The sequence below is a fragment of the Anabrus simplex genome, chromosome 1 (genome assembly GCF_040414725.1).
Source record: "Anabrus simplex isolate iqAnaSimp1 chromosome 1, ASM4041472v1, whole genome shotgun sequence".
NCBI lineage: Eukaryota > Metazoa > Arthropoda > Insecta > Orthoptera > Tettigoniidae > Anabrus > Anabrus simplex.
The window spans coordinates 945,754,436-945,898,614 of record NC_090265.1 but is presented as its reverse complement, the minus strand read 5'-3'; the positions used below and the strand labels follow the sequence as shown (position 1 = coordinate 945,898,614).

General features: G+C 41.1%; 5 protein-coding genes across 5 annotated transcripts; all 5 read left to right on the top strand.

Annotated features, from left to right (window-relative positions):
• The first annotated feature begins 5,152 nt into the window (after positions 1-5,152).
• LOC137496996 (peritrophin-1-like) lies at positions 5,153-6,429 on the top strand. Its single transcript, XM_068225305.1, has 2 exons — positions 5,153-5,201; positions 5,623-6,429. Exons 1-2 carry the CDS (start codon positions 5,195-5,197, stop codon positions 6,285-6,287), a joined length of 672 nt encoding a protein of 223 aa, XP_068081406.1. The 5' UTR covers positions 5,153-5,194; the 3' UTR covers positions 6,288-6,429.
• A 15,719-nt stretch (positions 6,430-22,148) lies between these two features.
• On the top strand, positions 22,149-24,409 carry LOC136857780 (probable chitinase 10). Its single transcript, XM_067136686.2, has 2 exons — positions 22,149-22,247; positions 23,606-24,409. Exons 1-2 carry the CDS (start codon positions 22,208-22,210, stop codon positions 24,316-24,318), a joined length of 753 nt encoding a protein of 250 aa, XP_066992787.2. The 5' UTR covers positions 22,149-22,207; the 3' UTR covers positions 24,319-24,409.
• A 38,467-nt stretch (positions 24,410-62,876) lies between these two features.
• On the top strand, positions 62,877-65,122 carry LOC137496994 (DNA topoisomerase 1-like). Its single transcript, XM_068225302.1, has 2 exons — positions 62,877-62,974; positions 64,287-65,122. The coding sequence occupies exons 1-2, from the start codon at positions 62,935-62,937 to the stop codon at positions 64,997-64,999; spliced, it is 753 nt and encodes a 250-aa protein (XP_068081403.1). The 5' UTR covers positions 62,877-62,934; the 3' UTR covers positions 65,000-65,122.
• A 12,400-nt stretch (positions 65,123-77,522) lies between these two features.
• LOC137496995 (DNA topoisomerase 1-like) lies at positions 77,523-79,692 on the top strand. The gene is made up of 2 exons (XM_068225303.1): positions 77,523-77,606; positions 78,898-79,692. The coding sequence occupies exons 1-2, from the start codon at positions 77,567-77,569 to the stop codon at positions 79,608-79,610; spliced, it is 753 nt and encodes a 250-aa protein (XP_068081404.1). The 5' UTR covers positions 77,523-77,566; the 3' UTR covers positions 79,611-79,692.
• Positions 79,693-100,494: 20,802 nt separating this feature from the next.
• On the top strand, positions 100,495-104,907 carry LOC136857781 (chondroitin proteoglycan 2). The gene is made up of 2 exons (XM_067136687.2): positions 100,495-100,569; positions 104,093-104,907. The coding sequence occupies exons 1-2, from the start codon at positions 100,563-100,565 to the stop codon at positions 104,785-104,787; spliced, it is 702 nt and encodes a 233-aa protein (XP_066992788.2). The 5' UTR covers positions 100,495-100,562; the 3' UTR covers positions 104,788-104,907.
• Positions 104,908-144,179: the final 39,272 nt, after the last annotated feature.

Genomic DNA, 144,179 nt, shown 5'->3' with positions numbered 1-144,179 from the left:
ATATTTATAGAACAATCCTACACATACAATTCTGAATGAAAATAATATTTTTCACATGAAGACCTATCTTGGGCTCTAGAGGGTGCAGTAATAATATATTTTTGAAATTCCGATTCAATACTATACGATAAAACTTTCACCAAAGGATCAATTAAGCAGCAGTACAGTGTGTTCATACAATTAAAAAACGATGTTTTGTGCGTATTTCAGGAAATAATTTTGTTAATAATTAAGGAAAGTGAAGGAAAGAATTAGGTGATAAGACAACAGGCCTTGTACAAATGGCTTTTAAAAAAATATTTCTATAATTCCTAGTTTGAAGAGGCTAAAATTATATGAAAATGTAATATTTTCTCCACAAAGTGGGGGTGGGGGGGAGGGGTCAACTGCTCCCCTCGCCTCCCTAATCTCCACTACTGTGAACACGCCGCCTCTTTGTCGGACATATTCAAACACTCCAGGTATTGTGCGTATTCAATGAAATGGAATGGGGTATGGCTTTTAGTGCCGGGAGTGTCTCAGGACAAGTTCGGCTCGCCAGGTGCAGGTCTTTTGATTTGACTCCCGTGGGCGACCTGTGCGACGTGATGAGGATGAAATGATGATGAAGACAACACACACACCCATCCCCCGTGCCAGCGAAATTAACCAATGATGGTTAAAATTCCCGACCCTGCCGGTAATCGAACCCGGGACCCCTGTGACCAAAGGCCAGCACGCTAACCATTTAGCCATAGAGCTGGAGACGTATTCAATGGCAACCTTGTTCTACATGCTGGAGAAGTAATGTTTAGGAATTTAAATTCTAGAACTTATCTTGACAATGTTCTGCTTTGTTTCCACTCCACCATTAACTGCGAGAGATAACGTAAATATTGTCTTTAAATATTCGAGCATGACTTGATAGAATTTGATGTTGTTCTTTTGAGAACAAAACATGAAATAGTGTGCATTTTTATCCCTTATACAACAATGTTTTTTTTACAGGTATGTTGTATTATGATATTAATATTTAACCCGTGTGTTCGACAGATTGAAGAGTTTTAAGTTACTTTTAACGGAGTCGACACTGGAAAGTATGACTTCCTTCTTAACAAATTTTAGGTTCCATCATATGTGATGCAGAAGTGTTCAAACCCTAATATTTTGATATATTCGTTTACTGTACGTGTTGGAAAAACAGGTTTGTAGAACGTGAAATTCGGTTGGTGTTGTCAAAATCCCATTTCCAGGGTAACATTAAAACAATTCTTTCTTTCTTTCTTTCTTAATCTGTTTACCCTCCAGGATTGGCTTTTCCCTCGGACTCAGCGAGGGATCCCACCTCTACCGCCTCAAGGGCAGTGTCCTGGAGCTTCAGACTCTGGGTCGGGGGATACAACTGGGGAGAATGACCAGTGCTTCGCCCAGGAGATCTCACCTGGTATGCTGAACAGGGGCCTTGTGGGGGGATGGGAAGATTGGATGGGATAGACAAGGAAGAGGGAAGGAAGCGGCCTCTGGGGGTGGCAGCTAATTTCGCTAACCACTACACCACAGAGGCGGACTAAAATAATTCTATCGGTATATTTTTACAGTGCATACGCTATCTGTTCTGAGCTACCCAATTACTTTTCTGCAATTAGATACAACACTGCCGTTGGTTGTACGGTAAAATGACGATCAGAATTATTATATTTATTATATGTTGATTGGTAATTCACCCTACTGTTTGGTCCAACCCAAGCAGTTCCCTTGTAAGAGGTATAGAGCGGTTAGCTTTAAGACCGACGCTCCTCCTCCTCAGGAATAAATTTGGCACTCATTTCGAGCGTAGGTTGAGTGAACCCCTATGCTATGTGCCTACCCAGAAGTGAAGTGGAAATCTCGTTTCCAAATTTTCAACTTCCTAACGGGGGATCGAACCGTAATCCTGTACTGAGTATACGTTTATCACTTCGGATTGGTAGGACTTCTTCTATATAAAAAGTGCATTCGGTAATATGTCACAATTTCAAGAAATAACAAGCACATTTTTAATTTTACGTGCCTGATGGTATAGTGATTAGTTGGCCGCGCAGTTAGCTATGAGCTTGCATTTGGGAGACAGTGGGTTCGAACTTCTGTGTCGGCAGCCCTGAATATGGTTTTCCGTGCTTTTCCACTTTCACACCAGGCAAGTGCTGGGGATGTACCTTAATTTAGGTTACGACCGCTTCTTTCCCACTCCCAGCCATTTCCTATCTCATCGTCGCCATAACACGTATCTGTGTCTGCGCGATGTAAAGCAAATTTTAAGGTATCGTGGTTATATCCACGGGACCTTCAGTATTACGTGAAATCCCAACCACATGGCATAGCTTCCATTAAAAAAAAATCACATACGTTGCTCTCAGAACTTGTTTCGATTTAATAATGGTGTAAAGTTCTTGAGCCTTGCTCAATGTTGGGAGAGCCAATGCAGCGTGGTAACATTTTCAGTCGTATTACATGATACTTTTCATATTAGTAGCTATTAAATCGTATTAAAAGTAAGTGAATCCTGCTCCAACACAAAAATCAAGATTGAAGTTTACGTGTGATTTGAGAATCGCACCATGGCCGGCTAGTGAGAAGGTAAATACGCTTCCCACAGACAATGGGGTTATGAGGATTGTGCGATTTGTCCCAAGGAAATGGCACCGTTAACTTTTGTCCCAGTTTCTTTGTCCCTTCATCTTTGTGTCCTAATATTTTAGTTCTAAACGCCTGTACCTCCCAAGTTGAATTTAAGCACATCTGTATATTGTAAGACATTCTAATAACTTACAAACAAATTACAAATGATTTACAAGTGTACTAGCTTTATTTCATGCAACTACATATATCAGAATATGTCCTGAAACAGCATGCCCCATAACGCGTAGATACCGCGTACCTTTCCCATTTTCCCTTACTCGTTGTAATGGTTTACAAGTCCGTGCACCGGGCTAGTTGGCCATGCGGTCAGGTGCACGCGGATGTTTGCTTGAATCCTGGAGATAGTGGGTTCGAATCCCACTGTCGGCAGCTCTGAAGGTGGTTTTCCGTGGTTCCCCATTTTCAAACTAGGCAAATGCTGGGGCTGTACCTTAATTAAGGCCACAACCGCTTCCTTCCTACTCCTAGGCCTTTCCTATTCTATCGTCGTCATAAGACCTATCTGTGTCGGTACGACGAAAAACCACTAGAAAAGCCACTCCGTGCATCTGATGAACAATAACTGCTGTGCCTTGTCTTTTCACAGGACCACGACCGAAAGGGAACCATTGACCTTCAAAACTATTATGTACAGAATAAAGCTGGCATATTATTCCGGGTGCAAATCTGAAAGTGCCATCTCAAAGAGCGACTTGATCTTCGCCTAAGGTCCTTTACTGTAAACACTTCAATTTACTTGCATTTTCGCCCCATAGAAGCCATTCGTGACCATCATTGTCGAATTTAAACCTGTATGGAATATATTGTAAATTCTGCAGCTTCTTTGGATTCGGCAGTAAATGTGCTCGCTGTACTCTTCGTACACTGCGACGCACGATTTCTACATTTGGGAAGCTGCAAAACATTTTACTTGATGCGAAAGATACCTGTTGATTCATTAATGATGTCATACTTTCACGTAACGTTAAAGCTCCTTCCACGATTCTTGGAACGACTTATGTGAACTTCAGTTAACCCAGTCTGGAGCAAGTATGTGTTCTTTTTCACGAAGTGCCTCTAAAGTACCCATCACCAACTGTAATCGACCTGAACACTTTTCTCTCCTCTCACATCTTCATTCGGTTTTTACATCTCCTTCCCTACGTTCGGTGTACAAATACAGTACCTTTTGCAAATGAACTTGGGAGTAGTCAGCCTTTCCCAGTCGCTTTACGGATAATGTGGTAATTCGTACACTTCGAATTTAGAAGGTAATTGATTTGTAATGCTATAGCAACGACAACGATAAGTTATATTTGACTGGTAGTGTTAATTAAACTCTGAAAATATCCTAACCATAACATATAGCCTGTCGTTATATTCCTACCTAACGACTGGAACGAACAGAAATGTGGGACAAAAATGTTTCAGTTCGAGCCCAATCACGTGGGACGAACATTGATTTGGTAGAACTGTTCATGACTAAATCATTCCTGGGATGCAACTGACCTGGGACGAACAACTTGGGACTATGGCCGTAAACGGTTAGTTATTAGGTAGCAGAAATATTAACATGATTGTTTCGTAAATTTTGTGAGACTTAACATCTGATGGGGGTCGTGTAATATACAAGTAAAACCAAACCCCATGGCACTACAGCCCTTGAAGGGCCTTGGCCTACCAAGCGACCGCTGCTCAGCCCGAAGACCTGCAGATTACGAGGTGTCGTTTGGTCAGCACGACGAATCCTCTCGGCTTTCGAGACCGGGGCCGCAATCTCACCATCAGATAGCTCCTCAATTCTAATCACGTAGGCTGAGTGGACCTCGAACCAGCCCTCAGGTCCAGGTAAAAATCCCTAACCTGGCCGCGAATCGAATCCGGGGCCGGCTCGTAATATACAAGTACCGATAGAAATTAAAGATTTTCATTTTAGCTAGAGTTTAACGTCACCATAACTCCTTAGGTTGTCAGCGACGATGGGAGAGGAAAAGGATTAAGCCGGGGAGATAGTGGCTGTCGCCCTAATAAAGATACAAGCCCATGGTGTGAAAATAGGAAACCATGGAAATACATATTCAGGGTTACAAATGGTGTGGTTGGAACCAACCATCTCTGGAATGTAAGCTGCTGCTACATGGCACGTAACCTCAGAGCGAATTCACTTGACCAGGAGGTAAAGATAAAGCTCCATCTTTTGGGCAAAGTTTTTAACATAAGTGTAGACTATCAGAACAAAATACGGCAAGGTCCATGCGTTGTGGTTCTTAGTGGAGTTTCTATTCTGGGAACTGGAAGAACAATCAAAACACAATTAGAGATATCGCGAATTATGTTAGTTGTCACTCTAATAAATAGTACATCAGTCAACGAACGTGTCAGTGCTCGAAGTGATGAATGGCTTCTGTATGTTTCAAGTATAAGATTATAAGGATTAACGAAACTATGATTGGCAGTTGCGATGACTCATTATTAAGATAGAAAGTACGAATACGTAGTATATATAACTCTGGCGGCAGTAGCTGGGTTCATCAGAGTAGCTGAGAACATCGCAGAAATGAAAGGTAATACATTAGATAGAGGCTTTTTATCGACTATAAAAAATTAGACAGTTCATCAGATATTTCCTACATCTCTTAGAGCTAATGTTAATAATAATAATATTAATAATAATAACCATAATATAACAAAGTGAATTGAAAATTCTTCGGTTTAAAGGTAAATTAATACCAGAGTATATTGTTGAAAATAAAAAAGGTTAAACAACACAATGAATAATTACATTTAAATGTAATCAGAAATATGAGATAAAATATGTCGTTCGGTACTTTCTAGAATATTCATAAATACAAATAAAGTGCTAGGCCGAGCAGGTTGGATGATACGTGAAAGTGGACGATGAACAATACATCCTCACACAATTATCTGCATATGTTTAAATTGCTGTATAGCGAATAAATCACAGGTACGTGTTTCTGCCAACAGTTCTATTTCTTGCTGTCGTCCTGGTGACGCTCGCCTACGCCCGCTCAAGCCCCGTGGGATCATGTCCCGATCCTGACCCTAAGGACCGCACCGAACACCTGCCGGACAACAAGGACTGTACCAAGTTCTGGCGCTGTGACCACGCCACGCCCAAACAGGAGAGCTGTCCATCTGGACTGCACTTCAACCCTAAACTACAGGTGTGTGACTGGCCGAACAGAGCAGGATGTAAGGCAGGAGGCTCAGGAGGGCCTGGTGACGGTTCTGGAGGAGATACAGGAGATGGTAATGGAGACGACTCGTCCTCTTCTGAGAGTAAGGAGTCTCCTAGTACTCCTAAACCACGACCACCACCTCCACCCACCAAAAGGCCCACCACAACCACTAAGAAGCCCGCACCACCGAAACCTTCCAAGGAATGCGAATCCGCCTCTTCGTCCAGCGAGTCTGGAGACTGTGGAGATTCTGGAGATAGCTCTGGAGAATCCGGAGAAGGAGATGTCTGTAAGGGAGCGACAGCCCACAGATGGCACCTACCACATCCTAGTGACAAGACCAAGTTCTATAAGTGTGACCCCAACACAAAGAAAGCCACTTTGTTCCAGTGTCCAGACAAACTCGAGTTCAACCCGTCCATTCAAGTCTGCGATTGGCCTTCAAAATAATTTCTTACCACACATTTACGAATTATCTACATTATCAAATAGATATGTTTGCTGAAGAGTCTACCATAGAATTATGTTGTGTTATTAAAATATAAAAAATATTTTGGAGTAACTTATAATAAATAATAGATTTGAATGCACATGTGTTTTATCTTTTTTAACTAGTAGTTTCCCCACACGAAATGTTATAAAATGTAAACCTTATTCACTGATCAAGTGGCTGCGTATCTCGAATCACGTAGCTGCCAGCTTGCATTCAGGACATACTGTAGTGGGTGGATCCAGCTGTGTCAGTGTAACGTGAGATGAGCAGTAAGAGAAAAAAAAATATTATTCTAACTTTCTGTATTCCAGTTTGGAAGTAAGACTGTTCTCTCACATGGTAATGGAATAGTGAAAAGTTAAACGAACAGGAGAAGCCGATCCACAGTTAACCTGTACCGGAGAGCGAGGGGCGCTCTTCGCTCAACTCCAGTAAATGTTGCGTGAGTGTTTGTAGGGTAGTATAAGCAGCAGGAAGGATTAGTCGCAACAACATGTGCACAGGGTAGCCTTATAACGGACTACACAAGCAGAGGTGTTGTCTGATGTAGGGTGTAACAATAATAAAGGCCAACATTTCTGGACTCATTCTTCACACCTACAAGAAGAATATATGTTATAAGGAGAGGGGTACAGAAACGCTTTATTCTCGTATTAGAACTAATTTTCTACAACTCTACATTGCCCATTATTCATGAGAAGCACAGTGGAACTGCACGTCCCAGAATACCACATGAAACTCTTTCTTACGCCCGAGATTCATTGCGACGGATGGCTGTTGCCTGTATCAGTTCTAACAGAGGGCATTTTCAATCTATCTATGTAATATTATAAAACGAAGTGATTGTCTGTCTGTCTGTGTGTCTGTGCGCGATGCCCAGCAAAATCTACAGCACGTAGAGATCTGAAATTTTGAACGTCTGTAGATGAAAAGGGGTCCAAATGCACCTCGAAGCCGGAATTTTCATTTTCGCTTTTGTTGGTGAGTTATGAACGAAAAACCATCGGAAAACGTGCATTGGGATATGACAATCCAACGTGCTGTCACCAAGATTAATGCATAGAGTCGCTGTCGCTAGGCAACGTACATAAGATAGGTAGAGAACACAATATGCAAGGAGCCATTTTACGTCCAGGACGTAGGAAGCTGTTCTTGGTATTATATGGTGTGAGGGCATATGACGGTGTTGATGATGATTCGTCCATAGGATCGGGACGTTAAGTTTTGAGCTATTCGAGAGGAGTGGCATATGTGCCGGCGCCGGGTTTCATCCTCTTCATTCTTGCTATCATATATCATGTCATTCATTTCTTTCAACAAGCAACTTTTACAAGAATTACCCGATGTTCTACACAGTTACAAGTCTATCGACTACACGGCTGTGCTTCGAAAGACTTGGAGTCACCTGGAGTACGCTCGAATATCTTAGAGCGGACGACACGACTCTGAAACTGATGACTAATATTATTGAAGCCATTCTCATGATTGGGCATGCCGCGAGCGAAGTAATATTCATTCCTCGGATTCGAATAATATCTTCGGATATACAGTTTAAGTTTAGATCTCTGCAGTGTTCAAAATAAAATTTCTCTATGTAATAAGCATAATCTTCTTCTTCTTACTATATATAAAAATCGATGTATGCGTGTGTGTAAATGACACATCTCCTAAACCACTGGAGCAATTTCATTCAAACTTGGTACACTTATGACTTACTATCTGGAGACGAGCACTGTGGGGTTATGAAATGAAATGTCGTATGGCTTTTAGTGCCGGGAAATCCCAGGACGGGTTCGGCTCGCCGGGTGCAGGTCTTTCTATTTGACACCCGTAGGTGACCTGCGCGTCGTGATGAGGATGAAATGATGATGAAGACAACACATACACCCAGCCCCCGTGCCATTGGAATTAACCAATTAAGGTTAAAATCCCCGATCCGGCCGGGAATCGAACCCGGGACCCTCTGAATCGAAGGCCAGTACGCTGACCGTTCAGCCAACGAGTCGGACACTGTGGGGGTAAGCCATCAGTAGCTCCCTTAGGGGCGGGGGGTCAGGGGGGCAAGGTATAAAAATAATCGAGAAAGTGCCGAATCCACAGTTTTCGGGGTCGCTGAGATGAACAGTGACACTCCCCATTTTTCAAATATCAAAGTTCAGCTCCCTTTCGCATGGGGGGCGAGGGGGGAGTAATATATAAAATTAAAAGAAAATAATGTCGAATACATAGTTTTCGGGGATCGCCGAAGTGAATTGTGTACTCTGGATTTTTATTATCAGGAGACAAACAACGTGGGAGTAAGAAAGCCCAGGAACCCTTAGGGGGGGGGCAGGGGGGTCAGATAAACAAATTAACGAAAATACTGTCGAATCCATACTTTTTGGGGTCGCTTAGATGAATAGTGACACTTCGGATTTTTTTAAAAGTTCAAGTTCAACCCCCTTTGGGGTGGGGCGAGGGGGAGTGATATATAAAATTAAACGAAAATAGTGTCGAATACATAGTTTTCGGGGTTGCCGAGGTGAATTGCACACTCCGGATTTTTAGTATTAGGAGACAAACCGCGTGGGGGTAAGACAGCCCAGGAACCCTTAGGGGCAGGGGGGGGGGCGAGGGGGCTGAGATATAAAAATAATCGAAAATAGTGTCGAATCCATACTTTTCGGGGTCGCTGAGATGAACAGTGACACCCGGAATTTTTTAAAGTCCAAGTTCAGCCCCCTTCGTGGTGGGGGGCGATGGGAGAGTGATATATATAGAAATAATAATGATATATAGAAATAATAGTGTCGAATACATAGTCGCTGAGGTGAATAGTGACACTCCGAATTTTTAGTATCAGGAGACAAACCACATGGGGGTAAAACACCCCATGAACCCTTAGGGGCATGGGGGGGGGGTGCAAGGGGACTGAGATATACAAATCATCGAAAGTAGTGTCGAATCCATACTTTTCGGGGTCGCTGAGATGAATAGTAACATTCCAATTTTTTTAAACTCAAAGTGTAGTCCCCTTTAGGGTGGGGGAAGGGGGAGTGGGATATAATAGTAATCGAATATACTGCCGAATCCATAGTTTTTCGGGTCGCTGAGATGAATAGTAACATTCCGGATGTTTAAAGTCTAACTTCAGCCCCCTTTGGCATAGGGGATGAGAAAGGGTGAAAAAATTAATGGTCAGAAATGACCGAGATAATGGACGTGTGTATGTTCCAGCCGTAAATTAGTGAGACCATTCTAGGCATCTTAGACATTTAAAACTTGGTACCAGACAACCTGATGACTTCAGGATCCCTAGAAAAACCTCAAATTCTCATAATTCTCTGAGGGGTACATGCTGGGAGTTTCAAACCTGCATAAGAACACAGTCGGTGATATTTATCCAGAACCTACAGGTTTTATGGGCTTAAAAGTTTCCTTAGTCCTGATTTTTAACCAACTCCCCCATATCAAGATCGCAGCTCAATCTCCCAAACAAGTTAGAAAATTGAAATTTTGCAAAATTATAGCTTTTAGCATGTAACCGACGGGAAATTTAAGAGATGTTTAAAAATTTTATTTTTTACCCCCGAAAAATATCGAAATATGGAGGGAATTTTAATGACGGCGCAGTCCTTCCTTTCGATGTATTTCGTGGCTAAAAGGTAAGTCGTATCACAAAACGGATGGCACAATCTCCGTTCAATTTGGAGTGATCTACAACTTCGGTCCTATGACCTTTTGTCGTATCTCTATCCCTTATACATTAAATTATTCTCTATTTCTGGATTTACCTAAATTTTGCACTTTGTACACGTACAATTGATGGTTTGATTCACTTATAGGAAAGATAGGATCATCAAATTCTACACGAATATTGGCCCACCCATTAGCCATATGTGAGCCAAATTCTATGTTTGAAGCTGTCGCATAAGTATCTGAAAAGTAATGCACTGTGTGAAAATCTTACACAAAGTTCACCCTATTCAAAGTTTCGAAAACATAATGAATTGTGGTAGACAAGTGCACCTGTCGTTATCATCACAACTCCACAACTCGCACTTTACATTGGAAACATCGTCTGCGGACCTCCCTATGCTTTTTCTCGAATAACACCAATTTACATGCAATTTTAAAATTATTATTAACTTCATGTACAGTAATTTACTTCGATATCCGTATACAATCTGGAACACCGTAGCGAAGCACGGGTACAATTCCTAGTATTTCATAAGAAAGATTTTCAGGTGGTATGTTAGTACATTCTGTGCCTGTGTGTTTCCCATGGTTAATGTATTCTTTCTTTTTCCATTTGGTGCAACACCCCCGAAGGACCTTGGCCTACCGCGCGACCGCTGCTCAGCCTGATGGCCTCAAGGTTATGAGGTGACGTGTGGTCAGCACGACGAAACCTCTCGGTCGCTATTCTTGGCTCTCTAGAGCGGGGCCTTCATCTCACCATCAGATAGCTCCTCAGTTGTAGTCACGTAAGCTGAGTGGACCTCGAACCGATCCAGGTAAAAATCTCTGACCTAGTCGGGAATCGAACCCAGGGGTCTCCAGATAAGAGGCACGCATTCTACCCCTACACCGCTGGCCCGCAATGTACTATGTATAGTTTTAGTCGAAAATGGAAATAAAGCTTTTCCGGAAACATGTCAGGTACTTTGTTGTACAATTCGGGAGATCGATTGTTTGTTATGGACTCACAGTTACTAATTGTTTGCTTTGCACTATGACACATCACATTTTCCACTGTTGAAATGCAGCATAATTTAGTATACGTACTTCAGTGTAAGTAATGCAAAACACCGAACAGAGCAACTTGGGCTTAACGGTGGATTCGAGTCAACAGCTCCTCATTCCGAAGGCGGTGGACTGGTTCCACCGACGGCTGTCTTGAGAATGGTTTTCTCAGGTTTTCCATTTCTCTCACTAAGGCGAATGATGGGACTGTTCCTTTTATAGATAACGACCGCTCCTCCTCACACACCCCATCTCAAATCACCGCAACACTTCCTTTTGCCAAAGGAAGGGCGTCACTCGGCAGGAGCATTAGTACATACATACATACATTATCATTATAGACTGTTATGCCTTTCAGCGTTCAGTCTGCAAGCCTCTGAGAATTTACTAAACGTCGCCACAATCCTTGATTTGCAACTAGTGTTGTGGCCTCATTTAGTTCTATACCTCTTATCTTTAAATCGTTAGAAACCGAGTCTAACAATCGTCGTCTTGGTCTCCCTCTACTTCTCTTACCCTCCATAGCAGAGTCCATTATTCTTCTACGTTACCTATCCTCCTCCATTCGCCTCACATGACCCCACCACCGATGCCGGTTTATGCGTACAGCTTTATCCATCGAGTTCATTCCTAAATTAGCCTTTATCTCCTCATTCCGAGTACCCTCCTGCCATTGTTCCCACATGTTTGTACCAGCAATCATCCTTGCTACTTACATGTCTGTTACTTCAAACTTATGAATAAGATATCCTGAGTCCACCCAGCTTTCGCTCCCGTAAAGCAAAGTTGGTCTGAAAACAGACCGATGTAAAGATAGTTTCGTCTGGGAGCTGACTTCCTTCTTACAGAATACTGCTGATCGCAACTGGGAGCTCACTGCATTAGCTCTACTACACCTTGATTCAATCTCACTTACTATATTACCATCCTGGGAGAACACACAACCTAAATACTTGAAATTATCGACCTGTTCTAGCTTTGTATCACCAATCTGACATTCAATTCTGTTGAATTTCTTACCTACTGATATCAATTTAGTCTTCGAAAAGCTAATTTTCATACCATACGCATTGCACCTATTTTCAAGTTCCAAGATATTAGACTGCAGGCTTTCGGCACAATCTGCCATTAATACCAAGCCGTCAGAATAGGCCAAACTGCTTACTACATTTCCACCTAACTGAATCCCTCCCTGCCATTTTATACCTTTCAGCAGATGATCCATGTAAACTACGAACAGCAAAGGTGATAGATTACAGCCTTGTCTAACTCCTGTAAGTACCCTGAACCAAGACCTCATTCTACCATCAATTCTCACTGAAGCCCAATTGTCAACATAAATGCTTTGATTGATTTTAATAATCTACCTTTAATTCCATAATCCCCCATTATAGTGAACATCTTTTCCCTTGGTACCCTGTCATATGCTTTCTCTAGATCTACGAAACATAAACACAACTGACTATTCCTCTCGTGGCAGTTACCTGGCGCATACCGAAAATCCGATCTTGACAGCCCTTCAGTGGTCTCAAACCACACTGGTTTTCATCCAACTTCCCCTCAACAACTGATCGCACCCTCCCTTCCAAGATGCCAGTGAATACTTTGCCTGGTATACTAATCAATGAGATACCTCGATAGTTGTTGCAATCCTTCCTGTTCCCTTGCTTATAGATAGGTGCAATTACTGCTTTTGTCCAAACTGAAGGTACCTTACCAACACTCCACGCAAATTTTACTACTCTATGAAGCCATTTCATCCCTGCCTTCCCACTGTACTTCACCATTTCAGGTCTAATTTCATCTATTCCTGCTGCCTTATGACAATGGAGTTTATTTACTATCCTTTCCACTTCCTCAAGCATAATTTCACCAACATCATTTCCCTCCTCCCCATGAGCTTGGCTGTTTGCAACACCACCATGATTTCCTTTTACATTGAGAAGATGTTCAAAATATTCCCTCCACCTCTTCAGTGATTCCCTGGGATCTATTATGAGTTCACCTGAATTACTCAAAACACTGTTCATTTCCTTTTTCCCTCCCTTCCTAAGATTCTTTATTACTGTCCAGAAAGGTTTCCCTGCTGCTTGACCTAGCCTTTCCAGGTTATTATCAAAATCTTCCCATGACTTCTTTTTGGATTCAACAACTATATGTTTCGCTCTGTTTCTTTCATCTACGTACAAATCCCTGTCTGTCTCGGCACTTGTTTGGAGCCATTTCTGATAAGCCTTCTTTTTACGTTTACAGGCTGCTCTCACTTCATCATTCCACCAAGATGTTCGCCTTTTCCCATCTTTACATACAGTTGTTCCTAGGCATTCCCTTGCTGTTTCTACTACAGCATCCCTGTATGCCACCCATTCACTTTCTATATCCTGAACCTGCTTAGTGTCTACTGTTCGAAACTTCTCACTAATCATATCCATGTACTTCTCTCTAATTTCCTCGTCCTGGAGATTTTCTACCCTTATTCGTTTGCAGACAGATTTCACTTTCTCTACCCTAGGCCTAGAGATAGTTAGTTCACTACAGATCAGATAGTGGTCTGTATCATCGAAAAATCCGCGATAAACTCGTACATTCCTAAATTCAAAATCTGTTAAGATATAGTCTATTATGGATCTGGTACCCCTAGCCTCCCATGTGTAGCGGTGAATAGCCTTATGCTTGAAGAATGTATTCGTAACTGCTAAACCCATACTAGCACAGAAGTCCAGCAAACGCTTCCCATTCCCATTAGCTTCCATATCTTCCCCACATTTACCAATCACCCTTTCGTATCCTTCAGTTCTGTTCCCAACTCTCGCATTGAAATCGCCCATTAGCTCTATTCTATCCTTGCTGTTGACCCTGACCACGATGACACTCAATGCTTCATAAAACTTGTGAACTTCATCCTCATCTGCACCCTCACATGGTGAATACACGGACACAATTCTTGTCCTAATTCTTCCAACTGACAAATCTACCCACATCATTCGCTCATTTACGTGCCTAACAGAAACTATGTTGCGTGCAATGGTATTCCTGATAAAGAGCCCTACCCCAGACTCTGCCCTTCCCTTTCTAACACCCGTCATGTACACTTTATAATCTCCTATCTCTACCTCATTATCTACTTTTACCCGAATATCACTTACTCCTAGCACATCCAGATGCATCCTCTTTGCTGACTCAGCCAGTTCTACCTTCTTTCTTCCACAAGCGCCATTAATATTGATAGCTCCCCATCGAATTCCATTTCGATCGCCAAGTTGTTTCCAAGGAGTCCCTCGCCTGTCAAATGGGAGTGGGACTCCATTACTCCCATAGGTCCGAGGCTTGCTTAAAGTGTTCTTAGCTCGGTAAATTCATGAAGCAGGATGCTACCCTACTTGCACATAGTCCAAGTGAGGATATCTCCTCTAACGGGTTATGGACCACCGGTGAATTGTATAGTCCTAGCCGCCTGAGCACAAGGAGGGCCACGACTCAGGATATGTCCGAGATGCCCACTCCCATTCCATAGCAACTGGTATCCCGACTCTCAGGACCACTTACTAGGCCACTCAGCCGTTGCCCATGGTTCACGAACTAGGACGTGACTACAGTAACCCACAAACATGAACCATGGAGCATTAGTAGTAATGGAAAAACGAAAACTATATAAACATAGGAGGACGAATAGGAACACATAATGGAAAAACTGGAAATCTGATAAAAGTTATAGAAAATGCCTACGTTTTTAGAAATCTTACATTATTTCGTCAATGGTAATACACTTACGTTAAGTATGCAAACTTTCATTTAAGTTGCGTTTGTAATTGTTGAGCTATAAACATTTGATTTTACTAAATTTAGACTAGTGTCCGTCTCTTTTGCTGAATGGTCAGCATAGTGGCTTTCGGTTCAGAGGGCCACGGGTTTTATGCCCTATCAGGTAGACGGTTTTATGTCCGTATCGTTATTTTCTCTGTTTCTGAGTATTTAAGTTCGTCTTAATGCACTTCTCCTTAAGTACAAACAACAGTAAAAGATATTCGTCCATATACGATGGGCATCAGGAATGTCATTCGACCTTAAAACTGGCCAAAGTCCACACCCGGTGCAAAGCTCAATAAATTGAGACAAATGTCAGAAGTAAAAAGAGAGAAAGTAAGTAAGAAAGAAAGAAACAATGAAGTAAGAAATAAATAAAGGAAGAAACCAATCTAGTGAATAGCGTATCTCCCTCTTAAGAGACGCCAACTCATGACATTATTACACTTATTTTTAATTACAAACAGCATCCTCAAGATTGTTTAACGTGCCCTTAAATCAACTGACTGCTGGGAATAAAACCTGCAATTGCTGGTAAATGGAAATTTCAGAATGCCATACAATGAAATCTACTAGGCATGAGGGATATTACATGTAATTTACACCTGAAAAGTACTTTTCAGGTCTGTTGGCCGTAACCTCCCTCTCAGAGTTTATGTTCTCTGTGAAAACATCTGCAAGGTGATATTCATATATTCTACCAAACCTCACGTCCAGTGACTGCACCTGTAATTCATGTTATATAACTCTCTTCACATCCACGATGATGTGACTAATTCTTTCTTTCTTTCTTTCTTTCTTTCTTTCTTTCTTTCTTTCTTCGAAGTCAACATTTCTAATCTAACGCAGCGCAATATTTTCATTCTGGTCTCATATATTTGATAATCTCTAGATATATGGGAGGGAATGACGGATAGTCAATTCCTAGAGGAAACATAGCTGAATACTAAGTACGTGGTTGGTTCTGGATGATTCCCATCTTTTCCTATCTATGACAATCTAGAACGAGGTCGACTTGGATATAGACTGTCTCGTGGAAACAATTGAGGAGGTATCTAATGTGAAACGTTGAAGTCAGGTCCTTAAAAACGTACGAATTGTATCGGCCGGCAAAATTTAGGCAAACAAATTACTTTTTTGTTAGGATCTTTGAATGTATCGGCCATCTGCCCCGTGTTCTGAATAGTTTTCAGAATAGATCGTCTTTGTATGTAGAACAGCATTTAAAGAGCACAAGTGACTGGAACGATAAAACAGGTGTAATGTTTATGCGGGCTATAGGAAAAAGAACTCATATTCAATATGATGTACTTTTAAGTTCTTGTTGTATGTAAAGTTCATTTCAACTGTTATCAACGGACATGGTTTATTCTAAGGGGGAAGAACAATGTCTTCAAGAAACGTGAAGATTTTAACGTCAGTGTACATAGGGGTCCAGAAAAATGTAGACACTTTTTGATAGTTAATATCTTTGGAACAAAATGGCATATCGTTACAATTCTTGCGCGGCAGCGTAGTCCATTGTTTCCTCAACAGGTGATGAAGGTCACGTGAATAGCGTGACAATATTGGGGCGCGTTTTCCAGCAGATGACAGTTCAGCAATGAACGAAGTAAGATTTTTGATCGAGCAATGCCAGGCCATATGTAACTGGTACTAGAAGCACGAAAACATGATGGAGGTACAACGGCAATGACGTAATGTGTACGGAACTCAGCCACCAACACGTACAACAATTTATCGTATTCGGGATAAATTTGAAGCCGACGGTATTGGCCGACCAAAAACATCAACACCGAGCTTGATAGCTGCAGCCGCTTAAGTGCGGCCAGTATTCAGTAATCGGGAGATAGTGGGTTCAAGCCCCACTGTCAGCAGCCCTGAAAATGGTTTCCCGTGGTTTCCCATTTTCACAACAGGCAAATGCCGGGGCTGTACCTTAATTAAGGCCACGGCCGCTTCCTTCCCATTCCTGGGCCTTTCCTTCCCATCGTCGCCATAAGACCTATTTGTGTCGGTGCGACGTAAAACAAATAGCAAAAAAAAAAAAAAAAAAAAAAAAAAAAAAAAAAAAAAAAAAAAAAAAAACAAAAACCATCACCAAGTCCAACTTCCTGCGCTACTGTGTTGCAGAATTTTACTAGGTCACCTCAAAAATCTATGAATCAGGGTGCTCGTGAAGGTGGAGTAAGACGATCAACCGTACGACGAATTCTGAAGAAGGCTGCGAAGTGGACAGTGTTCATTCCAAGATCGCTGCACGCCTGGATCGAAGGATGGATTAGGCTACTGCGAGTAGTTTGAAAGAATTCTTCGCGAGATGAACGGTTTGCAGGGATGTATATCTGCTCTGACGAGGCGCAATTCAAAGTGAAGGGTACTGTAATCCGCCACAACTGCGTGTACTGCGCTCCTGAAAATTCTCACGTTCACGTGGACACGTTAATCTACCCGGTGTTAATGTGTGGTGTGGCCTGTCATCGCGCGGTTTGATTGGCCCATTCTTCTTTGAAGGTATATATTCATATGCTGCAAATATCGATTTTACTTGCCTGAATGATGTCTGATTTTACCTGCAGCAAGATGGCGCTCCGACTCACTACCACAGGGAAGGAAGCGGTCGTGGCCTTGATTGAGGTGTGCCTGGTGTGAAAATATGAAACCACGGAAAACCATCTTCAGGGCTGCCGACAGTGGGGTTTGAGCCCAACATCTCCCGGATGCAAGCTCACAGCTGCGCTCCGCTAACAGCACGGCCAACTCGCCCGGTGGGTGAACATTAATTTGGTACGAAAGGTGTTCATTAAAAATTATTCCTGGGATGTAAGTGACCTGGGCCGAAAAACGTGGGGCTAAAATTCACGATACCGGCGGTGATCGGTTAGTTATTACTTAGTAGAAATATTAACATGATTGTTTCGTATTGTACCATTGCATGTACATTACGTTGTATTTGATATGGAAATATAAAGGAGATCGGGACGGACAAAATGGCCGACGGCGACTTCAAGCAGAATAAATGCGCGCAAAGTGTCACCGAAACACAGATGGACTGCATAATAGAAGGCACGGAATCGCGAGGGCCATGTATAAGTACCTCGGAACGGAATCTGGAATTTTTTTAAATCATTGAATTCTGAATCTTTCTTTACTGAGGAAAAAGAGGGTAGCACACAAAAAGACTGTGAAGAAGATAATGTATGTATGGTCAGTCTTCAGCCCTAAGGCTGGTTGGATCCTCAACAGCTCTGCCATCAGCTGTCATAGATGGCCTATGTATCACTGAAGAGGCTACTAGGGAAATGAGGAGTGAGATAGTTTCCCGTTGCTTTCCTCACTAAGCCAGAATTTGCTATTACCTATCAGTCTGCCAAGCCCTCTGAAATGCATGCATCAACCGACTCTATGAGCAACGTTTTCACACCATTCATTGTAGAGACTGGCTGCACAAGGAATGGCATTAGTAGCATCGCTCATACCTCAGTCACTTTCATATTGTCAAAGCCAAGGATAAGACAGAGACAGATCTATGAAAGTAACAAAATTGCTCTAGCCCATACCAGAAGACATAGTGAACTGTAAACACTAGATCCTGCCAGCAAAGGCACCGAATCGTCACTGTACACCAAGAAAACTGGTTAAAAGGAAGATTAAAGAGGGATTTTATGCCAGATAGCATATGAGCAGACAAATACGGCTAGAAAAACCGTAATTTCAAAAAGAAATAATAATAAAAAGAGATATCTGGACCATTACATCGGGAAGCAACGAGAGGGCTATTCGTACCTCTAGGCAATACACTATAGGAAAAGAACGAGCAGAATTAATTACTTAAGATTCATATTAGCCGAGAGAAGTCATAATTAACAATAATTTATACCGTATATATACGCATCACAAGTAGCTCAAGAAATAGCAATATAAGTGGCTATATGAACAGTATAATTATATATTCTGTCATCCGAATGTTCTTGTATGTTTTCACCATGGAGTCTTGCTAAACGTGGGAGTGGATTGCCCAGAATTACATAATGAGGCGCAAGATGATAATTCATTGTGACCTGAGATGACGTGCAGAAGACCAGATGCCGGCCTCAAGGATCACATGTAGCAGCTGAGAAGAAGGAGAAGCCAGCTCGGAAGAGTGACGGATGCGAGATAAGTTTCTTGTTTTCAAAATTCGTTTTATTATTTGGTAGACAATATTAATTCAATTTCAATTGCCAGTTATGTTTAATCCGGATGCCAAACATTATCTACAGAAACTAATTTATGTCAGGTAAACTGACAAATGGTATTTGTGCTAGATCATATGTATATTGGTAGGAAGCGATATTCGTTTTAAGTAAACTCTGACCTCAGCCACGGTTGTGTTCATGCCATAAAATAGTGTATTGTGTATGAATATAAGATCCCAAGTCATACGGAAGGGCGATTCTGTCGTATTTTAGAAAGTATTGGGAAGGATGGCCGCGTGGCGTACGGGTAGCGTGCCTGCCTCGTACCCGGAGGCCCCGGGTTCGATTCCCGGCCAGGTCAGCGATGCATACCTGGACCTGAGGGCTAGTTCGAAATCCACTCAGCATATGTGATTAGAATTGAGGAGCTATCTGATGGTGAGATGGCGGCCTCGGTCTATAAAGCCAAGAATAATGGCCGAGAGGATTCGTCGTGCAGACCACACGACACCCCGTAATCTGCAGGCCTTCCGGCTGAGCAGCGGTCGCTTGGTACGTCAAGGTCCTTCAAGGACTGTAGTGCCATGGGGTTTGATTTAGTTTTAATGGGAAGGATACATGCTGTGTGAGATGTAGATTGTTTTTAGCAGGCAAGTATATTGACAGATATAACTACGACTATATAATGCAAAGAAGAAATAGATCCTATATGAATTATGGGCAAATACAAAAGCAATATCGTCGAGGGAAGGTTAATATTGTAATGAATGAGAGATTTTTAAGAAGATTTGAGATGAGTTTTCACTACGACAATACAGATTTGAATTGAGTACGTATGATAATATAGAGATACGAATGTTTATGCGTCGGGAATTATGAAGAAATAAGAAGGTATTGCGAAATTAAGTGGCTCATGAGAGTAGGATCGTAGTTAAGGAATCATTGTATGGCAAGTCTTGTGTCCAAAAATGAATAGACGAGTATGCTCACAGCGGAGTCCCATATTAAATAAAAGCTCGTAGTAATGAACAGCAGTCAGCTGATATCCTTTGGAATAAACGACGTGTTTAGAGTTTCACGATACAGTTCAGCGAATGGCACTACTGAATGAATATAGAGTTTAACGTATAATTTACCAAAGATGAAGCACAATACATATCGGCACAATCTTAGATTCTAACGCTAATTTATGATTAATGAATGTTAGGCTAGCATATTAATGTTTGCTAAAGTGATATATGATTTTAAAACATGAAGGATATGCGTGAATATATTTCATTTGGCAATGATGAGCCTTACGACAGCGAATAATTGCTACATATGAGAAAGTTATTTAGCATTCCGAATCCCAAAAATCAACGAAAGTCATAATAAGGTACCAGACAAGCAGATAACGTATAATAAGGTTCCAAATAATAAAATTACAGATGATAGGGTTTCAGATAATACAATTTCATATAATAAAGATAAATAATGAGATTCAGATTGAAAATTTAGAATTATGTGATGTAGACCAGTTTACATTCATGTTATGATCAATCTAAATAGATTATACTTTACATATATACATGCATACATTATCATTATAGACTGTTATGCCTTTCAGCGTCCAGTCCTACTTTAGGTAGGACATTTTACTAGCGATGTTAAACTTCAATTTTCTAAGAGTGGAGTAGATCAAAGGTTGGATGAAGAAAGTAGATTAAAATTATGAGAAATGTCAGGTTAAGAGAATGACTGACCAGTTTTAGTTAAAGGAACCTATGTCAAATATGACTATAATGCAGATGAAATGTAAATACGAAGGACTATTGCACAAACGAAAATTTTCAGTGGATGTTTATTTCACCAGAGATTATGAGATATATAGGTACACATTTTTATCATCCCATATTTTCTTTTTCTTTTCCTTCAAGGTATTATATTTAATAAATAAGTAGAAATAAGGATTAATTGTGTTTGTTATTTATAAAAATTATTATAGATTATGGTAGATAGAATTAAGGTTTTGAATTTTCGGTACTGACATATTGCCACGATTTGCCAGTTGTGGACGTCCTTTCGGCAGGGCTGCGATTGGTGGAATAATATTTCGTTTGCAACAGGAAGATGATCTTTGCAAAGGTTTAACGTCATCATAACTGTTCAGGTTAACAGCGACGATGGGAGAGAAAGTGGCTGTGGCCGTAATTAAGATACAAGCCCCTGGTGTGAAAATGGAGAACGATGGAAATACATCTTCAGGGACCGAGCTCGATAGCTGCAGTCGCTTAAGTGCGGTCAGTATCCAGTCATCGGGAGATAGTGTGTTCGAGCCCCACTGCCGTCAGCCCTGAAGATGGTTTTTCGTGGTTTCCCATTTTCAAACCAGGCAAATGCCGGGCCTGAACCTTAATTAAGGCCACGGCCGCTTCCTTCAATTTCCTAGGCCTTTCCAATCCCATTGTCGCCGTAAGACGTATCTGTGTCGGTGCGACGTAAAGCAAATACCAAGAAAACAAAAAACAAAAAACCCCTTCAGGGTTACACATGGCGTGGTTCGAGCGCACCATCTCTCAAATGCAAGCTTGCTGCTACATGGCATATACCTCAGACCCAAGGCTCTCTATCAGGAGGTAAAAATAAAGCTCCACATTTAGGGTAATGTTTTCTCTTTCAATTTGCTTTACGTCACACCGACACAGCTATTATGGCGACGGTAAGAAGGGGAAGGTCTACAAGTAGTGAGGAAGTAGTGGGGGGCTTAATTAAGGTACTGCCCCAGAACTTGCTTGGTGTGAAAATGGTAAACCACTGGAAAACAAGGCTGCCGCCAGAGGGGTTCGAACCCACTATCACCCGAATGCGGCAAGGTTATTAATAGAAGTGTAGAATATCAGAACAAAAGGAAACCACTAAGGTCAATACATTGTGGCTCTTAGTGGAGTTTCTATTGGAGGAACTGGGAGAAAAATCTAAACTCAATTAGGGTTATTGCGAATTAAGCTGTCACTCTAATAAACAGTAAATCAGTCAACGAACCTGTCAGTGCTCGAAGTGATGAATGGCTTCTCCATGTTGAAAGTATAAGCTTATAAGGATTAGCGATACTATGGACGACAGTTCCGATAACTCAGTATTAAGATAGAAAGTACGAAAACGTACTATATATATAACACGCGGCAGTGGGTATGTTCATCAGATTACCTGAGGGCACCGCAGCAATGAAAGGTAATACATTAAAAAGAGGCTTTCTTTAGACTGTGCACAATGATGACATTTAATATTTTAATGTGTGTTTGTATCGGAACGTTCACTTATGTTCATTTATTAAAGTCGACACGATCACATTTAAATAACAACAGGTTAGGTGGAGTACGTGCGGCACCAGTTCCACTGTACAGAATGCGTTACGGTTGCGAATATCCCAGACTAGTATACTGCAAAGATCTGCATTAGGTTTATATGTTTCTCTTGATTCTAGTTGCTTTCTGAAAGTATCTTAAATGGAAGCAGTACTTAGTGATTCGCTTGTCCGTATATATATATATTACATTATTGTAATAGATTTATAAACGTCTCAACTACTGCACGAACGAGAATAGAAATAACTTAAAGAGCTACTGGATGACATGAACAAATAACACAAACATTTACATTTCACCAGATATTTCCTACGTCTCTTCGAGCTATGGTTACTACTACTACTACTACTACTACTACTACTACTACTCCTACTAATAATTTTTTCTTTCTTTCTTTCTTTCTTTCTTTCTTTCTTTCTTTCTTTCTTTCTTTCTTTCTTTCCATCTTAATCCGTTTACCTTCAAGGGTTGGTATTTCCCTCGGACTTAGCGAGAGATCCCACCTCTTCCGCCTCAAGGGCAGTGTCCTGGAGCGTCGGTTGGGGATACAACTAGGACCAGTAAAGCGCCCTGGCGACCTTACCTGCTGTGCTGAACAGGGGTCCTGTGGAGGGATGGAAAGTTTGAAAGGGACAGACAAGGAAGAGGGAAGGAAGCGGATGAGGATGGCTGAAGTGGGACTCGAACAAACCTCTACTCCGTTGTCCAACCAAAGCTGAGTGGACCCTTTTCTAGCCCTCGCATCTCTTTTCAAACTTTGTGGCAGAGCCGGGTATCGAACCCTGGCCTCTGGGGGTAGCAGGTAATCACGGTAAACACTACACCAAAGAGGCGGACGAATAATGATAATAATAATAATAATAATAATAATAATAATAATAATAATAATAATAATAATAATAATAATAATAATAATAATAAATAAAAGTATGCATGAAGTGAACTCATCATACTTCGTTTTAAAACCAGACTATACTGTTGAAAATAAAAACGGCTAAACAAAATAAAGAAGAGTTAAATTTTAATTTAATTACAAATATGAGGTAAAGTACGTCGTTCGGTATTTTATTGAACAGTCATAAATATAATAAAATGCTAGGCCGAGCAGGTTGGATGATACGTAAAACTGGACGATGATGAACACATCCTCACATGTTAAATTATCTGCATATGTTTAAATTGCTGTATAACGAATAAATCACAGGTACGTGTTTCTGCCAACAGTTCTATTTCTCGCCGTCGTCCTGGTGACGTTCGCCTACGCCTGCTCCAGCCCCGTGGGATCATGTCCCGACCCGGACCCTGAGGAACGCACCGAACACCTGCCGGACAACAAGGACTGTACCAAGTACTGGCGCTGTGACCACGCCACGCCCAAACAGGAGAGCTGTCCCTCTGGGCTGCACTTCAACCCTAAACTGCAGGTGTGTGACTGGCCGAACAGAGCAGGATGTAATGCTGGAGGATCAGGAGGGTCTGGGGACGGTTCTGGAGGTGATTCAGGAGATGGTAATGGAGACGACTCGTCCTCTTCTTCTGAGAGTAAGGAGTCTCCTAATACTCCTAAACCAAGACCATCAACTCCACCCCTCACAGCAACCAAGAAGGAGCCAACCAAGCTCACCAAGAGGTCCACCATAATCGCTAAGAAATCCGCACCACCGAAACCTCCCAAGGAATGTGAATCTTCCTCTTCGTCCAGCGAGTCTGGAGATTGTGGAGATTCTGGAGATAGCTCTGGAGATAGCTCGGGAGATTCAGGAGAAGGAGATATCTGTAAGGGAGCCATGGCCCACAGGTGGCACCTACCACATCCTAGTGACAAGACCAAGTTCTACAAGTGTGATCTGAACACGAAGAAAGCCACTTTGTTCCAGTGTCCAGACAAACTCGAGTTCAACCCGTCCATTCAAGACTGCGATTGGCCTTCAAAATAATTTCTTACAACACATTTACGAATTATCCACGTTATCATAGATATGTTTGCTGAAGAGTTTTGTTTTGTTATTAAATTTGAAACATCTTGTAGAATAACTTGTAATAAATAATAGATTTGAATGCACATGTGTTTTATTTAAATAGTAGTTTCCCACACGAAATGTTATAAAATGTAAACCTTATTCACTGATCAAGTGGCTGCGTGTCTTGTATCACGTAGCTGCCAGCTTGCATCGAGAGGTACTGCAGTGGGATAGGCCCAGGTGTGACAGAATAACGTGAGGCAAGCAGTAAAAGAAAATGAAAAAAAAACATTATTCTAACTTTCTGTATTCCAGTTTGTAAGTAAGACGCTTCCGTGAAATAGTTTGTAGGCAGGGGATTTAATGATTGGAATAACTCACGAAGGGAGATGTTCAATAAATTTGCAATTTCTTTGCGATCATTTAAGAAAAGGCTAGGAAAACAATAGATAGGTAACGTGCCACCTGGGCGACTGCCATAATTGCAGATCAGTAGTGATTGATTGATTGATTGATTGATTGATTGATTGATTGATTGATTGATTGATTGATAATGGAATAGTGAAAAGTTAAAATGAACGGGACAAATCGGTCCACAGTTAACCTGTATCAATCTAAGGGAAAAGCGAGAGGCGCTCTCCGCTCAACTCCAGTAAAAATGTTGCGTGAGCGTTTGTGGGGTAGTATAAGCAGCAGGAAGGATTAGTCTCAACAACATGTGCACAGGGTAGCCTTATAACGGAATTAGCTTCTACAGAGTCACCATGACCTACACAAGCAGAGGTGTTGTCTGATACAGGGTGTAACAATAATATAGGCCAACATTTCAGGACTCGTTCTTCACACCTACAAGAAGAATATATGTTGCATGGACAAGGGTACAGCAACGCTTTATTCTCATATTAGAACTAAGTTTCTACAACTCTACATTGCCCGTTATTCATGGGAGATATAGATTCTCAATTGTACTCACGTAAGCTGAGTGGACCTTGAACCAATCCAGGTATGAAATCTCTGACCTGGTCGGGAATCGAACCCGGGGGTTTCCAGGTAAGAGGCTGGCATGCTATCCCTAAACTTGATCCGGCAATGTACTATGTAATAGTTTTACTCAGTGACTTCTAACATGGAAATAAAGCATTTCCAGATCCATGTCCTTATAACATATGCTTCTACATATCAGGTAGTTTGTTGTTACACTCTGTGCAGTATACTTCAGGAGATCGATTGTTTGTTGAGTGACATAGACGCAGTTACTGCTTTGCAGTAAAACAAGTTTAATTTGAATGAGACATCGCATTTGCCACTATTGAAATGCAGCATACTTCATTATAAGTAATGGAAAACACCGAACAGAGAAACGTCCGCTTAACGGTGGATTCGGGTCCACAGCTCTGCATTTCGGAGGTCAGTGGACTGGTCCCGCCGACGGCTGTCCTGAGAATGGTTTTCCCATGTTTTCCATTTTCCTCACTAATTTGAATGACGGGACAGTTCCTTTAATAGATCACGATCTCTCTCCCTCACACTCCTCATCTCAAATCACCGCAATATACAGGGTGAGTTAGCCGTGCGGTTAGGGTCGGGCAGCTGTGAGTTTGCATCCGGGAGACAGTGGGTTCAAATCCCAATGTCGGTAGCCCTCAAGATGGTTTTCCGTGGTTTCCCATTTTAACACCAGGCAAATGCTGGGGCTGTACCTTAAATAAGGCCAGTGCCGCATCCTTCCCACTCTTAAGCCTTCGCTATCGCATCGTCGCCACAAGACCTATCTCTGTCGGTGCGACGTAAAGCGAATAGCAAAAAAACAAAAAACAAAAAAAAAAACACCGCAATACTTTTTCCTGCCAAAGAAAGGGCGTCATCCTCTAGGAGGCAGTAGTAATGCAAATGAACCAAAACTACAGAAACTTAGGAGGACGAATAGGAACACATAACGGCAAAAACTAGAAAGCTGATAAATGTTACAGAAAATGACTACTTATTTTAAAATATTGTACTATTTCACTAACGGTAATAAATTTACGTTAAGTATACAACCGTCCGTTTAAGAAGAGTTTGCATTTGTTGAGTAAAAAACATTTGATTTTACTAAATTTAGGCTAATGTCCGGCTCTTTTGCTGAATGGTCAGTATAGTGGCTTTCGGTTCAGAGGGCCACGGGTTTTATGCCCGATCAGGTCGACGGTTTCATGTCCGTATCGTTATTTTCTCTGTTTCTGAGTATTTAAGTTCGTCTTAATGCACTTCGACCTTAAAACTGGCCCAAGTCCACATCTGGTGCAAACCCCAATAAATTGAGATAAATGTCAGAAGTAAAAAGAAAGAAAGAAAGAAAGAAAGAAAGAAAGAAAGAAAGAAAGAAAGAAAGAAAGAAAGAAAGAAAGAAAGAAAGTAAGCCACTGAATAGCATACCCTCCCCTTAAGAGACGCCAACTCATGACATTATTACACTTATTTTTAATTACAAACAACATCCTCAAGATTGTTTAACGTGCCCTTAAATCTACTGACTGCTGGGAATAAAACCTGCAATTGCTGATAAATGGAAATTTTAGAATTCTATACAATGAAATCTACTAGGCATGAGGGATATTATATGTAATTTATACCTGTAATGTATTTTTCAGGTCTGTTTTCTGCAATCTCTATCTCAGAGTCCAGCTCCATGGATAAATGGTTAACGTGCTGGCCTTTGGACGCAGGGGTCCCGGGTTCGATTCCCACCATGTTTGGAAATTTTAACCACCATTAGTTAATTTCGCTGGCACGGGGGCTGGGTGTATGTCTTCATCAACACTTCATCCTCACCATGACGCGCAGGTCGCGTACGGGAGTCAAATCGAAAGACCTGCATTTTGCGAGCCGAACATGTCCTCGGACACTCCCGGCACTAAAAGCCATACGCCATTTCATTTTTCCCTCACAGAGTTTATATTCTCTGCGCAAGTATCTGCAAGGTGCTATTCGTATATTCTACCAATCCTCACGTTCAGTAATTCATGGTATGTGATTCTTCTCACATCCACTATGATGTGACTAATTCTTTCTTTCTTCCTTTCTTTCTTTCTTTCTTTCTTTCTTCCTTTCTTCGAAGTCAATCTTTCTAATCTAACGCAGTGCGATGTCTTCATTCTGTTCTTTTGTCATGCATAATCCACGAGAGAGCGACTTCTAATTATTATCTCTAGATATATGGGAGAGAGTGACGGATAGTCCATTCCTAGAGGTAGCACAACTGAATACTAAGTAGACAGTTGGTTCTGGATTCGATTTCCGTCTTTTCATAGTTATGACAGTCTAGAACGAGGTTGACTTGGATATATACCATCTCGTGGAAACAATTGAGGAGGTATCTAATGTGAAATGTTGAAGTCAGGTCCTTGAAAAAACACGTTCGAATTTTATTGGCAACCACTAATGTCCGTAGGAATACATCCGTCGGCCGGCAAAATTTATGCAAACAAATTACTATTTTGTTAGGATCTTTGAATGTATCGGCCATCTGCCCCGTGTTCTGAATAGTTTTCAGAATAGATCGTCTTTGTATGTAGAACAGCATTTAAAGAGCACAAGTGACTGGAACGATAAAACAGGCGTAATGTTTATGCGGGCTATAGGAAAAAATACATTATTCAATATGATGTACTTTTAAGTTCTTGTTGTATGTAAAGTTCTTTTCAACTGTTATCAACAGACATGTTTTATTCTAAGGGGGAAGAACATTATCTTCAAGAAACGTGAAGTACGTCAGTTTACAGAGGGGCCCAGAAAAATGTTGACACTTTTTGATAGTTAATATCCTTGGAACAAAATGACATATCGTGACAAATCTTGCGCGGCAGCGTAGTCCATTATTTCCTCAACAGGTGATGAAGGTCACGTGAATAGCGCGACAATGTTGGGGCGCATTTTCCAGCAGATGGCAGTTCAGAAATGAATGTACCGTACGCGCACCTTTTAGCGATACATGGACACCCTAGTATTGAACAGGTCGGCCGCGGGTATCTTCGAGATTCGTATTGGCAACCTTTGAAACACAAACTATGAATCGCTTATGCATCACTGTGTGACATCTGCCGTACACTTTGCGTAGTAGTACTGTTGTTGTTTACACAGCAAAGCCAAACTATAGAATTCATGCTGGGAACAAGATTCGCATCGAGAAATGTTATATAATGTTATATAAAGTGTGTATGACACAATTGTTGGCTTAAGATAATAAAGGTTTAGAAAATTCATATCGATCGATCATATTATCGATTCAATTCAGATTTAATTTTCATTCAGTTGGCAGTATAACCGGAACCGTGAGAGCTCCCCCTTTCCTTCACACCCCGTACAAAGAAATATCGATAAAAGGTGCGCGGACTATAGTAAGATTGTCGTTTGAGCAACGTAATGCCGTATTTAACTCTTACTGGAAGCACGAAAACATGATGGAGGTACAACGGCAATGACGTAATGTGTACGGAACACGTGCAGCAATTTATCGTATTCGGGATAAATTAGAAGCCGACGATACTGTTCAGGATGTTTATAAGAAAAGGACTGGTGAACCAAAACCATCAGCAAGTCCGACTTCCAGCGCTACTGTGTTGCAACATTTTACTAGGTCACCTCAAAATCTGTGAATCAGGGTGCAAGTGAAGGTGGAGTAAGACGATCAAACGTACGACGAATTCTGAAGGCTGCAAAGTGGAAAAGTACATCCCAAGATCGCTGCACGCTATGGATAAGGACGACCCGGATCGAAGGATGGAGTACTGAGAGTGGTTGGAAGGCATGCTTCGCGAGGTTGAACGGTGTGCAGGGATGGTTATCTGGTCTGAAGAGCCGCAATTCAAAGTGATCAGTACTGTAATACGCAACAACTGCGTGTACTGCGCTCCTGAAAATTCTCATGTTCACCTGGACACGTTAATCTACCTGGTGTTAATGTGTGGTGTGGTCTGTCATCTCGCGGTTTGGTTGGCCCATTCTTCTTTGAAGATATATATTCATATGCTGCAATATATCGATTTTACTTGCCATCCGAGAGGTGTCTGGAAATGAAAGATTTTACCTGCAGCAAGATGGCGCTCCGACTCACTATCACAGAGATGTCAGAGCCTACTTGGATGAAAATCTACCTGGACGATGGGAGGTCGAAGAGGAGCTGTTGAGTACGTACCACGATCTCCAAACCTTACACCTCTTGACTTCTACCTATGGGGGTTCCTGAAAAATGTTTATCGACAGAAGTCAGCTACACTGAACGAGCTACGAGGAAGCATCGGGGCGTCCTGTGCGGCTATCACACCGGCAACACTCACAGCCGTAGTTCGGTCAGCAGTTCAGCGGCATAGAAGTTGTTTGGCTGCTAATGGGGGTCACTTTGAACACATAAAACTGCCTTTCCCCACTTGCAAGAATTGTAAAAGTATGTCATTTTGTTTCATTAATATTGACTATCAAGGAATGTCTACAATTATCTTGACCCCTCGGTATATCGCTATCCTATCCCATCGTTGCCATAAATCCTGTCTTTGTCGGTGCGACGTAAAGCCCCTAGCAAAAAAAAGTATTCTGATAATCTAAAACGTTAAAGTATTTATGATTTTCTTTCACACACTCTTCAGATTCTTGTGATTATTCTCGTTTCGAATTTTGACATGTGCTTACTACTCCGGCTCTGTGTTGGCAGTTATGACTTCGTAATTACATTCATGTTCATGGAAATTGTATCACCATGATGATAGGATAAAACGTACGTTTTTACAGCCTGTTCCAGCCCTTACAAAACACACATTCCGAAGAAGATAAGCTGTGTTTGGAGAGGGAAGTGCACTATAATGGAGGGTAATGTGGTGTGCGATTTGCAGGTATGCTAGGTACAGAAGAAATGCCAAGCCACAGGAAATGACCCAACGCAATTAAAATGTCACTACTTGGTTGGGAAAAGAACTCAGAGCTGTATGACCCGAAGATTATAACATCATACGTTCATCCACGCAATCAGAATGAACTCAGTACTTCGCAGAACTGCATAGGTTCATCTCCGGTGAGATGTAGTGTGTCTCCTGATGTGGGATACATGAAGTTTGCTATTTCCATTCCCTTGTCTCAGTCTCATCCTTGGCTTTGATTGAGATATCAGTATTACTACTAACGTCAGTCCTCACTCAGCCAGTATGACGAATAAAAATGCCGTTCCGAAGGTCAGTTAGTGTTCATATTTCAGTGGACGTGCTGACTGATACGCAATAGCACCATATGGTTCGGTAAGGTAAGCAATGAGATATCAACTCACTCTTCATTTCCTTAATACGCCTCCTCAGTGACACGTAGGCTACCGATGGCAGGTAGTGGTAGAACTGTTGACTATCCAATCATCTTTTGGGCCGAGAGCACCTCAAGTAAAACTCAGCAGTGATATATGACCTACTGGCGGCAGTGGATGAGAACTGCACGTTATAAACCAGTATCCGTTGACAGAAGAACGCCAGAAACGAGCGGTGGTTTGGAATATTGATAGATCTAGTGCTTACTCCTACATCATCTCCCCCTTTTACAGCTCCTGTATTGCAACTATATACAGTGTATGGGTGGGATTATCTTTGTGGTTGGCAAACCACATAACAGACTATGCAACGTTGTTGAAAGTACAGAAGCATTTAAAAATGGCGGTCGCATGCAGAACTGGATACGTGAGGATGTACGCTCTTTTATCCGATTCTGTGGGTGAAAGGTGTGAAATCCATCGAGGACATGTTGCTATGTGTGCCGAAACGACAATGAATCGCAACAATGTAGCGAAGAGAAGGGGTCAATGATGCAGAACGCAAAGGTCGGCCTCGGACATCCAATATTTCTTTGTACCTCTGATTGGAGGGTGAGAACTTCACTTAAATGAAGATGTGTAATACGAAGTAAGGACTTGGCTTCGGCAACAAGATGCCACTTTCTACGAGATAGGCATCACGAATCTTATGAAGCGCTGGGTTAGACCTGAACCAGACGGGAGAAATAGTGTACATATATTCTATACAGAAATTAAGATTTCCTATTCCTTTTCTTGTAAAGTAAACGTATTTAGCCGAAAAATATTAGCATGCACGACAGATGTATGAGGTAGGTATCGTATATCGGCCGGAAAAATTCAGCCTGGTGTCAGCAGGGTAGCAGTATGTCACGAAATGACTGCTGAGATTCTTTATTCCGCCGCCTGCGAGGTTTGAACTGGGAGTAGTCAGTCGGTCCATTTGCGGATAATTCGGAATTCGTACACTTTGAAATTAGAAGCCATTTGGTTTGTAATGCAGATACTCTATATTTATCTGGTAGCGTTCTTTGAGTTCTGAGAACGATAGCATATAGGCCTGTCGTTATATTCGTACCTAACGAATGGAAAGCACGGAAATGAGAGACAAAAGATTAGGGACGAAAATGTTTCACTTTGATTCCAGTCGCGCGGGAGGAACATTCTTTTTCTACGATTTGTTTTATGTCGCACCGACACAGACGATGGAACAGCAAAGGGCTAGGAGTGCGAAGGAAGCGGCCGTGGCCTTAATTGAGGTATGCCTGGTGTGAAAATATGAAACCACGGAACACTATCTTCAGGGCTGCCGACAGTGGGGTTTGAACCCAACATCTCCCGGATGCAAGCTCACAGCTGCGCTCCGCTAAAAGCACGGCCAACTCGCCCGGTGGGTGCACATTCATTTGGTACGAAAGTGTTCATTAAAATTTATTCCTGGGATGTAAGTGACCTGGGCCGAACAACTTGGGAATAAAATTCACGATACCGGCGGTGATCGGTTAGTTATTACTTAGTAGAAATATTAACATGATTGTTTCGTATTGTAGCATTGCATGTACATTACGTTGTATTTGATATGGAAATATAAAGGAGATCGGGACGGACAAAATGGCCGACGGCGACTTCAAGCAGAATAAATGAGCGCAAAGTGTCACCGAAACACAGATGGACTGCATAATAGAAGGCATGGAATCGCGAGGGCCATGTATAAGAACCTTAGAACGGAATCTGGATTTTTTTTAAATAATTGAATTCTGAACCTTTCTTTACTGAGAAAAAAGAGGATAGCACACAAAAAGACTGTGAAGAAGATAATGTATGTATGGTCAGTCTTCAGCCCTAAGGCTGGTTGGATCCTCAACAGCTCTGCCATCAGCTGTCATAGATGGCCTATGTATCACTGAAGAGGCTACTAGAGAAATTAGGAGTGAGGTAGTTTCACGTTGCTTTCCTCACTAAGCCAGAAGTTGCTATTACATATCAGTCTGCCAAGCCCTCTGAAATGCATGCATCAACCGACTCTATGAGCCACGTTTTCACACCATTCATTGCAGGGACTGGCTGCACAAGGAATGGCATTACTAGCATCGCTCATACCTCAGTCACTTTCATATTTTCAAAGCCAAGGATAAGACAGAGACAGATCTATGAAAGTAACAAAATTGCTCTAGCCCATACCAGAAGACATAGTGCACTGTAAACACTAGATCCTGCCAGCAATGGCACCGAATCGTCACTGTACACCAAGAAAACTGGTTAAAAGGAAGATTAAAGAGGAATTTTATGCCAGATAGCATATGAGCAGAGAGAAATACGGCTAGAAAAACCGTAATTTCAAAAAGAAATAATAATAATAAAAATAGATATCTGGACCATTACATCGGGAAGCAACGAGAGGGCTATTTGTACCTCTAGGCAATCCACTATAGGAAAAGAAAGTGCAGAATTAATTAATTAATTAAGATTCATATTAGCCGAGAGAAATCATAATTAACAATAATTTATACCGTATTTATACGCATCACAAGTAGCTCAAGAAATAGCAATATGAACAGTATAATTATGTATTCTGTCATCCGAATGTTCTTGTATGTTTTCATGAACGAGTGTGACACCATGGAGTCTTGCTAAACGTGGGAGTGGATTGCCCAGAATTACATAATGAGGCGCAAGATTATAATTCATTGTGACCTGAGATGACGTGCAGAAGACCAGATGCCGGCCTCAAGGATCGCATGTAGCAGCTGAGAAGAAGGAGAAGCCAGCTCGGAAGAGTGACGGATGCGAGATAAGTTTCTTGTTTTCAAAATTCGTTTTATTATTTGGTAGACAATATTAATTAAATTTTAATTGACAGTTATATTTAATCCGGATGCCAAACATTATCTACAGAAACTAATTTATGTCAGGTAAACTGACAAATGGTATTTGTGCTAGATCATATGTATATTGGTAGGAAGCGATATTCGTTTTAAGTAAACTCTAACCTCAGCCACGGTTGTGTTCATGCCATAACATAGTGTATTGTGTATGAATATAAGATCCCAAGTCATACAGAAGGGCGATTCTGTCGTATTTTAGAAAGTATTGGGAAGGATGGCCGCGTGGTGTGGGGGTAGCGTGCCTGCCACGTACCCGGAGGCCCCGGGTTCGATTCCCGGCCAGGTCAGCGATGCATACCTGGACCTGAGGGCTAGTTCGAGGTCCACTCAGCCTATGTGATTAGAATTGAGGAGCTATCTGTGGTGAGATGGCGGCCCCGGTCTATAAAGCAAAGAATAATGGCCGAGAGGATTCGTCGTGCAGACCACACGACACCCCGTAATCTGCAGGCCTTCCGGCAGAGCAGCGGTCGCTTGGTACGTCAATGTCCTTCAAGGGCTGTAGTGCCATGGGGTTTGATTTAGTTTTAATGGGAAGGATACATGCTGTGTGAGATGTAGATTGTTTTTAGCAGGCAAGTATATTGACAGATATAACTACGACTATATAATGCAAAGAAGAAATAGATCCTATATGAATTATGGGCAAATACAAAAGCAATATCGTCGAGGGAAGGTTAATATTGTAATGAATGAGAGATTTTTAAGAAGATTTGAGATGAGTTTTGACTACGACAATACATATTTGAATTGAGTACTTATGATAATGTAGAGATACGAATGTTTATGCGTCGGGAATTATGAAGAAATAAGAAGGTATTGCGAAATTAAGTGGCTCATGAGAGTAGGATCGTAGTGAAGGAATCATTGTATGGCAAGTCTTGTGTCCAAAAATGAATAGACGAGTATGCTCACAGCGGAGTCCCATATTAAATAAAAGCTCGTAGTAATGAACAGCAGTCAGCTGATATCCTTTGGAATAAACGACGTGTTTAGAGTTTCACGATACAGTTCAGCGAATGGCACTACTGAATGACTATAGAGTTTAACGTATAATTTACCAAAGATGAAGCACAATACATATCGGCACAATCTTAGATTCTAACGCTAATTTATGATTAATGAAGGTTTAGGCCTGGCATATTAATGTTTGCTAAAGTGATATATGATTTTAAAACATGAAGGATATGCGTGAATATATTTCATTTGGCAATGATGAGCCTTAAGACAGCGAATAATTGCTACATATGAGAAAGTTTTTTAGCATTCCGAATCCCAAAAATCAACGAAAGTCATAATAAGGTACCAGACAAGCAGATAACGTATAATAAGGTTCCAAATAATAAAATTACAGATGATAGGGTTTCAGATAATACAATTTCATATAATAAAGATAAATGATGAGATTCAGATTGAAAATTTAGAATTATGTGATGTAGACCGGTTTACATTCATGTTATGATCAATCTAAATAGATTATACTTTACATATATACATGCATACATTATCATTATAGACTGTTATGCCTTTCAGCGTCCAGTCCTACTTTAGGTAGGACATTTTACTAGCGATGTTAAACTTCAATTTTCTAAGAGTGGAGTAGATCAAAGGTTGGATGAAGAAAGTAGATTAAAATGATGAGAAATGTCAGGTTAAGAGAATGACTGACCAGTTTTAGTTAAAGGAACCTATGTCAAATATGACTATAATGCAGATGAAATGTAAATACGAAGGACTATTGCACAAACGAACATTTTCAGTGGATGTTTATTTCACCAGAGTTTATGAGATATATAGGTACACATTGTTATCATCCCATATTTTCTTTTTCTTTTCCTTCAAGGTATTATATTTAATAAATAAGTAGAAATAAGGATTAATTGTGTTTGTTACTTATAAAAATTATCGTAGATTATGGTAGATAGAATTAAGGTTTTGAATTTTAGGTACTGACATATTGCCAAGATTACCCAGTTGTGGACGTCCTTTCGGCAGGGCAGCGATTGGTGGAATAATATTTCGTTTGCAACAGGAAGATGATCTTTGCAAAGGTTTAACGTCATCATAACTGTTCAGGTTAACAGCGACGATGGGAGAGAAAGTGGCTGTGGCCGTAATTAAGATACAAGCCCCTGGTGTGAAAATGGAGAACGATGGAAATACATCTTCAGGGACCGAGCTCGATAGCTGCAGTCGCTTAAGTGCGGCCAGTATCCAGTCATCGGGAGATAGTGGGTTCGAGCCCCACTGCCGGCAGCCCTGAAGATGGTTTTTCGTGGTTTCCCATTTTCAAACCAGGCAAATGCCGGGGCTGAACCTTAATTAAGGCCACGACCGCTTCCTTCCATTTCCTAGGACTTTCCAATCCCATCGTCGCCGTAAGACGTATCTGTGTCGGTGCGACGTAAAGCAAATACCAAGAAAACAAAAAACAAAAACCCCTGCAGGGTTACACATGGCGTGGTTCGAACACACCATATCTCAAATGCAAGCTTGCTGCTACATGGCATATACCTCGGAGCCAAGACACTCTATCAGGATGTAAAGGTAAAGCTCTACATTTAGGGTAAAGTTTCTTTTTCAATTTGCTTTGGGCCGCACCGACACAGATAAGTCTTATGGTGACGGTGGGAGAGGGAACGGCTAGGAGTAGGGAGGAAGTGGTGGTGGCCTTAATTAAGGTACGGCCCCAGAACTTGCTTGGTGTGAAAATGGGAAACCACGGAAAAACAAGTTCAAGGCTGCGGCTAGTGGGGTTCGAACCCACTATCACCCGAATGCGGCAAGGTTATTAATAGAAGTGTAGAATATCAGAACAAAAGGAAACCACTAAGGTCAATACATTGTGGCTCTTAGTGGAGTTTCTATTCAAGGAACTGGGAGAATAATCAAAACACGTTTAGGGTTATTGCGAATTAAGTTAGCTGTCACTCTAATAAACAGTAAATCAGTCAACGAACCTGTCAGTGCTCGAAGTGATGAATGGCTTCTCCATGTTGAAAGTATAAGCTTATAAGGATTAGCGATACTATGGACGACAGTTACGATAACTCAGTATTAAGATAGAAAGTACGAAAAGGTACTATATATATAACACGCGGCAGTGGGTATGTTCATCAGATTACCTGAGGGCACCGCAGCAATGAAAGGTAATACATTAAAAAGAGGATTTCTTTAGATTGTGCATAATGATGACATTTAATATTTTAATGTGTGTTTGTATCGGAAAGTTCACTTATGTTCATTTATTAAAGTCGACACGATCACATTTAAGTAACAACAGGTTAGGTGGAGTACGTGCGGCACCAGTTCCACTGTACAGAATGCGTTACGGTTGCGAATATCCCAGACTAGTATACTGCAAAGATCTGCATTAGGTTTATATGTTTCTGTTGATTCTAGTTGCTTTCTGAAAGTATCTTAAATGGAAGCAGTACTTAGTGATTCGTTTGTCCGTATATATATATATATATTACATTATTGTAATAGATTTATAAACGTCTCAACTACTGCACGAACGAGAATAGAAATAACTTAAAGAGCTACTGGATGACATGAACAAATAACACAAACATTTACAGTTCACCAGATATTTCCTACGTCTCTTCGAGCTATGGTTAATAATAATAATAATAATAATAATAATAATAATAATAATAATAATAATAATAATAATAATAATAATAATAATAATAATAATAATAATAATAATAATAATAATAATAATAATCTTTTCTTTCTTTCTTTCTTTCTTTCTTTCTTTCTTTCTTTCTTTCTTTCCATCTTAATCCGTTTACCCTCCAGGGTTGGCATTTCCCTCGGACTCAGCGAGAGATCCCACCTCTTCCGCCTCAAGGGCAGTGTCCTGGAGCGTCGGTTGGGGATACAACTAGGACCAGTAAAGCGCCCTGGCGACCTTACCTGCTGTGCTGAACAGGGGTCCTGTGGAGGGATGGAAAGTTTGAAAGGGACAGACAAGGAAGAGGGAAGGAAGCGGATGAGGATGGCTGAAGTGGGACTCGAACAAACCTCTACTCAGTTGTCTAACCAAAGCTGAATGGACCCTTTTCTAGCCCTCGCATCTCTTTTCAAACTTTGTGGCAGAGCCGGGAATCGAACCCTGGCCTCTGGGTGTGGCAGGTAATCACGCTAAACACTACACCAAAGAGGCGGACGAATAATAATAATAATAATAATAATAATAATAATAATAATAATAATAATAATAATAATAATAAATAAAAGTATGCATGAAGTGAACTCATCATACTTCGTTTTAAAACCAGACTATACTGTTGAAAATAAAAACGCCTAAACAAAATAAAGAAGAGTTAAATTTTAATTTCATTACAAATATGAGGTAAAGTACGTCGTTCGGTATTTTATTGAACATTCATAAATATAATAAAATGCTAGGCCGAGCAGGTTGGATGATACGTAAAACTGGACGATGATCAGCACATCCTCACATGTTAAATTATCTGCATATGTTTAAATTGCTGTATAACGAATAAATCACAGGTACGTGTTTCTGCCAACAGTTCTATTTCTCGCCGTCGTCCTGGTGACGTTCGCCTACGCCCGCTCCAGCCCCGTGGGGTCATGTCCCGACCCGGACCCTGAGGAACGCACCGAACACCTGCCGGACAACAAAGACTGCACCAAGTACTGGCGCTGTGACCACGCCACGCCCAAACAGGAGAGCTGTCCCTCTGGGCTGCACTTCAACCCTAAACTGCAGGTGTGTGACTGGCCGAACAGAGCAGGATGTAATGCTGGAGGATCAGGAGGGTCTGGGGACGGTTCTGGAGGAGATTCAGGAGATGGTAATGGAGACGACTCGTCCTCTTCTTCTGAGAGTAAGGAGTCTCCTATTACTCCTAAACCAAGACCATCAACTCCACCCCCCACAGCAACCAAGAAGGAGCCAACCAAGCTCACCAAGAGGTCCACCATAATCGCTAAGAAATCCGCACCACCGAAACCTCCCAAGGAATGTGAATCTTCCTCTTCGTCCAGCGAGTCTGGAGATTGTGGAGATTCTGGAGATAGCTCTGGAGATAGCTCGGGAGATTCAGGAGAAGGAGATATCTGTAAGGGAGCCATGGCCCACAGGTGGCACCTACCACATCCTAGTGACAAGACCAAGTTCTATAAGTGTGATCTGAACACGAAGAAAGCCACTTTGTTCCAGTGTCCAGACAAACTCGAGTTCAACCCGTCCATTCAAGACTGCGATTGGCCTTCAAAATAATTTCTTACAACACATTTACGAATTATCCACGTTATCAAATAGATATGTTTGCTGAAGAGTTATGTTTTGTTATTAAATTTGAAACATCTTGTAGAATAACTTGTAATAAATAATAGATTTGAATGCACATGTGTTTTATCTTATTTAAATAGTAGTTTCCCACACGAAATGTTATAAAATGTAAACCTTATTCACTGATCAAGTGGCTGCGTGTCTTGTATCACGTAGCTGCCAGCTTGCATCGAGAGGTACTGCAGTGGTATAGGCCCAGGTGTGACAGAATAACGTGAGGCAAGCAGTAAAAGAAAATGAAAAAAAAAACAGTATTCTAACTTTCTGTATTCCAGTTTGTAAGTAAGACGCTTCCCTGAAATAGTTTGTAGGCAGGGGATTTAATGATTGGAATAACTCACGAAGGGAGATGTTCAATAAATTTGCAATTTCTTTGCGATCATTTAAGAAAAGGCTAGGAAAACAATAGATAGGTAACGTGCCACCTGGGCGACTGCCATAATTGCAGATCAGTAGTGATTGATTGATTGATTGATTGATTGATTGATTGATTGATTGATTTATAATGGAATAGTGAAAGGTTAAAATGAACGGGACAAATCGGTCCACAGTTAACCTGTATCAATCTAAGGGAAAAGCGAGGGGCGCTCTCCGTTCAACTCCAGTAAAAATGTTGCGTGAGCGTTTGTGGGGTAGTATAAGCAGCAGGAAGGATTAGTCTCAACAACATGTGCACAGGGTAGCCTTATAAAGGAATTAGCTTCTACAGAGTCACCATGACCTACACAAGCAGAGGTGTTGTCTGATACAGGGTGTAACAATAATATAGGCCAACATTTCAGGACTCGTTCTTCACACCTACAAGAAGAATATATGTTGCATGGACAAGGGTACAGAAACGCTTTATTCTCATATTAGAACTAATTTTCTACAACTCTACATTGCCCGTTATTCATGGGAGATATAGCTTCTCAATTGTACTCACGTAAGCTGAGTGGACCTTGAACCGATCCAGGTATGAAATCTCTGACCTGGTCGGGAATCGAACCCGGGGGTTTTCAGGTAAGAGGCTGGCATGCTATCCCTAAACCTGATCCGGCAATGTACTATGTAATAGTTTTACTCAGTGACTCTCTTTTTTTTTTTGCTAGGGGCTTTTACGTCTCACCGACACAGATAGGTCTTATGGAGACGATGGAATAGGAAAGGCCTAGGAGTTGGAAGGAAGCGGCCGTGGCCTTAATTAAAGTACAGCCCCAGCATTTGCCTGATGTGAAAACGGGAAACCACGAAAAACCATCTTCAGGGCTGCCGATAGTGGGATTCGAACCTACTATCTCCCGGATGCAAGCTCACAGCCGCGCGCCTTTACGCGCACGGCCAACTCGCCCGGTTCAGTGACTTCTAACATGGAAATAAAGCATTTACGGATCCATGTCCTTATAACATATGCTTCTGCATATCAGGTAGTTTGTTGTTACACTCTGTGCAGTATAGTTCAGGAGATCGATTGTTTGTTGAGTGACATAGACGCAGTTACTGCTTTGCAGTAAAACAAGTTTAATTTGAATGAGACATCGCATTTGCCACTATTGAAATGCAGCATAATTTAGTATACGTACTTCATTATAAGTAATGGAAAACACCGAAGAGAGAAACGTCCGCTTAACGGTGGATTCGGGTCCATAGCTCTGCATTTCGGAGGGCAGTGGACTGGTCCCGCCGACGGCTGTCCTGAGAATGGTTTTCCCATGTTTTCCATTTTCCTCACTAATTTGAATGACGGGACAGTTCCTTTTATAGATCACGATCTCTCTCCCTCACACTCGTCATCTCAAATCACCGCAATATACAGGGTGAGTTGGCCGTGCGGTTAGGGTCGCGCAGCTGTGAGTTTGCATCCGGGAGATAGTGGGTTCAAATCCCAATGTCGGCAGCACTCAAGATGGTTTGGTGGTTTCCCAGTTTAACACCAGGCAAATGCTGGGGCTGTACCTTAAATAAGGCCAGTGCCGCTTCCTTCCCACTCTTAGGCCTTCCCTATCGCATCGTCACCATAAGACCTATCTGTGTCGGTGCGACGTAAAGCGAATAGAAAAAAAAACACCGCAATACTTCTTCTTGCCAAAGAAAGGGCGTCACCCTCTAGGAGGCAGTAGTAATACAAATGAACCAAAACTATAGAAACTTAGGAGGACGAATAGGAACACATAACGGCAAAAACTAGAAATCCGATAAATGTTACAGAAAATGACCACTTATTTTAAAATATTGTACTATTTCACTAACGGTAATAAATTTACGTTAAGTATACAACCGTCCGTTTAAGAAGAGTTTGTATTTGTTCGACCTTAAAACTGGCCCAAGTCCACATCCGGTGCAAACCCCAATAAATTGAGATAAATGTCAGAAGTAAAAAGAAAGAAAGAAAGAAAGAAAGAAAGAAAGAAAGAAAGAAAGAAAGAAAGAAAGAAAGAAAGTAAGCCACTGAATAGCATACCCTCCCCTTAAGAGACGCCAACTCATGACATTATTACACTTATTTTTAATTACAAACAACATCCTCAAGATTGTTTAACGTGCACTTAAATCTACTGACTGCTGGGAATAAAACCTGCAATTGCTGATAAATGGAAATTTTAGAATTCTATACAATGAAATCTACTAGGCATGAGGGATATTATATGTAATTTATACCTGTAATGTATTTTTCAGGTCTGTTTTCTGCAATCTCTATCTCAGAGTCCGGCTCTATGGATAAATGGTTAACGTGCTGGCCTTTGGACGCAGGGGTCCCGGGTTCGATTCCCGCCATGGTTGGAAATTTTAACCATCATTAGTTAATTTCGCTTGCAGGGGTGCTGGGTGTATGCGTTGTCTTCATCAACACTTCATCCTCACCATGACGCGCAGGTCGCCTACGGGGGTCAAATCGAAAGACCTGCATTTTGCGAGCCGAACATGTCCTCGGACATTCCCGGCACTAAAAGCCATACGCCATTTTTATTTTTCCCTCACAGAGTTTATATTCTCTGCGCAAGTATCTGCAAGGTGCTATTCGTATATTCTACCAATCCTCACGTTCAGTAATTCATGGTATGTGATTCTTCTCACATCCACTATGATGTGACTAATTCTTTCTTTCTTTCTTTCTTTCTTTCTTTCTTTGAAGTCAATCTTTCTAATCTAACGCAGTGCGATGTCTTCATTCTGTTCTTTTGTCATACATAATCCACAAGAGAGCGACTTCTAATTATTATCTCTAGATATATGGGAGAGAGTGACGGATAGTCCATTCCTAGAGGTAGCACAACTGAATACTAAGTAGACAGTTGGTTCTGGATTCGATTTCCGTCTTTTCATAGTTATGGCTGTCTAGAACGAGGTTGACTTGGAAATACACCATCTCGTGGAAACAATTGAGGAGGTATCTAATGTGAAATGTTGAAGTCAGGTCCTTGAAAAAACACGTTCGAATTTTATTGGCAACCACTAATGTCCGTAGGAATACATCCGTCGGCCGGCAAAATTTAGGCAAACAAATTACTATTTTGTTAGGATCTTTGAATGTATCGGCCATCTGCCCCGTGTTCTGAATAGTTTTCAGAATAGATCGTCTTTGTATGTAGAACAGCATTTAAAGAGCACAAGTGACTGGAACGATAAAACAGGCGTAATGTTTATGCGGGCTATAGGAAAAAATACATTATTCAGTATGATGTACTTTTAAGTTCTTGTTGTATGTAAAGTTCTTTTCAACTGTTATCAACAGACATGGTTTATTCTAAGGGGGAAGAACATTATCTTCAAGAAACGTGAAGTACGTCAGTTTACAGAGGGGTCCAGAAAAATGTTGACACTTTTTGATAGTTAATATCCTTGGAACAAAATGGCATATCGTGACAAATCTTGCGCGGCAGCGTAGTCCATTATTTCCTCAACAGGTGATGAAGGTCACGTGAATAGCGCGACAATGTTGGGGCGCATTTTCCAGCAGATGGCAGTTCAGAAATGAATGTACCGTACGCGCACCTTTTAGCGATACATGGACACCCTAGTATTGAACAGGTCGGCCGCGGGTATCTTCGAGATTCGTATTGGCAACCTTTGAAACACAAACTATGAATCGCTTATGCATCACTGTGTGACATCTGCCGTACACTTTGCGTAGTAGTACTGTTGTTGTTTACACAGCAAAGCCAAACTATAGAATTCATGCTGGGAACAAGATTCGCATCGAGAAATGTTATATAATGTTATATAAAGTGTGTATGACATAATTGTTGGCTTAAGATAATAAAGGTTTAGAAAATTCATATCGATCGATCATATTATCGATTCAATTCAGATTTCATTTTCATTCAGTTGGCAGTATAACCGGAACCGTGAGAGGTCCCTCTTTCCTCCACACCCCGTACAAAGAAATATCGATAAGAGGTGCGCGGACTATAGTAAGATTGTCGTTTGAGCAACGTAATGCCGTATTTAACTCTTACTGGAAGCACGAAAACATGATGGAGGTACAACGGCAATGACGTAATGTGTACGGAACACGTGCAGCAATTTATCGTATTCGGGATAAATTAGAAGCCGACGATACTGTTCAGGATGTTTATAAGAAAAGGACTGGTGAACCAAAACCATCAGCAAGTCCGACTTCCAGCGCTACTGTGTTGCAACATTTTACTAGGTCACCTCAAAATCTGTGAATCAGGGTGCAAGTGAAGGTGGAGTAAGACGATCAAACGTACGACGAATTCTGAAGGCTGCAAAGTGGAAAAGTACATCCCAAGATCGCTGCACGCTATGGATAAGGACGACCCGGATCGAAGGATGTAGTACTGAGAGTGGTTTGAAGGCATGCTTCACGAGGTTGAACGGTTTGCAGGGATGGATATCTGGTCTGAAGAGCCGCAATTCAAAGTGAAGGGTACTGTAATCCGCCACAACTGCGTGTACTGCGCTCCTGAAAATTCTCACGTTCACGTGGTCATGTTAATCTACCCGGTGTTAATGTATGGTGTGGCCTATCATCGCGCGGTTTGGTTGGCCCATTCTTCTTTGAAGATATATATTCATATGCTGCAAATATCGATTTTACTTGCCATCCGAGAGGTGTCTGGAAATGAAAGATTTTACCTGCAGCAAGATGGCGCTCCGACTCACTACCTCAGAGATGTCAGAGCCTACTTGGATGAAAATCTACCTGGACGATGGGAGGTCGAAGAGTAGCTGTTGAGTACGTACCACGATCTCCAGACCTTACACCTCTTGACTTCTACCTATGGGTGTTCCTGAAAAATGTTTATCGACAGAAGTCAGCTACACTGAACGAGCTACGAGAAAGGATCGGGGCGTCCTGTGCGGCTATCACACCGGCAACACTCACACCCGTAGTTCGGTCAGCAGTTCAGCGGCATAGAAGTTGTTTGGCTGCTAATGGGGGTCACTTTGAACACATAAAACTGCCTTTCCCCACTTGCAAGAATTGTAAAAGTATGTCATTTTGTTTCATTAATATTGACTATCAAGGAATGTCTACAATTATCTTGACCCCTCGGTATATCGCTATCCTATCCCATCGTTGCCATAAATCCTGTCTTTGTCGGTGCGACGTAAAGCCCCTAGCAAAAAAAAGTATTCTGATAATCTAAAACGTTAAAGTATTTATGATTTTCTTTCACACACTCTTCAGATTCTTGTGATTATTCTCGTTTCGAATTTTGACATGTGCTTACTACTCCGGCTCTGTGTTGGCAGTTATGACTTCGTAATTACATTCATGTTCATGGAAATTGTATCACCATGATGATAGGATAAAACGTACGTTTTTACAGCCTGTTCCAGCCCTTACAAAACACACATTCCGAAGAAGATAAGCTGTGTTTGGAGAGGGAAGTGCACTATAATGGAGGGTAATGTGGTGTGCGATTTGCAGGTATGCTAGGTACAGAAGAAATGCCAAGCCACAGGAAATGACCCAACGCAATTAAAATGTCACTACTTGGTTGGGAAAAGAACTCAGAGCTGTATGACCCGAAGATTATAACATCATACGTTCATCCACGCAATCAGAATGAACTCAGTACTTCGCAGAACTGCATAGGTTCATCTCCGGTGAGATGTAGTGTGTCTCCTGATGTGGGATACATGAAGTTTGCTATTTCCATTCCCTTGTCTCAGTCTCATCCTTGGCTTTGATTGAGATATCAGTATTACTACTAACGTCAGTCCTCACTCAGCCAGTATGACGAATAAAAATGCCGTTCCGAAGGTCAGTTAGTGTTCATATTTCAGTGGACGTGCTGACTGATACGCAATAGCACCATATGGTTCGGTAAGGAAAGCAATGAGATATCAACTCACTCTTCATTTCCTTAATACGCCTCCTCAGTGACACGTAGGCTACCGATGGCAGGTAGTGGTAGAACTGTTGACTATCCAATCATCTTTTGGGCCGAGAGCACCTCAAGTAAAACTCAGCAGTGATATATGACCTACTGGCGGCAGTGGATGAGAACTGCACGTTATAAACCAGTATCCGTTGACAGAAGAACGCCAGAAACGAGCGGTGGTTTGGAATATTGATAGATCTAGTGCTTACTCCTACATCATCTCCCCCTTTTACAGCTCCTGTATTGCAACTATATACAGTGTATGGGTGGGATTATCTTTGTGGTTGGCAAACCACATAACAGACTATGCAACGTTGTTGAAAGTACAGAAGCATTTAAAAATGGCGGTCGCATGCAGAACTGGATACGTGAGGATGTACGCTCTCTTATCCGATTCTGTGGGTGAAAGGTGTGAAATCCATCGAGGACATGTTGCTATGTGTGCCGAAACGACAATGAATCGCAACAATGTAGCGAAGAGAAGAGAAGGGGTCAATGATGCAGAACGCAAAGGTTGGTCTCGGACATCCAATATTTCTTTGTACCTCTGATTGGAGGGTGAGAACTTCACTTAAATGAAGATGTGTAATACGAAGTAAGGACTTGGCTTCGGCAACAAGATGCCACTTTCTACGAGATAGGCATCACGAATCTTATGAAGCGCTGGGTTAGACCTGAACCAGACGGGAGAAATAGTGTACATATATTCTATACAGAAATTAAGATTTCCTATTCCTTTTCTTGTAAAGTAAACGTATTTAGCCGAAAAATATTAGCATGCACGACAGATGTATGAGGTAGGTATCGTATATCGGCCGGAAAAATTCAGCCTGGTGTCAGCAGGGTAGCAGTATGTCACGAAATGACTGCTGAGATTCTTTATTCCGCCGCCTGCGAGGTTTGGACTGGGAGTAGTCAGTCGGTCCATTTGCGGATAATTCGGAATTCGTACACTTTGAAATTAGAAGCCATTTGGTTTGTAATGCAGATACTCTATATTTATCTGGTAGCGTTCTTTGAGTTCTGAGAACGATAGCATATAGGCCTGTCGTTATATTCGTACCTAACGAATGGAAAGCACGGAAATGAGAGACAAAAGATTAGGGACGAAAATGTTTCACTTTGATTCCAATCGCGCGGGAGGAACATTCTTTTTCTACGATTTGTTTTATGTCGCACCGACACAGACGATGGAACAGCAAAGGGCTAGGAGTGCGAAGGAAGCGGCCGTGGCCTTAATTGAGGTATGCCTAGTGTGAAAATATGAAAACACGGAACACTATCTTCAGGGCTGCCGACAGTGGGGTTTGAACCCAACATCTCCCGGATGCAAGCTCACAGCTGCGCTCCGCTAAAAGCACGGCCAACTCGCCCGGTGGGTGCACATTCATTTGGTACGAAAGTGTTCATTAAAATTTATTCCTGGGATGTAAGTGACCTGGGCCGAAAAACTTGGGACTAAAATTCACGATACCGGCGGTGATCGGTTAGTTATTACTTAGTAGAAATATTAACATGATTGTTTCGTATTGTACCATTGCATGTACATTACGTTGTATTTGATATGGAAATATAAAGGAGATCGGGACGGACAAAATGGCCGACGGCGACTTCAAGCAGAATAAATGAGCGCAAAGTGTCACCGAAACACAGATGGACTGCATAATAGAAGGCATGGAATCGCGAGGGCCATGTATAAGAACCTCAGAACGGAATCTGGATTTTTTAAAAATAATTGAATTCTGAATCTTTCTTTACTGAGAAAAAAGAGGATAGCACACAAAAAGACTGTGAAGAAGATAATGTATGTATGGTCAGTCTTCAGCCCTAAGGGTGGTTGGATCCTCAACAGCTCTGCCATCAGCTGTCATAGATGGCCTATGTATCACTGAAGAGGCTACTGGGGAAATGAGGAGTGAGGTAGTTTCCCGTTGCTTTCCTCGCTAAGCCAGAAGTTGCTATTACATATCAGTCTGCCAAGCCCTCTGAAATGCATGCATCAACCGACTCTATAAGCAACGTTTTCACACCATTCATTGTAGAGACTGGCTGCACAAGGATTGGCATTACTAGCATCGCTCATACCTCAGTCACTTTCATATTGTCAAAGCCAAGGATAAGACAGAGACGGATCAATGAAAGTAACAAAATTGCTCTAGCCTATACCAGAAGACATAATGCACTGTAAACACTAGATCCTGCCAGCAAAGGCACCGAATCGTCACTGTACAAGAAAACTGGTTAAAAGGAAGATTAAAGAGGAACTTTATGCCAGGTAGCATATGAGCAGAGAGAAATACGGCTAGAAAAACCGTAATTTCAAAAAGAAATTGTTACCGTGTTTTTGTGGTAGTTATGCGTGAAAGAAGGTGCGGGTGTGAACGGGTCTCAAGCTACGAAAGTAAAATTAATTTAAAATTTAACAAGGTTATATTTTCTTTTCAAAGACAAAGAAATAACAAGCATGGCAGGTACAAAGTAGCAAGTCCAAAGGGTAGTTACAATATTTACAGGATTTGGGCTTCGCGCCCTGACTTCACAATGCTTGGGCAATCAGCTCAGTTTTACCCCAAACATAAGTTTCAACAGAGGGGCAGAAAACCCCATTCATGCCTAGGAGCCCTTGCTCCAAATTACACTGAAAAGCCTCCACGAGGCATACAACACTCAATTTTCAAAAAAGAGCGACTCGCTCTCAACTTTAAGCCTCTCAAAGGCCACACCAAACTCCACCTTCAAGTTGTCCTCACTGTGCATAGACACAGGGGTAAAATACCCAACCTACTGAGGTCTATTAAATGAAAAGAAGGTTGATTACATGACCTCTAAAATAACAAATTGAGAGGAGGCGAACTTGCACTCCTGATACACTTGTTTTTTTAAAACCTAATCTGGCTCTAGGCCACTAATGCAAGGGCTAATCCCATACTACAGAGGTGACTTTAGAAAAGAACAATTTGTTTTACGTTAACGAAGAATAGGTTGAGAAAATAAGTTCACCTCAAAACAATATGAGTGGGAGCTTGAGAGGGTTAGCACTCTCTATCCCAATATGCAGCTTTAAAAGAGAATAGATGAAAAGAGTAGTTACATTTTAGGAAAAGGTTACATAGTGGAAACGCTTCGAACCCGTCCCGAGAGTTAAACTGCCGACCTAGCAAGAAAAGAAGTTATTAAGAGGCCATTACCTGGTGTTGAACAGCTGGAGAAGAAAGAGGCGCTTCCCGCCCCCTGCTATGTACTTTACACACTGAAAGATGGAACAGAAGTGGCCCGGAGACCCTAAAATCAGCAGTTTATATTCTCTCGCGGAAGGTTCGAGGCGTTAGGGGAATGAAAACACCCTCCCACAAACTTTTTATTGGGTAGGATACAGCAACATATTCAAGTTGGGGGAAGATACCTATGATTGGTCAGAAATTAATAACAGAAATTCGGGATTGGTTAAATGCAAAACAAGGGGAAAGAGAGGGGTATACAGCCAACTTAAACAATAACAGAAAGAAATTTAACAAGAAACAAACTTTTGAAATAAAAATTTTCTCCAAAAAAACAGTTCTTTCACTCCGCACTAGGGTGCACTATTGTTGATCTTCAGTAGTGTCCTCTAGAAGAGAAAGTTCACACTTCTTTCTACAAGCGAAACAAAAATACGTCGAAAATGACACAGTTCAAAAACTCTACAATTTCCAGGTAGTGACATCTTCTGAGAAACTTGAAGATTAATACCGTCAATAAAGTTCAGACTTCCTCCCGCAGAGGAGTTTCAACTGGCGCACATTTTAAATAAGCGGCGTGGAGGTGTACCGCCCGGTACAGACCACCCCCCCCAAATGTTCCTCCAGGGGTGACACATGAAATTTGTTTGAAAACAAGGTCCAAGTTTTGATATAGATATGGAGATTAATTGCTGAAGAATTTATAAGATTTTCTTAATGTGGTTTGATTCAGTTTCAAAATTTTTGTTGTAACTGGAGAAGTAAAGTTTTTAATGTTTGTAGAAGGTTGAATTGAGAAGGAAAACTTTATTTTTAAAGTCGAGGAAAAATTTTCTAAGTCCACCAGATTTTGTTGTTGAATTCCCAAGTGTAGTCATTGCTTATAGTAACTGTCCATGTAGTTGATGTTGATGAAGTTGGATGGCCAGACCGGCCGTTGCAGCTTGCATCCAAAGGAGGCCGCTCGGACCCCTCAAGTACCCTGAGATACCGCTCGCCCGCACTATGAGGGGAGCAGTGGTGTTGAAGCACGCCGCGCCCGCGGTGAACATACACAGGCTGCGGGCAAGTAGCAGGTTGTGCGCCGCACATCAGCCTTGGCCGGGAGGAGAGCTCCGGCTCGCCGTGCACATGTCGTCCTCGCTGGAGTCGAGGGGGCCCTTCCTCTAGCCCAGTCGCGGCACGGCGCCGCGCGGCTGCGGGGGCACTGAAACATTGAAGCTAGGCGGCAGAATTGTTGGACTATCATCATTTTTTGAGGGCACAGGCTTGTTGGAGAGGTTGAGGGGCCAGCGGCGTGCAGAAATCCGTGGCATTTAATATAAGCAAGCCACAGTGTGTATAGCAGGAGACGGGAGCGTGGTAATGGCCGTGGTAAGGACAGAATGGCAGTTTAACGGTGCGGGGAGGGTTTACAAAAAATACTTACATATGAAACAAAATATTATAGAAGGGGCAGAAAGCCTTAAAAGTGAAACTCAAAAAAAATATAACCTTGATATTCCTTTCAAAATAATATGAAGCAAGTTAACACAGAAATTACACCGGTTTCACCTGGGACAGGTGAACCCTAAATATCCTCTCGGTGGCTGGATTACTTAATAGCAACGTAACCGGCGTAAGAAAATCGAGAATGATACAAGGCCCATGAAATCTGGGGGCAAGCTTGCCCGCGGGGACAAAGTTCTTGACCATAACTTGGTCACCTACCTTCAAAGGGGTGGGTCTCCGTCCACGATCATACCTTTCCCTAACCTTTTCATGAGACACTTTAAGATTGGCTTTAGCCTTCTTCCAAAGATCTTTAATGTTGTCCGGATCTATTGTCTCGGGTAGAATGTCACTCAGAGACCAGAGGTTAGAGAGCGGCGTGTTGGGAACAAACTTGAACATCAACGAGGCTGGAGTAAATTTATGTGATTCATGAACCGCCGAATTCAAAGCAAAAGCTAACCAATGCAGGGACGTGTCCCACCTGGAATGATCTTCATGATGATAGGCAATAAGTGCGGACCTGAGATTACGGTTAACCCGTTCAGCCAGCGATGGTTGAGGGTAATAAGCAGAAGTAGTTACATGAGAGATAGACAAGTCAAAACAGAATTTACGAAAAAGGTTTGATGTGAACGCCTTAGCATTATCAGACACAACATATTGGCACGGACCAAAAGAAGCAAAAATAGAATTTAGGCAAGTAATGGTGGACTGAGCGGTAGCCAGCTTAGTCGGAAATAACCAGGAAAATCTTGTAAAACCATCTACACGTACAAAGATGAACTTGTTGGCATTTCCCTTTGACTGGGGGAAGGGTCCTACATAATCAATATACAGGCGTTCCATGGGGCGCGACGCTTGATGCGAAGACAGAAGGCCTACCTTGGTGGACATAGTGGGTTTACTAAGCAAACAAGGTTTACAAGCTTTTACAAGTTCACGGATTTCACCGTCCATACCCTTCCAGATGAACCTTTCACGAATCTTTTCACGAGTTTTAAAGATTCCAAGATGCCCCCCTAATGGGGTCTCATGATAGTACTTGAAGATCATAGGTACAAGAACAGCTGGAACGACAACTTTCATCATCTTATCCTGCCTCGAAGGGCAACATAGAACACCATTCCTCAGAACATAAGGGACCACACGTTCCCCAGAAGAAAGGGTTTCCATTATCGGAGCCAGCGTCGGATCTTCACGTTGGTATTTCTCGATATCCCTAAAAAGCATGGGGGCATCTGTTAAGATGGCATTAACATCAGATAACATGGACTCGGGAGGAGATGAACTTTCGACCGGTTCATGGTTCTCAATGACGTTGGAAAACATACGGCTGAGTCCATCAGCGACAACATTTTCGGTACCTCGGATATGCCTGACATCGAATTGGAAGGCAGAAATACGGATGGCCCAACGGGCTATACGACCAGTACGACGCGGCCTACCTAAGACCCAGCTTAAGGCTTGATTATCTGTCTCCAGGTCGAATTTGACATGTTCCAGATAGAGACGGAACTTCTCTAAGGCGAATAAGACTGCCAAACCTTCGAGCTCATATATGGAGTATTTTGCTTCTTGAGCCGATAGAGTCCTAGATGCATAGGCGATGGGTCGCCTCCCTAGTTCAGTCTCTTGAAGAAGGACTGCAGCAACTGCTGACGACGACGCGTCAGTTTGGACGATGAATTTCTTCGAGAAATCAGGCATAGCAAGTACAGGGGCATTACAGAGAGCTAATTTAAGATCTTCAAAAGCGGCTTGTTGAGAAGGTCCCCACTCGAATTTGATGCCTTTCCTACGAAGAAGGTTTAAGGGCGCCGCTCTATTAGCGAAGTTAGGAATAAACTTCCTGAAGAAATTCACCATACCAATGAACCTGGCGATACCTTTAATGTCCTTGGGAGGTTTAAAATCACGGATGGCCTGTGTTCTAGAATGATCGACTGCTACACCATCAGGTGACACAATATGCCCTAGGAATGACATAGAGGGCTTAGCAAAGGCGACCTTGGACAACTTGACCGTTAACCCAGCCTTACGAAGGCGATCGAGAACTTCTCGCAGATGATCTAGATGTTCTTCAAAAGTTTCTGAAAATACGACGACATCATCCAAGTAGTGATATAAGTACTCAAATTTGATGTCGGAGAAGACCCTATCTAGTAGCCTAGTGAGTACAGCTGCTCCCGTGGGGAGCCCGAAAGGCACGCGGTTGTATTCATATAAATTCCAGTCCGTGGCAAACGCTGTAAGGTGTTTAGACTCTTCGGCAAGGGGAATTTGATTATAGGCCTGATTCAAGTCCAAGATAGTAAAGAACTTGGCCTTACGAAACCATGAAAAACAAGAATGAAGGTCGGGAAGGGGCACAGATTGCAACACCACCTTCCGATTGAGAGCCCTATAATCAATGACAGGCCTGAAGCCTCCTTGGGGTTTCGGGACTAGAAAAATAGGCGAAGAATACGCTGACTTAGAGGGCCTAATAATACCATCCTTCAACATCTGATCGATAATTTCTTTCAGAGCCTTCATTTTAGGTGGAGATAGCCTATAAGGTGGAAAACGGACAGGAATCGAATCCGTGACCTCAATTTTGTATTCAATAAGGTCAGTAACACCAAGAGTATCAGCGAACACCTCTGGAAATGACTGACATAATTTACGAATACTATCAGCCTGCTCCTCAGGTAGATGTCTAAGGTCTAACAACATCTCATCCTGGGTAGGCGAAATAGATGAGCATGATACAGAATTACACTTTAACAAGGGAATGTTACAATTGGACGCAAATTTGAATGTGCACGACTTACTCTGAAGATCGAGCACAAGACCAGTGTGAGAAATGAAGTCCGCTCCCAGTATGATGGGGCAAGACAAGTGCTTAGCCACAAACAGTTTGGTTTTCCATGTAAATTTAAAAATACGAATTTTGACCAGTAAGGAACCTAGAATTTCTAATGGGGATGAATTAGCCGAAACATATTGAATAGGAGAGGAGACATAGTCAGGTAGTTTACAAACAAATTTCAATTTAGAATACCATTCAGCCGAAATAATCGAACAAACACTGCCTGAATCTAAGAGAGCTGTTATAGGCTCGTTATTTAACTCAATCTTAAGAAAAGGAATAGGTGCGGGGGAATCCGCCGCAATCCTAAGACACTCTTTGGGGCATTCAAAAGATGAATTTGAAAATTGCTCGTTCCCTGAATTTACAACCTGTTTACTAGGGGCTGAGTCTCGGGAAGATGGATTAGTCGACTCAGCCGAAGCCACTAGTCACTTTTTATTATTGGCATAGGTGGAATTTGCACCAGAAGTTGAGCAGGAGGGGGTGCTATTCGAATTTGGGCAATTCTTGGCAATATGTGAGAAAGCCCCACATTTAAAACAGCCTTGTGATGAACCAGCCCCATTCCTTGTCCCACTCGACTTGATCAGTGGACACTTATTGCGCAGGTGGTCAGGCGACCCACAAGCATAACATTTACGAGGGGTGACTGATCGGCGAGGTGGAGGCCGAGTATTACTAAAGGAAGGCGGGGGTTCTTTCGCTACACGCAAAGAATCGGCGTATCTAACTCCTTCCGCTGAGACGACCAATGCTTCAAGTTCCGAGAAAGTTTGCGGGCACGCCGCGAAACACAAATATGACCTGTAGGGTGGTGAGATCCCTTCCACAATAGCTTGTACAATCTGATCCTCAGGGAAATGAAGAGCAAACACCCTAGTATAAAACTTAATATCTTGGATGAAATCAGCCAAGTTTTCATCCAAGCGCTGTACCCGATAATAGTACTTCTGAATAAGGGAGGACCTGGCCCTAGCAGGGATGAAGTTAGCTAGCAAGTGGGCATGGAAATCCTCAATAGATGATTGCTCGGCAATGGCTCTTACGATTTTATCAGAGAGAATACCAATAGCATACGGATAGATAATTTGCAAAATTTGACATGGAGAAAGAGAAAAAACAAGGGCATGATCCTGAAATTCAACTAGAAATCTTAAAAATGAAATTACGTCACTGGTGGTATTAACGGAAAACTTAGAGATACCTCTGAGCAACATTGCCAATGGATGAGGCAAGCTACTAAACCCGGGTGACATAGTAGGTAAAGGTTTCAATGGCAAGGTGGTTAATTCAGAACGTACATTATTTAATGAGTTACGGCGTTCAGACTCGTCCAATGGGGCAGAGGTTGTTTGAGCAGCAATGGTTTTCCTATTGACTTCTCCCTTATGAGGCTCTTCCTCGCTACCTACATTCACCGTGACGGGTTGATCAGTTTTGGGAGGAACCTCCCCAGTTAACAATTGAGTGACCTTGCTAGATAATTCAGAAATATTTTCAAGCAGCGTACTAGCTTCCTTCCTCTGAACGTCATTCAACTTTAGAGACAACAGATCGTTAACTCTATTTGAGAAATGATATAGCCTGGCTTGCACACGCTTAATTTGATTAGGAGAAGGATCATTTTCATCAAAAAAACTAACTACAGATGCTAGCCCAGTAATATTCTCGACGATCGTGGAAAGAGAGTCGTCAACTTCTTTCTCTCCCAAAGTGGGGATGGAAATGGGCAAATCAAGGGACTCTCTAAGCTTGTTTGTGTCTACTGCAACCGTGCCTCCAGATTGCACATTTCTAATAGTTAACTCATATATCAACTCCTCTTTGCGCAAATAGTTAAGATGGAGAACATCGCGAGGTCCGGGCATGATGACAGAACAATTTTGAAAAACTCAGAAAAAAATTCCAGCAACTGAGAAAATTGTTAGAGTTCGGAACAAAACAATGTTTAGCCGTCAAAAAGGGCTAAATTGAGACCCATTCAACCACGCTCTGCTACCACTTGTTACCGTGTTTTTGACGTAGTTATGCGTGAAAGAAGGTGCGGGTGTGAACGGGTCTCAAGCTACGAAAGTAAAATTAATTTAAAATTTAACAAGGTTATATTTTCTTTTCAAAGACAAAGAAATAACAAGCATGGCAGGTACAAAGTAGCAAGCCCAAAGGGTAGTTACAATATTTACAGGATTTGGGCTTCGCGCCCTGACTTCACAATGCTTGGGCAATCAGCTCAGTTTTATCCCCAAACATAAGTTTCAACAGAGGGGCAGAAAACCCCATTCATGCCTAGGAGCCCTTGCTCCAAATTACACTGAAAAGCCTCCACGAGGCATACAACACTCAATTTTCAAAAAAGAGCGACTCGCTCTCAACTTTAAGCCTCTCAAAGGCCACACCAAACTCCACCTTCAAGTTGTCCTCACTGTACATAGACACAGGGGTAAAATACCCAACCTACTGAGGTCTATTAAATGAAAAGAAGGTTGATTACATGACCTCTAAAATAACAAATTGAGAGGAGGCGAACTTGCACTCCTGATACACTTGTTTTTTTAAAACCTAATCTGGCTCTAGGCCACTAATGCAAGGGCTAATCCCATACTACAGAGGTGACTTTAGAAAAGAACAATTTGTTTTACGTTAACGAAGAATAGGTTGAGAAAATAAGTTCACCTCAAAACAATATGAGTGGGAGCTTGAGAGGGTTAGCACTCTCTATCCCAATATGCAGCTTTAAAAGAGAATAGATGAAAAGAGTAGTTACATTTTAGGAAAAGGTTACATAGTGGAAACGCTTCGAACCCGCCCCGAGAGTTAAACTGCCGACCTAGCAAGAAAAGAAGTTATTAAGAGGCCATTACCTGGTGTTGAACAGCTGGAGAAGAAAGAGGCGCTTCCCGCCCCTTGCTATGTACTTTACACACTGAAAGATGGAACAGAAGTGGCCCGGAGACCCTAAAATCAGCAGTTTATATTCTCTCGCGGAAGGTTCGAGGCGTTAGGGGAATGAAAACACCCTCCCACAAACTTTTTATTGGGTAGGATACAGCAACATATTCAAGTTGGGGGAAGATACCTATGATTGGTCAGAAATTAATAACAGAAATTCGGGATTGGTTAAATGCAAAACAAGGGGAAAGAGAGGGGTATACAGCCAACTTAAACAATAACAGAAAGAAATTTAACAAGAAACAAACCTTCGAAATAAAAATTTTCTCCAAAAAAACAGTTCTTTCACTCCGCACTAGGGTGCACTATTGTTGATCTTCAGTAGTGTCCTCTAGAAGAGAAAGTTCACACTTCTTTCTACAAGCGAAACAAAAATACGTCGAAAATGACACAGTTCAAAAACTCTACAATTTCCAGGTAGTGACATCTTCTGAGAAACTTGAAGATTAATACCGTCAATAAAGTTCAGACTTCCTCCCGCAGAGGAGTTTCAACTGGCGCACATTTTAAATAAGCAGCGTGGAGGTGTACCGCCCGGTACAGAAATAATAATAATAAAAAGAGATATCGGGACCATTACATCGGGAAGCAACGAGAGGGCTATTTGTACCTCTAGGCAATCCACTATAGGAAAAGAAAGAGCAGAATTAATTAATTAATTAAGATTCATATTAGCCGAGAGAAATCATAATTAACAATAATTTATACCGTATATATACGCATCACAAGTAGCTCAAGAAATAGCAATATAAGTGGCTATATGAACAGTATAATTATGTATTCTGTCATCCGAATGTTCTTGTATGTTTTCATGAACGAGTGTGACACCATGGAGTCTTGTTAAACATGCTAGTGGATTGCCCAGAATTACATAATGAGGCGCAAGATGATAATTCATTGTGACCTGAGATGACGTGCAGAAGACCAGATCCCGGCCTCAAGGATCACATGTAGCAGCTGAGAAGAAGGAGAAGCCAGCTCGGAAGAGTGACGGATGCGAGATAAGTTTCTTGTTTTCAAAATTCGTTTTATTATTTGGTAGACAATATTAATTAAATTTCAATTGCCAGTTATATTTAATCCGGATGCCAAACATTATCTACAGAAACTAATTTATGTCAGGTAAACTGACAAATGGTATTTGTGCTAGATCATATGTATATTGGTAGGAAGCGATATTCGTTTTAAGTAAACCCTAACCTCAGCCACGGTTGTGTTCATGCCATAAAATAGTGTATTGTGTATGAATATAAGATCCCAAGTCATACAGAAGGGCGATTCTGTCGTATTTTAGAAAGTATTGGGAAGGATGGCCGCGTGGTGTGGGGGTAGCGTGCCTGCCTCGTACCCGGAGGCCCCGGGTTCGATTCCCGGCCAGGTCAGCGATGCATACCTGGACCTGAGGGCTAGTTCGAGGTCCACTCAGCCTATGTGATTAGAATTGAGGAGCTATCTGATGGTGAGATGGCGGCCCCGGTCTATAAAGCCAAGAATAATGGCCGAGAGGATTCGTCGTGCAGACCACACGACACCCCGTAATCTGCAGGCCTTCCGGCTGAGCAGCGGTCGCTTGGTACGTCAATGTCCTTCAAGGACTGTAGTGCCATGGGGTTTGATTTAGTTTTAATGGGAAGGATACATGCTGTGTGAGATGTAGATTGTTTTTAGCAGGCAAGTATATTGACAGATATAACTACGACTATATAATGCAAAGAAGAAATAGATCCTATATGAATTATGGGCAAATACAAAAGCAATATCGTCGAGGGAAGGTTAATATTGTAATGAATGAGAGATTTTTAAGAAGATTTGAGATGAGTTTTGACTACGACAATACAGATTTGAATTGAGTACGTATGATAATGTAGAGATACGAATGTTTATGCGTCGGGAATTATGAAGAAATAAGAAGGTATTGCGAAATTAAGTGGCTCATGAGAGTAGGATCGTAGTTAAGGAATCATTGTATGGCAAGGCTTGTGTCCAAAAATGAATAGACGAGTATGCTCACAGCGGAGTCCCATATTAAATAAAAGCTCGTAGTAATGAACAGCAGTCAGCTGATATCCTTAAGAATAAACGACGTGTTTAGAGTTTCACGATGTGCCAGCGAATGGCACTACTGAATGACTATAGAGTTTAACGTATAATTTACCAAAGATGAAGCACAATACATATCGGCACAATCTTAGATTCTAACGCTAATTTATGATTAATGAAGGTTAGGCCTGGCATATTAATGTTTGCTAAAGTGATATATGATTTTAAAACATGAAGGATATGCGTGAATATATTTCATTTGGCAATGATGAGCCTTACGACAGCGAATAATTGCTACATATGAGAAAGTTATTTAGCATTCCGAATCCCCAAAATCAACGAAAGTCATAATAAGGTACCAGACAAGCAGATAACGTATAATAAGGTTCCAAATAATAAAATTACAGATTATAGTGTTTCAGATAATACAATTTCATATAATAAAGATAAATGATGAGATTCAGATTGAAACTTTAGAATTATGTGATGTAGACCAGTTTACATTCAGGTTATGATCAATCTAAATAGATTATACTTTACATATATACATGCATACATTATCATTATAGACTGTTATGCCTTTCAGCGTCCAGTCCTACTTTAGGTAGGACATTTTACTAGCGATGTTACACTTCAATTTTCTAAGAGTGGAGTAGATCAAAGGTTGGATGAAGAAAGTAGATTAAAATTATGAGAAATGTCAGGTTAAGAGAATGACTGACCAGTTTTAGTTAAAGGAACCTATGTCAAATATGACTATGATGCAGATGAAATGTAAATACGAAGGACTATTGCACAAACGAACATTTTCAGTGGATGTTTATTTCACCAGAGATTATGAGATATATGAAGGGGTTAAAGGTATAGTGGTGTAAGTCACTTTATCATCGTTTTTAGGAAATGAGCATAATGCGAAAGGTATTGTAGTTAATTCAGTAGACAAGTTTTTGTGATGGTATTGTTTTAGAGGTACTACGTAGGTCCAAACTTAGGGATTAGGCTTGATTTGAAATTTTTTTTGCTCAAAAGTTGTACCTCACGCACTAACCAAAGTCACTTGCACCACTGTGCCTTACCAAAGCCTGTGACATACACCACTGTATGACCTAAAACCAAAGACTTACACCACTATGGACATCAACAAAATGATGTAAAGTTGACTTGCACTTCTCAAACACATTTTTATTGAACATTACACAAAGTATAAGAATAATACAAACAATTTAATTTTTTATCACGAATGGAGTCTTAATGTTTTTAACATGGCAATACGGATTCAGTCTATTTCATCAGGATATGTGGTTTCCACAATTTCCAGAGGTCCAACATCTACAAGCTCCTCACCTTCTTCAATAGTGGTTCGCAGGGAAACGAAGAATTCATGTTTCACTGGTGGAATGTATGGCAGAAGATCAAGCATATCTTTCTTTTTAGCCTCGGTAACAGGCCTTCCCCTTGGGTACAAAACATCTTGAGAAACGTTGGCCAGAGAATGTCGCCTACCGGGCTTTGCTGCCTTTAGATTTAGTTTAGAAAATGGGATATCCTCATTCACAGTTTCTTTGTAGAAGAGAGTGTAAGGTTGATCTTTCAAAATTCGTATCCATTGAATTTTCAACCAATTAACAGCAATGTTGTTCTCATTTTTCTTTCGTCGCGTGATACAACTTTCCAACTTTGCAACAGATTTGAAATCCTCTCGGCTCATTTTCGTCACCATGAATGGATTGTTCCTTCGGCACTTCATTATGATACTGTACCAGTCGTCTGCAGTATAAATGGACTTGTTCTTTGCGTACGATTCAATTGATCCAAATTCAGCGTCGTTGGGTAGAAAAGAGTGGCCACTTACCATAAATTTGTGATCGATAATTTCTGCATTGCTTTGAGGGCCCTGTATGTACTTCATGAGGTACAAGGAAAACTTAATATTACGGTTTTGGCCCGTGCATGCGTCACTGTACAACACTATGTGCCTAGCAGATGACGCTCTTGCTGCAAGATGTTTGACGATACAGGAACCAATCTCTTGAGACCCACGAGAAGCGATCGTTTCATCCCAGCAGAACATGAAGCCTAAACCTGTTCCAAGTTCATGGCAGCCAAGGTTATAACAATACATATTCCGCTTATAGTAAGCCACGGACGTCGTCAAAACAGGAAATGGCAAAGCCTTTTCGAGGTCGAATGTCAGACCATAGAAAGATTCGTCTTCCCGTGCTTTCACTTTGTCCCGATCTCTAGCCTCTCTCACCTTTTCGGCATTTCTGAGGTGTAATTCTTTTTCAGCCTTCAGCTTTGTAGATTCGTCTTCATCTTCACACACTTCAATCTTCTTGTCAAGCACATCGCATCTGGTGCACGTATCTTTAAGAGGCCGGTGGAAATGCAAGTTGAACTCATTGCTAAAGGTTCGACGGTAGATGGCTTCAGAAACAGGAATATCACCTTTTTCCGTGCACTTTTCTTTGTACAGTTCATACATTGTACGTACATTCATGTCAGGAGGAAGGTATTTCCTGTTAGGGTTCTCTGATCTACTGTAGTGCGATTGATACGATGGGAAAGATGCTATGTGGTCACGCACACCATTCATGGCAGCCTCCGGTGTTTTATTTTTGGGGGGATGGCGTCCTCGGCCATCACTTCCTGGTTGTTGACCCTCTCGTACTTTTTGTATTGCCCTTGTCATTCGCCCATCCGAAACTTGGAGTGTTTGTAAGAAAAAACGCTTGCACACAGTAACGCTATTGCCTCTGACTTGGAATCTGAAGCTGTTTGAAACAGACTTTGCATTTCTCGTTGAATTTCGTGGGCGTCTTACATTAGGTTTCTGTTGCACAATCAAACCACATAAAAATACGTTTTGTTCAGAAAAACTGCTTAGCTTCCAAAAGGTGTCGAAAATTTCTCGCCTCGCCACTTCAGGTACGTTCTCCACACACTTTTTTTTACATTTACAATCAAAGTTCTGATACAGCTTACCGGCCACTTCTTTTCCTCTAGAGGACACGTACGGGAGCCCTGAATTTCGTGCTCGCTTTCGCTTTTGAGCTTTACTTTCGTGTTTTTGTCTTCTCCTCGTTCTCGGGTGAGCGTTTTCTCGATTCTCAGAAGTTCCAGCAGTAGGAAATTCGCTGGAATGGTTGCGCTGGCGTCCGCCGTCTACCTCTGCATCTCCTTCTGATTCTGAAACAACAAACATCTTGTTACACTTACTACCGAAATAAAAAACTGCAGGGGAAGCTTCGATTCAGCATTCAAAATTACGTGAAAAACGATACTCAACACGACCATTTTCAATAATCACAGAAAATTCACTAAAAACATCACTCTTCATGCATTTTTCTCCATTTTTCCTTTCTTTTTTTCCGAACCGATTACAAAGGTGTATTATTCAGGGAATAGTAGACCAAAAGGACCTAAGGCATAATCTAATGTAAGTACTTGCTAAAAACGTTGCAACAAAATAGGTTAGTTGGTGAGTAACTGAGAGGTTAGAAGGTGAATAGTACTTACCATCATCTGTTTCTGATGTGTTTTCTCCTTGTTCACGCTCCCATTCATCACTGGACTCCAGCTCATCCAACGGATCACTTAAACTTATTTCAGAATCCATCGTTTCTTTGAGTATTCACGCATGCATTCAACACTCGATGAACATCGCGGAACAATTACAACCACACTGGTGTAAGTCTGACTCACACCACTTCAGTTATCAGCAAAACAGATGATCCATTACCAGTCTAACTTGTGCTGCCATCTAACGACGAAATGAGTGAAGCTCTGACTTACTCCACTTTTTCTATGAACAGTTTTTTATTTCTACATCGCCTTTCTGTGCCTAAGTCAACTTCTACCGAAAATTGACTTACACCACTTTGACTTTAACCCCTTCATATAGGTACACATTGTTATCATCCCATATTTTCTTTTCCTTCAAGGTATTATATTTAATAAATAAGTAGAAATAAGGATTAATTGTGTTTGTTATTTATAAAAATTATCATAGATTATTGATTAGATAGAATTAAGGTTTTGAATTTTCGGTACTGACATATTGCCAGATGAGGACGTACTTTCGGCAGGGCTGCGATTGGTGGAATAATATTTCGTTTGCAACAGGAAGATGATCTTTGCAAAGGTTTAACGTCATCATAACTGTTCAGGTTAACAGCGACGATGGGAGAGAAAGTGGCTGTGGCCGTAATTAAGATACAAGCCCCTGGTGTGAAAATGGGGAACGATGGAAATACATCTTCAGGGACCGAGCTCGATAGCTGCAGTCGCTTAAGTGCGGCCAGTATCCAGTCATCGGGAGATAGTGGGTTCGAGCCCCACTGCCGGCAGCCCTGAAGATGGTTTTTCGTGGTTTCCCATTTTCAAACCAGGCAAATGCCGGGGCTGAACCTTAATTAAGGCCACGGCCGCTTCCTTCCATTTCCTAGGCCTTTCCAATCTCATCGTCGCCGTAAGACGTATCTGTGTCGGTGCGACGTAAAGCAAATACCAAGAAAACAAAAAACAAAAACCCCTTCAGGGTTACACATGGCGTGGTTCGAGCGCACCATCTCTCAAATGCAAGCTTGCTGCTACATGGCATATACCTCAGACCCAAGGCTCTCTATCAGGAGGTAAAGATAAAGCTCCACATTTAGGGTAAAGTTTTCTCTTTCAATTAGCTTTACGTCACACCGACACAGCTCTTATGGCGACGGTAAGAAGGGGAAGGTCTAGAAGTAGTGAGGAGGTAGTGGGGGGGCTTAATTAAGGTACTGCCCCAGAACTTGCTTGGTGTGAAAATGGTAAACCACTGGAAAACAAGGCTGCCGCCAGTGGGTTTCGAACCCACTATCACCCGAATGCGGCAAGGTTATTAATAGAAGTGTAGAATATCAGAACAAAAGGAAACCACTAAGGTCAATACATTGTGGCTCTTAGTGGAGTTTCTATTGGAGGAACTGGGAGAAAAATCTAAACTCAATTAGGGTTATTGCGAATTAAGCTGTCACTCTAATAAACAGTAAATCAGTCAACGAACCTGTCAGTGCTCGAAGTGATGAATGGCTTCTCCATGTTGAAAGTATAAGCTTATAAGGATTAGCGATACTATGGACGACAGTTACGATAACTCAGTATTAAGATAGAAAGTACGAAAAGGTACTATATATATAACACGCGGCAGTGGGTATGTTCATCAGATTACCTGAGGGCACCGCAGCAATGAAAGGTAATACATTAAAAAGAGGCTTTCTTTAGATTGTGCATAATGATGACATTTAATATTTTAATGTGTGTTTGTATCGGAACGTTCACTTATGTTCATTTATTAAAGTCGACACGATCACATTTAAGTAACAACAGGTTAGGTGGAGTACGTGCGGCACCAGTTCCACTGTACAGAATGCGTTACGGTTGCGAATATCCCAGACTAGTATACTGCAAAGATCTGCATTAGGTTTATATGTTTCTGTTGATTCTAGTTGCTTTCTGAAAGTATCTTAAATGGAAGCAGTACTTAATGATTCGCTTGTCCGTATATATATATATATTACATTATTGTAATAGATTTATAAACGTCTCAACTACTGCACGAACGAGAATAGAAATAACTTAAAGAGCTACTGGATGACATGAACAAATGACACAAACATTTACAGTTCACCAGATATTTCCCACGTCTCTTCGATCTATGGTTAATAATAATAATAATAATAATAATAATAATAATAATAATAATAATAATAATAATAATAATCTTTTCTTTCTTTCTTTCTTTCTTTCTTTCTTTCTTTCTTTCTTTCTTTCTTTCTATCTTAATCCGTTTACCCTCCAGGGTTGGTATTTCCCTCGGACTCAGCGAGAGATCCCACCTCTTCCGCCTCAAGGGCAGTGTCCTGGAGCGTCGGTTGGCGACCTTACCTCCTGTGCTGAACAGGGGTCCTGTGGAGGGATGGAAAGTTTGAAAGGGACAGGCAAGGAAGAGGGAAGGAAGCGGATGAGGATGGCTGAAGTGGGACTCGAACAAACCTCTACTCAGTTGTCTAACCAAAGCTGAGTGGACCCTTTTCTAGCCCTCGCATCTCTTTTCAAACTTTGTGGCAGAGCCGGGAATCGAACCCTGGCCTCTGGGGGTGGCAGGTAATCACGCTAAACACTACACCAAAGAGGCGGAAGAATAATGATGATGATAATAATAATAATAATAATAATAATAATAATAATAATAATAATAATAAACAAAAGTATGCATGAAGTGAACTCATCATACTTCGTTTTAAAACCAGACTATACTGTTGAAAATAAAAACGGCTAAACAAAATAAAGAAGAGTTAAATGTTAATTTTATTACAAATATGAGGTAAAGTACGTCGTTCGGTATTTTATTGAACAGTCATAAATATAATAAAATGCTAGGCCGAGCAGGTTGGATGATACGTAAAACTGGACGATGATCAACACATCCTCACATGTTAAATTATCTGCATATGTTTAAATTGCTGTAAAACGAATAAATCACAGGTACGTGTTTCTGCCAACAGTTCTATTTCTCGCCGTCGTCCTGGTGACGCTTGCCTACGCCCGCTCCAGCCCCGTGGGGTCATGTCCCGACCCGGACCCTGAGGAACGCACCGAACACCTGCCGGACAACAAAGACTGCACCAAGTACTGGCGCTGTGACCACGCCACGCCCAAACAGGAGAGCTGTCCCTCTGGGCTGCACTTCAACCCTAAACTGCAGGTGTGTGACTGGCCGAACAGAGCAGGATGTAATGCTGGAGGATCAGGAGGGTCTGGGGACGGTTCTGGAGGAGATTCAGGAGATGGTAATGGAGACGACTCGTCCTCTTCTTCTGAGAGTAAGGAGTCTCCTAATACTCCTAAACCAAGACCATCAACTCCACCCCCCACAGCAACCAAGAAGGAGCCAAGCAAGCTCACCAAGAGGTCCACCACAATCGCTAAGAAATCCGCACCACCGAAACCTCCCAAGGAATGTGAATCTTCCTCTTCGTCCAGTGAGTCTGGAGATTGTGAAGATTCTGGAGATAGCTCTGGAGATAGCTCGGGAGATTCAGGAGAAGGAGATATCTGTAAGGGAGCCATGGCCCACAGGTGGCACCTACCACATCCTAGTGACAAGACCAAGTTCTACAAGTGTGATCTGAACACGAAGAAAGCCACTTTGTTCCAGTGTCCAGACAAACTCGAGTTCAACCCGTCCATTCAAGACTGCGATTGGCCTTCAAAATAATTTCTTACAACACATTTACGAATTATCCTCGTTATCATAGATATGTTTGCTGAAGAGTTATGTTTTGTTATTAAATTTGAAACATCTTGTAGAATAACATAATAAATAATAGATTTGAATGCATTGTATTTTATCTTATTTAAATAGTAGTTTCCCCCACGAAATGTTATAAAATGTAAACCTTATTCACTGATCAAGTGGCTGCGTGTCTTGTATCACGTAGCTGCCAGCTTGCATCGAGAGGTACTGCAGTGGGATAGGCCCAGGTGTAACAGAATAACGTGAGGCAAGCAGTAAAAGAAAATGAAAAAAACATTATTCTAACTTTCTGTATTCCAGTTTGTAAGTAAGACGCTTCCCTGAAATAGTTTGTAGGCAGAGGATTTAATGATTGGAATAACTCACGAAGGGAGATGTTCAATAAATTTGCAATTTCTTTGCGATCATTTAAGAAAAGTCTAGGAAAACAATAGATAGGTAACCTGCCACCTGGGCGACTGCCATAATTGCAGATCAGTAGTGATTGATTGATTGATTGATAGATTGATTGATTGATTGATTGATTGATTGATTGATTGATTTATAATGTACTAGTGAAAGGTTAAAATGAACGGGACAAATCGGTCCACAGTTAACCTGTATCAATCTAAGGGAAAAGCGAGAGGCGCTCTCCGCTCAACTCCAGTAAAAATGTTGCGTGAGCGTTTGTGGGGTAGTATAAGCAGCAGGAAGGATTAGTCTCAACAACATGTGCACAGGATAGCCTTATAACGGAATTAGCTCCTACAGAGTCACCATGACCTACACAAGCAGAGGTGTTGTCTGATACAGTGTGTAACAATAATATAGGCCAACATTTCAGGACTCATTCTTCACACCTACAAGAAGAATATATGTTGCATGGACAAGGGTACAGAAACGCTTTATTCTCATATTAGAACTAATTTTCTACAACTCTACATTGCCCATTATTCATGGGAGATATAGATTCTCAATTGTACTCACGTAAGCTGAGTGGACCTTGAACCGATCCAGGTATGAAACCTCTGACCTGGTCGGGAATCGAACCCGGGGGTTTCCAGGTAAGAGGCTGGCATGCTATCCCTAAACCTGATCCGGCAATGTACTATGTAATAGTTTTACTCAGTGACTCTTCTTTTTTTTTTTGCTAGCGGCTTTTACGTCGCACCGACACAGATAGGTCTTATGGCGACGATGGAATAGGAAAGGCCTAGGAGTTGGAAGGAAGCGGCCGTGGCCTTAATTAAGGTACAGCCCCAGCATTTGCCTGGTGTGAAAATGGGAAAAAACGGAAAACCATCTTCAGGGCTGCCGATAGTGGGATTCGAACCTACTATCTCCCGGATGCAAGCTCACAGCCGCGCGCCTTTACGCGCACGGCCAACTCGCCCGGTTCAGTGACTTCTAACATGGAAATAAAGCATTTACGGATCCATGTCCTTATAACATATGCTTCTGCATATCAGGTAGTTTGTTGTTACACTCTGTGCAGTATAGTTCAGGAGATCGATTGTTTGTTGAGTGACATAGACGCAGTTACTGCTTTGCAGTAAAACAAGTTTAATTTGAATGAGACATCGCATTTTTTGCCACTATTGAAATGCAGCATAATTTAGTATACGTACTTCATTATAAGTAATGGAAAACACCGAAGAGAGAAACGTCCGCTTAACGGTGGATTCGGGTCCACAGCTCTGCATTTCGGAGGGCAGTAACTGGTCCCGCCGACGGCTGTCCTGAGAATGGTTTTCCCATGTTTTCCATTTTCCTCACTAATTTGAATTACGGAACAGTTCCTTTTATAGATCACGATCTCTCTCCCTCACACTCCTCATCTCAAATCACCGCAATATACAGGGTGAGTTAGCCGTGCGGTTAGGGTCGCGCAGCTGTGAGTTTGCATCCGGGAGATAGTGGGGTTCGAATCCCAATGTCGGCAGCTCTCAAGATGGTTTGGTGGTTTCCCAGTTTAACACCAGGCAAATACTGGGGCTGTACCTTAAATAAGGCCAGTGCCGCTTCCTTCCCACTCTTAGGCCTTCCCTATCGCATCGTCACCATAAGACCTATCTGTGTCGGTGCGACGTAAAGCGAATAGAAAAAAAACACCGCAATACTTCTTCTTGCCAAAGGAAGGGCGTCACCCTCTAGGAAGCAGTAGTAATGCAAATGAACCAAAACTATAGAAACTTAGGAGGACGAATAAGAACACATAACGGCAAAAACTAGAAATCCGATAAATGTTACAGAAAATGACCACTTATTTTAAAATATTGTACTATTTCACTAACGGTAATAAATTTACGTTAAGTATGCAACCGTCCGTTTAAGAAGAGTTTGTATTTGTTGAGTTATAAACATTTGATTTTACTAAATTTACGCTAGTGTCTGGCTCTTTTGCTGAATGGTCAGCATAGTGGCTTTCGGTTCAGAGGGCCACGGGTTTTATGCCCGATCAGGTAGACGGTTTTATGTCCGTATCGTTATTTTCTCTGTTTCTGAGTATTTAAGTTCGTCTTAATGCACTTCGACATTAAAACTGGCCCAAGTCCACATCCGGTGCAAACCCCAATAAATTGAGATAAATGTCAGAAGTAAAAAGAAAGAAAGAAAGAAAGAAAAAGAAAGAAAGAAAGAAAGAAAGAAAGAAAGGAAGAAAGTAAGCTAGTGAATAGCATACCCTCCCCTTAAGAGACGCCAACTCATGACATTATTACACTTTTTTTTAAAATTACAAACAGCATCATCAAGATTGTTTAACGTGCCCTTAAATCTACTGACTGCTGGGAATAAAACCTGCAATTGCTGATAAATGGAAATTTTAGAATTCTATACAATGAAATCTACTAGGCATGAGGGATATTATATGTAATTTATACCTGTAATGTATTTTTCAGGTCTGTTTTCTGCAATCTCTATCTCAGAGTCCGGCGCCATGGATAAATGGTTAACGTGCTGGCCTTTGGACGCAGGGGTCCCGGGTTCGATTCCCACCATGGTTGGAAATTTTAACCATCATTAGTTAATTTCGCTGGCAGGGGTGCTGGGTGTATGCGTTGTCTTCATCAACACTTCATCCTCACCATGACGCGCAGGTCGCCTACGGTAGTCAAATCGAAAGACCTGCATTTTGCGAGCCGAACATGTCCTCGGACACTCCCGGCACTAAAAGCCATACGCCATTTCATTTTTCTCTCACAGAGTTTATATTCTCTGCGCAAGTATCTGCAAGGTGCTATTCGTATATTCTACCAATCCTCACGTTCAGTAATTCATGGTATGTGATTCTTCTCACATCCACTATGATGTGACTAATTCTTTCTCTTTCTTTCTTTCTTTCTTTCTTTCTTTCTTTCTTTCTTTCTTTGAAGTCAATCTTTCTAATCTAACGCAGTGCGATGTCTTCATTCTGTTCTTTTGTCATGCATAATCCACGAGAGAGCGACTTCTAATTATTATCTCTAGATATATGACGGATAGTCCATTCCTAGAGGTAGCACAACTGGATACTAAGTAGACAGTTGGTTCTGGATTCGATTTCCGTCTTTTCATAGTTATGGCAGTCTAGAACGAGGTTGACTTGGATATATACCATCTCTTGGAAACAATTGAGGAGGTATCTAATGTGAAATGTTGAAGTCAGGTCCTTGAAAAAACACGTTCGAATTTTATTGGCAACCACTAATGTCCGTAGGAATACATCCGTCGGCCGGCAAAATTTAGGCAAACAAATTACTATTTTGTTAGGATCTTTGAATGTATCGGCCATCTGCCCCGTGTTCTGAATAGTTTTCAGAATAGATCGTCTCTGTATGTAGAACAGCATTTAAAGAGCACAAGTGACTGGAACGATAAAACAGGCGTAATGTTTATGCGGGCTATAGGAAAAAATACATTATTCAATATGATGTACTTTTAAGTTCTTGTTGTATGTAAAGTTCTTTTCAACTGTTATCAACAGACATGGTTTATTCTAAGGGGGAAGAACATTATCTTCAAGAAACGTGAAGTACGTCAGTTTACAGAGGGACCCAGAAAAATGTTGACACTTTTTGATAGTTAATATCCTTGGAACAAAATGACATATCGTGACAAATCTTGCGCGGCAGCGTAGTCCATTATTTCCTCAACAGGTGATGAAGGTCACGTGAATAGCGCGACAATGTTGGGGCGCATTTTCCAGCAGATGGCAGTTCAGAAATGAATGTACCGTACGCGCACCTTTTAGCGATACATGGACACCCTAGTATTGAACAGGTCGGCCACGGGTATCTTCGAGATTCGTATTGGCAACCTTTGAAACACAAACTATGAATCGCTTATATCACTGTGTGACATCTGCCGTACACTTTGCGCACTAGTACTGTTGTTGTTTACACAGCAAAGCCAAACTATAGAATTCATGCTGGGAACAAGATTCGCATCGAGAAATGTTATATAATATTATATAAAGTGTGTATGACACAATTGTTGGCTTAAGATAATAAAGGTTTAGAAAATTCATATCGATCGATCATATTATCGATTCAATTCAGATTTCATTTTCATTCAAATGGCAGTATAACCGGAACCGTGAGAGCTCCCTCTTTCCTTCACACCCCGTACAAAGAAATATCGATAAAAGGTGCGCGGACTATAGTAAGATTTTCGTTTGAGCAACGTAATGCCGTATTTAACTGGTACTGAAAGCACGAAAACATGATGGAGGTACAACGGCAATGACGTAATGTGTACGGAACACGTGGAGCAATTTATCGTATTCGGGATAAATTAGAAGCCGACGATACTGTTCAGGATGTGTATAAGAAAAGGACTGGCGGACCAAAACCATCAGCAAGTCCGACTTCTAGCGCTACTGTGTTGCAACATTTTACTAGGTCACCTCAAAATCTGTGAATCAGGGTGCAAGTGAAGGTGGAGTAAGACGATCAAACGTACGACGAATTCTGAAGGCTGCAAAGTGGAAAAGTACATCCCAAGATCACTGCACGCTATGGATAAGGACGACCCGGATCGAAGGATGGAGTACTGAGAGTGGTTTGAAGGCATGCTTCACGAGGTTGAACGGTTCTCAAGATGGATATCTGCTCTGACTAGGCGCAATTCAAAGTGAATGGTACTGTAATCCGCCACAACCGCGTGTACTGCGCTCCTGAAAATTCTCACGTTCACGTGGACACGTTAATCTACCCGGTGTTAATGTGTGGTGTGGTCTGTCATCTCGCGGTTTGGTTGGCCCATTCTTCTTTGAAGATATATATTCATTTGCTGCAAATATCAATTTTACTTGCCATCCGAGAGGTGTCTGGAAATGAAAGATTTTACCTGCAGCAAGATGGCGCTCCGACTCACTACCACAGAGATGTCAGAGCCTACTTGGATGAAAATCTACCTGGACGATGGGAGGTCGAAGAGGAGCTGTTGAGTACGTACCACGATCTCCAGACCTTACACCTCTTGACTTCTACCTATGGGGGTTCCTGAAAAATGTTTATCGACAGAAGTCAGCTACACTGAACGAGCTACGAGAAAGGATCGAGGCGTCCTGTGCGGCTATCACACTGGCAACACTCACAGCCGTATTTCGGTCAGCAGTTCAGCGGCATAGAAGATGTTTGGCTGCTAATGGGGGTCACTTTGAACACATAAAATAAACTTTCCCCACTTGCAAAAATTGTAAAAGTATGTCATTTTGTTTCATTAATATTGACTATGAAAGAATGTCTACAATTATCTTGACCCCTCGGTATATCGCTATCCTATCCCATCGTTGCCATAAATCCTATCTTTGTCGGTGCGACGTAAAGCCCCTAGCAAAAAAAAGTATTCTGAAAATGTGAGGGTAATGTAAAACGTTAAAATATTTGTGATTTTCTTTCACACACTCTTCAGATTCTTGTGATTATTCTCGTTTCGAATTTTGACATGTGCTTACTACTCCGGCTCTGTGTTGGCAGTTATGACTTCGTAATTACATTCATGTTTATGGAAATTGTATCACCATGATGATAGGATAAAACGTTCGTTTTTACAGCCTGTTTCAGCCCTTACAAGACACAAATTCCGAAGGAGATAAGCTGTGTTTGGAGAGGGAAGTGCAGTATAATGGAGGGTAATGTGGTGTGCGAGTTGCAGGTATGCTAGGTACAGAAGAAATACCAAGCCACAGGAAATGACACTTCGCAATTAAAATGTCACTACTTGGTTGGGAAAAGAACTCAGAGCTGTATGACCCGAAGATTATAACATCATACGTTCATCCACGCAATCAGAATGAACTCAGTACTTCGCAGAACTGCATAGGTTCATCTCCGGTGAGATGTAGTGTGTCTCCTGATGTGGGATACATGAAGTTTGCTATTTCCATTCCCTTGTCTCAGTCTCATCCTTGGCTTTGATTGAGATATCAGTATTACTACTAACGTCAGTCCTCACTCAGCCAGTATGACGAATAAAAATGCCGTTCCGAGGTCAGTTAGTGTTCATATTTCAGTTGACGTGCTGACTGATACGCAATAGCACCATCTGTTTCGGTAAGGAAAGCAATGAGATATCAACTCACTATTCATTTCCTTAATACGCCTCCTCAGTGACACGTAGGCTACCGATGGCAGGTAGTGGTAGAACTGTTGACTATCCAACCATCTTTTGGGCCGAGAGCACCTCAAGTAAAACTCAGCAGTGATATATGACCTACTGCCGGCAGTGGATTGAAGATGAGAACTGCACGTTATAAACCAGTATCCGTTGACAGAAGAACGCCAGAAACGAGCGGTGTTTTGGAATATTGATAGGTCTAGTGCTTACTCCTACATCATCTCCCCCTTTTACAGCTCCTCTATTGCAGCCACATACAGTGCATGCGAGTGATTATCTTTGTGGTTGGCAAACCACATAACAGACTGTGCAACGTTGTTGAAAGTACAGAAGCATTTAAAAATGGCGGTCGCATACAGAACTGGATACGTGAGGATGTACGCTCTCTTGTCCGATTCTGTGGGTGAAAGGTGTGAAATCCATCGAGGACATGTTGCTATGTGTGCCGAAACGACAATGAATCGCAACAATGTAGCGAAGAGAAGGGGTCAATGATGCAGAACGCAAAGGTCGGCCTCGGACATCCAATATTTCTTTGTACCTCTGATTGGAAGGTGAGAACTTCACTTAAATGAAGATGTGTAATACGAAGTAAGGACTTGGCTTCGGCAACAAGATGCCACTTTCTACGAGATAGGCATCACGAATCTTATGAAGCGCTGGGTTAGACCTGAACCAGACGGGAGAAATAGTGTACATATATTCTATACAGAAATTAAGATTTCCTATTCCTTTTCTTGTAAAGTAAACTTATTAGCCGAAAAATATTAGCATGCACGACAGATGTATGAGGTAGGTATCGTATATCGGCCGGAAAAATTCAGCCTAGTGTCAGCAGGGTAGCAGTATGTCACGAAATGACTGCTGAGATTCTTTATTCCGCCGCCTGCGACGTTTGGACTGGGAGTAGTCAGCCGGTCCATTTGCGGATAATTCGGAATTCGTACACTTTGAAATTAGAAGCCATTTGGTTTGTAATGCAGATACTCTATATTTATCTGGTAGCGTTCTTTGAGTTCTGAGAACGATAGCATATAGGCCTGTCGTTATATTCGTACCTAACGAATGGAAAGCACGGAAATGAGAGACAAAAGATTAGGGACGAAAATGTTTCACTTTGATTCCAGTCGCGCGGGAGGAACATTCTTTTTCTACGATTTGTTTTATGTCGCATCAACACAGACGATGGAACAGCAAAGGGCTAGGAGTGCGAAGGAAGCGGCCGTGGCCTTAATTGAGGTATGCCTGGTGTGAAAATATGAAACCACGGAACACTATCTTCAGGGCTGCGGACAGTGGGGTTTGAACCCAACATCTCCCGGATGCAAGCTCACAGCTGCGCTCCGCTAAAAGCACGGCCAACTCGCTCGGTGGGTGCACATTCATTTGGTACGAAAGTGTTCATTAAAATTTATTCCTGGGATGTTAGTGACCTGGGCCGAACAACTTGGGAATAAAATTCACGATACCGGCGGTGATCGGTTAGTTATTACTTAGTAGAAATATTAACATGATTGTTTCGTATTGTAGCATTGCATGTACATTACGTTGTATTTGATATGGAAATATAAAGGAGATCGGGACGGACAAAATGGCCGATGGCGACTTCAAGCAGAATAAATGAGCGCAAAGTGTCACCGAAACACAGATGGACTGCATAATAGAAGGCATGGAATCGCTAGGGCCATGTATAAGAACCTCGAAACGGAATCTGGATTTTTTAAATATAATTGAATTCTGAATCTTTCTTTACTGAGAAAAAAGAGGATAGCACACAAAAAGACTGTGAAGAAGATAATGTATGTATGGTCAGTCTTCAGCCCTAAGGCTGGTTGGATCCTCAGCTGTCATAGATGGCCTATGTATCACTGAAGAGGCTACTAGGGAAATTAGGAGTGAGGTAGTTTCACGTTGCTTTCCTCACTAAGCCAGAAGTTGCTATTACATATCAGTCTGCCAAGCCCTCTGAAATGCATGCATCAACCGACTCTATGAGCAACGTTTTCACACCATTCATTGCAGGGACTGGCTGCACAAGGAATGGCATTACTAGCATCGCTCATACCTCAGTCACTTTCATATTGTCAAAGCCAAGGATAAGACAGAGACAGATCTATGAAAGTAACAAAATTTCTCTAGCCTATACCAGAAGACATAGTGCACTGTAAACAGTAGGTCCTGCCAGCAAAGGCACCGAATCGTCACTGTACACCAAGAAAACTGGTTAAAAGGAAGATTAAAGAGGAATTTTATGCCAGATAGCATATGAGCAGAGAGAAATACGGCTAGAAAAACCGTAATTTCAAAAAGAAATAATAATAATAAAAAGAGATATCTGGACCATTACATCGGGAAGCAACGAGAGGGCTATTTGTACCTCTAGGCAATCCACTATAGGAAAAGAAAGAGCAGAATTAATTAATTAAGATTCATATTAGCCGAGAGAAATCATAATTAACAATAATTTATACCGTATTTATACGCATCACAAGTAGCTCAAGAAATAGCAATATAAGTGGCTATATGAACAGTATAATTATGTATTCTGTCATCCGAATGTTCTTGTATGTTTTCATGAACGAGTGTGACACCATGGAGTCTTGTTAAACATGCTAGTGGATTGCCCAGAATTACATAATGAGGCGCAAGATGATAATTCATTGTGACCTGAGATGACGTGCAGAAGACCAGATGCCGGCCTCAAGGATCACATGTAGCAGCTGAGAAGAAGGAGAAGCCAGCTCGGAAGAGTGACGGATGCGAGATAAGTTTCTTGTTTTCAAAATTCGTTTTATTATTTGGTAGACAATATTAATTAAATTTCAATTGCCAGTTATATTTAATCCGGATGCCAAACATTATCTACAGAAACTAATTTATGTCAGGTAAACTGACAAATGGTATTTGTGCTAGATCATATGTATATTGGTAGGAAGCGATATTCGTTTTAAGTAAACCCTTACCTCAGCCACGGTTGTGTTCATGCCATAAAATAGTGTATTGTGTATGAATATAAGATCCCAAGTCACACAGAAGGGCGATTCTGTCGTATTTTAGAAAGTATTGGGAAGGATGGCCGCGTGGTGTGGGGGTAGCGTGCCTGCCTCGTACCCGGAGGCCCCGGGTTCGATTCCCGGCCAGGTCAGCGATGCATACCTGTACCTGAGGGCTAGTTCGAGGTCCACTCAGCCTATGTGATTAGAATTGAGGAGCTATCGGATGGTGAGATGGCGGCCCCGGTCTATAAAGCCAAGAATAATGGCCGAGAGGATTCGTCGTGCAGACCACACGACACCCCGTAATCTGCAGGCCTTCCGGCTGAGCAGCGGTCGCTTGGTACGTCAATGTCCTTCAAGGACTGTAGTGCCATGGGGTTTGATTTAGTTTTAATGGGAAGGATACATGCTGTGTGAGATGTAGATTGTTTTTAGCAGGCAAGTATATTGACAGATATAACTACGACTATATAATGCAAAGAAGAAATAGATCCTATATGAATTATGGGCAAATACAAAAGCAATATCGTCGAGGGAAGGTTAATATTGTAATGAATGAGAGATTTTTAAGAAGATTTGAGATGAGTTTTGACTACGACAATACATATTTGAATTGAGTACTTATGATAATGTAGAGATACGAATGTTTATGCGTCGGGAATTATGAAGAAATAAGAAGGTATTGCGAAATTAAGTGGCTCATGAGAGTAGGATCGTAGTTAAGGAATCATTGTATGGCAAGTCTTGTGTCCAAAAATGAATAGACGAGTATGCTCACAGCGGAGTCCCATATTAAATAAAAGCTCGTAGTAATGAACAGCAGTCAGCTGATATCCTTTGGAATAAACGACGTGTTTAGAGTTTCACGATACAGTTCAGCGAATGGCACTACTGAATGACTATAGAGTTTAACGTATAATTTACCAAAGATGAAGCACAATACATATGGGCACAATCTTAGATTCTAACGCTAATTTATGATTAATGAAGGTTAGGCCTGGCATATTAATGTTTGCTAAAGTGATATATGATTTTAAAACATGAAGGATATGCGTGAATATATTTCATTTGGCAATGATGAGCCTTACGACAGCGAATAATTGCTACATATGAGAAAGTTATTTAGCATTCCGAATCCCAAAAATCAACGAAAGCCATAATAAGGCACCAGACAAGCAGATAACGTATAATAAGGTTCCAAATAATAAAATTACAGATGATAGGGTTTCAGATAATACAATTTCATATAATAAAGATAAATAATGAGATTCAGATTGAAACTTTAGAATTATGTGATGTAGACCAGTTTACATTCAGGTTATGATCAATCTAAATAGATTATACTTTACATATATACATGCATACATTAACATTATAGACTGTTATGCCTTTCAGCGTCCAGTCCTACTTTAGGTAGGACATTTTACTAGCGATGTTAAACTTCAATTTTCTAAGAGTGGAGTAGATCAAAGGTTGGATGAAGAAAGTAGATTAAAATTATGAGAAATGTCAGGTTAAGAGAATGACTGACCAGTTTTAGTTAAAGGAACCTATGTCAAATATGACTATGATGCAGATGAAATGTAAATACGAAGGACTATTGCACAAACGAGCATTTTCAGGGGATGTTTATTTCACCAGAGATTATGAGATATATAGGTACACATTGTTATCATCCCATATTTTCTTTTCCTTCAAGGTATTATATTTAATAAATAAGTAGAAATAAGGATTAATTTAGTTTGTTATTTATAAAAATTATCATAGATTATGGTAGATAGAATTAAGGTTTCGAATTTTCGGTACTGACACATTGCCAAGGTGTGCCAGATGAGGACGTACTTTCGGCAGGGCTGCGATTGGTGGAATAATATTTCGTTTGCAACAGGAAGATGATCTTTGCAAAGGTTTAACGTCATCATAACTGTTCAGGTTAACAGCGACGATGGGAGAGAAAGTGGCTGTGGAAGTAATTATGATACAAGCCCCTGGTGTGAAAATGGGGAACGATGGAAATACATCTTCAGGGACCGAGCTCGATAGCTGCAGTCGCTTAAGTGCGGCCAGTATCCAGTCATCGGGAGATAGTGGGTTCGAGCCCCACTGCCGGCAGCCCTGAAGATGGTTTTTCGTGGTTTCCCATTTTCAAACCAGGCAAATGCCGGGGCTGAACCTTAATTAAGGCCACGGCCGCTTCCTTCCATTTCCTAGGCCTTTCCAATCCCATCGTCGCCGTAAGACGTATCTGTGTCGGTGCGACGTAAAGCAAATACCAAGAAAACAAAAAAACAAAAACCCCTTCAGGGTTACACATGGCGTGGTTCGAGCGCACCATTTCTCAAATGCAAGCTTGCTGCTACATGGCATATACCTCAGACCCAAGGCTCTCTATCAGGAGGTAAAGATAAAGCTCCACATTTAGGGTAAAGTTTTCTCTTTCAATTAGCTTTACGTCACACCGACACAGCTCTTATGGCGACGGTAAGAAGGGGAAGGTCTAGAAGTAGTGAGGAGGTAGTGGGGGGCTTAATTAAGGTACTGCCCCAGAACTTGCTTGGTGTGAAAATGGTAAACCACTGGAAAACAAGGTTGCCGCCAGTGGGGTTCGAACCCACTATCACCCGAATGCGGCAAGGTTATTAATAGAAGTGTAGAATATCAGAACAAAAGGAAACCACTAAGGTCAATACATTGTGGCTCTTAGTGGAGTTTCTATTGGAGGAACTGGGAGAAAAATCTAAACTCAATTAGGGTTATTGCGAATTAAGCTGTCACTCTAATAAACAGTAAATCAGTCAACGAACCTGTCAGTGCTCGAAGTGATGAATGGCTTCTCCATGTTGAAAGTATAAGCTTATAAGGATTAGCGATACTATGGACGACAGTTACGATAACTCAGTATTAAGATAGAAAGTACGAAAACGTACTATATATATAACACGCGGCAGTGGGTATGTTCATCAGATTACCTGAGGGCACCGCAGCAATGAAAGGTAATACATTAAAAAGAGGCTTTCTTTAGATTGTGCATAATGATGACATTTAATATTTTAATGTGTGTTTGTATCGGAACGTTCACTTATGTTCATTTATTAAAGTCGACACGATCACATTTAAGTAACAACAGGTTAGGTGGAGTACGTGCGGCACCAGTTCCACTGTACAGAATGCGTTACGGTTGCGAATATCCCAGACTAGTATACTGCAAAGATCTGCATTAGGTTTATATGTTTCTGTTGATTCTAGTTGCTTTCTGAAAGTATCTTAAATGGAAGCAGTACTTAGTGATTCGCTTGTCCGTATATATATATATATTACATTATTGTAATAGATTTATGAACGTCTCAACTACTGCACGAACGAGAATAGAAATAACTTAAAGAGCTACTGGATGACACGAACAAATGACACACATTTACAGTTCACCAGATATTTCCTACGTCTCTTCGATCTATGGTTAATAATAATAATAATAATAATAATAATAATAATAATAATAATAATAATAATAATAATAATAATAATAATAATCTTTTCTTTCTTTCTTTCTTTCTTTCTGTCTTTCTTTCTTTCTTTCTTTCCATCTTAATCCGTTTACCCTCCAGGGTTGGTATTTCCCTCGGACTCAGCGAGAGATCCCACCTCTTCCGCCTCAAGGGCAGTGTCCTGGAGCGTCGGTTGGCGACCTTACCTGCTGTGCTGAACAGCGGTCCTGTGGAGGGATGGAAAGTTTGAAAGGGACAGACAAGGAAGAGGGAAGGAAGCGGATGAGGATGGCTGAAGTGGGACTCGAACAAACCTCTGCTCAGTTGTCTAACCAAAGCTGAGTGGACCCTTTTCTAGCCCTCGCATCTCTTTTCAAACTTTGTGGCAGAGCCGGGAATCGAACCCTGGCCTCTGGGGGTGGCAGGTAATCACGGTAAACACTACAGCAAAGACGCGGAATAATAATAATAATAATAATAATAATAATAATAATAAACAAAAGTATGCATGAAGTGAACTCATCATACTTCGGTTTAAAACCAGACTATACTTTTGAAAATAAAAACGGCTAAACAAAATAAAGGAGAGTTAAATGTTAATTTTATTACAAATATGAGGTAAAGTACATCGTTCGGTATTTTATTGAACAGTCATAAATATAATAAAATGCTAGGCCGAGCAGGTTGGATGATACGTAAAACTGGACGATGATCAACACATCCTCACATGTTAAATTATCTGCATATGTTTAAATTGCTGTATAACGAATAAATCACAGGTACGTGTTTCTGCCAACAGTTCTATTTCTCGCCGTCGTCCTGGTGACGCTTGAATACGCCCGCTCCAGCCCCGTGGGGTCATGTCCCGACCCGGACCCTGAGGAACGCACCGAACACCTGCCGGACAACAAAGACTGCACCAAGTACTGGCGCTGTGACCACGCCACGCCCAAACAGGAGAGCTGTCCCTCTGGGCTGCACTTCAACCCTAAACTGCAGGTGTGTGACTGGCCGAACAGAGCAGGATGTAATGCTGGAGGATCAGGAGGGTCTGGGGACGGTTCTGGAGGAGATTCAGGAGATGGTAATGGAGACGACTCGTCCTCTTCTTCTGAGAGTAAGGAGTCTCCTAATACTCCTAAACCAAGACCATCAACTCCACCCCCCACAGCAACCAAGAAGGAGCCAAGCAAGCTCACCAAGAGGTCCACCACAATCGCTAAGAAATCCGCACCACCGAAACCTCCCAAGGAATGTGAATCTTCCTCTTCGTCCAGCGAGTCTGGAGATTGTGAAGATTCTGGAGATAGCTCTGGAGATAGCTCGGGAGATTCAGGAGAAGGAGATATCTGTAAGGGAGCCATGGCCCACAGGTGGCACCTACCACATCCTAGTGACAAGACCAAGTTCTACAAGTGTGATCTGAACACGAAGAAAGCCACTTTGTTCCAGTGTCCAGACAAACTCGAGTTCAACCCGTCCATTCAAGACTGCGATTGGCCTTCAAAATAATTTCTTACCACACATTTACGAATTATCCACATTATCAAATAGATGTGTTTGCTGAAGAGTCTACCATAGAGTTATGTTTTGTTATTAAAGTTTGAAACATCTTTTAGAATAACTTATAATAAAAAATAGATTTGAATGCACATGTGTTTTATGTTATTTAAATAGTAGTTTCCCACGCGAAATGTTATAAAACGTAAACCTTATTCACTGATCAAGTAGCTGCGTGTCTTGTATCACGTAGCTGACAGCTTGCATCGAGAGGTACTGCAGTGGGGTAGACCCAGGTGTGACAGAACAACGTGAGGCAAGCAGTAAAAGAAAATGAAAAACCTTATTCCAACCTTCTGTATTTCATTTTGAAAGTAAGACGCTTCCCTGACATAGTTTGTAGGCAGGGGATTTAATGATTGAAATAACTCACGAAGGGAGATGTTCAATAAATTTGCAATTTCTTTGCGATCATTAAAGAAAAGTCTAGGAAAACAACAGATAGGTAACCTGCCACCTGGGTGACTGCCATAACTGCAGATCAGTAGTGATTGATTGACTGATAAGGGCATAGTGAAAGGTTAAAATGAACGGGACAAATCGGTCCACAGTAACCTGTATCAATCTAAGGGAAAAGCGAGAAGCGTTCTCCGCTCAACTCCAGTAAACGTTGCGTGAGTGTTTGTAGGGTAGTATAAGCAGCAGGAAGGATTAGTCGCAACAACATGTGCACAGGGTAGCGTTATAACGGACTACACAAGCAGAGGTGTTGTCTGATACAGGGTGTAACAATAATATAGGCCAACATTTCAGGACTCATTCCTCACACCTACAAGAAGAATATATGTTATAACGAGAGGGGTACAGAAACGCTTCATTTCCATATTTGAACTAATTTTCTACAACTCTACATTGCCCATTAATCATGGGAAGCACAGTGTAACTGCACGTCCCAGAATACCACATGAAACTCTTTCTTACGCCCGAGATTCATTGCGACGGATGGCTGTTGCCTGTATGAGTGCTAACGGAGGGCATTTTCAATATTTCATAAGAAAGAGTTTTCATGTGGTATGCTAGTTCTGTCCCTATGTGCTTCCCATGTTTAATGTACTGTGCATTATTTCCTTTTCCATTTAGTGCAATACCCTCGAAGGACCTTGGCCTACCAAGCGACCGCTACTCAGTCCGATGGCCTGAATATTTCGAGGTGTCGTGTGATAGCACGACGAATCCTCTCGGCCGTTATTCTTGGCTCTCACCGTCAGATAGCTTCTCAATTGTAGTCACGTAAGCTGAGTGGACCTTGAACCGATCCAGGTATGAAATCTCTGACCTGGTCGGGAATCGAACCCGGGGGTTTCCAGGTAAGAGGCTGGCATGCTATCCCTAAACCTGATCCGGCAAAGTACTATGTAATAGTTTTACTCAGTGACTTCTAACATGGAAATAAAGCATTTCCAGATCCATGTCCTTATAACATATGCTTCTACATATCAGGTAGTTTGTTATTACACTCTGTGCAGTATAGTTCGGGAGATCGATTGTTTGTTGAGTGACATAGACGCAGTTACTGGTTTGCAGTAAAACAAGTTTAATTTGAATGAGACATCGCATTTACCACTATTGAAATGCAGCATACTTCATTATAAGTAATGGAAAACACCGAACAGAGAAACGTCCGCTTAACGGTGGATTCGGGTCCACAGCTCTGCATTTCGGAGGGCAGTGGACTGGTCCCGCCGACGGCTGTCCTGAGAATGTTTTTCCCATGTTTTCCATTTTCCTCACTAATTTGAATTACGAAACAGTTCCTTTTATAGATCACGACCTCTCCCCCTCACACTCCTCATCTCAAAACACTGCAATATACAGGGTGAGGTGGCCGTACGGTCAGGGTCGCGCAGCTGTGAGTTTGCATCCGGGAGATAGTGGGTTCGAATCCCAATGTTGGTAGCCCTCAAGAAGGTTTTCCGTGGTTTCCCATTTTAACACCAGGCAAATGCTGGGGCTGTACCTTAAATAAGGCCAGTGCCGCTTACTTCCCACTCTTAAGCCTTCGCTATCGCATCGTCGCCACAGGACCTATCTGTGTCGGTGCGACGTAAAGCGAATAGCAAAAAAAAAAAAAAAAAAAACACCGCAATACTTCTTCTTGCCAAAGAAAGGGCGTCACCCTCTAGGAGGCAGTAGTAATGCAAATGAACCAAAACTATAGAAACTTAGGAGGACGAATAGGAACACATAACGGCAAAAACTAGAAAGCTGATAAATGTTACAGAAAATGACCACTTATTTTAAAATATTGTACTATTTCACTAACGGTAATAAATTTACGTTAAGTATGCAACCGTCCGTTTAAGAAGAGTTTGCATTTGTTGAGTTAAAAACATTTGATTTTACTAAATTTAGGCTAATGTCCGGCTCTTTTGCTGAATGGTCAGCATACTGGCTTTCGATTCAGAGGGCCACGGGTTTTATGCCCGATCAGGTCGACGGTTTCATGTCCGTATCGTTATTTTCTCTGTTTCTGAGTATTTAAGTTCGTCTTAATACACTTTGACCTTCAAACTGGCCCAAGTCCACATCCGGTGCACACCCCAGTGAATTGAGATAAATGTCAGAAGTAAAAAGAAAGAAGGAAAGAAAGAAAGAAAGAAAGAAAGAAAGAAAGAAAGAAAGAAAGAAAGAAAGAAAGAAAGAAAGAATGTAAGCTAGAGAATAGCGTACCTTCCTCTTAAGAGACGCCAACTCATGACATTATTACACTTATTTTTAATTACAAACAGCATCCTGAAGATTGTTTAACGTGCCCTTAAATCAACTGACTGTCGGGAATAAAACCTCCAATTGCTGGTAAATGGAAATTTTAGAAATCTATACAATGAAATCTACTAGGCATGAGGGATATTATATGTAATTTATACCTGTAATGTATTTTTCAGGTCTGTTTTCTGCAATCTCTATCTCAGAGTCCGGCTCCATGGATAAATGGTTAACGTGCTGGCCTTTGGACGCAGGAGTCCCGGGTTCGATTCCCGCCATGGTTGGGAATTTTAACCATCATTGGCTAATTTCGCTGGCACGGGGGCTGGGTGTTTGTGTTGTCTTCATCAACACTTCATCCTCACCATGACGCGCAGGTCGCCTACGGGAGTCAAATCGAAAGACCTGCATTTTGCGAGCCGAACATGTCCTCGGACACTCTCGGCACTAAAAGCCATAAGTTACGCCATTTCATTTTTCCCTCACAGAGTTTATATTCTCTGCGCAAGTATCTGCAAGGTGCTACCAATCCTCACGTTCAGTGACTGCTCCTGTAATTCATGGTATGTGATTCTTTTCACATCCACGATGATGTGACTAATTCTTTCTTTCTTTCTTTCTTTCTTTCTTTCTTTCTTTCTTTCTTTCTTTCTTTCTTTCTTTCTTCGAAGTCAATCTTTCTAATCAAACGCAGTGCGATGTCTTCATTCTGTTCTTTTGTCATACATAATCCACAAGAGAGCGACTTCTAATTATTATCTCTAATTGTATGGGAGAGAGTGACGGATAGTCCATTCCTAGAGGTAGCACAACTGAATACTAAGTAGATAGTTGGTTCTGGATTCGATTTCCGTCTTTTCATAGTTATGACAGTCTAGAACGAGGTTGACTTGGAAATACACCATCTCTTGGAAACAATTGAGGAGGTATCTAATGTGAAATGTTGAAGTCAGCTCCTTGAAAAAACACGTTCGAATTTTATTGGCAACCACTAATGTCCGTAGGAATACATCCGTCGGCCGGCAAAATTTAGGCAAACAAATTACTATTTTGTTAGGATCTTTGAATGTATCGGCCATCTGCCCCGTGTTCTGAATAGTTTTCAGAATAGATCGTCTTTGTATGTAGAACAGCATTTAAAGAGCACAAGTGACTGGAACGATAAAACAGGCGTAATGTTTATGCGGGCTATAGGAAAAAATACATTATTCAATATGATGTACTTTTAAGTTCTTGTTGTATGTAAAGTTCTTTTCAACTGTTGTCAACAGACATGGTTTATTCTAAGGGAGAAGAACATTGTCTTCAAGAAACGTGAAGTACGTCAGTTTACAGAGGGGTCCAGAAAAATGTAGACACTTTTTGATAGTTAATATCCTTGGAACAAAATGACATATCGTGACAAATCTTGCGCGGCAGCGTAGTCCATTATTTCCTCAACAGGTGATGAAGGTCACGTGAATAGCGCGACAATGTTGGGGCGCATTTTCCAGCAGATGGCAGTTCAGAAATGAATGTACCGTACGCGCACCTTTTAGCGATACATGGACACCCTAGTATTGAACAGGTCGGCCGCGGGTATCTTCGAGATTCGTATTGGCAACCTTTGAAACACAAACTATGAATCGCTTATATCACTGTGTGACATCTGCCGTACACTTTGCGTAGTAGTACTGTTGTTGTTTACACAGCAAAGCCAAACTATAGAATTCATGCTGGGAACAAGATTCGCTTCGAGAAATGTTATATAATGTTATATAAAGTGTGTATGACATAATTGTTGGCTTAAGATAATAAAGGTTTAGAAAATTCATATCGATCGATCATATTATCGATTCAATTCAGATTTCATTTTCATTCAGTTGGCAGTATAACCGGAACCGTGAGAGCTCCCTCTTTCCTTCACACCCCGTACAAAGAAATATCGATAAAAGGTGCGCGGACTATAGTAAGATTTTCGTTTGAGCAACGTAATGCCGTATTTAACTCTTACTGGAAGCACGAAAACGTGATGGAGGTACAACGGCAATGACGTAATGTGTACGGAACACGTGCAGCAATTTATCGTATTCGGGATAAATTAGAAGCCGACGGCACTGTTCAGGATGTGCATAAGAAAAGGACTGGCGGACCAAAACCATCAGCAAGTCCGACTTCCAGCGCTACTGTGTTGCAACATTTTACTAGGTCACCTCAAAATATGTGAATCAGGGTGCAAGTGAAGGTGGAGTAAGACGATCAAACGTACGACGAATTCTGAAGGCTGCAAAGTGGAAAAGTTCATCCCAAGATCGCTGCACGCTATGAACAAGAACGACCTGGATCGAAGGATGGAGTACTGAGAGTGGTTTGAAGGCATGCTTCACGAGGTTGAACGGTTTGCAAGGATGGTTATCTGGTCTGAAGAGCAGCAATTCAAAGTGAAGGGTACTGTAATCCGCCACAACTGCGTGTACTGCGCTCCTGAAAATTCTCACGTTCACGTGGACACGTTAATCTACCCGGTGTTAATGTGTGGTGTGGTCTGTCATCTCGCGGTTTGGTTGGCCCATTCTTCTTTGAAGATATATATTCATATGCTGCAAATATCGATTTTACTTGCCATCCGAGAGGTGTCTGAAATGAAAGATTTTACCTGCAGCAAGATGGCGCTCCGACTCACTACCACAGAGATGTCAGAGCCTACTTGGATGAAAATCTACCTGGACGATGGGAGGTCGAAGAGGAGCTGTTGAGTACCTACCATGATCTCCAGACCTTACACCTCTTGACTTCCACCTATGGGGGATCCTGAAAAATGAAGTTTATCTACAGAAGTCAGCTACACTGAACGAGCTACGAGAAAGCATCGAGGCGTCCAGTGCGGCTATCACACCGGCAACCATGCGCGGTTCTGCCTTTAAGTCACATGGTCACGTGCCCCTCCGCCGATTAAAACTATTATAAATCAGAACAACATTATGCACGATTACTGTCACGACCACCTTCAGTGAGTTCAAGATTCTATGATTCTCTATGGTTGTTCTTGTTCTAGCAGCCCTGGTCTAAACTAGGCAACATAGTAAAGGTCTAATCCTGGATGGGACCGACTCTTTCTTATACCTGAACATTATCCCCTCATTCTGCGAGCTGTGAGGGGTGCAGGGGGTTATGACAAATTCCATTGACCCGGTCACAGTATTTCTACGACGTGACACTTCAGCGCTAGTTCGTATTTTGAACTTACTTCTCCTACAGCCTACTAGATAGCACCCAGCTACACTTTCTTGTCGGCATATGTATTATTAACGCGCGCAAATTAGTGTTTTTAGTAAACCTGTGCTTACCTTGTACGTCTGTTAGATTAATCGTGTCCATCGGTGTCGATGTTCATTGTAAGTCTGAAAAGTGTGTGAAGATTAGTGTGATGTGTCTAAGTGTATTCCTGTGCGAGCATAAGTGTTTTCAAAATGAATCAAGTGAGCTACTTACAAACAAAATCTCTTAATTACGAAAACAGATTATTAGCTAAAGAAATGGGCCGACCAAGACCAGAGCTTAGCATAAATCAAGTGTTCAAAGATAAAAATAGAACCTACAATCGCAGTTTTATATACAAGAAATAAAAAGGTAAGATTAATTTAATTTATTTAATTGATTCCTAGTGTTCCTAATATGTTGAATGTGCCCCACCCATTTTTATCATCACGAGCCGCCATTGCCGGCAACACTCACAGCTGTAGTTCGGTCAGCAGTTCAGCGGCATAGAAGTTGTTTGGCTAATGGGGGTCACTTTGAACACATAAAATAACCTTCCCCCACGTGCAAGAATTGTAACAGTATGTTATTTTGTTTCATTAATATTGACTATCGAACAGTGTCTACAATTATCTTGACCCCTCGGTATATCGCTTCTCATGAGAGGAACCCAGAAGTCTTTCATTTCTAGTATTCTGATAATGTGAGGATAATCTAAAACGTTAAAATATTTATGATTTTCTTTCACACAGTCGTCAGCTTCTTGTGATTATTCTCGTTTTGGATTTTGACATGTGCTTACTACTCCGGATCTGTGTTGGCAGTTATGACTTCGTAATTACATTCATGTTTATGGAAATTGTATCACCGTGATGGTAGGATAAAACGTACGTTTTTATAGCCTGTTCCAGCCCCTGCAAGACACACATTCCGAAGAAGAAAAGCTGTGTTTGGAGAGGGAAGTGCACTGTAATGGAGGGTAATGTGGTGTGCGAGTTGCAGGTATGCTAGGTACAGAAGAAATGCCAAGCCACAGGAAATGACACTTCGCAATTAAAATATCACTACTTGGTTGGGAAAAGAACTCAGAGCTGTATGACCCGAAGATTTTAACATCGTACATTCATCCACGCAATCAGAATGAACTTAGTACTTCGCAGAACTGCATAGGTTCATCTCCGGTGAGATGTTGTGTGTCTCCTGATGTGGGAGAAGGTAAGGAAAACAATGGGATATCAACTCACTCTTCATTTCCTTAATACGCCTCCTCAGTGACACTTAGGCTACCGATGGCAGGTAATGGTAGAACTGTTGACTATCCAATCATCTTTTGGGCCGAGAGCACCTCAAGTAAAACTCAGCAGTGATATATGACCTACTGGCTGCAGTGGATTGAAGATGAGAACTGCACGTTATAAACCAGTATCCGTTGACAGCAGAACGCCAGAAACGAGGGGTGTTTTGGAATATTGATAGATCTAGTGCTTACTCCTACATCATTTCCCCCTTTTACAGCTCCTCTATTGCAGCCATATACAGTGCATGCGAGTGATTATCTTTGTGGTTGGCAAACCACATAACAGACTGTGGGACGTTGTTGAAACTACGGAAGCATTTAAGAATGGCGGTCGCATGCAGAACTGGATACGTGAGGATGTACGCTCTCTTATTCGATATGTGGGTGAAAGGTGTATCGCGGGCAGAGATCCACCGAGGACTGGTTGCTACGTGTGGCGAAACGACAATGAATCGCAACAATGTATTGAAATGGTGCCGACTGTTTACAAAGGGAAGAGAAGAGGTCAGTGATGCAGAACGCTGAGGTCAGCCTTGGACATCCAACATTTCTTTGCTTCTTTGATTGGAGGGTGAGAACTTCACCCAAATGAAGATGTGCAATACGAAGTAAAGACTTGGCGTCGGCAACAGGACGCCACTTTCTACGAGATAGGCATCATGAATCATGTGAAGATCTGGGTTAAATGTCTAAGCCAGCTGGGAAAATAACTTACTCTTCATTTCCCTAATACGCTTCTTCAGTGACCCCTAGGATTCCCACGATAGGTAATATTAGAACTGTTGAGTATCCAATGAACTTTTCTTCCATTCAGAAATTAAGTTTCCCTGTTTCTTTTTGTGTAATGTAAACGTATTTGGCCGTAAAATATTAGCATGCGGACAGATCTATGACGTAGCAATCATATACCGGCCGGACAAGTCCCGTCTGGTGTCAGTAGCGCAGCAGCAGTGGCTCGAAATGGCGGCTCGTATTATTTCTCCCGCCACCTGCGTGGTTCGGTCTGCGATAGAGTTTCTGCGGAAACTGTGATGGGACATTCAAAACTAGAGGCGTGAAATGCTCAGTGCAGGTGTTGTGCTAATTCATGGAAATGCTCGCCCACATACAACTCGGTGCTCAGCAACTGTTCAGCAGGAACTCGACTGGGAGGTGTTTGATCATCCACCGTACAGTCCTGATATTGCTCCCAGTGATTTTCATCTTTTCTTCACCTCGAGATGTTCCTGCCCTCTTGTGAGCATTTTCACACGGACGAACAGCTGAAGACGAATGTCACACGCCTGTCCCTTTCCCAGGCGACAGACTTCTACAACACACCTTACAAACGTTGATCCAATGATCTTACAAGTATCTTAATTCTGGTGGTGACTATGTCGAAAAATAGCCCCAACATTGCTGTATCGGGTGCCAATTACGTTTTTCAGGTAACAATGCTGCCCTTTTTTTAAAGTAGGGAAACTTAGTTTCTGGATGGCCCTCGTATATAGCACTTTCAAGTGAAGCAGTTTGTATTCTTTTAATAAACAGGTACTAGGATTTAGAGGCTTTGTATTATTACATATTTTCCGGTCATTGTTCATAATTTGCTTTTGTCCTATAAGAAGCACAGCGTATTCTGCTGGTATAACTAGTAGATCAGTCATTATTCAAGGAAGTTATTATGATAATGGTGCTTTATGATCTCCATTATAAGGCAAAATATAGCCGATAACATGCTGACACAAAGCACAAAGTCTTCCCAGAGGTGGTGTACGTGACAATCAGCTCTTACCGGGGAATTATACTGACGGATTAGCTTCACAGACACCTGCTCACACTTCCGTGAATATTGTTATCACTTCGATCACGTGTAGAATACATCAGGGGATTGCAATACATTATGCAATAAGCTATCGAGAATTCAGTCAAGAATAGTACGTTGAGAGCATTCTACAAATATTAATTCGTACCGGTACACAAAAGCATACATTTGTGAAAACTTGTGGTTTTAAGCGACTGTTGATATGATCACAGTAACAGGACCCCCAGTTTTATGTGGAATCCGAACCAGAGGAATGCGTCGTTTCATTTCAACATTTGCACACGTTTTGATTGGGATTCAAATCATGATCACCTCGGTGAAAAGCCAGTAATTATGCCACTCGAGTAACACGACCTTCCTTTACGGATTTCACGTAAAATGGAGGCCCTGTGAATACTATCACGATATCAGCATTCAAGGAAAACAGCAAGTTTGCCCGCTTTCTTAGACACTGCACCCTTGCTTGTATATTGTCAACGACTGGCTCTAACTCTTGCACATGTAGACTCTTCTGTCCTCTGGGGTTTCGGGTTCTTCTGTCACTTGTTGACATAGATCGGTGAGTGACATAAGGAAATCTGATTGTTACTTGAAATAAAATTATTATTATTATTATTATTATTATTATTATTATTATTATTATTATTATTATTATTATTATTATTATTATTATTATTATTATTATTATTATTATTATTATTTGTCATCTCAAAATGATCTTATGAATGTGGTCGATGTGAAGCATAAAAGAAAATGACATTAACAAACAGATTATAGAAATTTAATGCAGGTTAAGATGAAGACTTCAATATATTAGTTTTATGGTTATTGTTAAGATAGTAATTGCTAAAAACGAAAATCGATAAAATAAATGAAAAGGAGAAAAACCTAAAAATTATTATCAGATTGCAAGTAACGCCGTTAGTCGATTCACTTGATTCGTGAAGATTCCGTTTCCGTTACCGACTCCGAATTTTTCTTAATTAAGGTTATCCACCGATTACGTAGGATGTAATCAGTCATCGAATGGGCCCTTAACCGAACCGAAACAACCTCTGGTTATGGTTGAATCGATTAATATATAAAATAAATTAATTTACCTCACAAGTTAACTCGCTCCTTGGCAAGGCATTGTGCTCCTAAATTCAACGTTAGCAATTCTTATAACTCAGTAAAAAGATGATCGCACCATGTTGTGTCACAACCATACACCAAGAAATTAAGTTACTTTAATAATTGTTTAAATAAAATATATAAAGGGACTGTTTCCCTGAACCACAATATTCATTACTAAAAAAAAAAAATTGAGTTTACATTTAAGTTAATACATAGAGTAACTTTCAGGTTATGTTTGTTTACAATAAATAATCTTGAATAAATAAACAAATAAACACGGATATTTAAAATTAATCTTATCATCTTCCTGAATAATAATTAAATTTATTTCATCCAACCGTTTATGAACAGTACCAAAAGAGAAAAGAAAAGAAATTAAGAAAGTAACGCCGATGGATGGTGTCATAATCAAATATCGCTATACCACCAATAGCAAGTAATGTGAAACGGATTTTAAACAAATGATCTTCATTGAAATATGAAACTAAAATTATTGATCTCGGTGATAATTACCATCATTGTGGCATGAAACGAATATATTCCATTCATTTACATCACTCATATAACAAGAAAAGTTATCATTTAGTTTGGTAATCACCGCCATCATTACGACCCATGAAGAAAGGTGCTACACGATATCTGTGACCAATACCCTCATAACCAAAATAACGAAATGTTTACCTTTAATAATCAGCATCCTTTAAAATAAAAGACACACTATAATTGCAGACTGAATTAGTAATAATCACTTATGAAAACTGGCTAACGTACTATCAATGCAGACTGAACTGAACTTGTATGGATCACCACTGAAAATAAGTGATGATGACGATGTTTGTTGTTTAAAGTGGCCTAACAGCTAGGTCATCGGTCCCTGAAAATAGCTAACGCTCTATCAATGCAGACTTAACTGACTTGTAAAGATCACTCATGAAAAATAGCTAACGCACTATCAATGCAGACTGAAGCAAACATGTACTGATCACCACTGAAAAACAGCTACCGCACTATCAATGCAAACACATCAAAGACAGACATTCTAGTTAGAAACGGGCCATTCATGATGTTACTGGTTACAGCGGCATTCTACACGCTACGAGTTACAAGAAAAATTGATAAAGATTTTGATCTGACAAAAATCTACAAAACCATGCTGCACACATTTGAACCTTAGTGAAGTGAAATACTGTGCTCACATTTGAGCGTAGAGCTTCCGAACTAAAGATCCAATGTACAGGGTTACAGCCTCGCTTGATTGGAAATGTGGAAAATGAGAAAAAATATGACAGTCGGCGGACGTTACTTAAATACTCAGGCAGAAGTTTTTAAAAAGAAGTTACGGTTTTGAGCCATGCCATTTGGTTTGCGACCAATTCCGGGTCATCTGAATGTGGGGAGAGAACATCGCAGCAGAGAACGTCGCAGCCGTTCGAGCCGTGCCAGGCAGGTCCCAGGACAACAATCGTTGTCGGCATTGTCACAACGAGATAGAAACCCTTTCTCATGTACTGGGATATTGTGACTTACTAGACACCATGCCATACGAAGCTCCATCGCTCAGTTATTGCGAGATGCTGGTTGCACAGTACACGAAGCGGTACATGGATTGTCGGAGAACGGAGGCACCCGTAGGATCGTCATGATAGCCTTCAAAAATAACAAGAATGGATATGTTATTGATCCTGCGGTTCTATTCGAATCGCATGCTAATCAGTCCAGCGAAGTACACGAAGAAAAGGCAACCATCTACGAACGAACTATCCCCTTCTACCGACGTGAATACGAACTGGATAACATCGAGGTTATAGGTCTCATGATCGGTGCAAGAGGAAATATTCCAAAGTTCTTCGAAGAATTCCGCTCAAGATTCAATCTATCAGAGTCGTTAACAAAACAAATGTGCTCCTCAAAGCCTTGAAAGGTTCATTATCCATACTGAGGAATCATCTCTATAGTCATAAATACATTGTCCAAAAAAATACAACATAGTTACATGGTAAACGTTATTGGCAACCGATACACCAATGTTGGAACGGTTTTTAGACAGAATCACCATAGGAATTGAGACACTTGTCATTTTCATATCGTTGGATCAACTTTTGTATGGAATCAGTGTGTGACATACGTCTTCAGTTCTTCGGCCGTGTGAAAATGCTGACAGGAGGACAGGAATTTCTTGAGGTGCAAGAAAAGTCGAAATCATTGCATGATCAAAATTAATTCTTGTTTCCAGTCATTTGACCGGGTCAGGAATGGAATGAATGAAGCCCCCACCTAGCGGCGAGGATAGGAATTGTGCCGGCTGCCGAAGTTTGTCGCACTCCTCTGGGGCAGTGATTAATGAATGATTAATGAAATGAAATTATAAAGAGAGTGTTGCTGGAATGAAAGATGACAGAGAAAACCGGAGTACCCGGAGAAAAGCCTGTCCCACCTCCGCTTTGTCCAGCACAAATATCACATGAAGTGACCGGGATTTGAAACACGGAACCCAGCAGTGAGATGCCGGCGCGCTGCCACCTGAGCCACGGAGGCTCGATAGCCTAGGCTACATATATTACACTTAAACCTAATACTATTCATAACCTTTCTACAAATTATCAGACTCTTTTCTTCATTGTTGTAGACGTTATACAATGCTACATATTCTAGGACAAACAGGTAATGTATCCTTAATTAGTTTCTTTACTGCTTATTTTATTTTGCCACATATATAGTATATTTAACCTTTTCCATCCCACACCTGAGTTAACTCTTAACTCAACACATTTTCCACCGTCCCAACCACAAGTTTACTCGGATTTCAAATATGTCACATTCTCCCAATACCGAGATTAGTGTGACGCTGCAGTTCTATTTTTCAACATGAGAGGTGGTATCATCTGACATCTTCATGGTCAATTGGTTAGCGTGCTGGCGTTTGCTTACATGAGTTCCGGGTTCAATTTCCGGCAAGTTCGAGAATTTTAACCATAATTGTTTAATTCTCCTGGCACGCGGACTGGATTTATGTGCCGTTTTCATCATCATTTCATCCTCATCTCGGCGCGCAGGTCGTCCGGAGGCCACACACCATAATAATAATAATGATAATGGCGTATGACTTCCGGACAGGTCAGGTGCAGGTCTTTCGAGTTTACGTCCATTGGCGACCTGCTTGCCTATGAGGATGGCGCCTTGCCAACGACGAAATATAATACCGAAGGTAGCAAAAACACCTAGTCCTCGAGCCAGAGGAATTAATTAATGAAGGTTGATATCCCCGACTCGGCCGGGATTCGAACCCGGGACCCTTGTCAAAAGGTCAGCGTGCTAACCATTTCGCCACGGAGTTGTCCAGTGCACTGTGAAATAGGTTTAAACACTTTACAATTTTCTTACCATAATTCTATACGTTGTGTTCAACTTTGGCAGTTGTCTTTTTTCTTCTTATCGCTCTCTACCCAGGCGTAAAGGAGGATACTATTTTGGATATTGTCGGGAATTACGGTGAGTATGGCTTTTATGACGACAGTGAAAACTAGTTTGTAATGAATTAATTTGTGGAAACTATAATAATAATAATAATAATAATAATAATAATAATAATAATAATAATAATAATAATAATAATAATAATAATAATAATAATAATAATAATGTTATTTGCTTTACGTCCCACTAACTACGTTTACGGTCTTAGGAGACGCCGAGGTGCCGGAATTTAGTCCCGCAGGAGTTCTTTTACGTGCCAGTAAATCTACTGACACGGGGCAGTCATATTTGAACACCTTCAAATACCACCGGACTGAGCCAGGATCGAACCTGCCAAGTTGCGGTTAGAAGGCCAGCGCCTTAAACGTCTGAGCCACTCAGCCTGGCAATTTGTGGAAACTGATCACACAGTTGTTCTGTCCGGCGAAAGAGGCAAGAGATGACAATTTTTAGCCAAATGTTTTATTTCCATGATTCTTCAGTAACTTAGCAAATATTTGTAATATTTTTTCAACTACTCAGCCCATTTCGGGTATTGCTAAAACGTCCAGATAAATCCGGCATGGGCATGGGTAAGGGTGAATAGAGCTTGGTAATTGAATGTTTAAATACAGGAACATTTTGCTGTTCTTCCTGGTAAAAATGAAGTGGCGTATGGCTTTTAGTGCCGGGAGTGTCCGAGGACAAGTTCGGCTCGCCAGATGCAGGTCTCTTGATTTGACTCCCATAGGCGACCTGCGCGTCGTGATGAGGATGAAATGATGATAAAGACGACACATACACCCAGCCCCCGTGCCAGCGAAGTTAATCAATTAAGGTTAAAAATCCCGATCCTGCCGGGAATCGAACCCGGCATCCTGCGACCAAAGGCCAGCACGCTAACCATTTAGCCATGGAGCCGGACGTTCTTCTTGGTGCAACCCATTCTTTATTTAATAATTTTATATTTGTATGGAATTCCTTTTCTCTTTCTATTTTTGTATAATCCCTACCCAGACAGTTCGACTCCTTGGCTGATTGGTCAACGTACTGCCCTTCGGTTCAGAGGGTTCCGGATTCGATACCGGCGGAGGATGATAATAATAATAATAATAATAATAATAATAATAATAATAATAATAATAATAATAATAATAATTTTCTTACATTAGGCCTTACGTTGCATTGACACAGACAGGTCATATGGTGATGATGTGGTAGAAAAGGGCTAGGACTGGGAAGGAAGCGACTGTACCGAGCAAGTGGCGTGCGGCTTGGGCTACGTAGCTACCAGCTAGCATTCGGGAGATGGTGGGCTCGAAACCCATTGTCGGCAGCCCTGAAGATGGTTTTCCGTGGTTTCCTATTTTTACACCAGGCTGTGCCGTAATTAAGGCCAGAAATTTAAAGGAATTTTTACATGTAATTGTTACTGTCCAGAAAATGTAAATTTTACTCCTAATTTACTTCTTGAAATGTTTCTTTCTTGCTTTCTTAATCCGCTTACCCTCCAGGGTATTATTATTATTATTATTATTATTATTATTATTATTATTATTATTATTATTATTATTTTCATCACTTGCGCCTAGATATCTCAAATTAGCCTAGTATACTTAGACTTTACATGTTGCCTTCGGTACTTGGAAAAGCTATTTATTCAGGTTTGAAAACAAAATACTTCGTTAGTAAAATTAAATTCCCAACACATCTTCTCCAGTCACCGTGTTAGAGAATCTGCTTTTTACGTTCGATGAAGTCCTTACAATTTAACATTTTGCCAGTAAATTTCTCTCCCAGATTGGTAAAGTTACACCACGCTCTCACATAGTCATATTGATGTAAGTAAAGGCAAATAAGACAATCAAAATGAGCTTCATACATCTGACGATAGGCAGCACTTTTTCCGAAAGTGAGAATTTTGCTGAAAATCGGCCCAGCCAACCCCTATACAGTATTTTGGTGTTTAGCTGTTGATAGCTACCTAACGCCTCCATGTGGGTGAGTACGCATGCCGTAGTACCAAGGCTGTTATCCCTCCGGGTAGTTTATCTTCAGCCGGGGTGAGTGGCCTTCTGACCCCAACGTGGCAGGTTCGATCCTGGCTCAGCCCGGTGGTATTTGAAAGTGCTCAAATACGTCAGCCTTGAGTTGGTAGATTACTGGCACATAAAAAGAACTCCTGCGGGACAAAATTCCGGCACCTCAGCGTCTCCGAAATCGTAAAAGTAGTTAGTGGGTCGTAAAGCAAATAACATTATTATTATTATTATTATTATTATTATTATTATTATTATTATTATTATTATTATTAGTTTATCTCCAATGTAGCTACCATCTAGTTTATCAATAGATGATGTAACCACGGTAGCTAAACAGAGACAGTAGGTGTCACGCGCAGCCGACCAGGAACGTGTGACGTCAGCGGACTCTAGTCTGCCAGGCGCTGTAACTTAGTACAAATCAGTGTGCCGAACGCCCTGCTTATCTTCCTTACCACAAATACGTTTACCTTGTAATATAATACTTTCACACGAAAACCACTAAGATATTGCATAAAACTAGGATTTTTACTATTTCGTTTGTGTGCTTTCGTAAATATTGCAGACCTACTTTCAAAGCCAGAATAGTTTAAATATAATTTTTAAATGTTCCAATACACCGGAAATTTTAGTATTTACAGTTCTCAATTACTTGAAAAAATTAAAGTACCGTATGCACGTATGTATGTATGTATGTTGGGTATTCAGCCCGATGGCTGGTTTGATCTTCTGCAGCTCCGCCAACAGCTGTCATAAGTAGCCTAGGCGTGAGGAGTGAGGTAGTTTCCCGTTGCTTTCCTCACCGAGCCAGCCGCTGCTATTACGTATCAGTCTGCCAAGCCCACTGAAATGCATGCATCAACCGACCCTATGAGCGATATCTTCACACCATTCATAACAGGGACTGGCTGCATAAGGAATGGCATTACTAGCATCGCTCATACCTCAGTCACTTTCATATTGTCAAAGCCAAGGATGAGACTGAGACAGGTCAATGAAAGTAACAAATTTGATATAGCCCATACCAGAAGACATAGTGCACTGTAAACACTACATCTCGCCAGCAAAGGCACGTACAGATTAAATAAATCAAAGCTTAACAATCAAGAAATCATATTAACAGAAAAAAGTCTAAATAAAATACACAAGAGTAAATACTGCATGTTGTTACTTTTCCTGAAGATAGTAATGACTGTAATAACGTTATTATTATTATTATTATTATTATTATTATTATTATTATTATTATTATTATTATTATTATTAATGAATATCGAGTAAAATATGGAGCCCTATTTCACAAAAGTATATTAAGGCTGTAGTTTTTAATCACAACATATTTCAAAACAAAAGATTAAGAGTTAAATTTCTTAAAGATAATAATGATAATAAATTTGCATAACAAAAATAGCATTATTATTAAATTAGGCCTACCTTTATGGACTTAATTTTGTTCAACTTTTTCGATTTTTTCCGTGCAGCGTCAGCATGCTCATCTGTAGTCCAGTTTTCATTCACTGACCTCTTAAGTGCTCTCTTTTTTTCAGTTCTCTCATTCTAATAAATGAACGAGTTCTCACAAAACACGTAACAGCGAAGTCATCTACTTCACTGTACTTAGGTCTGATAATATCTATTAGTTCCTTTATCATTCTTGGACACTTCCTCAGACCATTTCCGTGGAACCTTTGAAAATATTTTTCCAGTTCGCAAGCAGTGTCGAACCACTAGGGAGATATATACATTAAGCTTTCTCTAGACAAAGCCGAGATCCAGTCAGAGTTCGTATATAACGCATTTTCCATTTTTCCCTCCGTAGATGAAGCTAGTGGTGATTCGTTTTTTGTATCTCGGTATGCAATATACCCCGCCAACATTTTCAGTAAGTCCTTATTTTCATTATGTAAGCAATCTTCGAAATTGTGCTGCTCAGTAAATTGATCTGTTAATGAATCAACTACACAGTTAAAGTCATCATACTCTGAATCAAAAATTTCCATGTTAGTTTCGAATGATTCTAGGGTGTCCTTAGGAACAGCACAGCCTACTCGGCGAGGATGTCGACAGTTAATGTTTCACTCTCTTCCCTGTTGCAGTTTCAATTCTGTCATATGCAATTTTGCTCAGTAATAGGGACTTTATGCTCTGGGTAACTGTTGTGGGCAGGGGGTGGTCATAAAACCGAAAACCGACCTAAGCCCCATATCATCGAAAAATATTCTAAACATCTTGATTACATTTCGATGCTAGTAGATATTGATATCCTTCAGATGTTAGGTTTTGAAATAATCCGTGCAAACTACGGGTGGAAACCATACAGCCTATTTGAAAATGTAGTAAGTCAGTCTTTCCATATCTCTTGCCGATGAAAATAGGCCGAACATTTTATTCAGGATGACATTCTATTCCTCTAAACTTGTTCCGTAAGCACTTTTGAACTTGTTTGTTGGATGATGAGGGATTCTGTTATTATGGACATCAAATATATCATTAACAGCTTCAGCAAATTGTACTACATGTTCATTCCTAGGAAAATTGTACGATATAGCCTTAGCCACAGTGCTCGAGAGTAGTTTAGCAGCTTTTCTTACGTTCTGTCGTTCACTACCACTTACTAGCAAATGTTGTTCGGTTATTTTGTGAGTGAATTTTAAGTTCCCAATTTTCTGGTACTGTACTAAGTCTACAAAGATGTCTTTTGTAACCGTTTTTCCAGATGCAAGCGTCGAACAGATGGTTTCTTATTAACTGAAGTATATGAGGAACGTCACAAAATGCCCAAATTACCGGGCGAGTTGGCCGTGCGGTTAGGGGAGCGCGGCTGTGAGCTTGCATCCGGGAGATAGTGGGTTTGAATCCCACTGTCGGCAGCCCTGGAGATGGTTTTCCGTGGTTTCACATTTTCACACCAGGCAAATGCTGGGGCTGTACCATAATTAAGACCACGGCCGCTTCCTTCAACTCCTAGGCCTTTCCTATCCCATCGTCGCCATAAGACCTATCTGTGTTGGCACGACGTAAAACCTCCAGCAAAAAACGCCCAAATCACACGTTCATCAGTACATGGATTTGTTATGGAAGACTTCTCTGGATTTATTCTCAGGTCGCTTAACTTTCGGTTCGAACCACCCACATCACTCACAAAAGCCTTTGAGCAAAATCGCGTTTCCTCAACTAGATTTACCGTTTCATAAAATAAATCAGTAGTGACAGTATGGTCGAAGTGATAGTAAAGAGGCTGTTTCCATTTACCAGTTAGACTTCTTATTATAAAAAAACCTGCACATTTACATGCGGCCCTCTAAATACGTCTTCGACACTATCGCAGCATATATCAGATTTAACTTTCATCTCTTCAAAGCTCATCACTACATTTCTTTTAAAATTATCATTCATAATATTTGATTGACCCTTAAGTAGGTTAAAACTGCTATCCAAAAACCCAGGTGGAGTTAAAAATTGTGACAACCGCTGTGTTATTGTATTCACTAGGAAGGGAATATTTTAGAGTTTCCCTAACATATGACAAAGCTTTTTTTTACAGATACACCGAATTGTAACTGCTTTGGCTACATCTTCAGGTGACCAGTTTGTGCACTTTCCGTTAAGTGAACATTGTTTTTGACATTTAGAAAAAATCCTTATAGTTCTTTAAAATTGCCTCCAATCCCGTTATTTTGGTTTGGACTCCTTTTAGATCTTCAGTAAGTAATTTTATTGTTTCTTTTAATTCATTTTTGACCATCACACCAGCTACTTCACACTTCAAGGGTAAGTTGACTTTCTTTTGGTGTAACTGTTCGTTAATTTGTCCTTCCTGAGAAAGGTCATTAAGCTCACTTGATTTCTTTACAGATTTGCTTATTAGCGATTCTAGAACTTTTATACAATCCCGCCTTTCTCTCTGAATTGTCTATTGATGCAGAAAACGTGGAAATGTTTTGAGAAGGAACTGTTCCTTTTTTCAACAAGCGCTTAGTGGAAGGGCTCAACAACTCAGATTGTAAATCTTTCAAAATCAGAGGACAGAAAATGTTTGGAGCATATTCGTGCGACTTTTCTTTTACTAAACTTTATCCATTGTTTGTGTAGAGTTGGGTCTCTTGGGAATTTATAAAAGGACAACTTAAGATTCTTTGCTTTGTTGGGATGATTTGTACAGCCTGCAACCGCACAGCACGGCATTTTAACAGCAAAAACACGACATAAACACTGAAATTCACTTCACTCACGAACGATAAGCACAAGTTCACGACTTTCAAAACATTCGCAAGCCTCGAAAGTAATTAGTTAATTAAAGAAACAATGTGCAGATCGCAGACGAACAGCAATGCACCAAACTAAACTGGTTGAGTGAAATCACCGGCATCAGTTACTATATAAACTGATATTAGCGCGCCAAACAATGCGTAGTGTAAGGGGAGGGCCGGTCCAGCGACGTCGCGACCACCGCAGTCCACTGCGCATCCGTCTCGTGACACCTACCGTCTCTCTTCTAGCTACCCTTGATGTAACTAGGCCTTAATACTAACTGTGGGAGACAGTTTAAGGGAAAAGGCCCCCAGGTGGCCATGGCTGTTCTGTGATCCGACAGCTTTGCACTGCGACCAGCCACCCGAGCAGCTGAGGTGTGGGCACGGCTACGCCTTTGTATTCAGAAGACGGAGGGGGGCTGGTCCACACCAGCGGCTGTCCTGAGAATGGTTTTCCATTCTCCTGCACTAAGATGAATGCCTGGAGAGTTCCTAGCTAAGGCCACGACCGTCAACCCTCTCACCTTCTCCGCATATCTTCTCTGATACAAAACTCCGTCTGGGAGGCCCGCCTCCCCCTTCAGAGGAGGAATGAAAACATGCTTGCTTGTTGTTTAAAGGGGCCTAACATCTAGCTCATCGGCCCAGGAATGAACAAATTTAGTATTAGTAGTTATGGGAAACTCTTCAATTTTCTTCTAAGCACTCTAAGGTTTGCCTCTGCATGTGTCATTAGGATAAATGCGGCACAAATTATGAGATATATTTCGATTGCAAACGTCACCATTCAATGGAACCAGTATCCGTTACTCTGGTCGAAGTGCGATGATAAAGTGACGTCCTGGAATTCTAGGAGCCCTAATCTCCAATTGGGATTAAGAGGATTAGCAGTAATATGAGTGACAGCAATGAATGGGCGTTGTGTTAGGTAAAGTTTAGTATTTAAACACCGAATCAGATGCAGTCAATATCAGACATCCATCAAGCTCTTCAAAGATGAAAGGTGAGATATTGAAAGTTTTGTACTTAACTTGATAGTCAGATATAAAGTGTTGGGAAGTAATTGAGTAAAAGTAATCAAAGTATTTCGAAATTTTTACATGCAATTGTTACTTTTCAGAAAATGTAATTTTTACTCGTAATTTACTTCTTGAATTTTTTCTTTCTTTCTTTCTTTCTTAAACAATTTACCCTCCAGGCTTGGTTCTTCCCCTGAACTCACCGAGGGATCTCACCTCCATCGCCTCAAGGGCAGTGTCCTGGAGCGTAAGACTTTGGGTCGTGGATAAAACAGGGTAAGAGGATCAGTACCTCGCCCAGGCGGCCTCACCCGCTATGCTGAACATGGGTCTTGTGTGGGGATGGGAACATTGGGAGGGATAGACAAGGGAGTGGGAAGGAAGGAAGTCGCTTTGTCCTTAGGTTAGGTACCATCCCGACATTTGCCTGGAGGAGAAGTGGGAAACCATGGAAATCCACGTCGAGGATGGCTGAGGTGGGAATCGAACCACTTGTTAACGATGAGAATGTGAGAAATCAATCCAATCAGTCCAAGTCAATTTACAATACAAACAAAATCTTACATAGTTCATATAATACTTGCGAATATTTTTTCACCTAGCTTCGTGATATAAGAGTAGCGTACCTGCTTCTTACCTGGAGGCCCCGGGTTCGATTTCCGGTGAGGTCAGTGATATTTACATAGACTCGAGAGTTGGTTCGAGGTATACTCAGCCTACGTGTTTACAATGGAGGAGCTATCTGGCCGCGAGATGGCGGGTCCTGTCTAGCAAGCCAAGGATAACGGCCGAAAGGAATCACCACGCTGACCACACGTCACCTCAGGCATTCAAGATGAGCAGTGGTCGCTTGGTAGACCAAAGGCCTCTAGGGGACTCCAATTTAAGGGTATTTAACAATATATTATTCCAACATGATGTCTTATTTTTGACGTGGTTTGAGCGTTCTGAAGATTATCATTTGATTGTACGAAACGTGTCATTCTGAGGTTAAATTTGCGTTCGACCAACTCTAAGACTTTTTCACATTCTTACATTTCAGGTACATTCCTGACGGTGATTTAATAATAATAATAATAATAATAATAATAATAATAATAATAATAATAATAATAATAATAATAATAATAATAAATAAATCGTCAGTAGCCATTTAACACAGTATTCTTCTTCTACCACTTTTACCACGGCTTGTGGGGTCGCGGGTGCGAACTGTGTCGCAGATGGGGACTTGGCCCTTTTTTACGCCTGGATGCCCTTCCTGATGCCAACCCTATTTAGGGGGATGTAATCACTATTGCTTGTTTCTGTGGTGGTTGGTAGTGTAGTGTGTTGTCTGAATATGAAGAGGAGAATGTTGGGACAAACACAAACAACCAGTCCCCGAGCCAGAAGAATTAATCACTTTCAGACAGACAAAAGCAGTAAATAATTGCACCTATCTATAAGCTAGGGAGCAGGAAGGATTGCAAGAACTATCGAGGTATTGAACCCTTGACTTACGTAGAATTATGGGTTCAGTATCTCATTGATTAGTGTACTAGGCAAAGTATTCACTGGCATCTGGGAAGGGAGGGTGTGATCAGTGGTTGAGAGGACGTTGGATGAAAACCAGTGTAGTTTGAGACCACTGAAGGGCTGTCAAGATCGGATTTTCAGTATGCGCGAGGTAACTGAAAAATGCTACGAGAGGAATAGTCAGTTGTGTTTATGTTTCGTAGATGTAGAGAAAGCATATGACAGGGTACCGAGGGAAAAGATGTTCACCATACTGGGCGACTATGGGATTAAGGGTAGATTATTCAAATCGATCAAAGGCATTCATGTTGACAATTGGGCTACAGTGAGAATTGATGGTAGAATGAATTCTTGGTTCAGAGTACATACAGGTGTTAGACATCTTTCACCTTTGTTGTTCGTAGTTTACATGGATCATCTGCTGAAAGGTATAAAGTGGCAGGGAGGGATTCAGTTTAGTGGAAATGTAGTAAGCAGTCTGGCCTATGTTGACGACTTGGTCTTAATGGCAGATTGTGCCGAAAGCCAGCTGTCCCATATCTTGGAACTTGAAAATAGGTGCAATGAGTATGGTATGAAAATGAGCTTTTCGAAGACTAAATTGATGTCCGTAGGTAAGGAATTCAGCAGAATTGAATGTCAGATTGGTGATACAAAGCTGGAACAGGTAGATAATTTCAAGCATTTAGGATGTGTGTTCTTCCAGGATGCTAATATAATAAGTGAGATTGAATCAAGTTGCAGTAAAGCTAATGCATTGAGCTCGCAGTTGCGATCAAGAGTATTCTGTAAGAAGGAAGTCAGCTCCCGGACGAAACTATATTTACATCGGTCTGTTTTCAGACCAACTTTGCTTTACGGAAGCGAAAGCTCATGAAATTAGCGAGAATGATTGCTGGTACAAATAGGTGAGAACAATGGCAGGAGGATACTAGGAATGAGGAGTTAAAGGCTAAGTTAGGAATGAACTCGAGGGATGAAGCTGTACGCATAAACTGGCTTCGATTGTGGGGTCATGTGAGGCGAATGGAGGAAGATAGGTTACCTAGGAGAATAATGGACTCTGTTATAGAGCTTTCAGGAGGTCGTCGTGTCCAAATATTAGTAACTTCCTTAAGGAAACAATGGTTAATACATAGAAATATAAAAGAAATAATTCAGTACCATGCTGAAAGATACAAACCAAATTATATAGAAATTTTAGAATTACACATACTGTACATTAATATTCATGTATCACTTACTGCAATGATCACGAACCACAAATAATCTGATGCAGGCTGAGATTTTCCTCAAAATTCAGGAAACCAAATAGCTATATCTATATACCTCCCCTCACAACCCGAAGTATAAATGTTCCTTTGGATTTATAATGGTTTCACACACATTAGATTTTTGGGACGAAAATGAAATGGTTTTAGGTTACATTAATGAAAAGGGTCGCTTAAAGGTTTTAAATACCATATATGCTGAGGATGCTTCCCCAGTTGCACTTCTTCTTAAAATAATAATTACCACTACGATGTTTTATAGGACACTGAAGTTAGGAAGGCTCTTCTGTATATGAAGAAAACCATTGTCATGACAGAAAATGTCGAGCCTCCAGAATACAGTTCCTAGTTGCTACTGTTGTGTGAACTAGTATTTCTGCTTTCCATTGTGAAATATTAGTGTCATTATTTGTACGTAAATTAGAAGTGTTATTACAGGTTTATTTTTGTGAATAATACAGAGATTTTAGATTTGATAAACTTTTTTCCGCCTCAAATTATTAATTACAGTTTAATTAAATAATTTAGAAAGCCAGTTTAACGCTGTGTGGAATACAGTAGATGCAAATATTTATTTATAAATTGTGAACTGTTTGATAGTTTATTGAGACAAAAAAGCTTTAAGTACATTCAGAAATGTGTGAATTTGAATTTAAAGTTATTACACTATATTTAATGTCAAATTGCGTTACATCTAAAATAGAATCTTTGTCAACAGTCCTGTGTCTCGCCGTCGTCCTAGTGACGCTCGCCTACGTCCGCTCCACCCCCGTGGGGTCATGTCCAGACCCGGACCCTAAGGACCGCACCGAACACCTGCCGGACAACAAGGACTGCACCAAGTTCTGGCGCTGTGACCACGCCAAGCCCAAACAGGAGAGCTGTCCCTCTGGACTGCACTTCAACCCTAAACTACAGGTGTGTGACTGGCCGAACAGAGCAGGGTGTAAGGCTGGAGGATCTGGAGGGTCTGGTGACGGTTCTGGAGGAAATTCAGGAGATAATAATGGAGACGACTCGTCCTCTTCTTCTGAGAGTAAGGAGTCCTCCAACTCTCCCAAACCACTCTCACCTACCACCACCACCACCACCACCACCACCAAGAAGCCAACAACGACCACTGAGAAACCCAAGACAACCAGCACGTCCCCGAAACCTTCCAAGGAATGCGAATCCTCTTCTTCGTCCAGCGAGTCTGGAGACTGTGGAGATTCTGGAGATAGCTCTGGAGGATCAGGAGAAGGAGATATCTGTAAGGGAGCCACGGCCCACAGATGGCACCTGCCACATCCTAGCGACAAGACCAAATTCTATAAGTGTGACCTCAACACCAAGAAAGCCACTTTGTTTCAGTGTCCAGACAAACTCGAGTTTAATCCGTCCATACAAGTCTGCGACTGGCCTTCTAAATAGGTTCAATTGGGGGAATGAGTCTCGCTGAATACAGAAACTCGTCTCTATGATATAAATTATTATTCTATTTATTATAATTTTGTATGAATGAAATGAATTAAAAATCTCTCCATACCCCGAGTCTCTTTCTCTTGATTTCATTAAGACTCCAGGGGTTTTGAAATTTAGGGATACTTTACATACCTTCATCCACACCGCTTCATCGAAGGAGATCCTTGCTAACATAGTCTTTACCCAATCATAGACGGTTCTATTGTTTTTATTTACAAGACAAACATTCTAGTTGCCTTGACATCTGCTACATGCAACTTGAGAGTAAGATATCCCGAGTCCACCCGTCTTTAACTCGCACTGTAACGTCGGACTCAAATCAGAGCGCTAAGTATTATTTTCTTGAAAATTTTTGATTTTGATCCCAAATGTAATCTCACAACAACAACAACAATAATAAAAACAAATGTTTTACGTCCCACTAGCTACTTTTACAGTTTTCGGAGACGTCGAGGTGGTAGAATTTTTCCCCGCGTGGTTTATTTTAAGTGCCGATAAATTTACCGACACGGGGCTGACGTATTTGAGTACATTCAAATACCACCTGTCTGAGCCAGGATCGAATACTCCTATACCCTAGCTCTGGATCATCTGAAACTGAGGGGAGAGAATTGAATTACTGCAAAGTTTCATTTCATTTTTTATTACAATTCTTTTCCTATAACGACATTAAACCCAAGAGTTGTTATAGCCATTTTACAAATTATCACTTTATGTCCTAGATATTCTCAGTACGTTATCTGTGTTACGTTTTGATTTAATATTTAATACTCTTCCCTTTTGGAATAACGTGCACCATGAGTACGATAATTATTGAAATGTTCCGCCTGTCCATTTTACCCAAGTAAGAGATAATCTTAACACACAAATTTAGGCGATTTCAGATCACATTGCCAGTGAATTTTCGTTATATACGTATCTTTCAGGTACCATACCATACCATACCATACCATACCATACCATACCATACCATACCATACCATACCATACCATACCATACCATACCATACCAGAACTATGACAAACATATTGAAACAAACTACAAGTGATACATTTTGTGGCGTCAAAAAAAGACATTCGGACATAACATCCCCAGAAACGGGGAAGAATAGAAGAAGGAGAAGAAGAAGCAGAAGAAAAGAAGAAGATTCCACAGATTTTTTCTCTATCGACAACACATAATCTTGCAAATTCAGATTTTCACATAACATTTACTGAAATTATTTCCGTACTACAGGATATTAGACTGAACGATTTTCCCACAGTTTTCCATTAAGACTCAGTAACCTGCTTAATCCAAACTGGTTACATTTTCTTTCTGCTGAATCATACTCCAATTTTACTTTTTGTAAATTACCTAGGTAACCAGATTGACTGTGTAAGCTTTGAACCAAATACTCCAAAAATAAAAGAGCAAGGAAGGTTTCAGCTTGGAGTCCTGATTAACAGCTGCAAGACATTTAATTTTACATGGGATCTGAACGACAGGGACATGGCTTTCAATTTCAACAAACCTACGTGCATTGACTGGGATTCGCACAGCAACCGACTTGGTTCCAATATTACTCAGCTATTACGTCCCGAAACTAGTCAGCTACCATCAACTCTTACTATAGTTTGACTGTCAACAAAAACAACCGTAATAACTATAATATCCTGTCATGGGCTCTACATATTGCCAACTTCTCTACCCATGACATTATTTTTTATTCCGTTTCTTGGTCTATCTTGGTTTATCTCAAAAAATGGGTAATTACTTGAAACACAGTGAAAATATGGTCTTGATTGAACCCCTTATGGACTAAAACCGCAATAACCTTCATCCATCTTCTTCTCCTGTGAAGATCACCCTATATTTTGCAAGATAAGATTTAAGCACCTTATGAAGTGAGCTAATATAAAAAGCAATATTTAAGTTTGTCTTGGAATTATTCGTGTTCCCTTGTAAATAGATTGGTGCAACTGTCGCTTTCATACAGTTGTTCAGTATTACCTTATCAAAATCCGGAACTAATCCTGTTATACGGTGAAGTTATATTATACCTCAACTACTGCCGTATATTACAATTTCTGGAAGAATTTTATATATTCCTGCTGTTTTATGTGAAAATATTGACCAATCTCTCCACTTTCTCAAGCTTGATGTTTTACTATCATCCGCATCCCAGGAAATTATACCATTTCTCATTATTCCAAATGATTACTTTTCTGTGTTTGCCTCTATCCAGGTATCCCTGCAAACATTATCGATACACAATTGTTTCCGCTATGTTGGGTGACATTACAAAAATATAATCTTTATGTTCGAATTTTGTAGGTACTATACCAAGAATATGAACGATATTTCTACAAACTACAAGTGTTGTTAAAAAAATTATTACCCAATTTGATGTCGAACTTAGGCGGTGTTAGGCCACGTTAAGCTGAGGACCATAAAGTTACTTTTGAGAGAAACGAGGTAGAAATTTAGTGCGTATTTAGTATTTAATAGCATTTAATAACTATACACTTTCCATTACAGCCTCATATGAATACAGGTATTAAAAAACTTCGATTAAAACAAGCAGTCGATGATGAATAATATTTAAGACGTCACATGAATTGGGTTCATTATGGGAAAATCCTTATTTGCGATAAAAGTTTATGATTTTTTTGGGATATGATAGAAATTCATTATAATACAGTGTTTAGAAATGAACTGACTTTAGGATCTTCCTGGCCTTTTCCAAATGTTCTTGGTGTCGGCACTTGCGTATATAATTTAATTCTTTTATTTATTTATTTATTTATTTAGTTATTTATTTCGCTGAGTTTTACGACCGGGTGACCTTCCTGATGCAAAACTGTGTGGAGGGATGTAAACCTATTGCGTATTTCTGTGGTGGATGGTGGTATGGTATGTAGTGTTGTATATAGATGAAGAGAAGTGTAGGCTACTGAGACGAACACCCAATCCCCGAACCAGAGAAGTTAACAATACGCAGTTAAAATCCACGGCCCAGCCGGGAATAGAACCAAGCGTCCTTTGAACCGAAGACCAGTATGCTGAAAATTCAACCAAGAAGCCGAGATAAGCTCTGTTTAGGTTATCAGTACATCTTTTTATATATGAGCAATCTGAAGGAACACGAACAGAATTGTTACCTTCCGCTACGTTTTTTCTTGACTTTGGTTTATGCTGTCCGTAACGGTCCTGCAACTCATATGCCATACACATCACTCTGCTGCAGCACACTATACATAGCAGACACCACCCACCCCCGGAGGCTGTTCTGCTTTTCAAGGGCTACACCAGGCTATCAGTAACTTCACTAACTTTTATCATAGGTGTAAAACAACCGCAGAGTATTTTACTTCTCACCACATTCATTACTGTGGCCAACTTAAGCTCAGTTAAAAGAAAACTTCACATAAAACTTACATCTCACTGAGCAAGTTGGTCGTCAGATTAGGGGCGCACAACTGTGATCTTGCATTCGGGAGATAGTGGGTTCAAGCCACTGAAGATGGTTTTCCGTCGTTTCCCATTTTCTCACCAGGCAAATGTCCGCCTCCGTAGCGTAACGGTTAGTGTTATTAGCTGCCGTACTCGGGAGCCCGGGTATGATTCCCGGTACTGCCGGAAATTTAAGAATGGCAGGAGGACTGGTATGTGGTTGGAATGGTATATGCAGCTCACCTCCAGTGGTATTGTGCCTGAAAAGGGCTGCACTACCTCGGGATGAGGACACGAATTTACCAGGCAAATGCTGGGGCTGTACCTTAATCAAGGCCACGGTCGCTTCATTCCCACTCCTAGCAATTTCCTATCTCATCGTCACCATAAGTCCTATCTATACCGGTGCTTTGTAAAGGCACTTACTAAAAACAAACAAAAGCTTACATCTGTCGATACATCCACCCTCTGAATTGAACATTTTGAGCAACACATCTACTAAGACAGCGTTTATTCAAAATAATCAATTTACAAATTAGTGCTTTTGTTCACAATGGCTTTTTCACGGTCATTTGAGCTGCTTTACAAATACTTACCAGAACAACAGAGGGAGACACTGGGATTCCATAACGTTGACCTGAGTAACGAAGCTATAATACGAAATATGCTCGTACTGTAGCTACAAATTGATCGAAGTTGGATCTGACATTATTTCAGCTATTCCTGTCCCGTTCTAATACGAGCTTCACAACTAAGTAGGTGTTACAGTATTCCATAACATGGACACTAATTCCATCTATGGTTAAGAGCAACGAGAGTAAGGTGAAATCTTACCAGTGATATTTGATAATAGTGTAATTTGACTCACAGCATTGTATCCATTCCAGTCCCTTAAAACGTTTCCTTTCTTAATCCGTTTACCCTCCAGTGTTGATATTTCCCTCGGACTATGCGAAGGATACCACCTCAAGGGCAGTGTCCTGGAACACGAGACATTGGGTAGGGGATTAAACTGGAAAGGAGGACCAGTACCTCGCTCAGGCGGCCTCACCTGTTTTGTTGAACAGGGGCCTTGTGGGCGACGGGAATATTGGAAGGGATACACAAGGAAGAGGGAAGGAAGCGGCCGTCGCCTTACGTTAGGTACCATCGAGGCATTTGCCTGGAGGAGAAATGGGAAACTACGGAAAAACACTTCCAGGATGGCTGAGGTGGGAATCGAACCCATCTCTACTCAGTTGACCTTCCGAGGCTGAGTGGACCCCGTTCCAGCCCTCGTACCACTTTTAAAATTTCGTGGTAGAGCCGGGAATCGAACCCGGGCCCCCGGGGATGGCAGCTAACCACTATATCACACAAGCTTTTGCGATTTACACCAAAGAATATTCTTGTTGAATAATACGTGCTGCAGGTCAATATTTCTCCGGCAATATCTTTACATAATTGTTTTTGCGGGCGCAACGGTGATAAGCGACAATATTGAGGGGAGAAATACTGACCCGCTGCACGTGTATATTGATATACTGTATTTCAGTATTCCATACCATGGACATCAATTTCATCTATGGTTAAGAGCAACGACAGTTGTACCTTTCCTGAACTTAAAATAATGTAGTAGGATGAAATCTTACCTGTGATATTTGATAATATTGACTCACAGCATTAAACAAATTCCAATCCCTTAGTGTTTTCTTTCTTTCTTTCTTTCTTTCTTTCTTTCTTTCTTTCTTTCTTTCTTTCCTAATCCGTTTACCCTCCAGGGTTGGTTTTTCTCTCGGACTGAGCGAGGGATTCCACATCTACCGTTTCAAAGGCACTGTCCTGGAGCGTAAGACTTTGGGTCGGGGAATAAACTGGGGAGGAGGACCAGTGCCTCGCCTAGGCAGCTACACATGCCGCGTTGAACAGGCGCCCTGGGAGGGGATGGGAGAAAATTGGAAGAGATAGACAAGGAAGAGCGAAGGAAGCGGCCGTGGCCTTAAGTTAGGCACCATCCCGGCATTTGCCTGAAGGAGAATTGGGAAATCACGGAAAACCACTTTGAGGATGGCTGAGGAGGGTCTCGAACGGGCAGTTGATCTCCGGAGGCTGAGTGGACCCTGTTCAGTCTTCGCACCACTTTTCATATTTTGCGGCTGAGCCGGGAATGGAACTCGTGCGTCTGGGTGTGGCAGCTAATCACACTAACTACTACACTACAGAGGTGGGAGCTTTACAAATTTTAAGGAAATAAATCGTCAGAAAAGTTTTTATAATAATACGTCACAGTGAACTGTTGGTAAATCTTTACCTTGAACACGTAGTTATTGCTATCCATAGGTAATGGATTGTCTACCTAGGTAAGCCTACTGCAGAAAGTATGTACAACAATATGTCCGACGAAATATGATAGCATTGGGTTACTTCCCTAATGTCTTTTTTCATGTCGGTATATTTCCTGTGGGATAACGATTCTAACACCTCAGCGTGTTCAGAAACCGTAAATGTGGTTTGTGCAACGTAAAACCAATAACATAATATACACAGTATGTGCTAATATGACAGTGATCGGATAATGGAGAGTTAGGACTGAATGTTTCGGTTTTTGACAAAAATCGAATATGCAGATTTAACCTTAAAACTTTCTCAATTCTTCCCCTTTCATATCCCGTTATCACTTTTGCCCTAAAGCCATGGAAATGTGAGGAACTGAAAGAATCATTCCAAATTATTGCATGTTTGAATATCGTCGCTAAAATAACAATACCGCGTATCTGACAACGACTCTCCTGGAGTATAGTGAATTCTCTAGAGACATGGTTGAAGGGAGAACTCTACTGTTGAAACATACATGTGTGCATATTAAACATTTTTCAGAAAACTTGATAATGTTCCTGCATACATTCATTGTAACTTGTAGTCTTTCCAATTTTCTTGAAGGGAAGTAATATTTTGAATGGTTATGTAATTCATGGTTCTGAAAATGTGACTGTCACATGACGTCTTTCTCTTTAAAGTAAAAATTACGTGAAATTCATGGAAGTGTCTATTTGTACCGTTTCTTAGTGTATTTTTGCCCATTCCTTAGCCAATTTCGCCTTATATCTTAAATCGGGACAGACTTTTCACATTCCTGAGTAATTTGCATTTCATGTCTTATCCCGTTTTCAAGATAATTGACTCAATTTATCAATCTGACAAAAGGAAATCAAGTATAATAGATGAAATGGGAGTATAGCGCAGTTTAGTTTATTGTGAAATACGTCAATGGAAACTTATTACAAAGTGAAACATGGATATCTAGTATATTATATAAAATTTGAATAACCGGAATTTAGAACTTACAGTTATTTCACATTACATAATAGATACGGTAATGAAATTATAAACAAGTAGTACCTATTTCTTTATAAGCATTCCACTCAATTTGAAGGCCAGTCGCATACTTGTATAGATGGGTTGAACTCGAGTTTGTCTGGACACTGAAACAAAGTGGCCTTCTTGGTGTTGAGGTCACACTTGTAGAATTTGGTCTTGTCACTAGGATGTGCAAGATGCCACCTATGGGCCGTGGCTCCCTTACAGATATCTTCTTCTCCTGATTCTCCAGAGCTATCTGCAGAATCTCCACAGTCTCCAGATTCGCTGGATGAAGAGGAAGATTCACATTCCTTGGGAGGTTTCGGTGGCGCGGGCTTCTCTGTGGTTGTGGTGGGCCTCTTGGTGGTCGTAGTTGGCTTCTTGGTGGTTGTTGTAGGGGTTGGTCGTGGTTTCTGAGTACCAGGAGACTCCTTACTCTCAGAAGAAGAGGACGAGTCGTCCCCATTACCATCTCCGGAATCTCCTCCAGAACCGGCACCAGACCCTCCCGATCCTCCTGCCTGACATCCTGCTCTGTTTGGCCAGTCACACACCTGCAGTTTAGGGTTGAAGTGTAGTCCAGAGGGACAGCTCTCCTGTTTGGGCTTGGCGTGGTCACAGCGCCAGAACTTGGTGCAGTCTTTGCTGTCCGGCAGGTGTTCAGTGTGGTCCTTAGGGTCAGGATCGGGACATGATCCCACGGGGCTGGAACGGGCGTAGGCGAGCGTCACCAGGACGACGGTGAGACACAAGACTGCAAAGAAATGTGGCATGAGTCCTTCTATAATAAACCACGATGAATGTTGTGTTGTCCCGTATTTCCCCCTATTACTGCCATTCTTTCGGAGTGGTAAGTCCAAAGCTTGTTTTGTGGTTGTAATCCTAAAGTGAGGTAAAGCGATTGTTTGGTCTTTATTATTGCCTTAAATTATTAGAACACAGATTGTCCTTTGATATTTATACACTTCAGTAATTACGCTCTGAAACTGAACAAGAATCATTCAATTTACCGAGCAAATAGATTTGTGGTTTGGGTCACGAAGCTATCAGCTTGTATTCGGGAGACAGTGGGTTTTAACTCCACTGTCGGCAGCCCTGAAGATAGTTTTCCGTGGTTTCCCATTTTCACTCCAGGCAAATGGTGGGACTATACCTTAATTAAGGCCGCGGTCGCTTCCTTCCCACTCCTATCCCGTCGTCAGCACAAAACGTATCTGTGGCTGTGCGACGTAAAGCAAACTGTATGAAAGTAATCATGCAATTTATTTATTATCTTTCTTGTAGACTGCTGAACTCTGTGCTTCTCCCACGAAATTAAAATGACTGTGTGCACCTCCTTTCCTGATCATTCACTCTGCACCTACACGACTGTTGGTCCGCCGGCAAGGCTAGTTTATAATGCAGAAGATGAAATTATGTCCCTGTGGTATGTATTGCACGTAAAACTGGAGGCCCCATAGCAATTGCCTTAGTATCAGCACTCCCGGAAAACTACAAACTCGCTTACTTTACTCGCTATGCAGCTGTATGATACCTGAGAGCAGGACTACAAACATTGGCGAAAAAACTAGTTGTTGCCATGTAGGTTCGTTAGTTCTATTGTAATAAAAATGTATATTATCCCTGTGAATTTCTACACGATGTGTATTACCATTCATTGTTGCCGAATACTGCAGCTGTGATGCTTGTATCTTATTTCCCAGAGTTTATATACTCACCGGAATGTGATCGTTGATGCATCGGGATTGTAATGCATATTTCTCATAATCCACATAATCCCATCAAGATTACTTCAAGAAGATGACGAGACCTCATTCGTCATACTGAACCTCGATATCAATTATGAGTGATCAGCTGTTGACGAAAGTGTGGGTTTAATAACATGTATTTCTTAGCATTTATATCCTAGATTGAGATTAACTTCCTACCAGGAAAAATTCTAACTGTAATTCTGTGGCGTTCTTGTAAATGTGCACACGTCCATTTTTACTTCTATGACATGTCTTTTAGAAGAACATTTGCAGTCAGTACAAATTACTCATTTTGGAGTAAGAAAACACATGTCCATTTACGTTACTTGCTAAGGTCAACATTCTGATTAATTTGTTCGTGAATTGGTGAATAGAGGATTTTGCTATGACTAAATATTATCTGAATAAATCTCCATGGCTAAATGGTTAGCGTGCTGGCCTTTTGTGACAGGGGACCCGGGATCGATTCCCAGAATGTAGGGAATTTTAATCATAATTGATTTATTCCGCTGGCACCGGAGCTGGGTGTAAGTATCGTCCTTCATCATAATTCATATTCTTATCACGACACTCGGGTCGCCTACGGGTGTCCAATCAAAAGGCCTGCATTGGGGAGCCGTACTTGTCCTCGGACACTTCCGGCACTAAAAGTCACACGCCATTTCATTTTCATCTGAAGAAGTGTAACGAGAGCTTCATGAGAGAATCTGGAGCTCGATTTGCATTTAGTTTGTCTATTTAGAGAGTAACCACAAAAGTATATAAGTAATGATCGCAAAAGTGCCCAAATATAAACGATAGAAGTGGCATGCCAACTAATTACAAATATCCACAAGAGATCAGTGTTCATCAGCGTAGGCATTATTGATCAGTCATTCGTCCGGAGGCCCCGTATGCCTTGCCGTGAGTAGGAAGGGTCTACCTGAAAAGAAACAAGCCAAAGAAAGAACGATCCTGAGAAAGATCCTAGGACCAATCAGAGAAAATATCGAGTACAGGAAACGGCATAACAATGAACTGTGCCTGCATGTGGAAAGGATAACGGGCACCATTCGGAAACGGTAGATTTACTTTTATGTTCACATATCACGTATGAGCTCGCATAGATTGACCAAGTGGATCTTTTCGTACTTAACAAACAAGACAACCAAGTGACCCTGGTTCACAGAAGTTGAGAAAGACCTTCAAGAAATAGAGATCACACATGAAAACATCCAAAAATGTGTTCTTCTCCAGAAGAAAGTTCGAGCATACGAGCGATTCCGAGAAAAGCCGAAGTTCAAAACAGACAAAAAGTGGGCTGCTGAAAGAAAGGAGGCTCACAGAAAGCGAATAGGGGAATACTGGGAAAGAATTAATACTCAAGGATGTAAACGGGTGAAATAACGTGGTCCACAGCCAGCGAAGTGAAGCAGAAGAAGACATGAAATACGTAGGCGCTCTTAACCTATGCAGAGTACAAAACTTTCAACCTGGTATTATACTGTTCTATTTTTGCATTTAAAATTTTTAGTCCCCAGTCTACAAATATGTTGGCTGTCGGTTTTATGAGAACAACACGGCTACGTAAAGTCAATTCTGAATTCAACTGAAGAGTGATATTACACAAAGAACCTACAAAGATGTTTGAGTGTGATATTCTCCTGTGTTTACTGTAACATATATAAAAGAAGTGCGTGTGGGTGCAATAGTACGGAAGTGTTAATACTAAATGGATTATTTTATATATTTGATTAGTTGATGTTTCTGATATTCTAATGCTGGATTGTTCACTGGAGCCATGAGATAAATAGTAAAATTAATTGTATATGCGATGTCAAACGAAATTATGTGTATCGTTTTAATTTTTTCACACCTTTTAAATTTTTGATCATAGGAATATGCCAGTTTATATCAATAAATTTTTATCAAGTAGCATACCATTGCAAATCCTTGATGTATTGGAAATATCTGAATGTTTTTCTCTCGTGAAAAATTATGTTTTTTGACTAATGAACATTTGCCTAACGTCCACAGAATTCCTGTTACTTCGGTTTGGATTTTGAGCAGTACCGAACTGTGTCTTAAGAGACTGGACGTTTAGCAATGAATTACCGTGTAAATTTAAGTAACACCCGCATTATCAGCGGTGTCATCAAACCAACCACACTGCACTGGTTTCCAGACCTTAGCCACATCCTTCCTCCACGTCTGCCGCGCAGAAGAATCTTGTCCGATGAGCAAATAAAACTCATCCATAGAATCGCATCATCCCGACAGAAATCCAGATACTCTACCTGCTTCTTCTCAAAATATGATGAAGGAATGTTACTGTGGACTGCAAACCTGGAATGAAGAATGGACTGTTAAGGCCCCCGATTCATGGAGATCGATCTTCGACCCTACGCAGCTCCCGCGGAGTGCATCAGTAGGCACTAAACAGGCACTGGACATGGTAGAAGCGGCTCTGCGATGCATAATAATAATAATAATAATAATAATAATAATAATAATAATAATAATAATAATAATAATAATAATAATAATAATAATAATAATAATTGTTACCGTGTTTTAGCGGTAGGTAGAGGTGAAAGAAGGTGCGGGTGTGAATGGATCTCAAGCTACGAAATTATAGTGCATGTAAACTAAATTTAAAATTTAATACGGTTATATTTTCTTTTCAAAATAAATAAGTAACAAGCATGGCAGGTACAGAATAGCAAGTCAAATAAGGTAGTTACAATATTTACAGAATTTGGGCTTCGCGCCCCGAATTCACAATGCTTGGGCAATCAGCTCAGTTTTACCCCAAACACAAGTTTTAACAGAGGGGCAGAAAACCCCATTCATACCTAGGAGCCCTTGCTCCAAATTACACTGAAAAGCCTCCTCGAGGCATACCACACTCAAAAGAGCCACTCGCTCTCAAATTTAAGCCTCTCTCAGGCCACACCAAACTCCACCTTCAAGCTGTCCTCAACGGACATAAACACAGGGGTAAAATACCCAATCTACTGAGGTCTATTAAACGAAAAGAATGTTAATTAAATGACCTCTAAAATAACAATTTGAGAGGAGGCGAACTTGCACTCCTAATACACTTTGATTAAGACCTACTTGGCGCTAGGCCGTTAATACAAGGGCTAATCCCATACTAAAGAGGTGACTTAAGAAGAGAACAATTTGTTTTACATTAACGAAGAATAGGTTGAGAAAAATAAGTTCACCTCAAAACAATATGAGTGGGAGCTCGAGAGTGTTAGCACTCTCTATCCCAGAATGTAGCTTTACAAGAGAATAGATTAAAAGAATAGTTACATTTTAGGACAAGGTTACATGGTGGAACGCTTCGCACCCGCCCCGAGAGTTAAACTGCTGAGCTAGCAAAGAAAGAATTTATTAATCGGCCATTACCTTATTGCTGACCGCTGCCGAGGAAAGAGGCGCTTCCCGCCTCCTGCTATGTACTTTATACACTGAAAGATGGAACAGAAGTGGCCCGGAGACCCAAAAATCAGCAGTTTATATCCTCTCGCGGAAGGTTCTAGGTGTTAGGGGAAAGAAAACACCCTCCCACAAACTTTTTATTGGCTAGGGTACAGAAACATATTCAAGTTGGGGGAAGATACCTATGATTGGTCAGAAATTAATAACAGAAATTCGAGATTGGTCAAATGCAAAACAAGGGGAAAGAGAGGGGTATGCAGCCAACTTAAACAATAACAGAAAGAAATTTAACAAAGAACGAACTTTTGAAATAAAATTTTCTCCAAAGAACAGTCATTTTTCTTCCCACTAGGGTGTACTATTGTAGTTTTTCAGTGGTGTCCTCTAGAAGAGAAAGTTCACACTTCTTACTTCAAGCAAAACAAAACCACATCAAAAATGACACAGTTCTAAAACTCCGAAATTTACAGGTAGTGACATCTTCTGTGAAAGTAGAAAATTAATACCATCAATAAAGTTCAGACTTCCTCCAGCAGAGGAGTTTCAACTGGCGCACCTTTTAAATTAGCGGAGTGGAGGTGTACCGCCCGGTACAATAATAATAATAATAATAATAATAATAATAATAATAATAATAATAATAATAATAATAATAATAATAATAATAATAATAATAATAATAATGTTACTGGCTTTACGTCCCACTAACTACTTTTAAGGTTTTGGTAGAAGCCGAGGTGGCGGAATTTAGTCCCGGAGGATTTCTTTTATGTGCCAGTAAATCTACCGACACAAGGCAGACGTGTTTGAGCACCTTCAAATACCACAGGACTGAGCAAGGATCGAACCTGCCAAGTTGGGGTCAGAAGGCCAGGGCCTCATCCGTCTGAGCCACTCAGCCCGGCTCAACAATGATAATTTTTTGCGGGTATTGCTAGCCTGGCGGAGCCTTTGTATGAGAGACTATTTGTTATTATAGTATTGGATAGAGCTGTTTGTGTGCCGTGTGAGTTGCAGGAATGTTCCGGAGAGCAGAAACAACCACTGTCCGAGCAAGGGAATTAACCGATTAAGATTAAAATTCCTCGATCAGGCCGAGAATCGAATCTGGTGTCCCGATGGTCAGCACTTAGTCTACTCAGCCATGGAGCCGGTTTGAGTAAAATATAAACCATCACCTCCATGCTATACAAAATTGCTAAACTACATGGAAGAATATGGCTACATAATTTTAATGAAATAATGTACACTCTTTAAGTTAGAGCAAATTTATAAATGCAGCTTCAGCTGTGTGACCCAAATTTGCAATGAATGGCTATTATTGTTTTCATTCGCTTTACTATTTCTTTCATTCGTACTTTCTTTCTGATGCAACCGGGCAAGTTGGCCGTGCGATTAGGAGCGCGCAGCTGTGAGCATGCACCCGGGAGATAGAGGGTTCGAATCCCACTGTCGGCAGCCCTGAAGATGGTTTTCCGTGGTTTCCTATTTTCCCACTTGGCGAATGCTGGGGCTGTACCTTAATGAAGGCCACGGCCGCTTTCTTCCCACTACTAGACCTTTTCTATCCCATCGTCGCCTTAAGACCTATCTGTATCGGAGCGACGTAAAGCAACTAGCAACTAGCAACTTTCTGGTGCTTATAGCCCATCGTCGTTGCGCCTAGAAAAATCGCTGTGAGATAATATTTCAGCTTAGGACTCTGACCTGAAAGGTTTTGTCATCTAAGGTTCAATATTGCATGAAATATATCAACGAATTTTCGTTTTAGGTGATACATGTACATCGGGTCAGTATTTCTCCCCTCAAGATTGTCGCATATCACCGTTGCGCCTGCAAAAAGAGTTATGTAAAGATATCGTCGGAGAAATATTGACCCGCAGCACGTGTTATTGAACGATAATATTCTTTGGTGTAAATTGAACAATAGACCCTATTTAAACTGCTGACGACGGAACCTTTCCAGTTTTTAGCTGAAATATTTCACATAGTTGTTTTCGCGGGCGCAACGGCGATATGTTCACTTGGCCTAGTCTTATAGCCGGATGCCCTTCCTGACGGCAGCACCAGGTCGAGGGATGCATTGAACAATAACATTACGTGTTTCTATATTGGTTGACAATGATATTCATACACTTTGATATACCACTCGTTATTACTGAAACTGTTTTACTTATTCTTCTCGAGTCCTTCCATCCTATTACTACCTCATGGCGTTTTATTTCATGTCAAGGTGGCTGCGATTCGAATTCTGGCCCATGCATGAGTATTTATGAAATAAAGTCACATTCCTGGAGCTCGGATTCCGTGTAAAACTGCAGGTTCCATGAGTATGATAACGATATCAACAATGACGTAAAACTATAAGCTGGCTTTCTCTTGCTTCTGTGCGACGATTTGGCGGTCTTCCTCTTAAATACATCCTACATTAAGCGACCGACTTTTTCATGGGCCTTTTTTTCCCCGGTCATCCCAGGTATTTCTATTGTCACTGGAACCACCCGACTGATTTACAGTTTAACTGGGGACTCAAGAATGGATGCTCAGTCTGACTTCACGTGATATTTCAGCCAAACTTCTAACCCAGAATCGACTGCGAATCAAGAACTCGTCCGTTCTGGGAACAGTCATATGCTAAACTACTCAGCTATTATTATTATTATTATTATTATTATTATTATTATTATTATTATTATTATTATACGTCGCACCGGCACAGAGCGGTCAATGGTGTCAATGAGAATGGTGGTGGTGATTATTGTTTTAAGAGTAATTAGTGACAAAGCGGTAGTACATGACGAGGAACTGGGAGGAAGCGAACGTGGCCTTAAGTAAGGTACACCCCCGGCCATTACATGGTGTGAAAATGGAGATATCACGGGAAAGCATCTTCAGGGCTGTGGGTTCCGTCCCTACTACCTGCCGAATGCGAGCTTGCACCTATGTGACACAAACCGCACAGCCAACTCGCTCTGTTTTCATTATTATTATTGTATCGGGAGGTACACCTCAACGCCGCGCATCCAAAGCTAGCGCCTAAATGAACTCCTCTATTGTTGAAACAGCGAAACTGAAACTACAACAACTTGGAACTTTAATCAGAAGGTGACCGACCTCGATAGCTGCAGTCGCTTAAGCGCGGCCAGTTTCCAGTATTCGGGATATAGTAGGTTCGAACCCCACTGTCGGCAGCCCTGAAAATGGTTTTCTGTGGTTTCCCATTTTCACACCAGGCAAATGCTGGGGCTGTGCCTTAATTAAGGTCACGGCCGCTTCCTTCCCACTCCTAGCCCTTTCCTGTCCCATCGTTGCCGTAAGACCTATCTGTGTCGGTGCGACGTAAAACAACTAGCAAAAAAAAAAAAAAAATCAGAAGATGTCACCACCTAAATGTCGTCCGACTCGTTGGCTGAATGGTCAGCGTACTGGCCTTCGGTTCAGAGGGTCCTGGGTTCGATTCCCGGCTGGGTCGGAGATTTAAACCTTCATTGGTTAATTCCAATGGCCCGGGGGCTGGTGGTTTGTGCTGTCCCAAACATCCCTGCAACTCACACACCACACATAACACTATCCTCCACCACAATACCTTATCGGTGGGTCTGCCTTACAAGGGCTGCATTCAGCTAGAAATAGCCACACGAAATCTATATATAATTGGATGTTGGTATATTTGAAGTTAATAGACTCAAAAACTACTGGACCGATTTCGCTGACATTTTCACAATTTGTTCTTATTACATCTGAAAGGAATTATAAAGTGGTTTGAACGAAATCGGTAAGGTACTTTTATTATTATGAGTAATTGTATATAATTTTATTAAATTGCAAAGCCGCACCAAGATTGGATCGACTTGATGGACAGATTGTCGCTAGGCGAGAGCAGCTTACGCTATATCAGCATAGTCCGGTAAATGAAATGGCGTAAGGCTTTTAGTGCCGGGAGTGCCCGAGGACATGTTCGGCTCGCTAGGTGCAGGTCTTTTGATTTGACCTCCGTAGGCGACCTGCGCGTCGTGATGAGGATAATATTTGCTGTTTATAGGAGGATGAAAACACGCCGCAAGATTTACAAAGTACCTTTCTTGATAGGAGGTGCATTATTATGCTTATTATTTTGAAATGGCAATCCAACATGCCGTGGTCGAGATGTACTTTCATGTCATAGTACCAACATTGTTAGGTCTGCCCATTTTGAAGAATGTAGCTGTGTATTAGACATGTAAAATATTTAAGAAATTGTTAAAAATATAGAATATCAACAATGGAATGACAAAAGTTACCACCCCCCTCCTAACGAAGAGCAACTGGTGGTTCCCAACGAGCAAAGCCGAGTCTGTGTAATCTATGGGTCTATAGGTGGATATGTATGTATTGCATATCCTCCTAAACCACTTGAGCGATTTCAACCAAACTTGGTACACTTATGACGTAGTATCAGGAAACAAACCTCGTGAGGGAAGGACACCACAAGCACCCTTAAAGGGGGGCTTGGGGGATGAGTTACAAAAATAATCGAAAATAGGGTTGAATTCATAGTTTTCGGGGTCACTGTTATGTATAGTGACACTCCGGATTTTTTAAAAGTCCATGTTCAGCATTAAGAGATAAACATTTCGTAGTGTTCCCCATTGAAGTGAGTTCAGCACCCTTTGGAGGAGGGGGGAGGGGGGACTGAGTCATAAAATTAATCGAAAATAGTGTTGAATCCATACTTTTCGGGATCGCTGAAATGAATAGTGACACTCCGGATATCGTTTAAGTCCAAGTTGAGCCCCAATCAGCAGGGTTGTGAGAAGGGGTGAAGAAAAGAAGATGTGCAAATGACCGAGATTTTGGGTGTTTGTATGTATGTTCCAGCATAGGTGTCAACTAAACTTGGTACAAATATTATCTACTATCTGTAAAAAATACTGCGGGGGCAAAAGACTCCTAGACGCCCTAGGGAAGGGGGCGAAATATAATTATGACTAGAATCGACCGATATTAGTGTTGAATCCATACTTTTCTGGACTACGGGAGAGATTTCAGCCAAACTTGGTACACTTATGACTCATTATCATGAGACAAACTGTGAGGAGGTATGGTAAACCTAGCACGCCTAGGGGTGGGGTGGGAGGGGCTGAGATGTAAAAATAATCGAAAGTAGTGTGGAATAGTGAGACGAATATTGATACACCGGACGTCTTTGTGTGTGTGTGTGTGTGTGTGTATGTGTGTGTGTGTGTGTGTGTGTGTGTGTGTGTGTGTGTGTGTGTGTGTTTCTTCCAACGTAGCCCTCATACAAGATTGGTACACATATGACTTACTATCTGAAAAAATACTATTGGGTAAAACACCAGTAACACCCCTTGTGGAGGTTGTGAAATATACAAATAAACGAAAACGACTGATATTAATGTTTACGAGTTCGCTGAGTTGAACTGTGACACTCTGGATGGATAAGTCATACTTCATCGAATTGGTATGGAGGTTGAGAAGGGGTGAAAATGAATGTAAAAATAACCGTGATATATGGGTGTATGAGGGTATATTCCAAAATAGCTCTCGACAAAACTTGGTACATATATGACTTACCATCTGGAAAAAATTATACTATGGAGATGAAACACCCATCTGCGCTGGGGGTGGGAAATAGTAGGGCATGACATTTTCCATTATTTAAAAATAATAGAAAATAACCGATATTAATGTCGAATTCATTGTTGTGATCCTCTAAATGTCGTTTAAGTCGACGTTCCGCCTCCATTGGGACGGGACGCTGAAAGGGGTTTTCTAGTTATATTATACAACCTAAATATCGAGTCATTTTGTTATTGTTCAGTTTCCTAACCTGAGTGAATTTCTACTTGTTTTGTTTGACATTCATGAAGAAGTTCGGACATTCTTCTACATACGGCACTACTAAAAACTATGGTCATGCACCCTGGTGCAAGGTGGAAGAACTTATCATTTTAGGAAGTTTTGTATTGCTAGGTTCTTTTTTAACTGATTGATGTTCATTTATTTTTGGGTTGGCAATATTTCCTTTTGATTTCCGCCAGTTTTGAATCTAGCCAATCCCTAATTTCTGTAATTAATTTTCTCCCTATCACAGGCTTCTTGTTCGATCCTGAACTGTAACTTTGAATTTGACCAAATAAATTGAGAGGGTGTGGCTGGTTTATTCCTAAATGATCTCGAACCTTACCTGAGGATTTATATACTGCGGCTTTTCTCTCTCTTGGCCAACTGATCGTCATTTTACTAAGTGTGTGTGCCAAAGCAGGAGACGGGCGGCCTCCTTCATCAGTCAGCAGTACATCTACAAGGTAATGGCCACATAACATCTTTCTTTCTTGCTAACTCCGCAGTTTAACCCGAGGGAAAGATTATCTATGTAACCTACTTTTCTAAAAAAGTAACTTTCTGCCAGCTAGTGTAAAACTTCATAAAATCTTTAACGGTAAATCGGGGAAGGAGAGTGAATTACCCTCTAGAACTCCACTTCATATAGGTTTGCGGTGACTACGTTTTTCGCTAACTGTTTTTGCTACTGTAATGTGTTAATGTAATTTCTATACGAGTCACCTCAGTAGTTTGGGAATAGCCCCTGTTTCATCGGCCTAGAGCCCCTTAGATTTTTATAGGAGTGCAAGTATACGCCTCCATTCATTTTGTGTTCGGGCCATTAATTTAACCTGTTACTCTTATTCCACGAAGGCCCAGTACGTTGGGTATTTAATACCCCTGTAAAAGTAAGTTCAGTTTTGTAAATGGTGGTTTGAGAGACCAGTGAGTGATGTAATGTTGCCCTGAGTAGGCAGTAAGAAACTGAGAGCCTGTTAGCTCTTTTTCAAATGTTGTGATTGAAACGAGTGCCTCTGGAAGGCTAGATATTGTATTTCGGGAGCAAGCGCTCCATGAATTAGGGGATTTCTGCCCTTGAATAAATTTGTGCACTTTGTAAATTTGAGCTAGTAGCTCAGAAAATGTACAGCAAGGTGCTTAAAGCCGAAAGTGTTAGGTTCTGAATCTTGGATTTTTCCCAATATGGTTTAATGATTGCTACTTTTACCCGTAATATTGGCATGAAAAGAAATGTTAAGTTTAAAAGTTCTGAAAATATAACCTTCAGTTTCAGTTTAAATTCTATTCTTGTCATTGTAGTTAGACCCATTCACCCCAGCACCTTCTTTCACCTCTACGTTCCACGGGAAACCCCGTAAAAATTCTTCTTCTTCTTCTCTTTATTATTAAATAATAATTTCTTCTGTTATATCCTTCATGATTTTAAGACTTTCATTCAGTTAGTAGAATATGTAATCCTGGTTAATTATTTTCCAGATCGAATCAAGCAGAGAAGAATATTGTCGAAACAACTATGAACCTCATATTGTAAATTCATGTCCTCACATTCCCCAATTATGTTCAGATCTTTTCAGATATATTTTCAAGGATGTGAATTATATGTACCTTTTCAACCTATCAGTATCAATCTGAGATCTCTGTCAGACAGTGATTTGAACCTATGACACTTACGTTAATTGTTACACTACAGAGTTGAACAACTGTGTAATAAAAACACAGTTTTATAACAGTGATTGTGATTTACTTTTTAGCACCAATTAGTCCACTGCCTCACAAGATGAAATTTGCTGTTTGTTGTGAATGACGTTAAAGATGGTGATACATGTTTTGGATTTTATGGGTTCAAAAATATTCTGTTTATTATTGAATAGAGTGAAAGAAATTGAGAAATTATAAACACCAACATTATACCAATATCAAAGATACAATTTAATCTGTCATAATTTGGTACAAATATAATTTATTCATTAAATATTTTTGATATTAATAAATTGAATCATATTACTGAGCACAAGCCTTGTCATATTCAATTAGAAATGGTCACATATATCTCCTACTGAGAAGGCCAATCACAGACTTGAATGGATGGGTTGAACTCGAGTTTTTCTGGACATTGGAACAAAGTGGCTTTCTTGGTGTTGAGGTCACACTTGTAGAACTTGGTCTTGTCGCTAGGATGTGGTAGGTGCCATCTGTGAGCCGTGGCTCCCTTACAGATATCTCCTTCTCCTGACTCTCCAGAGCTATCTCCAGAATCTGCACAGTCTCCAGACTCGCTGGACGAAGAGGAGGATTCGCATTCCTTGGGAGGTGTGGGTGGCGCGGGCTTCTTTGTGGTTGTGGTTGGCCTCTTGGTAGTCGTGGTTGGCTTCCTGGTGGTTGTTGTGGGGGGTGGATGTGGTGGTCTTGGTTTATGAGTACTAGGAGACTCCTTACTCTCAGAAGATGAGTCATCACCACCAACATTTCCTGTATCTCCTCCAGAACCGTCCCCAGATCCTCCTGATCCTCCTGCCTTACATCCTGCTCTATTCGGCCAGTCACACACCTGTAGTTTAGGGTTGAAGTGCAGTCCAGAGGGGCAGCTCTCCTGTTTGGGCGTGGCGTGGTCACAGCGCCAGTACTTGGTGCAGTCTTTGTTGTCCGGCAGGTGTTCGGTGCGGTCCTTAGGGTCCGGGTCGGGACATGTCCCTACGGGGCTGGAGCGGGCGTAGGCGAACGTCACCAAGACGACGGCGAAAAGTAGAACTGTAAACAAAGATTCCTACTGAAATCTACATTGAATATGAAATCATGATGTATTAATATGACTGTATTTGATGTATGCCATTGCACGTAAGTTATTCAGTGTTTTTCTGATAGAGCATTACTTGGAGGATATATCTCAAGTATACTGAGGCAAATGTGTATTTACTTTGCTGAAAGGTAAGCAAACTTGTAGTTTTACGTGACTGTTGATATTGTGATCATAGTCTAGAACCTTCAGTCTTGCATGAAGTGATTTTCATTTCGAGATCTTCAATTGCATTGGCCGGGATTCGAACCACGGGGACTGATTCTACTAACATATGCGTATAATCTGTTACTGGAATGTCTCAGTCCCATGAGGACGGTCAGAAAGCTACATTTTATGAGAGCCTGTGTACCATCTTATAAACTAAGGATAATACAGCATGACCTCTTCTGTTTCAGTGCTACTGTTTTTCAATTAAAACTTTTTTATAACTGGTCTGGCCATTATAAAAGGCTATCTCATGTTAGAGAATTGGAACATGCTGATCATTCGTCCCGTGTACTTGAATAACATTTATTTTTATTGTGTTCATATTCTATGTATTAGGCATTATTCTGGCATCCACATGGAAATTAAATTAATATACCCCCTCGCCACTACAGCCATTGAATGGCCTTGGGCTACCAAGCGACCGCTGCTCAGCTCGAAGTCCTGCAGATTACCAGGTGTCGTGTGGTCAGCACGACGAATCCTCTCGGCCGTTATTCTTGGCTTTCTAGCCCGGGGCCGGTTTCTCACCGTCAGATAGCTCCTGAATTCTAATCACCTAGACTGAGTGGACCTCCAACCGGCCCTCTGGTCCCGGCAAAAATCACTGACCTGGCCGGAATCGAACCGGGTAAGAGGCAGGCACGCCACCCATACACCACATGGCCTGCTATTAAATTAATATAAGTTATTTACGAATCGCTAGTTTAAAATCGTACTCCAGACCCTTTATACAGAAACTGATCCTGAATCCATATTCCTTGAGAATTATGTAAAGTATTAAGGGGCGCGTATTTGCATTCCTTTGTGCCAAATTATTTCATTCTGTTGCTGTGGCGTCCTTTATGTCTTCAGACCAAGCTATTCTAATTATTATTATTATTATTATTATTATTATTATTATTATTATTATTATTATTATTATTATTATTATTATTATTATTCACATAGTTATGCCCAACTAAGGAGCACGCTTGAACTTACTTAGCTGAATATTTTTCTTTTTTCTTTTCCAAAAATCTCTTCATCCTCTCACTGAAGTTCTTCTGACGTTCTTCGGAAAGCAGATCGGTTCTTCAGTTTCCTGCTTGATGTTGATTTCCTGAAGATATGATTCTATTTCATTTAGCCAGTTGTTCTTGAGTTTCAGTGTGAGGGCAAGATTTATAATTATTTTAGTCAGTCTATCATTGTTCATTCTGAGAATGTGACCACAGAATTTCAACCTCCTATTCCTGATAGTGTCAGAGATTTTTTCAGTATGGCATTAAAATTTCATGGTATTTCCTTTTCATCCATACTCCGTCTGCGCAGACTGGGCCGTAAATTTTCCGTAAAATTATTTTTCTTGATTTTCTATATATTTTATGAGTGATCTACCGCCAATGATTAAGATTTACGATGCGTGTAATGGTTCAGGTCTTATTACTGTATCATAATGTCTCAGTTTTATTATCCGAGATAATTATTTTTTGTTATATGAGTTCCGAGTAATTCGATATGCTTTCTGAAATTTATGATTATTATTATTATTATTATTATTATTATTATTATTATTATTATTATTATTATTATTATTATTATTGCCAGCTCGAGATCTAGGATAAGCGTGACTGCCTTTTATTCGATTCCCAGGCAATTCAGAGATTTGTACTAGGATCTGAGGCCTGGTTCAAGGTCTACCCAGCCTACGGGATTACAATTGAGAATCTATCTGACGGTGAGATGCCGGATCCGGTCTAGAAAGCCAAGAATGATGACCGAGAACATTCGTTGCGCTCACCACGCTTCACGTCGTATCTGCAGGCGTTCTGGATGAACATCGGTCTCTTGGTAGGCCAAGGTCCGTATGGACTGTAGCGCCATGAGGTATTATTATTATTATTGAGAAGATGTGTGAAAACCGCTATCACGTGGATATTTTATTAAAAGATATTCCTTATATTAATAAATCCAGAAGAGATGAAATGGTAATTTATTTATCTTGTCAGTTCGGATGCGTGAACAACTACGTTTAGATTAACCGATTATCATGTTTAGAATTCAAGGTAGAGTTTAGAGCTTCTTTGAAGCCATTGCTCAGATCGAAACAATTGTATTGGGTGAGCCGGAAAATGTTCGGACCTCTTCCTAATTGATTTGAGATACTTTCAACCAGAAAAATAGAGAGTTACCATTATGTCGAATTATATTTCCTGTTAGAGGAGGCTAAGTGGACTCTTGTACGGAGGAATCAGTGTTAACATTTCTGTACCTCGTCTAGTGCTATAGACTTCAGTAATAACATATTTCTCGTCTTGCTCTGTAACGTACATTTGCCCAATACACATTTCGTCAATAAGTTTGTGCAGTTCTTTCGTTTATTTATTTATTTATTTATTTATTTATTTATTTATTTATTTATTTATTTATTTATTGATTTCGTGCATTTATCTTTTTAGGTGTATTCAGGAAGTAGGCCGATAATTACAATACATTGTGTGAAGCAAAGTCACCTCCGTACAGACCATAAAGGCCCTTGGTGGAGTGGAAGGTAAAGGCTTCCACCATTCTTAACCTCGGCACGTGATGGAGTAGAGTGGTTAGCTCTACGCCCGGCCGCCTTTGCCCCCAGGAATTATCCTTGTACTAGTCTAGGGCCATATGCACCTCCCGAAGTGGATATCTCGTTTCATAAATGTTACGACTTCCTGAGGGGGATTCCAACCCACGTCCTTCCGGGCGAACCGAGCACGCCTTTACCGCCTCGGCCAGGCAGCACCTACAATACATAGTGTATATGTAAAAATAAATATGAAATAAAAACTACGACGAAGCCTTCTTCTCCACCGCTCTTCCCATTCTTGTGTGTTCGCGGGTGCGAACTGCGTCAAAAATTACGAATTGACACTTTTTTACAGCTGGATGCCCTTCCTGACGCCTGATGTTTCTGTGCTGGTTTCTAATGTAATGCTGTGTGTTGTCTGAATATGAAGAGGAGAGTTATGGGACAGGCACAAACACCCAGTCCCCGAGCCAGAAGAATTAATCAGAAACGATTAAAGTCCACGACCCGGCCGGGAATCGATCCCGTGGCCCTATGAACCGAAGGGCAACATGCTGACCATTCAGCCAAGGAGTCGGGCAAACAAAGGCTGTCACTATTGTTTTGTGAGTTTTGAGGTTTTCGTAGTCTCAATTATTAGAAATAAAGAAAAATATTATGTGGATAATAAATTTATTATACTATACAACTAACCGCGATGTATTCATAACTTCCACCTGAGCGCGCGAGTCTACAAAGCGCCATCTTATAACAGATTATGCGTGGGAAGTCACATATTTAGCACAAATTATGTCTTACGTTGAAGCTTCATAAAAGCTACGTTTGAGATTTTCAATTACTTTTTTGCAACAGATAGCCTCCACTTTTATATGTCAGTTGGGACATTAAGCATAATCATAAGTTAATACTTTCGGTGAAATACTTGTTCAACCCAAACACTAAAGGCGTCTTAAAATTCTCTTTCCGTGTAGCCCTTGTCGAGGAGCGTTAGTCTACATTAAAAACGAAGTTCTTGATTGAAAAGCAAAAGGAAAATTATTCTATAAAATAGGTACAGGATTTGCCCTTATTGTAAAGTTATGTCTAGACTTCATGCAAATACACTGAATATAATAAGTTACCTTTCATAGTTGCGGTGTTCACTGCAGCTGAGATGCTCGTTCGTTACAACTTGGAGTTTATATACTAGTCTAGAATGAGTGATAGTGTATCGTAAATGTCATTCATATTTCTGTTAATCCTCATAATCCCATCATAGATTACTTGAAGCGTTTGATGAGACGTCATTCTCTTTGTCGACCTCCGATAATCAAAGTGAGTGATGTACTGCACATTGAAGTGCACATTCTAATGCAATATTTACATCTTTAGTCTGTTCGGTGCTTCCTAGATCCTTTATAGAAATATTTACTATTTATTTTAAATACCCTATGAATCTCTAGCTTCCTTGGGTACACTCCCTCTGGTGCACCAATTCAATAAGACAACGATTCCTTAAGTGAGAGTGGAAGATCATTTGAGAAATACTGACTCACAGTCATAGCTCCGTGATATATGCAAATGTGTAAAGCTGAGTGCGAACGTTCCTCCCCACTGTGTCCCATAAATAGAGCTCTATCCACGAAGTTAGCGTCCTTGCGGATGAAAACTGCATGGCAATGCGGATAAACTTTCTGAATAGTGATGTTTTATTTATTTTCACTCAGGTATACTCTACAAATCTCGGCAAGTCAGTCTTTCATACATTTCATGCAGCTTCTTTTGCTTGCGGTGAGATGACCCTTGCCATCAGTGTGTTCTAATGGTGATATACAAAGAGACTTGAGTCCATAAAGCAGTAAATCTGAGGTAAGCCTAACTGGCTCCTGACCGCAATTAGTGAAAGGAAGGAACAAAATTTCCGAAACAGCCCCGCTTTAATATGTCTGTGGTTGTCGCAAGAGGAAATCACCCATAAACTTGTCCCTGTCTGGTGCCAGGTGTCAGATCTATCTTTGGGTGAATATAGTCAAATAGTTGCAATATCCGTGGATAACCATTCGCTGATGCGGATAAAGAAAGTGCGTATGCGACCGATTGATTCACATAAGCCAAAATATTCGTCTTTACGGTACAGAATGCCCCTACATCGCAGGAACTGTTGATGATGTAGATGTGTAGGAATGTATCATTTATTGAAAATTACAAGTAGACCCAGAGGTTCCTTTGGCTGTAACTCACTACCACTGTAACATAAACGTATCAGTTAATATGCAAAATTTAAAAGCAAGAATACATAAAGAAGCGTAAGATAGATTTTCACACTAAGGATACATAGATTATAACATTTCAGAAATATAGACTATACTTTTTCTTTCTTTCTTTCTTCATACGTTTATCGTCGAAGGTTGGCTTTTCCCTCGGACTCAGCGAGAGATCCCACCTCTACCGCCTCAAGGGCAGTGTCCTGGAGCGTGAGACTTTGGGTCGGGGATGACTGGGAAGAAGGACCAGCACCTCAACCTAGCCGGCGTCACCTGCTGTGCTGAACAGGGGAATGGGAAGATTAAAAGGGATAAACAAGGAAGCGGCCGTGGCCTAATTTAGGTACCATCCCGGCATTTGCCTGGAGGATAACTGGGAAACCACGGAAATCCACTTCTGGTATGATTTGAGGTGGGAATCGAATCCCCCTATACACATATGACCTCCCGAAGCTGAGTCGACACCGTTACAGCCCTTGCGCAACATTTTAAATTTCGTGGTAGAGGCGGGAATGGAATTCGGGGCCTCCGGGTGTGGCAGCTAATCACACTATCCACTACACCATAGAGGCGGACATAGACTATACTAACAAGGAATATGATGGAATATTTCGTTGATGTAGAGATGCATCATGTACATGAAGTGTTTCAAATGGTAGCGACGTAAAATAATTTAGTGACCTTGGACTATTGACGTGTTTAGAAGGATTGTTCCATGTGATTTCACGGCACGCCAGTAAAGAAATGATTGGCCTGCATGGCGCAATAGTAGACTTCTGTGAGGTCTGCTAACTCAGTGACATCGTATTGGCCTTTATCAGCGCTTCCGTTTTTCGAATCCTGGCCAGCGCTCGTGGGATTTTGAAATGAGAGGTTGATGGTTGTCTCAAACCACACTATAATCAAATCATCTGAACACATATTAAGAAATATTCAGTATCACCTTCCCCTTCATATGTAAATGTTCACGGTACATTAAATCTCACTTATAGCTAACATACTGCCCCCTATAAACGAACAGGGTGGTAGTGATATACGGCAAACTATGTATTCAGCTTTCTCAAGCGCATAATCTCTTTACAAAATTTTACCAGCTCTACCTGTGATTCAGTGGAACAGCCTTTGTGTATGTTTATGGATATACATAATTTCCTGGAAGACAAGGGCTGAAAAGTTGAGATGATGTTGAATGAGCTTTCCGGGAGGCAATTTCTTTCAGGAATGCGATTTAGTGCTTTGTGAATGGTTGATAGAGATATGTGAGTGCAGACAGATCCATTTCTGAATGAAGGAGTTATGTTTTCTCCAGTCAAAACGTAACAGTGTGAGATACACAAACGGCCATTTATTTCTGCACAGTCCGTTTTTTAAACATCGTTACGGCCTCATTCGATCACGTTTATATAGGTTTCCATTCATGTTTACGTATCCTTTCCCACATTTTCTTAAATGAACATTTGTTCTGTCCTCTGAACAGGGAAGGCGTTTCGGTGGTTTGTCCTCATCTTCGGGCACCCTCTGATCCTTGACTTTTGTTTAAAGATTTGTCTATCTAGGATATCTTGTCCCGTTATCCCGCTCAGCCTCAAATAATCAGCCATTCCTTGGTGCCATCTTGGTTTACGTTTGAGATTCCAAACTTGTGTTGGTATCAGCTGTCAGACATACGGAACACATGACCAAAGAAAGTCAGCCTTCTTTTCCTGACGACGTCCGTTATTTTATCCACATTGTTATGCACTTCTTCATTTTTCTGAGCTTCTATGTTCCTTCCTTTTATTGGGTCCTAAGAACTTTCTCCCTATCCGTTTTAGTTTCTTCAGTTCTCTTTCTGAGGTTTTATTTCTCAAGCTCAGTGCTTCTGACGCATATAAAACTTCCGGTCTTACAACTGTCTGGTAGTGTCGGATCTCAGCTCCCCACGATAATGCTGTCTTATAGTATATCTCAAGAATCTTCATGTAGGCTGCCTTCAATTTCATCAATTTTGCCTTCACACATTGTTTTTCATTGTTCTGTTGTCTGGTTTATTTGATTTTAAAAACTTAGGTTGAATTCCTTGGTGTACTTTGAAGCACGATTCAGTAATGCATAAAAAAGTCTATCGTGGTCAGTCTGTAGCCCGTACCACCGGTGAACTATCAACTCATTAAATTTTGGTTTGAGATCCATGTGTAAACAAGTGCATGCCATCTGTAGTTGATAGCACGAATCGCTTACCGGATATACAAGGATCACTTTAGAATTCCTTTTTACAAGTTAATGAAGCTGAGTCCACAGATTTAGAAGCAATTCAGAGTTGAAACTTCCAGTGCATAAAGCATGGATAGTTCTACCAGTGGTGAATATGACATAGGAAATCTGGAAAACTAATGAATGTAGAACAACGACATAATTGCTACTATACTACTTTCGCCCTCTGAACATGAAGTACAACGTTCCAAGATAGACGGGAATACTTTGAGTGGTGTTGAAGTTCCAAATAATATAATGCGGAATATACAAAGGAGTCCGCCTCTGTGGTGTAGTGGTTAGCGTGATTAGCTGCCACCCCCAGAGGCCCGGGTTCGATTCCCGGCTCTGCCACGAAATTTGAAAAGTGGTATGAGGGCTGGAACGGGGTCCACTCAGCCTCGGGAGGTCAACTGAGTAGAGGTGGGTTCGATTCCCACCTCAGCCATCCTGGAAGTGGTTTTCCGTGGTTTCCCACTTCTCCTCCAGGCGAATGCCGGGATGGTACCTAACATAAGGCCACGGCCGCTTCCTTCCCTCTTCCTTGCCTATCCCTTCCAATCTTCCCATCCCTCCACAAGGCCCCTGTTCAGCATAGCAGGTGAGGCCGCCTGGGCGAGGTACTGGTCATTCTCCCCAGTTGTATCCCGACCAAGAGTCTGAAGCTCCAGGACACTGCCCTAAGGCGGTAGAGGTGGGATCCCTCGCTGTGTCCGAGGGAAAAGCCGAACCTGGAGGGTAAACAGATGATGATGATGATATACAAAGGTTATTGGTAAAGCTGGCTTTTAGAAAGTTCCACGAACAGTATTAGAATAGATATGGAAGAAAGGTGAATATGTATTTTCAATCGAACGTAGTGCCAACCCCGTGGTGTAGGGGTAGCGTGCCTGCCTCTCACCCGGAGGCCATGGGTTCGATTCACGGCCAGGTCAGGGATTTTTACCTGGACCTGAGGGCTGGTTCGAGGTCTACTCAGCCTACGTGATTACAATTGAGGAGCTATCTAACGGAGAAATAGCGGCCCGGGTGTAGAAAGCCAAGATTAACGGCCGAGAGGATTCATCGTGCTGACGACACGACACCTCGTAATCTGCAGGCCTTCGGGCTGAGCAGCGGTCGCTTGGTAGGCCAAGGTACTTCAAGGGTTGTAGTGCCATGGGGTTTGGTTTGGTTTGGAATCGAACGTAGTCAATTACTCAGTGTTCAAGTTATTAACATACATACATCATTATATGTAGACTGTTATGCCTTTCAGCATTCAGTCTGCAAGCCTCTGGAATGTTCTAAACGCAACTAATATCCTATTTTGTGTAACAAGTTCTGTGGCCTCGTTTAGATCTATATCTCTTAAATCATTAGAAACTGAGTCCAACCATCATCGTCTTGGTCTCCCTCTACTTACCTTAACCTCCATAACACAGTGCATTATGCCGTAGATTGATTTTAATGATCTACCCTTAATACCATAGTGGCACAGTAAGGGAAACAACTTTCTTCTTGGTACTCTGTAATATGCCTCCTCTAGAACATAAACATAACTGTCTATTCCTCTCGTAGCATTTTTCAGTTACCTGGTATATACTGAAAATCTTATCCTGACAGCTCGTTATGGTCTGAAATCACACTGGTTTTCATCCACTTGCGCTGAACCAATTATAGCATCCTCCCTTCCAAGATGCCAACGAACACTTTGCCTTTTTTATTTTATTAATTATACAATCTTCCTACAACAGATGCAGGTTGCCTAAGGACAAGCAGTACCTTTACAAAAATAATGGTTATAGATACAGTAGATAATGAGATCATGGTTCTTGAAGATCATGATGGACTTCTTGGGTGTGGTAATTTTGATGTCATAGACGAAATCTCTATTCAGCCCGAAGGTATTGCAGAAGTTGACAAAAATTAAGGGATATTTCCTCGAGCTCCTAACATCAAGCCTATTGCAGAGAGGGATGAGAGCTTATACTTTTGCTTATAGAAGTCCACCGTTTCTTCATAAATTCTTTTTTTTCCGCATCAACCTCTTCTGGCTAGTTTTCGTTGGAAAAATTCTAACTGTAATTCTGTGGCGTTATTGCAAATGTGCACACGTCCATTTTTACCTATGACATGTCTTTTAGAAGAACATTCGCAGTTAGTACAAATTACTAATTTTGGAGTAAGAAAACGCATGTCCACTTACGTTACCTGCTATGGTCAGCATTAACATTAATTTGTTCGTGTATTGGTGAATACTTTTATTTATGTATATCTAAAACTTAATGTACTGTAGTGGATTTTGCTATGAGTAAATATTATCTGAAGAAATCTTCATGGCTAAATGGTTAGCGTACCGTACTGGCCTTTGGTCACAGTGGTCCCGGGATCGATTCCCAGCAGGTTGGGAATTTTAACCATAACTGGTTTATTCCGATGGCACTGGGGCTGGATATATGTTTCATCTTTCATCATAATTGTATTCTTATCACGACACTCGGGTCGCATACGGGCGTCCAATCAAATGACCTACATTGGGGAGCCGAACTTGTCCTCGGACACTCCCGGCACTAGAAGCCACACGACATTTCATTTTCATCTGAAGAAGTGTAACGAGAGCTTCATGAGAGAATCTGGAGCTCGATTTGCATTTGGTTTGTCTAGTTAGAGCATAACTATAAAATTATATAAGTAATGATGGTAAAAGTACACAAATATAAGCGATAGAAATGGCATGCCAACTAATTACAAATATGTACAACAAGAGATCAGTGTTCATCAACGCGAAGCTTAAGCATTATTGTTCAGTCATTCGTCCAAAGGACCTGCATGCCTTGCATTGAACAGGAAAAGTCTGACTGAAAAGTAAGGAGCCATAGAAAGAACGATTCTGAGAAAGATCCTAGGACCAATCAGAAAAAAAATATCGAGTACAGGAAACAGCATAACAATGAACTGTGCCTGCGTGTGGAAAGGATAACGGGCCCCACGGAAACGGTAGATTTACTTTTATGGCCACATATCACGTATGAGCTCGCATAGATTGACAAAGCGGATGTTTTCGTACTTAGTAAACAAGAAAACCGAGGGACCCTGGCTCACCGAAGTTGAGAAAGACTTTCAAGAAATAGGGATCACACATGAAGACATCCAAGCATGTGTTCTTCACCAGATGAAAGTTCGAGTATACCAGCGGTTCCGAGAAAAGCCGAAGTTCAAAACAGACAAAAAGTGGGCTGATGAAAGAAAGGAGGCTCACAGAAAGCGAATGCGCGTACACTAGGAAAGAATTAAGGCTGAAGGATGCAAACGGTTAAAATGACGTGGTCCACAGCCAGAAAAACGAAGCAGAAGAAGAAATAAAATACATACTCGCTCTTAACTTATGCAGAGTAAAAAACTTTCAACCTGGTATTATCTGTTATATTTTTACATTTAAAATTCTTAGGCCTCAGTCTACAAATATGTTGGCTGTCAGTTTCATGAGAATAAAACTGCTACGTGCTGAAGTCAACTGAAGAGTGATATTTCAACAAGGAACCTACAAAGATATTTGAGTGCGATATTCGCCTGTATTTACTGTAACTTACAAAAGAAGTCCATGTACTGTAGGTGCAATAGTACGGAAGTGTTAATACTAAATCGATTATTTTATCGTGAAATATAACTCTTGATTAGTTCATGTTTCTGATATTCTTATGCTGGACTAGCTGATGTACCCGTGTTTCGCTATGGAATTCTACACTATACACAGAATTCTAGGTTAGGTAGTATACACGTTGTGAGTAAGATTGTATTAAATTGTATAGCTATTAACGTTACCCTAGAATTACGACGGGGAAGTCATCAAACGTCTTCCTTATGCGAAGACTGCGTTAGGCAATTTTACTTGTGATGGTGGGCCCTCTTGCCTACCATCAGTCACAATTAAGTTAGGGAGTTTTCATGATAATGGCAGATAATCCCTCTCCACCTGCCTTTTTACATCCCCAGAAAGGCTGTATTAGTGGTTGTCCCAACTGAAATAAAAATAGATCAGTACAATGACGCCAGTAGGAATGTCGCGATTAAAAGCAATGCTATGATATGGAATACCTTGGTCAAATGAAAAATCACACATTTTCTCACTTTTAACAAACAGTACTACCCTGTCGATCTAACAGTCCAAAGTTACAGAGCTGGAATGAACAGGCCGCAGACAGCCGTGAGGCGTGAACATTCTTTAATTTCGGTGGGGGAGGGGGGGATGGGAGGAGAATAGTGTGGAGTCCCAGGGCAAAAACTATGCCCTTTTACTCATATGTTTAATAGTAGCACCCGTCGTGTCGAAAAATTTCAATTCACTACACTGGTGAGGGAAGAAACTATCTGACTTGGAGGCAATTTTTTCCTCCAATCCAGAGGAGAAACCCCTTCTTGGCTGCTAATTTGGAATACAATGAATGTAGAATGCAATAAAAGTGAAGAGGAAGCTTTTCTTAAGAAATCTTTTTAGGGTTGAATTTCGAGTTATTTATTGAATTATGGAGCTATAACTTGGAATATGCCCAAATTGTAATTCTAGACCAGGTCATAAGAGAGCCCCTGCCATTACTCTGTTAAGGTGTGCACACTGATCATTCCAATCAGCGTGTCAGTGTAGGGATCGAATAGTTGGAATACTATGATGAACCAATGTGTTACGTACCAGCAGTATCAGAAAATGTATGAACCAGAGGAATTGCATGCTAAAGAAGGAAGTTATCTAACTCCCCAGGTATTTACCGTCAATATTCAGACGGGCTGTTATTCTCGGTACGAAGCAGTAATCCCATCTATCGGAGATGAGTGACAGCATAGGAGACAAAGAATATTACAACAAACAATGGTCAACGTAATGTTATTGGTGACCAATTTTATAAGCTTTCGATCTTGTAGGCCTTAACGTTTAGTTTTCTTCCGACTCTGAAATACCGCTCTTATCATAGTCGGTACCGTAAAACTGAATAAAACATAAACGTTTGGAAATTGTATTCTCTATAGCCTTTGTTATGTTGTTCGTTTCTGTAGGACCAATAAGAAGGAATTTAAAAATTTAGGCGCCTTCCCATAAACTACCATTTCATTCAGCATGAATAAATTTGTTTATAGCGTAGACTACCGGGCGAGTTGGTCGTGCGCGTAGAGGCGCGCGGCTGTGAGCTTGCATCCGGGAGATAGTAGGTTCGAATCCCACTATCGGCAGCCCTGAAGATGATTTTCCGTGGTTTCCCATTTTCACACCAGGCAAATGCTGGGGCTGTACCTTAATCAAGGCCACGGCCACTTCCTTCCAACTCCTAGGCCTTTCCTATCCCATCGTCACCATAAGACCTATCTGTGTCGGTGCGACGTAAAGCCCCTAGCAAAAAAAAATATAGCGTAGACTGTAGTTTCTTATTCCCCGACTCTATATATCGATTTCCATTCATTTCTGTTCAACCATTTTCTCATGACTCGGCAAAAAACAAAAAAACAAAAAAAAAATACAAATTCATGAATATCTCTGTTATCATAGCCGGTACGGCAAAAATGTGTAAGACATAAATAATCGGAGATTTAATTCTGTATAACATTAATTATGTAGTATTTATCGACAGGACCACTAATAACATAAATATTTGAGAATTAAATTTTATGCCCTCCCCTAAACTACCATTTCACTTAGCGTGAATAAAATGTTTTATAGCCTAGGTTATAGTGGCTCATTACCCGATTTTCAGTAAATTATCCTCAGCCGTTTCCTCATGATGGGCGTACAGACAGACAGACAGACAGACAGACAGACAGACAGACAGACAGACAGACAGACAGACAGACATTATGGAAGTGTAAATACCATTATTTTAACATTCTGAGCAATGTACAGACAAAACCCTTATTTTATATACACTAGTGTCTAAAAATTAAGCATAATCACTAAACGAGGAAATACCGCCCGATGTGAATGTCAGACAGATTGCTCAACAAACGGAAGCTGTATCACACACCATATGTCACACAACTTGTCCAAAAAACAGTGTCAGAAAAGTTTCGATAGCTAAGGTTCACCTTTGACAACAACTAACAAAACTTGGCAATGTCTTCCACAATAAAATGTGCTGTTAATAGAGTGTATGGTTACCCCTAACGGCCACACATGCTTCGCAGCGACGTGGCATGCTCTCTATCAGATGGTCCAAGAGCTCTTGTGGCGGTCGATCCCATTCCTCCGAAAGGGCAATGCGAAGGTCTTGGGGGGTCCTTGGTGGAGGATGACGGGATGCAATTCGCCTCGCATCCCCAATGCATCCCAGGCATGTTCTATAGGATTCAGAACCACAGACCTAGCTGGCCAGTCCATGCGATGAATGTCTTTCCTAGTCAGAAAATCATCCACCTGAGCAGAGCCGTTCGGTCGAACATTATCTTCCATTAAGAGGAAGTTTGGATCAACCGCACGAATGAAGAGTCGAATATGTGGTCTCAGTACCTCATCCCTGTATCTCCGAGCGTTAACAGTGTTGCTCGGACCACCCATGGAGATGTGCAGGTCCATACGGCCAGTCAACTTGATGCCGCTCCACACCATGACGCTACCACCACCATACTGTTCCCGTTCCACGATGTTCCTGTGGTTGTATCGGCTACCAGTTCTCTCCAGATGAATGTGCGACGGGAATCGTTCTGCAAACGGAAGCGGGATTCATCTGTGAAGAGCACATGCCTTCAGTCATTCATTCATGGTCCAGTTTCGATGTTGACAGCTCTACAGTAAATGGGTCCGTCTCTGTGCTGGAGTGAGCGGGACGCACACCGCTGGACGTCGGGCACACAGCCCTGCTGTTCTGAGCCTCCGGTACACAGTTTGGCGAGAAACGGCAACCCCTGAGACGGCTGCAAGCTCCGCCGACGATTGTCTTGCAGGTGCACTCCGATTTCGTCGGGCGGTTAAGGCCAGATATCGGTCATGCTGTGTGGTGGTTACCCTTGGTCGACCTGGTACTGGCCTACGACTAACATCTCCTGTGTCACGAAATTGTCTCCAAAGCCTGGAAGTGACACTTTATGGCACCTTTAAGCATACGGCGACTTCGGTCTGTGTCTGGCCTGGGCTCCAAATGGCGTTGTTGTGCCATTATGTTTTCACGTTCACCACGAGGATACACTCAGCCCACTATAACAGGGCAAACACGACTGACGGAGTATGGGGCGCAGGCACTGGCTACGTTTACCTTGCGGTTACGCCGCTAGTCAAAGCAGGGAATACTCCTTTCCTATTCAGAGCGAACACGTAAGGTTGGTAGGTGCATATGTCGTGCGATTTGCGGTCTATTTCCTGTTGCCCTGCTTATTCGTAAGTTATGCTTAACTTTTGGACACTAGTGTATATAAAGATTGTTCATTGGAGCCATGAGATAAACAGACAAATTAATCGGACCTCAAACGAAATTTCGAACATCGTTTGTAATTTTTCACACCTCTTGTAATTTTTTATCAAAATTTCTTGTATCTCGCAGGTGATGATAATACTGCCAGTTTATATCAATACGTTTTTATCAAGTAGGTTACCATTGCAAATCCTTGATGTAATGGAAACATTTGGATGTTTAACGTTCTCTCGTGAAAAAAATAATATGTTTTTTGACTAATGCATGTTTGCCTAACGTCCACAGAATTCTTGTTATTTCAGTTTGGATCTTGAGCAATTCGGAATCGTGTCTTAAGCGACAGGATGTTCAGCAATGAATTGTCATGTCAATTTACGGAACACCCGCATTATCAGAGGTGTCATCAAACCAACCACACTGCACTGGCTTCCAGTCCTTAGCCACATCCTTCCTCCAGGTCTGCGGCGCATGAAGAATCTTGTCCGAGGAGCAAATAAATGCATACGTAGAATCGCATAATCCCGACAGAAATCCAGACACCCTCCCTTGCTGCTTTCTCAAAATCTGATGAAGGAAAATTACTGTGGACTGCAAACCTGGAATGAAGAATGGACTGTTAAGGCCTCCGAAGAATGGAGATCGATCTTTGACCCTACGCAGCTCCTGCGGAGTTTATCAGAAGGCACTAAACAGACATTGGACATGATAGAAGCGGCTCTGCGATGCATTATTGGGGCCTTTGATCTTCTCCATGCTGTGAGGTGAAGAATCCCAGACAAAGCGACATATTGCCTTCAGATTCCCACATGGAGCCTTGTCCGGATCTATCGACGACCGGCTGATAGCTTCAACAACGGCTATTCAGGGACTGTAACAACTAGACATTTTAGTTTAGTTCGCATTTTTAAGTTGTTAATTATGTATTTACTTATATTTTGCACTTCTGTTTTTTATTTTGTTTGTAATTTTTATTTCTACTTTCTGTATTGCATATATTTCTCTCGATTTCTACTTAGTGTTTTATATTCATTTTTATTTATTCTGTTTTGTAAATTATTCGCTGTGCATTTCATCACGTTATTCTCACTCAATGTGTGTGCTGCTTAACTTCATACGCTAAATAAATAAATAAATAAATAAATAAATAAATAAATAAATAAATAAATAAATAAATAAATAAATAAATAAATAAATAAATAAATAAATAAATAAGGAATACCCGAGTCTTTGGTTATGTATTTATGGTACTATGAACTTAATCTTTAATAGCGATGTTCACTAATTCACTGAAATTCAAACTGGAATTAGAACTATATCAGAAAAATTTCTTGATAGAAAGATATCTTCAGGGGCCACACGCCCATAGAAAAATAAAAATAAAATAAAATAAAATAAAATAAAATAAAATAAAATAAAATAAAATAAAATAAAATAAAATAAAATAACTATTATTTTGGATGGCGATTGATGGTGGGGATCATTGTATTAAGGCGAAATACAAATAGTGACCCACCTTAAAAATAATAATAATAACAATAATAACCGTGCCTAGTCAGCTTGCCAGGGAGGGGGTTAGCTCCGACTTGAGCAAGGGCTTGACGTAGACCTGCGTAAGACACAAGGGTGGGGGCTTACAACCCCGGTACGACGCGTCCCAATGACTCATACTGTAGGTATGCAGGACAGGTGTGAACAAGTCTTAGCCAAATAAGCACCCACGGATCAACTGAGGTGATAAGAATAATAGTCAATGGCTTCAACGGTAGAAGAGGACATCCCAATGACAGAGAGGGCCGAAAAACCGATTCAAATCCTCTCGGCGTCTGACGTGTAGCATAAGGCAAAGTCGTCAGCGTCTGTGTCCATTGGAGCGGCTGAACACCACATGACCTGCTGTAGGTGGTAAAATGCAAAAATCAACTATGATATTATTATATAATTTGTTTTGCCACAAAACTCATGATTTTTATAATAAATCCCCTTCATTGTTTTTGTGATTGTCATTTTTGGTTGTTTATCATCCCGTCTTCTTGTCCTTAAGTATGGGTTGGCCACACGAACGGTCCACACCAAGGGATCCTCGCGTCTGCCGACTGAGTAAATCCGGATAAACGGGGACAATATGCATGTTGTAGTTATTTCTGTTGTAAATATTTGTAGATATCTGTAAACTATCATAAACAAGAGGGAGGGCTCCTTGTTTAGGCCGAGTCAGCCAATTGTGTCACCGGCACATGCCGATAATAATAATAATAATAATAATAATTGTTACCGTGTTTTTGTGGTAGTTATGCGTGAAAGAAGGTGCGGGGTGGTGAACGGGTCTCAAGCTACTAAAGTAAAATTAATTAAAATTTAACCAGGTTATATTTTCTTTTCAAAAACAAAGAAATAACAAGCATGGCAGGTACAAAGTAGCAAGTCAAAGGGTAGTTACAATATTTACAGGATTTGGGCTTCGAGCCCTGAAAACACAATGCTTGGGCAATCAGCGCAGTTTTACCTCCAAACACAAGTTTCAACAGAGGGGCAGAAAACCCCATTCATGCCTAGGAGCCCTAGCTCCAAATTACACTGAAAAGCCTCCACGAGGCATACAACAGTCAATTTTCAAAAGAGCCACTCGCTCTCAAATTTAAGCCTCTCCCAGGCCACACCAAACTCCACCTTCAAGTTGTCCTCAACGGACATAAACACAGGGGTAAAATACCCAATCTACTGAGGTCTATTAAATGCAAAGGAGGTTAATTAAATGACCTCTAAAATAACAATTTGAGAGGAGGCGAACTTGCACTCCTAATACACTTTGATTAAGACCTACTTGGCACTAGGCCGTTAATACAAGGGCTAATCCCATACTAAAGAGGTGACTTAAGAAGAGAACAATTTGTTTTACGTTAACGAAGAATAGGTTGAGAAAAAACAGTTCACCTCAAAACAATATGAGTGGGAGCTCGTGAGGGTTAGCACTCTCTATCCCAGTATGTAGCTTTAAAAGAGAATATATAAAAGGAGTAGTTACATTTAGGAAAAGGTTACATGGTGGAACGCTTAGAACTCGCCCCGAGAGTTAAACTGCTGAGCAAGCAAAGAAAGAAGTTATTAATCGGCCATTACCTTGTTGTTGACCGCTGCCGAGGAAAGAGGCGCTTCCCGCCTCCTGCTATGTACTTTATACACTGAAAGATGGAACAGAAGTGGCCCGGAGACCCTAAAATCAGCAGTTTATATACTCTCGCGGAAGTTTCTAGGCGTTAGGGGAATGAGAACACCCTCCCACGAGGATTTTATTGGTTCATCCATAAACCCCCTACACAATACTAAGAAGAAACACATAATTGGTGGAAAATTAATTTAAGAAATTCGGGATAGGCTAGATTTAAAACAAGGGGAAAGAAGGGGTTAATATTGCCAACTTAACCAATGACTGAAAGAAATTTAGCAAAGAACGAACATTTGAAATAAAAATTTCTCCAACAAAATAGTTCTTTGACTCCGCACTAGGGTGCACTATTGTTGATCTTCAGTAGTGTCCTCTAGAAGAGAAAGTTCACACTTCTTACTTCAAGCAAAACAAAAACACATCAAAAATGACACAATTCAAAAACTCAAAATTTTCCACGTGGTGACATCTTCTGAGAAGGTAGCGAATTAATAGCGTATATAAAGTTCAGACTTCCTCCAGCAGAGGAGTTTCAACTGGCGCAAATTTTAAATTAGCGGCATGGAGGTGTACCGCCCGGTACAGACCTCCCCCCCCCCCAAAAGTACCTCCAGGGGTGACACATGAAATCTGTTTGAAACAAGGTCCAAGTCATGCTGTGGATATGAAGATTGATTGCAGAAGCATTTATAAGATTTCTTAATTTGGTTTGATTCAGTTTCAAAATTTTGTTGTTGCAGGTGAAGTAAAGTCTTTATATTTGTAGAAGTTGAATTTCTGAAGATAAACTTTTAATACTTGGAGGTGAAGAAAAATTTTGCATTTGCCACCAAATATTGCTGTTGAATTCCCAAGTGTAGTCATTGCTTATCGTAACTGTCCATGTAGTTGATGTTGATTCAGTTGAATGGCCAGACCGGCCGTTGCAGCTTGCGTCCAAAGGGAGGCCGCTCGGACCCCTCAAGTACCCTGAGATACCGCTCGC

Bases quoted from the DNA above. Each gene is read 5' to 3' on its own strand.
- LOC137496994 (XM_068225302.1), top strand. From the start codon at position 62,935: ATGTTCATCAGATTACCTGAGGGCACCGCAGCAATGAAAG. The intron at 62,975-64,286 runs GTAATACATTAA...TTCTGCCAACAG, and splicing joins GGGCACCGCAGCAATGAAAG to TTCTATTTCTCGCCGTCGTC.
- LOC136857780 (XM_067136686.2), top strand. From the start codon at position 22,208: ATGTTCATCAGATTACCTGAGGGCACCGCAGCAATGAAAG. The intron at 22,248-23,605 runs GTAATACATTAA...TTCTGCCAACAG, and splicing joins GGGCACCGCAGCAATGAAAG to TTCTATTTCTCGCCGTCGTC.
- LOC137496995 (XM_068225303.1), top strand. From the start codon at position 77,567: ATGTTCATCAGATTACCTGAGGGCACCGCAGCAATGAAAG. The intron at 77,607-78,897 runs GTAATACATTAA...TTCTGCCAACAG, and splicing joins GGGCACCGCAGCAATGAAAG to TTCTATTTCTCGCCGTCGTC.